This window comes from Haemorhous mexicanus, chromosome 8, assembly GCF_027477595.1.
Source record: "Haemorhous mexicanus isolate bHaeMex1 chromosome 8, bHaeMex1.pri, whole genome shotgun sequence".
Classification (NCBI taxonomy): Eukaryota; Metazoa; Chordata; class Aves; order Passeriformes; family Fringillidae; genus Haemorhous; species Haemorhous mexicanus.
This window is the reverse complement of record NC_082348.1, coordinates 14503003-14646572: the sequence shown is the minus strand read 5'-3', so window position 1 is coordinate 14646572 and position 143570 is coordinate 14503003. Positions and strand designations below refer to the sequence as shown.

The window sequence follows — 143570 nt, the reverse complement described above, 5'->3', positions numbered from 1 at the left end:
GGTCTTTTGTCCTATCAATGTTTCTCAGTTTCTTGAAATGGGCAATTCCAATATTTGGGAGCAGGCCATTTAGTGCCAATGGGCAAAGGGATATACTCCATTTCTGTTCCCCTGGGATATCCATTCTCCAAGAGAAGAGACCTGGCCAAGAGAAAACTGTGGACATTCTGAGCAGGCTAGAGCTTTATTTCTGGGGTTCACAGCAATTCAGTCAGCTGCCCTGTGAACTCTGTCTGGGAGGAGATCCCTGGAGGAATGTCTTTATATATGGACAGTATCAATGTCTACAGTTTCTGCCTGACACCCTTTTTCTTGGATGACCCGGCACATCAGTCTTTGGACCCTTTTCATATCTCTGTCCTGAACAAAAGAAGCAAACTAATGATATTATAACGAAAGAAACTAGAGGTGATAATTAATGAAAGAGCAGAAATTAAATCTGTGTGAGGCAGGGGCAACTTCATGTAATGCAGGTCTAAGGGAGGATCAGCTCCACAGTCCAGAGGTGACCTCAGAGCTTCTGCAACATCTTTCCTCCAAAATAAAAGACTTGAAAACTACACTATATTAGCAGGGGTTAGTCCTTATTTTAAGATGCTTCCCCTCCCTTCAAAAACACAAACAACCCACACCTTCATAACTTGAAGAGTTGAGTTTGTGGAGGAGAAGTTCAGGTTTTATTTTGTCCCACCTCTATTTGAAAGGTTCAGCCATGGGTTAACCTCCATGCCCTGTAACATTTCAGAGCAATCAGGGAAGACAGACAGATGGAAACACCGGGGGATGGAGGGAAGCTGATTTATATGCAGCTGAAACACAGCCGTGGGGCTGCTGCCAAGCCATATAGATGTGGTGGCAACACAAACAGAGACACGCAGAACAGCCTGTGCAAATATAAACACTGCCACACGTGACAAGGGTTCACCAAGTTCATGCAAACACCAGGGAAGGAAAAGAAAAAAGATACTTAACTGGGGAGGCAAGTGTAAAGATTATGTCAGGCACAGGAGCTCTGTTAAACAAGAAAACATAAAGGAAGTGCCTCTTTTCTTGTTCTGAAGAAAATCATGCAAAGATAATAGGAACTAGCAACAGATTTAACGGACACAGGCCGTCTTCTTGTGTCATCAGGAGATATTCTTAACACTTCTGTCAATAACAGTTGTTATCAGTGATCAGTTTTCCTCTCCTGTCTAGACCTGGTGGCCTGGTAGTTCTTTAAATCGTATGTCTCAGATCGATCATTATGTTTGTTACTCTGTCACTTCAGGATTGTTTCCAAATGCCAAAGGCTCATTACCAAAAGCTGGCCTGGCACTTTCAGTGTCACTCCAGTGAACTGGCATTTCTTCTCCAGCTTTCCCATCTGAATCTACACCAAGCTCAGCAGAGAGTAGAAGTCATCATCCTGCTACAAGGGGCCTGCATGGAAGAAATTTGTGGAGCTGGGTATAGTGCCTAGAGGTTATGAATTGCAGGGTAGAAACCACTAAAGTAATTATTGCTGACTGCTATCCTAGGACAGAAGGGACTTGGAAACTAAATACTCAGCCATATCTAGGACGTCTCCTCTACCACCACGAATCCTCCTGGCCACACATGTAATAACAAACCGTATTCTTGCTTTGGGCTATCGTGTTGCAGAGATGCCAGTGCAGCATTTTTTAGCAGCACTAAACTGCAGAAAATATTGTATTCCAGATAATTTGTTTTCCAAGATAGTCTGCCTTTCTTTCACAGAAAAAGCAAATCCAGCATTTCTTCTTCTGTGCATACCCCCTCTTTTCATATCCCAATGTCCCTCTAACGCCTGCCTCTTTGCTGCCATCCTTTGGCAGCCTCCAGGTAGAAAAAGGACAGAGAATCACAGACTGCCATCTGTGAAACCTTCAAATATCCCCATCAAAAGCTAAGCACTCAACAAACAAAGCTGTGGTGTCTTACCAAGGGCCCAAAGGGACACCGCAATTTCCTCTGGGCTGGGAGATTAGATGGTTAGAGTGCAGGACTGCAAGCCAGAAGGCTTCCATCCAAGCCCAGCCACTGACTCAAAGTCCATAACCACCTACAGGCCTTTGCCAAATACAGCTGTAAGCAGAAAGTTATAACCATGAGACTGATGAGACACAGTGTCCTCTTGTTTAGTGCTGTCCATAATATTGACCTGAACAGACCACACTGGTTAGTTGAAACTGGTTGAGATATCCTTGAACAAGGGGCCCTCCCATCATACCCGCAGCTGCAGAGACACTCTTGGCTGTTGGCACCCTCTGTTCACCCACAGAAGTCAGCTCCAAGGATGCTGAGAATATTCCAGCCTTTTAGTGAGCCTTGCTCTTTCCATGGAGTGAATCTCCTCTGGAAAAAAAAAAGGGTGATGAGATTATGATGCTGAAATTCCACCTATTTTATATCCTATAGTTTCTTGTTTCAATGGAATGTTTATATCCATATGGGGTTACTTGGATACTAACCATTTGCATTCTCTTTTCCAGATGGATGAGGCTGTGCTGGAATCTCTCATGTGCTAATCAACCCACCTGCAATAATATATAAACATACACTATTTCAAGATCTCGATCTATCATGGTGCTTTCCTTCAGACTCTTACTTTCTTGCTAGCTCTTTCCCTTTTCTTTGGTGTCTTAACCTCTCCAAGTCTTTCCCAACAGTTGTTAGACACCGTTGTTAACTCATCTACAAGATGACTGTGCCTTTTGCTCTCCAGACAGGTTGAGAAATGGAAATGAAGTGACTATTGCTTTTTGCCTCATATTTTTGATAAGGAGATGGAGTGAACTCTAAAATATAGCAGCATGAAAGTCATTTGTCTTTTCAAAAATGCATCAAGATGTCTCCACATCTGTTTACATTCTCCAGTTCTACATCTCATCTCCATAGGGACTGAACAACTCTGTTTGGTCTCACATTGAAGTCTGGATATTTGTTCTGACTCCTTGTGAAGGCTGTACAACCCAAAGCACAGTCCTTTTGGATGCCTCCCCATTCCAGCAAGATCACATTTCACTTCTTTTTTTTTTTTTTTTTTCATTTATTAAGTGCTCTCCATAGTGTGAAGAAGGTTCAGTTGACAGCCCTGGAAATGGAGGATGGAGGTCCTCTGCTTAGACGTAGTAGATGCAATATATGTATCACCACTCCACCTCCTGGAAATGAGACTTCATCTTGAAACCTCAGCAAAAAGAAGCAAATTAAGTTCACTCTCCATGACCAAAAGTTAGCTCTTCTGCTGTTGCAATACATAAAAGTGGCAGTTTTGAAGAAAAGGCAGATCCGTCCAAGTCTTGCTTACCCTCTTTGGATTAGATCACAGAATCATAGAATCATTTCAGTTAGAAAAGACTTTTAGATCCCTGCTAACTCCTGTGCAAAGATCCTTCTACCTCTTTGAGACAGGTGTACCTTGGGTGCTGCCAGCAGGCCTGCTGTCTTCTAAACTGACCCGTTATCAAAAAACCCAAAATTCTGCTGGTGACACCAGGCTCAGAACCAGATATTGATCTGCTGGGCTCTACCAGTTTCTTTCCTCATCGTTCCCTCCAACTGGATGCATAAAGAACACTAGTTGCACTCCTGATCTCTTAACGAGTCACCCCAAGATCCTGAAGTATCTCTTAATATCTATTTTATTCTACCTCTTCCATTAACAATCAGCCAAAACCTCACATTTCACCAACTTTCATTGGTTCCAGACAGAAACCCTGCCAGCAATGAATCAGATATGCTTCCAAATTAATCGCAAGCATCAACATCAGGCCATGCAGTACTTTGAAGATCTGGAAGGCCAATATGAATCCACATTTCTCCTGGTTGCCTTATGCATACTGTTCAGTTCTTGCAATTCCCCAGCTCAGCTGGAATTCACAGCCAAGCCAAGACTAGTGCCAGGATGCACTGGGCACATGGGAGGGCCAGCAGTGAGCATGGCAGCAATCATGGCCTCAAATAATTTAAATGTAAATAAATAAATAAATAAAGAATGAAATATTATCAACTGCTGTATAAAGCTTTTTCACTTTTTCAGCCATCTCCTTTCATATTTTGCTCCCACATACATTTAAGGAGTCCACTAGGAATATACAAATTTGTGATGCTATCCTCCTTGAAATCTATCTTTAAAGCTTCCCTTCTTTATGACATGGAAGGCAGCCTCAGCACTTGTTAGACCTCTGAACTCCTGAGGCACCTGACAGCCACATTTCACAGTTCTCACTGCTCAGAATCTCTATGCATTTTTTCAGTCCCTTCTCTTTACAAGGGTTATAGTTTTGCTTAGGAAGTTTATTGAATAATCTAATGTTGACTTATGAAAGAACTTCATGAACACCAATTAGTATAAATAAACCCATCCATTTTAAACGTGATGCACTTTTTCTCTGTCTCACTTTCAAAGACAGAAGATCTATTCTGTGGAAAAGGTAAGCCTGGGAAATGTCTTTTAAGGAATAAGATGGGCAGATCAGGCTGGGAAACAGCTACAAGTGACTCCCTCTTTCCTGGAAATAGCCTCTAAAAGGCACTAGTGTTAGCAATGATGCCACAGTTCAATAAAAGGAGGTCTTGAATTGCCCACATCACTTCTCTTTTTTTTAAGAATTGTGCCTCACACATAAACCATAGAACAAAATAAAAGCTGAAGGAGGACTCTGAGCTGTCCTCCTCTTGCTGTATAACTTCTGAAATCCATTGGATCTCTTTCCCTCCCAGAATCATTGTTTCAGTAATCAGAAAAGAGTGAGGATGGTTGTGTGGTATTTACAGCTGTCAGTGATTTCATGAGCTGTTGTAAACATCCCTGCCCCTTAAAGCATGTCAAGAAGCATGTTAAGAATATATAGATTTTATATATAGATATAGATATATACATATATAAAGTGTCTTGAGAATATATTGACCATATACTGTCACGTTCAGTGCCATTTTAGTAGAAATGAAATTGTATTTAAGACCCCATGGCTGACTGTGAGAGATTGGTTTCCATCATAAAAACTGAAATGCTTTATTGATAACATGTTTTATGAGCCTAGCTGTTAGCCTTGGGGGTGTCATCACACTGTAACCTTCCAGCTCTTTCCCTCTGGAATGAATCGAAGGCGGCTGGAGCACTAATTTATTACAAAGACAGGTGCTGGAACAACAGGAGAGAAGGCAAGACAGCAAGAAAGAAAGGAAGAAAAAAAGCACAAGCAAGATGGAGAGACTGACCAACTTAACTACAAGACAGTATTTGCCTGGGCTGTAATTTGTTTGCATGCCAGATGTCCACACGGTTAGGCTGACAGCCTTGCAGAGGGTGGGAAGTCCAACACTGCCCAAAGCCAAAACCAAGAAAATTTAAAAACATAAAACCAAAACTTACTTTGCTGTTTATTTCCTTCACCAGTGAAAACTGTGTCCCTCCAGATTATAGCTGACCATCCCGTGCACTAACACTTTTCCCTGCAAACATGTGATTGGAGTCCTCCTCTTTAGCCAGACCAGCTGAAAAAATGGATTTTAATGTAGTAGGGTGAGGGAATTGTAAAACACACCTCTCTAATTAGTTTATGAGTTTGAGAGTGAAGGACTTTGGTGAAGAAATGTCATGATGTCACTTCTATGATATTTGAACAGGCTTATTTATATTCCTCACCTTAGATCTTTTCCTCTTGCACCCATCTTCCTTTCTTCACCTCTCACTCTCCCCCCACTACCACTGTTTCTTTCTTGCTTCTTGCCAAGTCCATCACATACCCGGGGTCAAACAGACAGTTCTGCAGATGGGTTGATGATACTGCAAAACACTCAGGATGAGATGTTTCTGTCTGGCCTACAGATGGGAGACTCATAAACACTTGATACACCCAGTCCCCTATTACTGGTTTAACAGCTTTTCTACTGGAAAGCCAAGAGCTTCCCCAGGCAATGCAGGGAGTTGCCATATGTTCAGAATAGTAATAATTCCTCTAAAAGCTCATGTGTTTTCAGGCTAACAGAAGAACCAAAATTCTCTTCTTCTTAGTATGTTTGCAGTCATTGCAAAAGGATCCATCTGGATGGGCTCTTGTGTGGGTATTGGCAGGCCCTGTCAATTGGATGTATGTGAGTGTGAATGATGCTTTTTGCCTTAAGTCATAGAGATTGACTGCATTTAAAATACTCTTCATCAGGATCTTCTGTCCCTGATGATCCCATGCCACAGCTCACCAGAGACGCCACCACTTCATCTGCCCGATTCTGAGCGCAGTGTTTCTGAGAGGTGCCTATATCCCTGCAAACACCAAGTGGGGAAAAGTGGCTGTTCCATATCTCCAGAGTGCTACTCCATCCTGCACAGAGCAATGGACCTCTTTGAAACCAGAATGTCCTGGAGCAGGACATAATTAGGAGCTTCCTTTTTTACTGTGAGATTCCAAGTTTGATCTTAGGGCATCCACATTTGTCAGAAAGTCACAGGAGATTCTTCCTGTGTGAGGCCTAAAAGTGTTTGAGTATCCTGCTGGAAGAATCAGTCTTCTTGAATTCCTTTGGCTAACCTGAAATGGAGATGATCAAACAGTGATCAGGTGCCATGAGGAACAGTGAACATGATAAAATAATCCTTTATCTACCCAATTTTTCATGAAGTGCCAGGAAGACAACACCTTGCCTCTGCCTGATGACACCCCAAGGACTGAGGGCTTAAGTTTAGACCACATCAGTCTGCGACAGTGAAGGATTCCAGTCTGCATTTACTAGGAAAAAGCTCATTAGCCTTGCTTGTCTGGCTGAGTTACTGAGAAGAGAAATTGCATTCTTCTTCCTGAATCCCTTTTGTGGTTTGAGATTGACAGAGCATCCTTCTTTCCACACCAGAAATACTTAAGTAGTGTTGTTCTGTACCACCTCCTGTCCTAGCTATAGTCATATTTTTTGTACATTATATATGTAAATCCCTAAGGAAACTGTAAAATGTTCAGCAGACCTTGGTGAAAGCAAACTGGCTTCTCAATGAGACAGAAATGAGGTGTGCTGAGAAAAGAACACCTCTAAAGGGAAATTCAGAGAGTTGTTCCCTGAGTCTTGTGCCAAATTCCTTTGTAGCCTCAAGGTCTTGGTGTCCAACAGAGACTACATCACTCTTAGGAAGAGGCTAGAAAACATAATTGAAAGTGCTAAAATGCCATTGTGTACACAGCCTCTCTCCCTGACCTCAAACATATTTTGAATCACCAGCTCTCAAAAGATGTATATAACACACACAAGAAAGATCTAGAGCAGAAACATGGAAGGATTTCCTCATAGAAAACACTTAGAAAGAAACCCTCTGATTTAGATCACTGTCAAATAAAGTAAAGAAAGGAATATAAAACTATGACTGAAATTTACCTAATGTCCTCATCACACTCCTAGAATGAGGGATTTTCACCTCTTTCTGCAGCACATGTCTAGCTTGAAATATGCAAGCTGCTCTTGTCACATCTTCATACGAACACCTTGGATTACTCACAAGGTTTAAATTTTGGCACCTTGCCTCAGTATGTTCCTGAATCAATTCCCCAGCGTGAAGAACTGCAAGAGGACAGGACTGCCCCGTTCAAGGCAGTGAGGCTCTGTGGAGAGCAAAGCAGCTGTAGTGATATCCAATCTCATTAACTCGCTCATCCTACCTTCATTCTTAGAGCCATAGTTAGTTCAAACCAGAGAGTGTTATTCCTTCATCTGAATTCAATCCCTGTGACATTGGATCCAGGCCATCTATGCTTGGGATGCCTCTCTGTCCTTCCCTCAAGAGCATTTTAGACAAAGCTGTGCTACATTAAGCAAACTAACAGCCCTCAGTTGCTCCAGACCCCACAGTGGTCCCCATCACTGACATGAACATTTCCAGAGAAAATCAGGGTTTTATTCAGAAGAAGCTGATATTTGCTGTAGAACTTATACAAAAGCCATTTGTGGCTAGATATTTGTATATTGAAGCTGCCTTTAAAAATTTTAGTTTCATAAAAGGCTTTGTCATCTCCAAAAAAAATACTGACACATTTACATTAAAACCAGAATTCTTGGAAAACTGTTTTGTCTTCTGTTTGCTGCAAATGAAAGAAGAAAAAGCCCACATTGGTAATTCTTTTGTCAACAATACAGCACAAAGGCCTTGGTGTCTTCTGAAGTCCTGTCAAGTACTTACTGTTACTCACATGGTGGAAAACAATTTTTTTATCTTCTTTAATAGAGTACAGAAGAATATTTATATAATGAATCAGATGGAGAAGGCTGGAAGGGCTCTTTCTTATCTACATTGATGTTCATCCCCCCCAGCTTTAGCCATTTGTAAATTAGATGCTTTAATTAAATAGCTGTCTAGATTATTCTGTTCTTGAAGAAAGGTAGACATTTTCAAGCAGGAATAGCCTCCATCTTTGGGACAGGCTGGGATGAATATTCCTTAGAGACACATATCTTTCCCCACTGCCTAAACTGGGATCTGTACAGAGTGCTAAAGACTAGACTAGAGGAGATAAACCATATCTTGAGACTGCCCTCCAATATAACATTAACCAGACCACTCACTGGATGACCTCCTTCATTTTATCCTGTTTTTTAACCTTCTGGGTCGTTCTCTCTCTGGTAAAGCTGTACCAGACACTTATGGGACAGCCGAGGGATTTTGTCAGCCTATCACTGTGTTGATAGATCTTGTTGTTTCATGTCACCACAAGAGCAGTCTTCTCTCCTTTCTACATCTGTCCCTTCTGCACTCTGGTTGAGTTCTGGGGACTTTCCCATCCTGTGTCACTTCATCTGGTCACAAAGCCACAACCCTCATTTGCCACAGCCTCGTTTGCCAAATATGTTGCATAAGGTTCAACTTTGTGGGTTTCCTCCAGAACAAGAATACAAACATCTTCTGTGGCAGCAGAAACGATTTTCTCTCTCAGGGTGCACTAGACGTGGGCTTTGGCCTCTTTATTTCCAAGTGAAAACAGGGTTTAAACTTGAGCAGGATCCTGGAACAGGAGAAACTTGCTCAGAAATCCCTGAAAGTACTAAAAGGAGATTATTTTAGTACTAGGTTCCCTGACCCTTGCTTGGTGCAGGTCACATTTCCCATCACCCAACAACTAAAATCCTTGCTGTGTCCTCACTGTTCTCCCTGTACCTTTGGCCATCCCAGCAGGGCCTCTGCATGGCAGTGACAGGACCAATAAATGAGCCAGGGTAACTTATTCAATTGTGTCTTGCTCCACACCTACTGCTAGGTAGGAGACTCTGTATTAGACACAGCTACCTGGAGAATGGACACATCTAGTCTGGTGGGAGCAAACTAGCAAAAAGCTACTGAGGCTGTGCAGTCACAGCGTGCTGGGCAGCCTATAGCAGGAAGCAGCCTTTACTGTACACACTTTGGACGTGAGGAACCAAGGGAGAACATTTAGCTCTCATAGTTAGCTGGGTTCCCCCAGTGTGTTTAAGATACAATGTTCTGTGGACAACATCTTGGCTTATCACTGAGCAACATTTCTCCCCCTCATTCTGTTAATGGCAACCAAGAGGGAAATATTTGGTGTTCTCCATGAGCACTCATGGCAGTTCCAAGAAGGGCATACTTAAGGTCTGTGGCCTGCCCCAGGCATTGTTCAGCTTAAGGCAGCTGTCAACGAGCTAGAAGATTGTATGAGAACATTTGGCAGCTGGGCTGAACACATCTGGCCCTGCAACCTGGGGAAAGCAAGAACAGGGTAAGTAATTATGCTGTTTCCCCCATGTTATCTAAACATGTTACCCTCTGCAAATTTATTAATCCCTAGGGAATTTCTTCATTAACTCATATAGAGCTCCCTGGAAGCTCATTTCCATCCATGTCCATCTGACTGATCAACCACATGCCACAGGAGGAACTGCCTACTTTTGTCTGATTCTGATGTGGCCCTCCCAACCCCATTTGGTGTTAACCGCACAAGTGTCTTCTTCTGTCCTCCTGAATCCTCATGGATGGTTCTGCATCCCCTGCACGAGTTCCACTCACATTTGGTAGCTGTGAGCAGGGACCTGTGCAGGGACCTGTGCAGTGAGCAGGGACCTGTGCAGTGAAAGAGTTAAGGTTCAGCTCCTTGTCCATCCTGCTCCAGCCCCTCTTTTGCAGAGTTAATACTCCACACATGGTCTGTACCAGACAGGTATTTGAGACAAGATAGTGATCAGCTGACGCATTTGGAGTCACAAACTGGGTGGGAGTGCTGGTCCCTGAGCTCCCCTCGAGTGCACAGGAGGAAAGGCACTGAGCGTGAAGGAAGGAGACGGCTCAGCATGTTGGAGCATGACGTCTGCTCCTGCTTCTCCTCGGCACCACTCAGGAGGAAGTAAGTAAGCTTTCTTCAGGCTTTCCTACATCAAAAGTGTGTGAATAGCTGAGGCTGGGGAAGAACTTGTCCCCTGCCAACAAATACTTACATACACAATCGTTTCTTCCATCCATATCTCCTCAGGGCAACTGAGTTTCTGGTTGAGCCCAGTGCTGAGTCATTGAGGTATAAATTCAACGAATATAAAAACCTTCCTTTGTGACAGCAATCCAAGAAAGCACAAATGAGCAGAAGAGATGGAAAGAAATAAGAAAGCTCAGAATGTATCAGGGCTGACAGCCCCAGAGAAAGTCCTACAGAAGATATCTCAGCATCCTCTCTCTGCAACAGCTTGCCCCATCAGCTCAGGGTCATCCCTTTCCTGAAATCTCCACAAAAACTAATCCAAAAGATGAGTGCTTGTTCCAGAGTGGTGCCAAGGAGCTCTCCTACTTATATCAGGAGACTGCAGAGAGCTTTGCACCTGGCAGGATGAGGTCTTTCGGGTCTTGGAGGGGAGATCCACTTTATGGCTGGAGGTGAATGACAGCCATCTGAGCCCTTGTCCCACGCTGTGAAGGGTGGCAGGGCTGCTGTCTGAGCTGCTCTGGCCAATTTTTACAATGGTACCATTATCCATCAGCCATCTGGCAGGCGTAGCCTTTATTTTTTCTGCATCCAGCCCTGTGTTGGCAGATGTTAGGTGGAAAGGAGGGTTGGCAGGGGGAGACTTGACATCTTGTCCCTTCTCCCCTTTGCAAACATTCCTTTGGCTTGTAAGTCTGATAAACCAGTGATGGGAGAAGATTGTCATCAGATAAGTTCTTTGCAATGGCACAGTTTTTAATTTCTTTTAAGACTTCAATGGCAACATACAAGTACATTTCCCAGGAACCAGGAAGGAAAAGCCTAACTGTAAATCAACTAGGGAAAACCCTGGGTTTAGGGTTTTTGTTCAGTAGTAGGTAGGAAGGTCACATCCTCCAAAATATCTTTGAGGGTCACTGATGTTCTTGATTCTTAAAAAACCTCTCACAAGTGCCAAGGGCAATGCAGGGGGTGTAGTGCAGAGGGAGGATGAAGGTCTTCAACAAATTACTGTCACACAGGTTTCACAACCAGTGTGCTGACAGGGGCTAACCTGCTCCACAGACTCATCTCCTGGAAGACAAGAGTGCATCCTACCCAAATATGGCTTGACTGCCTCAGCTGAAGATGCTGTTATTCATTACTTCAAGACCCAAAGCAGGGATTGAGGTCCCATTGTTCTCGGCACTGTATTAACAGAACGAGGACGAGACGGGCTCTGGTAACCAAACCCAGCAGGAGAGGGGCTCCATCACACCCAGCCCCACCACTGGGTGGTCTCAGCAGAGCTTGTGCTCTTCTAGGGAGACTGGACTTGAGTGGCTAACATTTCTCTGAGTGGCTCAGTACTAAAAAGTGAAGACAGAAGTAAAAACCAGCAGGCAGAGGAGCTGCCCAAGGCACTTGCCTGCACTACAGAGCAGTGCTCCTCACCAAACGGGCTCAGTGGCTTCTGCCAAGGGCAGACTCATCGAGAAACTTGTCCAAAGACAGCGTGTCTCGCTCTCCGAGTTTAACGTGATGCCTTTTGGTCTCTGCAATTCCCCTAGCACCTCTCAAAGGCAAATGGATTTGATTTTGGCAGCCGTTCAGTGGGCCACATGTTCAGCTGATCTGGATGATGTGATTGTTTTTGGAGGACTTTCCAGGAACATTAAAATTGCCTGGAGGATGTGTGTAGCTGGCTGGAGCAGGCTGGTCTGAAAGCAGGAACCCATCCAACTGTGACGAGTTACGGTCCCAGGTGCGGTCGGTTGGTCCTATCGTGTCTTCGGCAGGGTGTGCCTCCACCTCCAGCCAGGACAGACACCCTGGACACACACAGCCCCTGGGAATGGCAGCTGAAAGGAGACACTCTGGCCCTGCATGACCAGTGTGAGTCCTGACTTTGCTCCACATTAACGAGTGAAAGAGAAGGAGCAGGGCTCGGCTTTCAGATGTGGGAAGGAAAGGCAGGCTGTGTCCCTGCTGGAGCAATTTCAGAGAAGTGGCACAGAGCTGCACACACAGCACTCAAGAGGGCTCAGAGGAACAAAACATGAGGATTTTTTTTGAGTTAGCTGATGGTGAGGAAAGTAAAGTGTTGCTCTTTGGAGTGAGATGCAGGGCGCTTTTCCAGCAGAAGGATTTTGAGTCTGAACCTCAGCCCGAGGATCTGTCATGAGTAATGGCTGGGTGTCACACTGGCTACCGGCAACCAGAGGCACTGAGACCCCTGGTCTGGCAGGAGCACATTCAGATCAGACTCTGCTCCTTGCAGCAGAGACTAAAGTAGATAATGCAACATAGAGATTTCCACTGTCATATTTATCTGATAACACACCAAAAATAGGTCTCCCTGTCAGGATACCATTTTGTCCTCAGAAAAAATAAAAAGCAGACAGTACTACACCAGCTTCTCCAGACAGTATGGAGAAACAAATTTTAAAACCTTCACATTTGACTTGTGAGATTTAAAACGACCAGCAAGTGAAGAATTTCTAAGTAAGGACATCTGAGTAAAATGAACACAGTCCCAACTGCCTGATCCTTCATCTCACAGTCAAGTCCTTCCTTCAGGAGACTTTTTCTCAGAAAGCTCCCTCCTGTCCATCTCTCAGCACCCACCTACAGAACTGTTGAATTGGCCACCTCAAAGGAAAGGCACAGACAGACCTTTCAGTGGAGGAATACTGAGCTCACATGAGGATACCTTTTAGTCTTTAGTAATGCAAACCTTCTCACACAAACACTCAACACTTCCTTGGAGCCTCGTCACATTTCTTCCTTATTTGTAATGGGCTTCAGCAAAACTCATTGTCCATCAAATCCATGTGTCCAAGATCATGTAGTAGGAATCCTAGAGTGTGTGTTAAAGCAATTGAATTTTGCTGCTAGATGTCTTAGCTAAAATGCAAATTAGCTGTCACTCATCAGTAAATTATGTGGTACTAGGCTTTACTCTGCTTCCCGTTTTTCCCTTGTGTTACAAATAAACACGAGGGAAGGATGGCCTCTCCTACACATCTAGAGATGCTGATAGCTCCTTCAGGCAGCAAGATTTTGCTGGGCCTTTCTGTTTATAATAGCTTACAAATCTTGCAGCTTAAAAACTACAAACTACATGAACATGCAGCTTAATCACTCAGCTCCACATGATTGAGGGAACCCACTAAACCTAAGCACAGCAGAGGAACTCAACAGGAAATGGACGTCAGGTGGGATATGAAAAGAGAACTGACAGTCTGGGGGCAGCTGACCCCTCTACAGCTAGAAATCTATTCAGAACTGCCTCAGGTAGGAGCCATAGCCCATTTCCTTAAAAGTCTTTGCTAAAGAGATGCCAACTCTCATCTTTCTTTGTTATCATGTGCTGGTTTTTAGCACCCTCAAATCCAGGGGCACTTGAATCTCAAATACTGTGTTCTTCTCTGATGGGTTGCCACAACTGCTACAAAGACTGCTTGCATCTTGCCCTGCGACCTTCTGATGAGTGGAAATAATGTTTTACTACCAGTAATTACAGCAAGAGAAGACGAATTACTCGTCACAAGCTTGAGCTACAATAAAGCAGTTGATGCTGGGTCTCTCGAGACAATTAATACAGCTCAGCTTGGAGAACAACATGACTGTGAGAGCTCAAAGCCAGCTGGAAGACTGCAAACAGACGAGCAAAATGGCAAAGTCAGCAGTTACTACCTTTTCCTGGCTAGTTGTGTATCTCATGCCAAAGAGAGGTGACAACCTGCAGTCACTTTACGGGCTTTAATCACAAACAGTGATCTCAGCAAGAGAACCCAACATCCCACAGCTTCCCTGCTGCAGTCCCATAAAGCACCAACCCAACACAGACAGCCTGCCAGCACCCCGGCTGCACTAAGTGGGTGTATCAAACATCAGCTCAACACTGTTTCTGTGCACAACAGGACATTTGTTCCTAGGTTCAGTCACCTCTACAGCTTGATCCAGCCTTTGAAAAACATGTGAATGAGGTATTATCACTTGGGCTTGAGCATGACCTCAGGCATGAGAGAATCTGACTGCTGGAAGGAAGACCTGGAGCCAGCACCAAAATCAATGAGTGCAAATGGCTGCAATAGGCCTAAACTCCAGAGAGACGCTGGGAAAAAAAAGTATCAAAATCGCAGGCTGTCTCTTGCATATCAGCCAGCAATTGGTGGGCAAAGCACCATTTCCCAAGGCTGCTGGTCCCTCTCTTTGGCCCTCTGTCTAAGTGTGACTAAGTGCTTGCTGAGGAACTCTGCTCCTGGGGTCAAAACCTGAGATATAATGAAAGGCAGAAACACAACACACGGCACAACTGTCTACCAGGCACATCTGGATGCACTGTAAACCTCACCTCTTTGTCATTTATTGCTCCCTCTGGGAAGTTCAGATCTGTGCAACAACAACAAAAACCAAAACAAAATTGTGATTAGTGATGTGGAAATGTTGCTGCAGGTTGAGACCCTGTAAAATGTGGACTGGTTTAGATAATGCAGGTGAAATGCCCAACTCTCTCCAAAACAGAAGACCTCTTCAAGCATGTTTTCCTTCCTAAAGAGGAAGGAAAAAAGACACAATGAACTGTGAGACTTTTCTCAATGGAGATTACCCCACCTGCTTCCTCCTGGATAAAACCCTGCAAGTTACTGTCTTCTATAGTTTCAATGGACTTCCCATTCTCCTTTCTCCCATTCTTGTCACCTGTGATGCAACAACTGTGACAGCTTCTCAGGTCTCAGCTTAGCAAATATTCCATATCCCCACCATTACATCTTCTAAATTTCCCCACTGTGTCCTTTTCCAGCTGTTTTGCTGGACATGATGTCACTCACATGACACTGTCCACTCTCACCCCGCCATAAGCATCCCAAAAGTTTATCCTGCTCTCCTTCCATCGCAGTATGTTTCACAAGAAGCTGACACCAGGCTCTCCTCTCCTCACATGGCCCATATCTAGCAGATTATGTATAAGCACAGATGGCTCTGCACCGGCTGCTAATTAGGGATTGTTCCTTTTCATCTGGTCACTGGGGCTTGTCATGGGCAGGGGCTGCCTGACTCCTTCCTCTTTGATTTCAGAGGGTTTTGGAAGAAGTTACCAGGCAGAACTGATGGTGGATGAGGTTTTCATGAATGCCTCAATTTACATGACCTCCGGGGTGATCTGTAGCTGTGCAAACAAACCCATCACTCTTCAAGGATCTTCTCCTGTTTACACCAGGCAGCAGGACTAAGCAGAATATACAGAAATGTGACCCAAATCTCCAATCCCCAGGACAAGGATGGAAGTGGATTTAGAGTAGGGATGGCTATGTTTCTCCTACCAGCTCACTGGCTCTGTCAAGTCCCTGAGTACAGTGAGTGAATAGGCTCAGCATGTGACACAAGCCATTGCATAATGAGCCATTTCTATCACCCCCTTCTCAGAGGTACATAACATCCAGGCATCACTCTGCCCTGCTGGGGATGATGCACAAGAAAAGTTCAGCACAGAGCAGCTTATGCCTCCATACAGGCACTTTCTCCATCACTGCCTGCCTGTGGCTGTAGAGCATGGGCCAGAACGGTGCATACAGATCCTTTCTGGGTGCCTTTGAACAGCCTTTTCAAGCTACTACAACTTCTGTCTCACTGCTCTGCTTCCCTCCCTCCCTCCCCCACTTAGCCTCTGTGGCTGAGGTAGCCTAGGCCACAGAGATGGGGCGAACAGTGGGCAGCAGGAAAACCTAAAGGACACCATCTAGATGGACAGAACGCCAAGAGAGGACACTGCACTAGAAAAGCTTTTTAGGAAATGTGGGGAGAGCAAAGAGAGTGCCCCGAAAGCCATCAGTGTCACAGTGATGGAGCAGTGCCTCCCACAGCAATGGAGATGAGAGGAGGAGATGATTTCAAAGCAATGTCAAACTCCAGCTCCACAGGAGGACCAGCTACAGGATGAGCAGACTCCTCATGCACATTAACCCCGTAGCAAAGAACAGGCTTCACAAACTCCTCAGCACATCTGGTCACACTCTGTAATCTAGCATGGCTCATCCCACTGCCTCCATTCCCCTCGGGAACATGGTCTGCCGGCAGTTCATGGGAGGGCTGAGATGATGGTGTGATTCTTTCCTATGTTAGCCTTTAAGAGGGAAAATAACCCTCAACTAGGACATCCAACACCTAATAAAAATTACCTTAAAGAGACTTCTGACAATATTCCTTAGACCTTACATTTTAGTTACATGTTTAGTTATTTCTGGTGGCAGGGGCAATTCCTGTGCAAGTGAGGCATTTTCCAATGTGGAAACACCTCTGTGGGCAGAGGAATGAACTGTCTGGTTGCAATATCTCACGCACATATTCCTTAGATGGCCATGACCAAGCCCCTGCTGACTTGGAATAAGTGAGACAAGCAAACAGACCTTTAACTCTGCTGTGGAGCAACATCTCAGCAGGCGAGTGCTCCTTCGCCCTTCCCATGAGCATCCTGGCATCTTCAGCATCCCTGGCGTGCAGAAATTCTTCCTCATCAAGAACATGATCTCACTGTTTCAGCAGCTACACAAATGCAGCAAGGAGATGGCCTCTGCCCCCAGAGAGTCTATAATCACGTGTAAAATGCGGGACAGGGAACACAGTTCAATTGAAAGAGAGTGTGAAGGAATAATAAGATAATACTGTAATATGTCCTTGGCCTGACTCCCTTTCCTCAGTGTGTTACTCTCTCAACCCTGATGATGTGGTGTCTCATTTACAATTCTGGAAATGCAGGCCATATATACCCTTGTAACTAAAAGATCAAGGACCATACTCTGAAGTCTGCCTGGCACAAATCAATCCAGCTTGGCTTATTCTCTTCCCTCCATCCTGTGGTAGTCATCTCCAGAATCCTTACTGGGAATGAGACATGCTATTCCCCAGGCCAAGCTTCAGAAACAGAGGTATGAGCTGGCCAAGTAAAAGGACATGTTTATCATGCCTAGTGTCTAAGACTAAGAAGTTGAAGCTAACACTTGTCTATGACTGTGGGGAAAGTCAGTGTCAGAGACTAGGCTTTCCTGTCCAGGGACCATGCCAGAAGATAAAAAGAAGTGTTTTTTCAGGTTAGGATTAGTCTTTATTGTATACCTGTTACATTTTTTAGCACATCATTCAGAATTAGTTGTCACCTAAGGCTCAGCTTTGTGAGAGTGTGCAGGCACATACATAATAATGTCCTGTGCTGTGTGCACTTGTGAGTCTTGACGAGGTGTGAGGCGTGTTGGCTGCACATGCAAACAGCCACTGTCACGCACAGGGGAAGCCTTTCCAACAAACATAAATGTTCTTTTTCAACCAGTGCATGGTTGGTGCTGCATACAGTGTCCTGGCAAAAATGTCCAGTAGAAAATCACTGCAGTGCTTGGCAGAGGGCTTCTGGCACTGCGTGCTTGAGGAGGATCAAGCTGGCTCCCGCTGAGCCACAGACATTCAGCCACAGCTTCTTACCCTACACTCACTACCAAGCTGGAGAGAAGTTGATATCTTCATCAGTGGTGTCTTTGACCACTTTTGAGTTACAGCTTGAAGGTAATCCACTGGAGGCCTTTATCTTCAGTGCCACGGCTTGTAGTCTGAGGAACTTGGATCTGGGAGGCCTGGATAGCCCAGGGTTCCTGTGAGTCACTACTCCTCTGAATTAGGAGGTAGCAATTATAATTAGCAACTTCCAGTTACATGATCACATTGCCCAGACGTGTCTTTACTGTGAGATGCTGCAATGGCAGAAATGTCACGTTTGTTTGCTTGCGCTTCTGTCCTTCCCCTCTGCTGCCGTAGGGTGTCTGCAGTGAGAGCAGGGAAGGGGGTTTATTTTTTTTGGGTGATATAAAGTGAGTGGGGAACAATGAGACCAGAACTACGGATTTGACCTTGAGTGCTGGGAGAAAACATAACACTCAGTCTGTATAAAGTTTCCTCTTGAAGAAAAATAATAATAATAATAAAAATCTTTTTGTTCCTCCACCAGAGAAGACTGTAAAAATTTGCTCCTGCAAAGCTGAAGTGGATTTCACAGCCAGATCGAGGTCATTCAGAAACTGTTGCCAGGTCAAGTTTTCACTTTGAACATTTTCACAGTTAAAGGAGGATCCAGAACGTGTGAGAAAACACAGCCCCAGATTTTCAACTTTAAACTGCTTGTTGCTTTAACTATAAGATGCAAAGAGAGGAGGACTGGGGACACTGGAGTGGCAGGGCTTGGGTAATTTGTTTATCTAGAAAATTTGTGCATCTGCTCTTCTGAGTGAAGTTCTCATTGGCTTTTTTTTTTTTTTTTTTTTTTTTTTTTTTTTTTTTTTTTTTTTTACTCAATTTTCCAGCTGTGTAGCACAAAGCACAAGCAGGTCAACAGCTTTGCCGAAGATCATAGAGTGAGTCAGTGGCTCTGGAGAGATCAGAGCCAGGACCCCACTGTGTGCCAGCTCTTTGTGCTTCCTTCTGCTTTTAAAATTCATTTCAACCCCAGGTGCTAAAACAAGGTGAAACAGGACAAATTCCAGACTCTGACTTTGGCAGAAGCTTATGAAGGACACAGTGAAAATGCCACCACAATGCTGTGACACCAGACACCACAGACTGAATGGTGCACAGTCATATTTATTCTTAAGGTTATGGGCATTTCCACATCCCCATGAATTTACAGTAGCTTTTCAACCCACTGGCCCATTTCAACTCAATCTGACAGCACTGGAGGGTGCTCCAAGATGCAACATTTCTACAGTTTTCCTGAAGACTGGCAACCAGATAGAGAGCTGGAGATTAACTACCGGCTATAGGAAAAAGTGACTCATTCACAGCATTGGCCAGAAAGAGCAGGGAGGGTGCAGGGGGCACAAACCAGAGGTTTGTGACTGCACTTGCACAAGGAAGCTAAAGAGGGCTGGGGCTCAAGCATTGGCATGGAACTGTGAGCACACTCCCCAGCACAGCTGCCACGGCATCTGCTAAGCCTTTGGATAGGGACCTCAGGCAAGAGACAGGCCCAGGCACAAGATGGGTTACAGTCTCCTCTTCTGGGGTGGGGACACACACTCTAGAGTTCCACAGATGTGATCTGTGACTTGGATCCTCCAGACTGACACTAAGTGCTCCTTCTTTTTCCTAACTGGACAATTAACCCATTAAAAGAGATCTCTGCCTTTTCCTCCAAATTACTATTCCTTTCTGCTCAGGTTAAACCTTTTAATTTTTAAAATGGATAGGGAAAAAATTATTTAGAGAGCCATTTTGAGGTATTTGGGGAAAAAAAAGCCAAGTTTGACTATTTTGCCAGCAGTGGATCTCGATTTGTTATTGTAGGGTCACTCAAAAGTAATGGCTGGCAAGGGTGAAAGTAATTTGCAAGCCCAGAGTTACGCTGATTAATTGTGGCCAAGCTGCGCAGCAATAGTAGGGTCTTTTATTGGGAGGTCACCAAAGGGTACAGGGCTGAACAGAACGGATCATTACTGGAGGGCTGCTGGTTAATAGGAACTATAGAGCTGTTTATGAACAGGGGGCTCGGCTGGTCTGAACAGGATATTCATGAAGACTGTGCTACAAAATGGTTCGTTGTTGTGGTCATGCGCTCTGGGCTGCTCATATTCGTGGGTGCACTTGTGTGGGCATGTTCGGTTTATTTAGAAAATAAGGGCATTGAAGCACTTGTTTTCTGAGGAGGAAAAAAAAAGTACAGAGTAAGAATTACTCCAACTGTGCAAATATTGAAGAGAAAGAAAGGAGAATGTCTCATTGTTCTTTTTACAAGTCTTTAAATGACAAAGCAAAGATGTGAAACACTGGGCAGAGCTGTGCATGCCATCGCCTGGGGTCCCCAGCACAGCAGAAGGCTGCTAAATCAATAATCTTGCTTTCCTGACCTTGCAGCCTTCTAACAAATCTTTTCTACTTTAGCAGAATTGGTTTCAGAGAACTAGGCTGTGTCATCTGGTACTATGGTAATGTCCCCATTTAACAGATGCAAGGCCAAATCCCACTCATGCCTTCACTGGCAGAGCCTCATCACTTTTGGTGAGAATGCTCTGGTTGAGAGCAGACCATGACACTTTACCCATTAATTTCATTCCCCCTTCCTACTGTGTCTGATTTTACAGTGCCCTAGAAACTGAGAAACCTGTATGCCCTCAGCCATTTGATGTGCAGGAAATGTAGTCTCTTAACTAATCTGTTCCCTCAACAGAGAGGGTTTTTTGCATGGTTTGTTTTGTTGAGTTTTTTTGTAGATACTGCCTTTCAGTGCTTATGGAAACTGGTTATGGCAGAGAGGAAAAAGACTGGTGATTGTAAGGCAGCAGCCACACATCATGCTTGGTTGCCAGGCAGCTACAGTAACAGAATTCACAGGTCCAAACTTTATGTAAGGCCACTCTCCAGCAACCTCTTCAGGCAGAAGTGGCCCTTCTGGTTCATCCACAAGCTGGAACAGATGCAGTCTTGACTGAGCCTGTGCAGGCTGCAGCTGTACGAGGGTGACTGCAGCCACCCGCTCCTGCCTGGGCCCTGGAGGCTGAGCAACCATCAGCCAAAGGGCTCACAAGCCTGCTGGAAAAGCAGTGGACTCCAAGGTACAAAAGCCAGGCTGTTTTAGAGGAACACTGCCAACACTGAAGCAGTCACCACTTGGTCAACTGACCCTGGAAAGGTCAACATCCACCAAAACTCTCAGATCTGTGAACATCTCAAATCTTCCACACCTATCTGGGAACAACTCAGATCTTCCACACCTGACTTTAACCACAAAATAGCTCCACAACTACTTTCAACCAGATAATCAACTTATAAATGCATAAGGACAGATGGGATGGAGTCTGCAAGGACAGGGTACTGCATTCATATTTTTCACTTCTTCATGACAAGGGTGGTAAGGCACTGGAACAGGTTGCCCAGAAAAGTGGTGGCTATCTCATCCCTGGAAGACTTCAAGGCCACGAAAGGGCTTTGAGCAACCTGGTCTAGTGGAAGATATCCCTGCCCATGGCAGAGAGTTGGAATGAGATAACCTTTAATGCCTCTTTTGACCCCAAAAATTTTACTGTGCTATGCCTCTATGAGTGTCAGTAGAGGATGAGGTGAAGGTTTTATACAACTCTAACTGTGATCTCCTCCAAAATTTTCCACAATTAGACTTGAAATATGTTTGGACTTTGGAAGGTTTCAGCAGAGAGTGTGACATACAAGATCTGAAAACTCTGGCCATGGTTTGGAAAGATGAGAATTTAAGAGGCAGACAAGAAGGACGTCAAGAAAGAGATGGGAAATCAGGCAATGTGCTATTCACAGACTTGGAGACCTCAGAAAAGTATCAAGGATCTGGCAACAAGTAGTGACTTCAGGCAGAGCTAGAGCACAGAGAATAGCTACAGGAGCCAGTCACCTGGGAAAGCTGCTACAGTAAAGTTTATGTTGGATCAGACTGTCCTCAGGGACTTCTGCAGGAAGATTGAAGAGGCTGCTGAAAACTCCGGAAAAAGAGTGCAAATGGGCCATAAAAATGAAGGCACGTGGGAGGAATGATTTTTTTTTTCCTTTGGCCGACACTTAATGCAGAGACTTTTGTTCACAGATAAAGTTCTTGTCCTGAGGAAGAATCCATCACACTGGTATATGAATGCTGGCAGAGATGGCATCATTGCCAGAATGCTTGTTAATTGCGGTCCTTCCACATGTGACCAAGAAAGGTTTCTCCAGCTTCTTTATGTGACAGGAGAGGGAGATCCCTGCTCCTCTTCCTAACTATTGTAAATTGCCTGGTCTTCACGGCACTGTCCGCTGAGTCTACCCTGTCAAGCTGGTCTACATTTGACTTGAGCCCTCAACTACCTGTTGCCCATTTTGTACTTACTGGTTCAATCTCATGTTCCAATCTGAAATGTGAAAATTAACTGCCCTAGAGGAAACCAAATATTTTAAGGCACCGTTTATACCAGACTTGTTTCAGACAGAGGGATGGTGACCAAAGGTCCACAGATCCCAGTGGAATGTACAGCCCATAGCTATGAAGCAGGTCTCCTGGAATTTTCTTTTGTAGGAGGGCTGTGCTTTCTTGCCCTGTTGCCTTCACTGTCCTCTTGCCAAACAGCACAGAGTTGGCTGGCATTTTCCCGGGACCACTGCAAGAAGTGCCCTCAAAGACGTAATGTCACGTGTGCCGGAGCATGCCTTCGGTCTGAGCGAGTTCCTGTCAGCCTGATATGCAGGGGAAATGCTGAATTAATTCCTGGTGCCGACACATGCATCCCAACACAAAGATGTCACCCGCTGGCACGAGTGTTTTGAGTCACAGCATTTCCCCAGGCTGCAAAAGCACAACATTCATATGCTCATATGCTGTTTCCCAGCAAAGATCCACGAGGGTGCTGGCTCCTGCTGTGAGACCCATGTGCTTCATTCAACCTCCCAGTGACTCTCTGAGGAGTTAGGACCAATTCAAGGCATAAGTGGCTCTGACTTTCTCTCTCCTTCTCTCTTAGCCTACCACAGCACAGGTGTGAAAGGAAAATAGGAAAACTGCAGAGAAAGCCATATGCCCCAGGTTGTGAAACTTGGTTCATAGGAGGCTGTGGAGATTCCCTCCTCAAGAAAAGAAAAAGGGAGGGGTGCACGGGGGAAAAAATAGAAATGATGGCTTGGACCAAGTTCAGGCCTTTGATGTGTGCTCTGAGTCTGGGAGCCCAAGAGACACTTGTATGTTGAAGGCCTGACTATTTCTGTGCTGGGCACAGACTCTGCTTTCCCTCAACTCCTTCCTGGATTGTTGCATCTGCTCTAATTTCAACATGCCTTTTTAGGCATGTGCTCTAATACTACTTTTTATGCATCTAATTTAATACCACTTATTACTTCCTTTAACATTGAATGAAACAATCTTTAGGGCCAGTCTCATCCCTATGGACCAGTGTGTCCCATGGCTGTTCATCAGATGGTGGCAGGGACTCTTGCTGGGGTATCCATGAGAAATGCCAGGCAGCAAGCAGGGCAGAAATGGGAGTTGGGATGCTTCCTAGGGAAAACAAGGGGAAAGGTGTTGTTCAAAGGGTGAAAATGCCTCCCCTCACCAAGGAGGTAAGGGAGTTAAGGTGGTAGACTGGCAGTGAGGCCCTTCAGCTCTTGCTCTGTGCACTTTTGCAAAGTGCACTTTTGTGCACTTACTGCACAAGTGAGAGAACAAGGGGACCACTGCTGCAAGCCATCTGCCAGGAGTGCCAGGGAGATCTGTCCCTGGCTCACAAACACCACCTGTGTCTCTTTGCTGTGATGGCCATGCCTGTCTATCTTAAGGGAGCCAGCAACTGGAAAGCAGAGGAAGATGGAAAAGGGAGGTAAAAAAATCTGTTGGTCCTGGATGGACAGACAGACAGAAAATTATTGCCTCTAGAATCCTGGGGGACAGGTAAATTGCAGGGGAAGCTATAATATGCCATAAAATTAATATCTCTAGTTGAGGCTGTGATTTGACATAGGCAGGAGGGTTATGAATTTTAGTCCAAGAGTCAGTATTACTTTAGTTGTCCCTTGAGGATCAGGATTCGCAGGCAGGAGGCAAAGTAGATGTATAAAAATGTTTCCCCACTAGTAAGAGGGTGTTTCTGTTCTTCACTGAGGGGCCTGCGTAATACACAGTTTTAGGAAGGACATTTGGTAGAAAACATAAAATCTATCACATTACAGGTGAGACTATGTGAGATCCAAAGTTTTGATGTGTCTGAAGTAAGACAGCTCTGAAAATTAAGATAACTGGGTCAATGACAAAATGTGTTTAATGCCTTTGAGGTTTTGCTTCTGATGAGTATTTGGGTTCTCAGCCCTCTGACTTTGGATAGGAGAGGGGGTGTCAAGCAGGAAATGTCAAGCAAAGGCAATGAGAGCAGGGAATAACCTTGGCTGCAGTGCAAGGCAGACACTAGTCAGGGATTTCAGCACTGCAGGAGACTGGGGAGGACAGTGGCCTCAGAAAGAGGCACCAGAAGAAGGAGCTGGTTGGAGAAAAGCCAAGGGCCTTTTGACATCTCTGTTTTCTTCCCTAATTGCTACACCCCTTTAAATAAATAAATAAATATCCTCTGACACATGAGGAACAGTCTGACTTATGAGAGCTACTCCAAATTGCTCTGTTTATCCACTAGATCCACCCATGCAAGAGCTTGCTCCCAGGAGATCAGGAGGCATAGCTCAGTCCAGAGCCACAAGAGAGCACCCCTTAATACTTCCTTGCCTTGAGCAACAGTTTTAGACAATTATCCGCAGTCCTGTGTCCTGCACCCCACCTCTGCTGTGCTCCAGACCATCAAGATTAACAAAACAAGGCACTGAAATTCAGCCTCAGAGGAGGTGGCAAATTGGCAAGCCAAGCTGGGACCTGCTTGTGGGAGCAAGCTCTGTCATTGAGGGAGTAAAGCCATCCACCCTCCCTGCACACACACGTTGTCCTCTCCATCACACTGGGGACAGAGGTGTCCCAGCAACAGCTGCAAGTCACAAAGGATTTGTTGTAGAGGAAAAGCAAAGGCCAAAATACACACACAGGTTGCCCTGCAAGAGCTGATCCTCCTACTTGTCAGCAGTGTAACTGTCTGGAAAAGTATAATTATTATAAATGTAATTAATAGTGATCTGGGAAGATTATAACTTTCTCTCCCTATTCTTCTTTCTCCCTCCCCACCCCCCCTTCCAAACTTTCTGGTTGTGCTTATTTTGGCAACCCTAAAATAGTAATTTGATGCAAACTCTGGCCACAAATCCAATGGAGCTTGATAGGCTTTAAACGAGGGGAGGGGGGATAGGCAGGGGTGATGGCTTTAATAACTGTTCTTGGAGAAAGGCCATTGATGTGTTTTCATTACTCGGAAGAAAAAGAAAGCCAGAAAGAAAACAAGTGGTAGGACAGGCATTAGAAAATAACTATGAATAATTATAGAGTGGGGGTAAGAAGTCCAGGGAATTACTTCAGGGATATAATCATGAGCCCACATCCAGGCCAGTTACTGGTGGCTGAGAAGAAGATGTATCCAAGCAGGGTTTGAGGGCCTCTCCGGTTTGGGACCATCTCCATCCAGTCTTGCATGAGCCCGCACACCCACCACAGAACCTGCTGTCCCCAGAGTTTCAGGAGGACCCTGAAATGCTTCATGCATTTCTGATCTTACAGCACTCTGCAGACCTTCAGGGATGAGGCTCCATGCATGTGTCTGGGATGGGACAGTGACAGGGTATTTTCCTTTCCCATCGGGGAAGCTGAGGCTCTAAGCTGCAGCCTCGATTAATTTGGTGAGGACCTTAATTGTCCTTTGAACAATACAACTGCTCACTGTGGGTATTTAATGAAGGCAGCTGCACACAGGCATCCCACCAGCAGAAAGCTCAGCAAGAAATCAAGGTGTGATAGTCACAGACAGGAGAGTTCTCCCTATTTAAAAAGACTGTAAATGGTAAAAGCCAGCACTCTATCCACAGATCCCAGAGTAGTTTGGGTGTCCCTGGAATCTTCTGCAGCACCTCAGCAGAAGAGACAGGAGGGTTTCTGAGAACTCTTCAGAATCAGGCTATAGGGACTATATGTCCTCATCCCTAGAAAGCCTCCTAACCATCCATACTCACTCCTGTCAATGGTGCAACCAGACACCCATCCATGAGTCTCTCCATGACAATTAAAGTCCCTGCCCTTCAGACAGGGGATTTGGTGTGTTCCTGGTGGTAACACTGATTCAGAGAAGAACATTTTCAGGCACATGGCATCACAAAAAGAGATGAAAAGCCTATATCCAAATTGGCTCATGCACAGAGCAGAAGGGAATCCAGAGTGGTTGAAAGATGAAAAAAGAAAAAATGAAATCAGCAGGGCTCCAAGAGGATATTTTCATGCCAGCTCCTCAGGCACTATGCAAAGGTTCAGGAATGAACGTGCACAGAGCAGGCTTGGAGGGAGGTCACAGTCAGGAGTCATCTCCCCAAGGTAAAGTACTCCTCACTGCTGTTCATGGGGCCAGTGGCAGGTACATGACCACAGAGGCAAAGGACATCCCACCTCCACCCAACACACCCTGTAAGGGACTTCAAGATTCTCAGACAGCTGCAAACATATTTTCTACCTTGAATCATTATCCAAGTACTCAAAACATGTGAAGCCTTACACAGGCAGAAAGGAGTATCCTTCTTAGGACAACTCCTTCTAGGAGATGCCCCTCTCCTGCCACAGCAACAATCTATTGCATTTCTGCGTCACCCATCACCATGGCACCCACATGCACAGGAAGGTTTCTAGAGCACCTGAGTCTGTGCTAGAGAGACAAGGCAAGCCCCAGTATTTTATTTCACTACAAGGTAAATAATTAGCCAATACCTCCAGAAGACAGCAGGCTAGGGCATCTGTTCAAGTTTCCCAGAGACCATCTGAATTTATACTCTTTCTTTATTTACACTACATTTTCTCCTGGTTATTGATGATGTTTCTCATTTGTTTTTATTAGATGCAGGTGTTTTCTGCACTTCAGCTGGGAGCACTTTCCCTTTTCAGCCAATTTCGGATCTACTTTGTGTCTCAGTCACCTTTTGACTGTGATACTGGAGAGGCAGAAAAAGAGAGAACGAGATACTGAGTTTTGCTGCCTCAGCAGATGTGTGTTAAAGTGTTTTAGTGATTCAGCCAGTGTGTCTGCCTGAGGCCAAAGGAGAGGCATTGTCTGAATCTAAAACAATTAATAACAAAAAAACAATGTGGGCAGCAAGAAGCGGGGGAAGGTGGAGGTGGAAAGCGAGTGAATCACATGGATATTTCCAGCTTGCAGAACACCTTGACAAGATCTCCAGCCACTTACAAAGACAGTCCTTTAAGTTCATCCTGTCCCCTCCGAGACACAAAAGCCTCAGCAGTCCTGTTGCACAGATAAGGGAAATTGAAGCTTCTTTTGCAACTCATCCCCAGTCATGGAGCACCTCCCCCCAGAGTCAGACTGCACTTTTCCAATGCCCCAGGGAAGCAGGTACATAAGTGGCGCCATGGCCATGACATGCATGGCCAGTGGGGCAGGAGACTCACAGCCCCACTTGTTGCTGGGCCATGCACGGTGCTGCGAGGGACACTGAACTGCTCACCCCCAAGGTCCTTGAGAGAGCCACCAGCAACACAATGACCTCTGCTCTCTGCTCCAGCCAGGAAGGTGCAAAGAGGAACCTGTGTTGTCTGCTCATGATGAAACATCTGTCTTTTCCCTGTTAGCAGAAGAAATTAATTTTATCTGTGCTCAGGCAAGAGGAATTTGTCCCCTGAGCTATTTCTGCCTCTATCATTTAAACATCCAGTGCAGCCTTTACGCTTCAGTCCTTGTGAAAGTCTCTGAGGAAGGACCTCCTGAAGCCCAGGATCTGATGTCCCTTGCTTACTGAATCCCCCCACTTTGCACCCCAAGCTGACCTGTGTGGGCCACTGGGAGGTGAAGGCACCCCAGTCACCCATCACCGCTGGAAATCTTGGCAGCTGAGCCCTGATAATGTGAAACAGAGCCAACACGGCCCCGCAGAACACCCAGGCGCTGATCTGGTGGGGGGAGACTCCATTTCTACATGCGGTTTAAAATTGATACCCCCATGAGGCATGTTAGAAAGCAAAACATTGATGCTGTCTTCACTGGAAGCATCGGTTGCTTTGTTTTTTTAATGACACAGAAAGCTGCTTGCAAAGAGATAATTTCATTCAGCCTAGCCCTTGCTGGATGTGGAAGGAAGTCCTTAGAGGTGACTCTCCAACGTATCCAGTATGCCACCTAGCCCTCGCTAGCTCTACTACATCCACTGCTGTGGGATGGGCTGTGGGATCCTGCTGGAAAGGGGCTCCCAGCACAAAGTTGCAAACACTTGTTGGGGTTATCATCGCAAGCAAGAAGGCACTGTCCAAGGGAAGAACAAATATCTTGGGAAGAAATCACATTTTACTTTTGACACTCAATGCAGTCTCCATGCAAAGTGAAATACTGTGCTGTTATCTACACCTCCTGCTGGTGTTCATCTCTCCTTTCCACACTTCTGTCTCAGACTTGTCCCATCAGTTCTACTTCTGTTGCTTGTCGTTTTTCCCTCCAAGCTTTGCAGAAGTACTGGCTTTTTCTTTTTTTTCCAGAACGATGCTTCAGGCACCTGATTTCACAACTATTCAGTGTTTTTTAATGCTTGCTCATGAAAAAAAATAATACATTCTCCTGTATAAGCATTATTTTGCTAATGAGTTTCATATTAGAAAAATCGAACAATGGTTTTGGAGGGAGAAGAAAAAAGTATCTTGCTTTTGTATCTGTCATTCAGCTCCTAATCTTTCTAGATAGCCTGAACATTTTTTTTATGTTCTAAGTGCTTCCAAAACACACAGATTAGCCCAAACTGATTAAAGTATGTGTTCCATCCTCTTTATCATACCCAGGAAAGTCAGTCTTTTGCATATTACTGAGATTATCATAATGAAGTGTAACATATCTGATATGTTAAGAACAGTAACTGCTTTCCAAATAATTATTTCTCTTTTTGCAGCAGAGCTATATGTAACACATAGAGCCTATAGCAATGAAATACATGAGAAGGCACTAACAGAAACGTTGGTTTCCTCTCAACACTCTCTGTTCACTCCCTCGAAATAAGAGAGCATGTCTTATAAACATAAAACGTGATTGTGATCTCCCCTGAAGAGCACAAGCCAGGAGAAATGTGATCTTTGTTAGCTGCAGGCTCTCCTACAGCTCACGGCCAGCCATACGCTGCACACTGTCCTGTGGCTGTCTTATGTTGCCAGGGTAATGGGCGTTTTTTGGTGTCAGCAGAAGATGCCATAAAGACAGACCTTGTGAAAAGCATGGAGAGAGCACAGACCAGGGGTCATCTGCACCTCCATCCCAACTGCTGACCTCGGTGGGTCAGTACAGGTGGCAGCCCTAAGATCCCCATAGCTGAGACTACTTTCATAAAATGGGGGGAAACCTGCCAAAAGGGCACCTCTCACAGCTAAAATATTGTCATTTCCTGGCTGAGGATACAACTCAGTTTCCAGGCTAGCTTTTGTGGATGAGTGTCCTTGCAGGACAGCACAGGAGTGAAATGAGGGTGGCTGCAAGACAACTTCACGTGACCTGGGTTTTGGTCCAAGAGAAATTTCCCGGACAGCCCTAAGTTAGAGCAGCTTCCCCTGGGATCCCTCGCAGGATCTCTGCCCCGTGGCAATCCAGCCGTGCCCAAGCCTCCCATGCCAGGGCTTGCAGCTGGGCTTGATGGAGGCAGTTCTCTACATGCCTCACCATTTTGTGTCTCGCAGGTAGGAGTGGGAGTGAAACCTCTCCTCCACCCCTCAGACACTCTCACTGTCTCTGTACCAGGTATTAATACGGGGCACTCTGTTTCTTACAGGGCAGATGAGAGAATGAGGAAAGCCATTTTCCTCCTGCCCCAAGCCCTCTCACAAAGTGTTTCCAGATCTCCAGGTGAACAGTGCTCACTTTCTGCCTGGTGGTATTTTCTGCAAAGCACCCATTCAGACCAGTGGCAGATTCTCATAAAAAACAGTGGCAGGATGCAATTAATATGCTGTAAAAGCCCTAAGTGTCAACTGGAGAAACCATTTTAAAGCACTTCAAGATAAAACCCCTGGGGTTTTTCTTACCTTAAAGGTGCCTCTTTTTTTTTTTTTTTTTTTTTTCAGTTAACTGCAATCTAAGTAGATATTCAGGTAGTAATAAATAAAACCTCTGGAAAAAGCTCTTGGTAGAAAGAAAAGCAAAAAACAAGCAAAGCAATGTTGTTTTCTTTTTTGAAGGGCAAGGGGTAAGAACAGCAGGAATTTGATCTTTACTACTGAGTCCACATAGGGTAGAAAGGCTGTAAAACAAGGAACACCTGAGAGGTGCAAAGAAAGCCTTAAGCTGGAAATTTTGGAGAAGAAGGAGTTAATGCTTTTAAGCAACCATCCGTCCTCTTACCATAGATAAGGGTGCATTCTAGTGGCAAAATCCATGCAATGCAGCTGCACAGATGACTGATCTAAAAAGAAACCTGGGGAATATGAAGCTTTGGAGGAGTGTGTGCCTGTGTAGAAGGGGGGTTGACTGGAATCGCACATAAACCTCGCTCAGAATTAGCTGATCCCTTTGAATTTCCCACTGCCCTGGTAGATGCCCCCGTGCTTGAGCTTCTGAGCAGACTCCCACCCTTGGTTCTGCTCACCCCCCTGCTCCAGGTGTAACCCCTGAGCACAGCTGCGGGGGCTGCACACCCCGCTTTTGGAGATTCCCTCTCCTACGCTTCCAGATTCCTTGCTCCTAGAGATGAATGAGAACTGAGGGAGGCAAGTGAGAAGGACCAGGGCCGGGAGAACAGTAACCCTGAGGAATGCAGCGGTGGAACAAAAGACAACAAACCCCAAGCTGCCCAGGACAGGGGATGAGCACTGCAAAGCGCTTTCTTTTTTTTTCCTTTTCTTCTCCCTCCCCATTTTGTGCAGGGCAAGAGGCAGAAGAATGAGCTAAAACGTGCAAATTGGACTTCACATGGCAAAATTCCCCTTCTTTTCTGGCATGCCCTAAGCAACAGCGAACTTTTCCAAAGAGGAATCTAACACAGTGCCTACAAGCAGCCCAGCCCTCCCTCTGCTCACTGTCCGGCCGTGTTAACCCTTGCTGTTTAGGGGTGTCAGGGGCGTACCCCGGCACAGGGCAAAGCCTCGCTGCGGTTTTAAACCTCGCCCAGGGGCAGAGGGAACACGAGAGGAGGGCTGGGCACCCTGCACACACAAAGGCTCCTTCCTGGGCCCGGGCGGGCGACAGTAGCTCCCTGGCAGGCACCCAGCCATCTCCTCCTGCGCTCACCTTTGGAGCGCACGGGTGCTGCGCGGGCTCCCGGCCCGCGGTGGGGTCCGCACCCCACCAGCACAGGGTACATACAGCACGTAACATCAGGCCCTGCTAACTCAATCTCCCATTTCCTCCCCAAACTCAGAGCCCTGACCTCTCCCAACCAGACTCCCTGCAGCCCAGGCTGCCCTGCAACCCAACGGCAACTACTTTGCTTTTTTTTTTTTTTTCTTAAACCGTGAAGATCTGAACTTTCCCCCCACCCTCCCCTTCCAGTCCTCGGCTTCCCCTTCCCCCTCCTCCTCCCCTTGTCTCTCCTCATAATATTATCCTTGATCACTGCCCGGGGTTTGAAGCCCAGAAGTCAGGAGCTGCGCACCCCACCCCCACGGCCCGAGCGCGCACTGATAGGGCCCTCGCTGCTGGCACCTAGTCAAGCTGAGGTGTCATTGGGATCTCAAATTGCAGCGAGGGGCTGGCAGGCAGCCAGAGGCAGTCTATTTAAAAGACAGCCTGTTCTGCAGTATTCAGTCTCTTTAGAAACTTCTCCAGGGGAAAAGTGTTGGGAGATCTACAAAGTGGATTTTTTTTTCCCTCTTTTTTTTTTCCTTTCCCCCTGATTTTTTACCGCTCCTCTGCCGACTTTGCAACAAAACACTCCAACTTTGCAGAAAACTTTTTTTTTTTACTCTTTTGGTCTTTTTTTTTTCTTTGCAAATCTTGGAAGAGGAAAGCGGGAGAGTTGAACAGAGCCGATCGAAACACAACTTTGCTTCATACCAAGCTTCCCAGCAGCTCGCTGCGTCGGGAGAGACTTTTCCTCCTGCAGAAGAAAAGGGAGGGGAGGGGAGCTTTGCATCCCCTCTTCCTTCTCCTGCATTTTCTTTTTTTTTTTTTTTTTTCTCTTCTCCTCTTGACTGCTTTGATGCATTATTAGCAGGACACTGGTTTTCAAGGAACTTTGCTCCCTTCCCAACCTGCCTCCTCCCAGCCCTTTGGGAAGAGTGTGTGTGTGCGCGTGAGTGAGCGAGTGTGTGAAATAGCCGTCCCACCTCCCCAAACACCCCTGCTCCCCCACGCCTCCCCCTGCAACCTGTAGGCTGTGCTACCCCTGCAGGCTTCGCTCCCTTTCCCCCCTCCTTCCCTCCCTCTTTTTTTGCGCTCCCGCGGATCGCGGTGCGAATTCCCCCTTTCGAGGCGAGAAAAAGCTGAAAGGAGAAACGGGGGGAGGAAAAAAAGACAAAAAAAGGAAATCTAGACGTCCCCCCTCTCCTAGCGCCAAAAGAAAAGCAGGAGGGTCTCGCACCCCAAGAATAACCCCCAGAGTGGGGCGCCTGCAAGCAGGGGCTGCGCTTTCCTTTTTGAATTTAATTTTTTAAAATTCTTTAATTTTTTTCTTTTAATTTTTTTCCTTTTTTTCTTTTTTTTTTTTTTTTTGGCCCCCGAAGGGGCAAGCGGAAAGCCAGCGCCGCCCGCTCCCGGCAGCCCCCCGCGCCCCGTCCCGCAGCATCCCCGCCGCGATGCTGCTGCGGCTCCTGGTGCTGCTGGGCGCCTGCCCGGGGCTGTCGCGGTGCCTGGGCTCCTTCGTGCAGTGCGAGCCCTGCGATGCCAAGGCGCTGTCGCTCTGCCCGCCGTCGCCTCTGGGCTGCGAGCTGGTGAAGGAGCCGGGCTGCGGCTGCTGCCTCACCTGCGCCCTGCCCGCCGGGCAGCCCTGCGGCGTCTACACCGAGCGCTGCGCCCGCGGGCTGCGCTGCCTCCCGCGCCAGGGCGAGGAGAAGCCGCTGCACGCCCTGCTCCACGGCACGGCCGTCTGCCTCAGCGAGAAGAGCTACCGCGAGCAAGCCAAGGCCGGTGAGTGACCCCGATCCTCCATCTGCAGCTCTCCCGGATGCTTATCCGCCTTGCCGGCTCCTTTTCCATCTTTCCGCCTGCTTTTTCCACCCCACCGCTAGCTCCCGGCTGCGTTTTCCCCCGTTCCGGGTGTTCTTCCATGACCCTCCGCTTGCTTTTCCGTCTTTCCGGCTCTCTTTCCATCTTTCCGCTTGCTTTTCTGCTCCCTCCCACTGGCTGCTCTTCCCTGCCCCCGCCGCTGCTTTCCCATCCCGCCGGCTGCTTTTCCATCTTCCCAGGTGCTTTTCCATGCTCCCACTTACTTTGCCGCCTTCCCGGCTACTTTTCCATTTTTCCGCCCCGTTTTCCATCCCCCCTCCCCCCCTCCCCCTCAGTATGCTTTTTCGCCTTCCCGGCTCCTCCATTCCCCTGCACCACCACCAGCTGCTTTTCCATCTTTGTGGCTACTTTTCTGCCTTTCTTCCTGACTTTTCTCTTCCTCTCACACAATTACACACCCTGGCTGCTGTTCCATCTTTCTAGCTATTATCCCATTCTCTCTCCTCCCCACCCCCTCCACGAGCAACTTTTCCAAGCCCCCCGTTGCTTTTCCATCATTTCTGTCTGCTTCTCCACCACCAGTACTTCTCCCGCCGCTCTTTCACCCCCCCAACACTGCTTTTCCACCTTTCCAGCTACTTTCACATCTTTCTCGATGTTCTTCCACCCACACCCACAGTTGCTTTTCCATCTTTGTAGGTACTTTTCCATCCCCCTAGCTGTTCTTCCATGCCCCCTGCCACTTTTCCCATCCTTCTTTCCATCTGTGCTGTGGTCAAACCTCCTGTTGCATCATCTCACAGCCCCCACCCTGCCTTCCATCATCGCCTCTTGATTGTCCCATCTCCAGTGGAAGGGTTTTCCCCACTTCCCAGATGCACCCTTTTAGTCACAACTGCATCCCAGTCCTTCCCCCATTGCATCCTTTACATCTTTCCTGCATCCCTGTCTTCAACCCTCTCCCTGACAACTTTCTATCACCATATCCTCCACCTTGCTGGGGCCCGAGCTGATCTCTGCAGATTGAAGTGCAGAGGAGAGCAGGGCATCTCCTTTCAACCAAATCAGCAGCCTGTTCCCAAAGTCCTCAGCCACCCCCAGGTTTGTTGCTCTGCCTCACACTTCCTCCTTGGAATCACTACAGCCTGCTCTTTCTGTCTGCCAGCTGCTGGACATCTTTGTTGGGCAATGGGCTTTAACTCAGGGAGATGAAGAGAGCAGGTGCATTAGGGACAAGATACACCTTTGCAAAAAATAACAGTGGTGTGGGTAATAAGGGGCAAGAACAGGTTAACAGCAAGCATGAAGATGAGCATGGCAGTACCAGTGCAAGGCCAAGCTTCTGAAATGTTTGTACCTTGCACATGAGAAAAGCTTGAAAGAAAGCGGTCCTTCATTTTGACACTCATTTGACTCCCATTTCTGGATCCTGTAGCTCATGTGAGGACAGATTCCCTGTATTCCTCCAAATACATCCGTATTTCTGCCATGGTGTGAAGGGAAGGTAGGGAGCGTGTCTGCATGTCCGGGAGACCACTTGGCAAAAAAGCCAAAGAAACCAGAAGCCCTCACTTTTTTGGTCCACGAAACAGTCATTTCTAATTGTTAGCAAGCGTCTGCTTATGCCCATGCAACGGGAATCCGTTTCTCCTTTCTAGCACCTAATAAATTGTGATGCTTTTATTTTTTTTTCCCCTTTGCTGCTTGCAGGCAGTGGTTGCGTTGCTACGCACCATCCTTCAGAGCAAAACCAAATTCTGTGTGTAATAAATTCCCCCCTCCCTCGAATGACATCAGATGTCCAAACTCCCTTTAATCAGCTAGAAACAGCAAGGCTGAGCTTGGTTTTTTGAAGGGCAGCTGTAAGATATGAGGGATGGGAGCAGACCTGCACAGGGAGCAGAGGGTGAGGCCAGGAGCCACGTTCCTGCTGGGGAGCCCAGGAAGCTGGGCAGTAACCACTGTCAGCAGAGATAGGCCAAGTATCCCAGAGTGCGTCATCCTGGTGTTTATTTACTCTGCACGTGTGTGTGCGTGGCCAGGGGCAGGCAGTGTGGCCGGGAAGGCAAAGCCATGCAGCTGAAACCCAGCAGGAGAGCAGGACCCATTCCCTGTGCCTGTGCTGAGGGTGCCACATACAAACACCTGGAAAAGCTTTGGCACTTGGCTCCCAGCGTGACTATCCTTCCATTTCACCTGCCTTGCACTTCCCAAGGAGACTGGTCCTTTAGCAGGTGCTTTGTGTGAAAACTTTAGCCAGGGCCCTTGTAATTCCACTGTTTTTGATTGTCTTGGGATTCAACACCCATTGAACGAACAAGGAGAGGGACAGGAAAGCGGTGACAGGTTTGTTGTGCAAACCAACCCTGTGGCACTACCTGCACTTCCAGTTTGGACTCCCCAAGTGCCGCAGGGGCCTCTTTTCAACAGGTTTTGTTCACAGACAGCAGATGAGCCTGGATTGGAAAGGCTGCTGCAAGAAGCCACAGGAGACCAGCAGGCTCCTCTTGAGATTTATGCAATTGCAAATAGAAATAAAAAATAAATCAGGAATTCCTGAGGATGGGAGAGGGGAAAAAAAGTCACTTGGCATTCAACTGGTAGTGTGTGAGAACAAAGTATATTTTCATAGGCATGTTTCTAAGCAACAGGGCAAGAAAAGAAATTAAGTTTGACTTGAACTTTCTGGCCTCTGCCAGTTTGGCCAGCAGCACAGGGACCATGCACTAGGGAAGCTGGCCTGGCCCTCCCATCTATCAATGACCAAAATTGGCCCTGAGCTGCGAACCACTGAGAAAAAATCAGCACTCTGCAAAATAAACTATGTGACAGTGGTGAGGACTAGATCAAACTGCATTTCTATCTATTTCTGCCCTCGTGCTGGCCAAGTTTAAAATTGCAGATGCTTTCCTCCTTATGGACAAGGTAGAAATGCATTGAGCAGCGCTGCAAGAGCCAGAGCCTGGGAGGCCAGGCTTAGCTCTCCTGTAGAGAGCAGATGTCTTGCCTGGGGACAAGATGCTTGCAGGTAGCATGCCTCAGCTTCTTCATATGTATGCTGGGCAGTGGTACTGAGGAATGCTAGATGTAATGAGCAGAATGTCCTCCTGGTTTGTTCAGAGGTCTGAAAGGAAAGCAAGTGTGGGATTAAAGAGCCTTAGTAGGGCTTGCTTTAAGTAGATGGATATGTAGATACTGACAGGATGGTCCCTGTAGTCCTTCCTCCCACAACAGTCAGACACTGTCCTTTACTGAAAACCAAACATCACGTCTGCAATTGATTGTTCCTGGTAAAAGAAAAAAAACATGAATGAGCTTCTTTTATGGCACAGGCTGCAGGATTCTGGGTTTTCTCTGTTTTGTTTAGGTTTCCTTTGAAATATACCATGTCTTTCCATTTTTCTCCCCTTGCTCCTGCCAGACTTCCTCCTGCTGAGACAGCAAGGTCAGGCTGAGCACCAGGGAGTGGAGGGCACAGATTGGAGCCTGCTGCCCTAAAAATGCTCATGGAAAAACAAAGGTTGTCAAATATTTCCTTCTCTCTCATTCCTGCCCTCTTTCTAGAAAGCGAGCAAGACTTGGCAAGTTTCCCTATGAAACCGTGAGCCAACGATAACCAGGAGGGGAAAGGGGAGGGTTTGCAGAATTTGCCCTAAGAAAATCATCTTTGCAGCGTCAGCTGAAAGGTGGAGGAGGAGGAGTGCTGCTGAGCACAGATTTCCTGCAGCTTGTGTTTGGTGCTGTCCTTTGTTGCTCCCCAACATATTTTCCCCCACCCCATTCCCCCTTCCCGTACTCGCCTGCTCTGCATTTGGGGATGCGGGGCTTCAGGGGTGAGCAGAGGGGATGTGGGGAGGCAGGTGGGCAGCCCCATGCCGAGCTCGGGGTGAGGGTGAGGGCAGGGGTCATGGGAGCAGGGTGCTCGGGATGAGCTGGCTTGTGCACATGTCACTGCGGGAGGGACCCGACTGGTGCGAGCCGCAGGTCCATTGTGCAAAGCAGCTCCGAGCTGTCAAGGTGAAAGCTAGTATCAACAGGCCTGCAAAACCTCAGACACAAAACAGGAAAATCTCCATTTTTCTTTTGATCTGGAGTTTCAATAACAATATATTTAAAAAAAAATAGAGAGAGTGAAATCCATCAGGTGCCAGCAAGAGAACTGGGTTTCTGCGGTGTGTGTGTGTACGGGGGAGGAAGGGATGGGGTGGTTCAAACAGGAAAGGAGGGGCCTTGGCTGGAAGGATTTTTCAGCAGCCTGGTTTCTAAGGAAGGAGAGAATATTAAGTAGTTGATCCAAATGAAATTCCTGCCGAGTGCCAGCAGAGTTCACCGGAGAAAAGACGTGGTTCTGTGTGTGCGTGCGTGCATGAGTGATAGAGCTGGCCCCGAGCTTCCACACAGCCCTGGACCCACTCCAGGTCAGTGTAGGGAGCCCCTCCAGAGCTTGCACCACCACAGCGGAGAGCAGGGGCTGGTCTCAAACAGGAGCCTCTGCAAACTTGAGGGATGCTGGAGGAGGCCATTGTGCCTCCTTGTGTCATACTTAAGCAGCAGCAGCATCCTGAGGCCAGATGATCGTCGCGGCTTTGGCACGTCAGTGACTTGAGCACAGTCATGTGCGACTGGAAGCGTTTGCTTCACTGCAGGGTGTCCCCTCAGGCTTGACAAAAGGGGGCAGGAAAGACTGGGTACCTTCTGTGCCAGCTTCAAGACATCCCCCAGAGTCTCCTGTCGCTTAGTTTGTCACACGTGTCGGGGCAGAGGGGGAGGAAGAGGAGGAAAGGCGGCACCCGGCGCTGCCGCACCCGGAGCGCGGTGCTCTGCTTCCTCCTAACGACGGCTGGAAGCGCTGCTCGCCGCGGGCCCAGGGAGGCGCAGATGCAGGAGCAGTTGCGGGAGCTGCTGCAGCAGCAGCGCTTCCCTAAACTCTTCATGCAAACTGAAAATCCTGGGAGCAGCCTGCGAAGGGTGGCGGGAACCTCATCCCCTCCGGGCTTGCCGTCCTACTCTCAGCTGGGTGAGCCGCTAAGAACAGTTGTAGCTCGTTTTCCTGTGCTAACACAGGGCAGATTTAAGTTCCCATGGCACAGCAAATCCTGCCCCTTTTTTTTTTTTTTTTTTTTTTTTTTTTTTTTTTTTTTAACCCAGGCACTTAGTAGTGCAAATTCAAGGCCAGACATAAGTAGAGAATTTGGCTGGAACACACCTGCCCCTCGATGTGGGCTGCAGAGCAGTAACATTAATTTATTAATTTGCACAGGGAAGATATGCGTGTGAGCATATCCACACACGTACCCGTGTTCACACGCCCACACACGCCTGCATAAACATTTAATGTGTGCAAGCGCACACATGGAGCATTCTTGTCTCTGGAGGCAGAATGGTTTCCAGGCAGCACACAAACCTCTCTTAGATGCAGGGGTTCTGGTTATGACTGGCACATCGTATTTTGCCATGAAGATCAGATACTGGCATACAGATCAGCCTACCCTCTCCTCCCACTGAGGGCTCAGAAATGAGATACACCAGGTGAGCATATCAAACAATGGGAGGTGAGGAAGGAGATAGATACAAGATCTGTCCTCCTCTCAGCCAGCTGTGTGGATCCAAACTCACCCCCTCTGTTTGGAGGTGGCTTGTGTTTTCTGGCTAGACTAAGATAACACACTGAGAGATTTCTTGAGGGCAAATTTTCCTATTTAAAACAAGCAAATTCTTCCCAGTGAAGGTGTGAAGTTGTGCCTTGCAAATGACAGCCAGTCCACCTGCCAGGGCAGTGGTTGCTGGTGTCATAGGTGGAAGGAGATGGTGTCAGGGGCACTGAGGTCTCTGGGATTCTGCAAACTTCTGCATGCCCAGGCAGCAACTACTGGCCTTCGGGAGGGTGTGAAAGAAGAACTGAATTGGGAAAAGATGGCACATTTGCTGAAATGCAGCAACTGAGGGCAGGAGAAACAGCCTCCAGCACTGAGCAGAGAAGCTACAAGACCCAAAGACATGATGCTGCAGAGGTCAGAGATGATCCAAAGATCATCTTTAGCCTGTGTGAACTCACTGGCAGCCAGCCTGATAACCACCTAGTTGTTCATAAGGAGGCTTTTTGCAGGGAAAAAGCAGATATTATCTGTTTATCATCAGGACTGGAATAGCCAAAAGTATGAGGAGGCTCTGCTGGTGAGAAGGAGAAGGATACCTAACCCCCCCATGCTGGAATCTCCTTAGACCTGGCGCACTGGGTCCAGTGAGCATGAGCCTCCACAGTGGGTTTCCCCAGGGTGATACACAGGGCAAGGACATAGAATGGGGTAACAGTTGTGCCAGCACTCCTGGATCCTGGGGCTGCCCATTTAAGAACACTGGGCACAGTTCATGATTCATGCCTCAGGTCATCCTGGAAGGGTCCCGTCATACCTGGTGACATCCCCCATCCCCTTACTACTCAACCCCCACAAGACACTGTGTTCCTCCAGCTGTGTAGCCAAGGCAACTCTCAGCAAGATGTTGTTATTGAGGTGGCTCTTTGATGCTAGTGATCTGAGAGGACCCCTTAGTGTTCATGTCAATCCACTGCTTGAAGTTCATCTCAGCAGGAGCCAGCATAATGTGTTTGCAGAAATTTGCTCTTGGTGATTTGCTGTGAGCAAATTTGCTCTCAAGGAATCCATTTCTCAGCATGTTTTGCTAAGTCTTCTGTCTATGATGTTTCCAGGACAAGTGTGAGGGAGAGGCTCTGTCAACAGATTAAACTTTGAGAAGGCATGTTAAATTTATCCTTGTGAAGTCAGTGGGCATTTCTTGTGTGCAAGTGCACAAGGCCTTGCTCTCACTATTGCCCTTATTCTCCAGACCCCTCTGATATTCCCATCATTTTTCATTGTAACTCCACCCCGCTGGTACTGTCTCTTCCATGCAGAATGTGGGAATGGGGGGTCAATATCTCCCCCAGCAAACTGGCACACTGTTCCCTGTTAGCCTGGCAGACCTTGATCCTGCAGGATGCTGAGCACCATTCCTCTAGGGCCAAAGAATCAAAGGCTTTTGGGCACCTCTCCCCTCAGTGGGAACCAGCTGCCTCAGTCCTCGAAGGACTGTGGGGCCAAAGCTAAGGCTGTTGGCTCTGATAGAGCTGGAGAGCTCTTTGCAGCTTTGAGCCTGTAAGGTTGTTGTTGCAGTTTGGTTTGTTTGCTTGTTGGATGGACACAGCTGGCTTGATGATGGAGATAATTGTTATGTTGATGGAGATGACTTGTCTGGTTGCTATTTAAGGGCAAGAAAGTAATCCTCACAGATACTTAGGGAAATGATTGCCTAGCTAAACAGAAGAAGGAATGTTTCTTAAAGGTAACTTTGGGGGCAATGTTGGCTAATATTCATAATTATTTTTTGTAGAAAAACAGTAGAAATATTTTATTTTTCCAAATACAGATGGGATTCATCAGAGGACAATTAAATCAACAGAGCCATTTATTATTCATGCTTAAGAAATCAGATGTTATGTGTTGGACTAATGATGAAAATCTGTAATTAAATAACCCAGTGAAAACTATGGAACCTGGCTTTCACTTCCTAATTTAAAGAACATGCTGGAAAAGAGAAAAGTTTTTCTAGGGAAGAATTGTCTTATGCCTGTCCTATAGCTGTCCAGCAGTCAATTATGCTGCTGCCACAACTACACGTCTTAAGATATTATTACATGTCTTAAGACGTTTTATCTAAATACAAAGTGACATACAGTCATTGCTCTTACTTGTGTGTCCTTCTTTCCTGATGAAATAGTAGATGTGGGTGAAATTTTACTGCATTATTTCATAACCATTTCAGTGGCCAGTTATTTGGTTTTGTAAAAGCAGCAGTGGCCTGAGGTTGCAGGAGAAACAACAAAGTGCAACAAGGATTTTATCATTCCAGAAAGGCTCTAGATCTGTGGCAAGGTGTGATCAGCTGTCTTTCATGGAATTTCACACCCTAAAATGGAGGTCTATACCTTTTGTCCATAGAGACCCATGAGGATTTTTTTAACATTCAAAAGCATCTTTGCATTATGTTGGAGCAAAAGAAATTGCTAATGTATGCAGTGGTACAGGGTGGAACATGGCTAAGAGAGGCAAGAGTCACCCATTAGGATCAAGCTTGGGCAAATTTCTCCTTATCAATATTGTCTGAGTGTGAATGTCAAGCTGCTTGTACTTTTTTGTGGTCCTGCTTAGGTGGACTGAGAGATTAAATAACATCCAGGCCTACTGCAGGCAAAGGCTCTCTGAGAGAAGGAGTCCTGAGGGGAGAGGTTGGAAATTTCATCCCTCAGAGGAGGTAATAGTCAGGATGGACGGTACATGTGATGATGTGTCATCTGGTGCTGACACAGAGATGAGCAATGGATGATCTTACACAGCTTTTCCATCTGGTTTAAGGCAAAACTGTGAAAGTGAGGCTGAAGGCCTAGAAGTTAATCCAGACTAGGCTGGAACTTGTAATCACAGCTGCATACCTGAAATACTTTTGGTGTTGTAACAGTTCTTGTCCAACACCTCACACAGGTGCATCTCCACAGCTCCACCTTGATGGGCCTTTTCCTGTCTCTTTGTGGTGAGCAAGGGACAAGCATCCTGGCAGCACCTGCTTTTAAGACCAGATTTCTTGATGTCTCATGTGTATTGGTACCACTGTTCACCTGAGTTTTAAAGATAAGCCCCATGGAGTCCAGGAGGGCAAATTACTTATTCCATCTCCCTGGTTACACTTCCTCCACTGCTGATGTTGAGCTACCTGCATCCAAAAAGTTCCCCCTGCCTGCTTATTTTTCATGCAGTAATGACAGTTGATGGACACATCATACCTCCTTCATTTCTGTGGCCACAGGAAGATTTTTTCCAAGTCATCTCAGGTGGTCAGATGATCAAACAACCTTTTGTTTTCATTCAGAAAACCTTAAAGCACGTGTGTTCTCATCTTTTTGTCACAAATAAGCCCCATGGAGAAACTGCTGGTAAACAAATCAATGATGCTTTGCAGGAGCTAAACCAGATTTTCCTCACCTTTAGTTAGTCAGAGACTGTCATGCAGTCTCCTCTGAGTTTTTCTTTTTTAATTTTTCCTGCTCTTAGTTTCTTGGCAGCTTGGTATGGGTTTTGCCTCCTTTATTGCAACCAATGAAATCTGCTGCTCTGGTGGATTTATTGGAAAAGATGCGAGACTAAGAAAGTCTGAATTACTTCATCCTTTCCAGGAAGGAAGAATGTCTTGGTCACCCTGATATTGAAAGATGATTTACTTAGATTTCTGTGGGTCATAATTCAGCTCTCAGCTTCTTCTGCAGTTTCAACATATGGAATGGTGAACATCTGCAGTCTCCAGATGATGTGAAGGAAATACGTTTTATCTTCCTATCATCAGTGCATCAGCAACAGGAGCTTCTTGATATAAATCTAATCCTGCAATACTTCCTTCCCCTCCACTTGCCAGTTCAGTTCTCTGGAAGATAACTTTGTTCAGGAAATGTCAGGCTGATATAAGCAGCTATCTAACAACAGAGTGTCTGCAATTTTGCAAGATGGTGCACATCAGCATCATTTAATTGAAATGGATGGATGTTTGCTCATCATCTTACTGGAAGGTGAAACTCTGGAAAGTTTCCCAATTCTTTTATTGGTTGGACATTTTGGGCTCTCTCTTGGACAGAAATCATTGTCATGAGAACCCAGAGTCTCTGGCTATGCTGCCTGTTGATTCAGGCCGTCACCGGGTCTTGGTGTGTCTTGCATGTGCATTGCAAACTCCCACACCTGCATGGAGAACTGATTGTAAACAGATTTGGGAAGTCCTTGGAAAGAGACAAAGACAACACCTGTTCAGCCACAGTCTTTATTGTTACATCTCAGGGCAGCACCAGTCTAGCCCACCAGCAGGTGCCCAAGCTTGTCTCTTCCAGCACAGCATGGGTGCTTGTAGACTGCTGAACTAACAGCTAGCAATGTGTAGGGAAGGAGCTTCCATCATGAAGCTCCCCATATCCAAACCTGCTTTTCTCCTTGCTCTACTGAGTTACTCTCAGAGAGTTTTATTTTGTGACTGCAGTAAAGAAGGGCAACTCAGGAAAGTACCTTTTGCACATAGCAACACAGATCCTTCCTTAAGCTTCCAGTTCCCATAGCTGTACCTCTCCCACCTCCGTGGCATTTGCTGGCACTGCGAAGTCATGCTGACCCAGAGATCCACTCCTACAGATAGCTCCTGCACTTCCAGAGCAGACCAAAACATGAGCTGGTTCCCTTGAGATCTCCTTTCCCACATGCTGAGCTGCATTTCTTCCCCATCCAGATCTGTATGAGGACACAGAGGTCATCAGGATGATGATCTTCCTTTCCCATGAATCCTGTGTGAACCTGGGGGCAGCCCAAGCACCTGATATTCACGCTCTGCAGGTGAGCCCTGGCTGATACTGCAGAATCTGTATCCACAGGTTTCTGCTGAGGAGACATTAATAACCTGAGAAAGAGCTGGTCTTCCAGGCTAGTTCAGCAAAGCCCAAACAATTACTTTAAAAAAAAAAAAAGCCACCGAATAGCACATCCCTCTGCCATCAGTGCTTGTTCTCTGAGGCTCTTCAGGTATTCTTGAGCTGTTCCCAAGCATCCTCCTGGCTCTTGGCTTAAGGAAATGGAGATAAGTCCTAGCCTTCCAAGTCAGCTCTCTGAATGCTTTTCCATCTCTTCTCTGAGCTTGGCCTTACTGATCCATATCCTTCCCTTAAAAGGTGTCTCAGTGGAACAAGGGAGTGAGGTCTCATCAACTTCCACCATGTTGTCACAGGGGTATAGGATACTGGAATACCCTGGAGCCTCTCTTCCAAAAGCTTGTGTGGCTTTTGAGCCATGGACTGATTGGATTCTGATCATCTGTCTTTGGTAGGTGACTGGGTATGATGGGGCAGAGTGGGTGTTTCTGGGAGCACTTCACAGTGCTTTGACTGCTAAAGACTTCCTTCCACACTCTGCAAATCACAAAAGTGCTTTGCTGCCTTTGGCAGCTGTTGAAGTTCCTAATTCCCTGGGAATGAAATAGGGACTGTGTTTTCTTACTACTTCTCCTGTGTCTGTAAAACAGCATGGCCCATGAGAACTACATCACAGGCTTCAAGGGGACCAAGACTGAAGAGGTGGTGGGAGTTACCTTTCTTAACTTCAGACCTTTGGAGGCCTAAGTGCAATCACTGGAGTCACAGGAGAGGAGACTGGACTTTAGTTCCACCCTAAAATCATAACCCAAGCCAGATGATGGGGCTGGTCACAATTTGGAGGGTGCAACATCTCTGCAATGACTTACACATGGAGTTTGGCCATTCAGAACACCTCAGTGTTAGCGTTTGGGTGTTATGTGACATAGATGTAAGTGTCTGTTGCACGTCACTGAGACTTGTGAGAGGTGGGGTGGCAGTCCCAGCAGGCCTGCTGTTATTCTGTCCTTCTTGGTGTGTGGTGTCTCATTTGAGCCTCTCATCACCTGCAAGCATTACCAGCATGCTCCCTCACCAGTCCCTGCCAGACAGACTACACCGGCTTGATGCCAAGACCCCACCAAAGCACAAAAGTTCGTTCAAAGTCCAAGGCACATTGCAGCTGGCTCTCCAGCAGACAACACCCTGGGCTAGTGGAAGAACTGGCTGGAGCCTCCATCTTCAGCCCTGGCTGCTCCGCCTCCAGTGGGTGCCAGATGGCCTCGGGCTGGGCGGCCGCCTGAGCTCACTGCCTGACCTCACCAGGGCGGTGGTCTCGGCAGTGACCCCAGCACAGGCACAGCGCCTGGGCCGCCCTGCTGACCACTCCAGCTGGGCTGGGGGCTGTCACCACCACGCTGGGGGCTGTGCCTGGGACAGGAATGTAAGCGAGCTGTTCTTCATTAGGAGGGTGAGAGCTCCTGGTCTTCTGCCTGGGCTGAGCCTGGTGGCCTCTGGGGAGCTCAAGAATGCTTTTGCTCAGTTGTACTCTCCAGCTGCCAAAGGGTGCAAGATGAGATGACTCTTTTCTCTTTGCATCTCTTCCCTGCCTGCATTATCCCTTCCCTGCGTGCATCTTGAGAATGCAAACACAGTGGCTGTCTCTGTGTGCTGACCAGGAAGGACGAATTTTTATTTTCCCATCATGGCCACAGGTGCAAGTCCAGGTCAGGGACAAATTTGCCTGCCAGTACCAGGAAGTTTTGATGTAGGTCGAGCATGTCCCCTCCTCTGGAGTGGGCAACAAATGGGAAGGGAAGTTGGGGAAAATACTCAGGGTTTTTTCCGGCCAGGATCCTAAGAACGGAATTCCTGTATAAGCCCCATATGCAATGAGCACCTCTGAACAGAGATGGCTGAGTTTGGGGATGAGGAAGGACTGGACAAATTCTCAAAGTCTCCACAAGTGACATTTGTGTTGTTCCTGTGCTAGAGGTTTAACTGAGATCCCCATTAAGTCTTTCTCCAACACCTTCCTGTATAAGTGGTGTATTTTGTTAGTGCCTTTGCTGTAAATAATAATGATCATGATAATAATCAGGAGGGCTGTTTAGCAGGGTTGTGCTGTGGTTGTGCATGTACTTCTCAGTGCATGTGGCTTTTGGGGGTGGTGTTGAACAGGACAGCAAGTCCTCTAGCAGTGGGCTGTGGCTGTAACGAGCACGGTTCATTAGGAGCAGCAGTCAATAGATCCTTTCTGCCAGAAACCAATGAAAATGTGTTACAAAAATTTGAGCCTCCCAGCCATTTGGAAGAAGTTTTGTGTTCCACTCTGTAATGTCAGCAGACAGGAATGGAGTGTTCCCACAGACTCTGCTTCCCCATGTGAGTGCACCCACCACCTTATGGGTCGCATGGTACCAAAGCATCTGAAGCCCAGGAGCACCAGGCTGGGTTTTGATGCAGGGCAGAATGATGTGTAGTCTGCGCTGGGTGGTATCTCTTAAGGACAGCAGGCAGCCAGACAGGAGCAATTTGTGGCTTCCCAGAAACAGTGCCTGGTATTTTGCTACTCCCCTTCCCTTCTGCAGGGAACAGTTGGAAATGGTTCCTGTAAGGGAGTTTCCACTGGCTAGCCTGGAGTGGGGAGAAGACACTGTGCCTCAGCCCAGGGCATAGGACATCCCATGATCTGCTGTGGGTATTTTCTGTGTCCCAGGGCTCATCAACAGCACAGTCCTTTTGGCCTGGCCTGGGTCAAGAGCCTTTCCAGATGTTTGCCCCTCTTTGCCTGGGCAATAGTGGATCAGACCAGACATGACTCCATGGAGTGGCTCTGAGTTTGGGGCAGAGGAAGGACTGCCTGAGTCCTTCAGTCTCCTGCCTTGGCTGTAGGGTCAACATCCCTTTGAGGTGGCTACAGCCCATGTGTCACCTCCATGCTAGCCCAGCATCCTCAGCTTGGCTAGCAATGTCATTCTTTCATGTCATTTTTCTGTGCCAGTAGGCTTGGGATGGGACCTCTGGTGGGAGGTGATCCCCTCCTGAGTTGTGGGTAGAAGGAATGGAGCTGTGTAAGCCACCCACCTTCTGTTTCCCACTGTCCTTCATCTGGGGACGCTGTGAGTAGGGCCTTCCTGCCCATGCCCTAAGCCCACAGGGATGCAGCATGTTTTGCCCATGCCTTGTGTCCCCAGACAGGCAGCTGTGCCTCTGCAGGTAGCCACCAGGCTGGCAGGCAGATGGGAGTAGGCGGGAAGGGGCTGTGTGGCAGGCCAGAACCTGACAGTGAGGGAGGAGGAACTCCAGCCTGAACTCCTTCCTGAGTCTTCCACACAAGTAGGGCTCATTTGGCAAAAGTGGGAGTTGCTTCTGCCAGCATCTCCTCAGGCATGGAGGCACAGCAGTGCCAAATGCTGCCTGACATGAGCCAGCCTGGGGGCCACAAAGGGTAATGAATGAGCTGGTGGGTGAGGATGGGCAGGTGAGTGCAGGAGCTCTGGGGATGCTGATTTGAGTGTCTGGTCTGGCAGCCGTGGGCAGCTGCAGGTTAAGGTGGATGTGCCAGCCAGGAAGAGAAGGGAGGGGCTGCATGGGTGCTGCATGCCCCAGTTCTGCCTTTCTTTCTCATCTTGGCACTGAGAAGGCCCCTTACCAGCTGCCCAGAGCCTGTCAGGTGTCTCTGTCAGACCTCTGCCCTTCGGTTTGCCAAAATTGGCTTGTTAGAAGAGGGGTTGCTTCTTCTAACAAGGTCAGCCTTGTTGTTGAAGGAAATTAGGCTTTAAAAAACATAAGAGGATGGAGGAAAGGGATCCCTTCAAGGCATCCATAGAGTTATCACTGGGATATAAAGACCCAAACTAGACACCACTGCTGAGTCACAGATGAAGGAGTCCCATCACTTCTAACCCTTGTTGCATGACATCCCAAGCAAATGTTCCCACTTCATGGGGACCACATGCATGCCAGGGAGAGCAAAGGGGGTCAGTTCCAGGTGCTTTTTCAGCCCTGCAGAAAGCACCAGACTTGGGTTGTGTTCTGGGCAGCTTTCAGTGCACATCAGTTATCTGCAAGAGCACAGGACTCCTGTGGCTGCCATCTATCCTTGCTGAAAGGGCTCCACATTAGTCCCCAGCACATTCTGGCTTGCTGGCAGCTTGCAGGGAGAGGAGGGATAAGGTGCTTGCTAGAGGGTAAAGCTGCTGACCATGTGAGCAGTCTGAGCTGCTGCAGACACCCATTGCATGATGAGTTCTGGGGACTAGATACCCTGTACTGTTTTTCTGACTGAATCCTCACTGCCTTGTATTCTTTATTTGTTACTTGTTTTTATTTGTTAGGATTTCCCTAAGAAGCTGTGCCTCACGTATTTGTCATTGCAGAGGTAATGAGTTGTGCCCCTCCTGTGTTACTGGGGGCTTGCCAGCACCAATGTGAAACTTCCCTTTATTACTGTAGGGCAGCCCAGGGAGGTACTCTGGCAGCACTTTCTCCAGCCCTGGACGTGGGTGCCAGAGGGGATTCCTGGGACAGAATACTGCGTGTTTCACTGCTATAAGAAGGGCTTAGTCACTGCAGATGCCTCTGTTCTTTCAGACCTTGAGCTGCCAGAATATTTTTTGAGGCAAAGGATGTACTTCAGCTGCACCTTGTATTGTTTCATTCTCTGGGGAGTAATTTCCAGTTTACTCAGTTTCTTCTCTATCCCCTGTCTGTCATCCTCTTAGAGCAGAGGAGCCCTGATCTGTGCAGGCAGTTGAGTCCTGTAGCAAGGAATAAAAACCCAAGCATATAAGCATCATGGGGTAAAATGGCAAAATTTTCCTATCCTGGGGAGCCACATGAGTCCTGGGGATGGTACAGGGGATTGTTTATGTTGTTCTTGGCAGTTAGGAGGGTGTAGAGTTTGGGATGCTCATCCAGTGCTGTTCTTGTGGAAACAGAAAAAACAATGGGCCACTTTAATAAATAAGTGGCCATGAGAAACTTTCAGATTTTTGCTGGGAGAGTGCAAGGTCCCCTTGGCAAGGAGGAATAGGAGACTTGTACCTGTAGTTGGCTTGGGCACCCAGTGACCCAGTGACACTCAGTCACCTCCAAACCCCCCAGCTGAGGTGTGTGTGACAGTCTGGCACTGCCATCTGCCACTAAGCGTCTCGTCTGTCCCCCCCCACTGGGCATCCTCAGGCATCCCTGGGCAGCAGTGGCATCCTCTTCACCTTTCTCCCTCCTGGTGCTGCATCTGGGCTCCAGGAAGCAATCAGTCTGCAAAAAAAAAATCCTGCTTGCCTTGCTGGGGGCGTATATCTGCTTTTATTTTAATCCTGAGCCTTTTTCCCTCCTGTAGGAGGGGATGATCTGGGTTCACTGGCATAGAAATTGCAAGAGATGCTGTTCAGGGACAGATTTCAGCTACTCTGATGCCTTTTTTCTGCTGCAATGAGTTTCCTCATGGTCACTTGCTGGTCCCAGCACGGACTGTCATCAACACCAGACAGCTGGGGACCCAGGGGTCAGCAGACCAGGAACCTCAGGACCTTTAAACTGTATTCAAATTTAGTTTAGAAATAACCCTTTTTCATTCTGGTGGTTATACTAAATGTCACAAGTCATCTAAGTTTAGACTGTCACCAGCTTGCTCCTATATATAACTGCTCAGGGCTCCTGACTGCATCCTGACAGCAGAGGTTGTGCTGGGGGGTCTTCAGGAAGATGGGTGCCATGGACAGAACCTGAACATGTTCCCCCTTTGCTGTCAGTACCATCAGTGGCAGTCAGGCAGCATTACTTGGCAGTGTTACCCTTGGCTTTGCTGACTTCTGGGTGTGTGCCAGCAGATGGGAGCTGGTTTGATCCCATGAGTGGGGCTGCAAGCTGAGGACCCTGGAGATCCCAGCACTTGTCAGCCACATCTTTGGTATCACTTCTGAAATGTCTGCCCAGCCACGTGGTGGCTGTGCTGTGTGATTGACCTTGGCTTTGGAATTGTCTCGTCTTCAAGCATTCCTGGCTTGTGCTCTTGCCTTCTTAAGGCAGGGTGAAGTATGAACTCATCACTTAATCCTCTCAGCATGGATAAACAGGGGCTTCTCTGCCTCATTTATGTGTCACCTGGCCCTGGAAGTAGGATGACCCCCATAATGGTCTTTCTCCGCAAAAAAACGATAACCCTTGTATGTAGGAATGCATCCTAGACCTCTGACTTCTCCATGCTCTCTAGACACCTTCCTGTCCTGAGCTCAGAGGTCACACAAAAAACCTGTGAAGCCCCACACAGTGGGATAAAGCCAGGGCTGTAGGCAGCAGCTGGGAAAGGGATTCCTTTGGTTATTCGTTTTCATCCTGCCTGGTCCAAAGCTCTCTCTGGGGCTGTGCAGGAGGGTCTCTGTGCAAAAGCAAGCCACACTCATCTCACGGAGACATGACAGTTTGTTACCCCATCCCTTGCAGAACGGGAGTCCCGGGAGCATGAGGAGCCGACCACATCGGAGATGACAGAGGAGACCTACCCGCCCAAGGCCTACCGGCCCAAGCACGGGCGCCTCTCTGAGCTCAAGGCTGAAGCCCTGAAGAAGGACCGCCGGAAGAAGCTGACCCTGGCAAAGTTCGTGGGCATGGCTGAGAACACGGCTCACCCTCGCGTGGTCATCCCTGAGCTCCGGCAGGAGTTTGAGCTGGTGGGTGCCTTCACCTTCCCTCCATGAGGCTCCCATGGGAAGGTGACTGCAGAGGGCTTTTAACCCTGGGAAATGGGTACTGGGTGGGGGGGGCGACCTGGGGGCTTTTGCAGCTGGAAGGTTATGTGAGGTGCTCCCCTTCTCACATTTGATCTCCCTGTGTGCAGGGCCCGTGCCGCAGGCACATGGAGGCGTCCCTGCAGGAGCTGAAGAGCAGCCAGCGGATGGTCCCCCGCGCTGTCCATCTCCCCAACTGTGACCGCAAGGGCTTCTACAAGAGGAAGCAGGTAAGGTGTTCCCCACCCAGGAGGGCTTATCTCTGCCACTGCCCTGGGTGGGAAGGATGGAGGGTTTTCCTTTGCTGGGTTAGTCTGGCTGATGCTGCAAGCATCTGCCGACACATTTGGTGGTGGGTGGCCTTGCTGATGGCTCCAAGTGCCATCTGGCCTGAAGCAAGCATCCTGAAGGAGCTGGTGAGGGAGGGTGAAAAGTCAGAGAACCCTGGGCTGGGGTAGCAGCAGGGACAGGGATGTCCTGAAAGCAGAGAGCCAGATCTTACCATGGGGATCGCATTGGTGGTGTGGAAGGGCCAAGGCCTCATCCGCAGGGAGGGAGCCACACAGTGTCTGGTGGCTTGCTTCTGATCTCTGTCCTTGGGTGTCTCCCCAGTGCAAGCCCTCCAGGGGTCGGAAGCGTGGGCTGTGTTGGTGTGTGGACAAGTATGGCATGAAGCTGCCGGGGACTGACTTCCTGAGCGGAGACCTGCAGTGCCACGCGTTCGACAGCAGCAATGTGGAGTGAAGCCACATCCCCTCCCTCCGCCCCATCACTATCTATCCAGACTCCCTTCCACCCTCCCCTCCACACCTCCCCACGCCCCGGGACTCCGATTCCTTTCATCTCATGTAAGACGAAAAAAGAAAGGAAAGAAAAAAGAGAAAGGAAGAAAAATGAAAAAAAAAACAGAAAGGGAAAGAAAGAAAGAAAGAAAGAAAGAAAGGAGAGAAGTAAGGAAAGGAAAAGTAAAAAGAGAGAAAAGAAAGAAAAAAGAGAAAAGAAAAAAGAAAATTAAAAAAGAGAAGAAAAGAGAAAAGAAGAGAAATGAAAGAAGAGAAAAGGAAAAAAAGAGAAGAGAGAAAAATAAACCCTGAAGAAACTGAGGACTCGGAATCTACAACAGCCTTTTGACAACAAGGACTCAGCAAGGAAAGGATAGAGCCAGAGACAAACCAGCCATGGCCACTCTGCCATCCTGCACCTCTCCCTAACACTGCCTGCACCCCTCTGCCACAAGCAGAGGTCACCCTGATGTAGGAAGCTCTCCAAGTTGCTGATTCTCCAGTACGGGTTTTGGGCAGGTTTTTTTTTTTTTTTTTTTTTTTTTTTTTTTGTGTTAGCTAGTTGATTTCTGAAGGGTCTTGAGAGAAAATCTTGTGGCCACCAGCGTTCCCCTTGCAGTCCTCCAGAGTGTCCTCCCCATGTTGCTGGGACTCACTTGAGTTGATTTCCATGTCAAATGACTGTCCCCCAATCCAGGCAGATTTCAGCAAGGGAGGAGACGTGGGACTGTTCACTTTGTGTCTGGAGATAGGCTGGGGAGGGAAACACAGATCCTGCAACAGCACAAATACCCCCAGAAAGTATCTGTGGACTTCAAAAAAAATTATCACAAAAGGAAATACAGTCTCCCCTGTCCAGTTCATCTTGATTGGAAGGTCAGAAATTTTCTTTCATCCAGGTGTGAAAGTGTTCGTTACCTGCATGCACTTGTGTGTGCATTGATGTGGCTTTCCCTCCTTGCAACGCTTCACCATGAAATCTGGAGGTTTCAATGTAATATGCAATTGGGGGATATGCTGCCCCTCCCAAAAACAAATAATGACCTGCTGGATTAAGCACAGAAGCAGAGTTATGGAGGGGCATCGGTGCCTGTGGAATCAGGGCCTCATCAACACTGAGGACTGCATTACTGTTCAGACTGAAGTATCCCTACATGGGGACAGGGGAATCAGGGCCAAAACTCTTCACCACCCTTTGCCATCACGAAGTTGACCAACTATGGAGATTTCTTTTTCTTTCTTTTTTTTTTTTTTTTACAGCTGAAAATGTGGTTTGCTCCAGGGGGAAAAAACCCCCAAACCTCCACTTTGTTTCATCTTGGTTTTTTGTTAAGGCCGGTTTATAGCTTTCCTCATGGGCAGGAAAATGACATCCTTTTGCATTGAGGATACTGCTCATGTTGCCACGGCTGATTCCCATGACCCTGCAGTAAGATCCTGTGATGGGCCCTTGCCTTTAACCTGGGGCCCAGCTCCTTGTTGAGTGACAGCAGCCACTGCACCATGGAGACCCACTGCCTTGGGCATGCTGGGACAGCCCTCGGCTGCTTTCCTAACTCATTTCTTGTTTTTAACATTTGCATTTGATTTTGGGACTCTCGCCTCTTGCTTATCCCTGACAAGGGTCTCCACAATGTTGGTGCTGGGAGGAGATCCTGCAGTGAATGGAAGGAGAGAAAGGAAAGGGAGCTGTGGGGTCTGGGTGCTGTGGTGGGGAGACACACCCGCTGGGAGCTACATCCTACTGCCACGGCTGGAGGTGGCAGCCAGCACTGGCCAAAGGACACAGCTGATCTCAGGTGGAAGGTTCCTGAACCCCCATATCCCTTTCAGCTTCCTGGACCTGGGCAGAGAAAAATGGAGGTCCACAGCACCACTGGGGCCCCACCAGTGGGGATGGGACAAGGGAGTTCTGGTGAAGGCTTCTTGCCATCAAAGGTTGGGAGCCCTGATAGCCTCTCATGAGATGACATTACTCCCCTAAGCATCCCATGGGCTCCCCACCCGGACGTTACCCTGATGGAGGGCAGGACTGGACAGCTGTGGTTAATTTCCCTCCAAATGACAGCGGGAGCGAGTTTTGCCTATGGACTTCCACGGAGACGCAGCAGAACACATTTTGTCCTGGGGACGAAGCACCTTCCCATGTTGAAAAGAAGGAAGTGTGCTACCAGTGTAGATGTGCCCCCCAAAAAGCCTGTTGGAGTGGGGTAATTCCGTGTTGTTGGAGGGGAGCGTGGTGGGGGCTGAGAGAGGGACCCCTCCAGGCTCTGCAGGGCTGATGGAGCAGGGCTGGTTTAACCAGAGTGGTGGATTAACGCTGGGGTGCAAGTGGAGTGAAGAATGGGGTGAAGACAGCAGGAGGAAGAGGAGCTTGTGCTAACCCCAAGGGCCACTGGACACCATTGTTGACATTGTCTGCTTGCTGATCCCTGTGCAAAACCTCCTGACTGTCATAGGCCAGTACCACCTTTCCCAGGACTCTTCCTTCCTTCTCTCTTCCTCTTTCTTGCTTTTTTTTTGGTTTGTTGGTTTTTTTTGTTTAATTTCCCAAAACTTGAAAGCCTTTGGCTGCAGAGAAAGGAGACATGTCCCCGGGGTGCAATGGGAAGGGCATCAGACCCCCATGGACCTTGCCTTTTGGTGAGGATGCTTTTGCAGAGTGAGGGTTAGCTCACAGGGCCCCATGGTGGTGTCACAAAGACGCCACCACAGATACTGGGAAGGGACACAGGGCGATGCTCCATCCTCTTCCTACCAAGCAAGTCTACGTGACCCTGGGAGCCCAGAGTACCAAAATCCATCCCACACAGACTCCCTCACCCCTACATAACCCATGCTGGGATGGCATTGCCTGTCCTGTCCCCATGAACCTGGGGGAAAGGATGATGGACATTTGAGGTGCACCACTGTCACCCCCCAGATCACCTTGGCTCCCAGGATGGGGCACCAAGTGACCCCCCCCCCCCCCCAGCTGCCCACTCCCTTAAGGATCCCCAGCAGGACGAGGCTGTTTACAGGCTGCACTAATATTTAGGACCGGGGTTGGAGCCTGGGTTGGGCTGGGATTGAGAGTGACTTCAGGAGGGCTTGGTCACCTTCTGGGATGGCAGTGATGAGGTGCTCCCATTCTCAGCACCCAGCAGCACCCCTCTGCATTTAGGATGAGAGAACCAGAAGGGGCAGATTTGGAAGCTGGGGAGGGTTGAGGCACACCAGGAGATGCTGGCAATTTGTGAATCGGGGGGACATGAGGCTGAGGGGTCTCTGGCTACAGTATTTGTGCTGAGCCCACGTTGGTATCTAGGATGCGAGCTGGGAAGGAGAGGACAAGGATGGCTCAGGACAGCCCTTCCACCACATCTGCCCAGGGAGCAGCGCTCAGTGGCTGGGCTACCCCTTGTCTGTACTGCAGTGGACTTTGAAAACCACTAGTACAAGAGCATTTTGCACTATTTCTCCGCTCTCTCCCCCCTTCCCCTTTTCTCCGCCTTTCCCATGAAAATTCTTTGCTGTTGGTTTAGTTTTCTTTTTTTTTTTTGCTTTGTTTTGTTGTCATTGTTGATTTTTTTTTTCCCCCAAATGGAGCATTGTATATTTAAAGAACTGTCAGTTCACCTCACTTCCAGACCGCTGTCCTGGCCCTGGCTAGGAGCCCTGCCAGCTGTGGCCCCCTCCCCAGCCCCACCAGCCACCGCCACTGCCACCGGGACAGACGTCACCATGCACGTTACCCACCGTTGTAACACAGTTGTTAAAACACACCAGATTCCGAGTTTCCTGCCTGGTTTTTATCTTTAAGCAATACTCACTACACATTTTACGGTAGCTTTTTATAGCTTTACATACATACGGTAGCTCTGTTGTTTCGTTTTGGTTTTGTTGTTTTGTTTGTTTTTTTTTCCAGTAAACAAGAAATACTCATAATCTTACTGGTGGGAAAAAAAAAAAGCAGTTTGTGAAAAACTGACAATGGAAGAAGAGCTTAATGCTCTGTTTAGCATTTTGTACTTAAAAAAAAAAATCTCACATTTTATTAAAAAGTGAAGATTGCTGTATACTATTTATTCAACTTATAATTTATGTTACTCTTTGATCTTTGTCTTTTCTCATGACAAAGCATTTATTTAATAAAGTTATGCATTCAGTTAGCTCGTGCCTGACCCTCGTGGAGCATCTGTGTGCCAGGGCCTGCCAGTGAGGTGCTCCAGCCCCGAGCATCCCATGGCCGCCTGTGTTGGGTCCCTTGGGGGGCTCAGCTAGCTGCACAGGGGTGCTCAGGGAGGTACAGGGCATGGGGTAAAATGGTGGCAATGCTTTAGGGGAGCTTTTGATACTAGAACAATCTGCTAGGTGACTGGTGGAAGTTGCAAGCTTAACTTTACAGCTTCCTGCAAGCAGAGCGACAATTTTTTATGTTTTTTTTTTAGAATTTTCTTTGCATGGATGTGGCAGTGGGGCACAGCTCACACTCATTCAACCAGTTTGCCTGGGCAAAGTACCTAGCAACCAGTGACGTTGAGCCCCTAAATGCTATCTCAAACTGAGCTTCACAGCTTGGGAGCAGAAGTGCTGTCTGAGTCTCAGATGTCTTGGGGCCGCTGGAAGATTTGCCCCCATGTCCCAGCGGAAGGAATATCCCTGGAGCTGCTCAGCCCAGCCAGGCCCTGGTCTTCAAACACGCTTGGTAGCTCTTGGTGGCTCATCCCACTGCCCTCCCCGGGGCTGGATCTGACCCTGCCCCACCGCCCAAGCAGCCATCACCCTTCATTCTCCCACTCCCCCCGATCGCCCTCCGCCTCTGCCCCTCTTCCCCTCCATTCACCCGCCAGTATCCCCGTGTGCCCAGAGCGGGGCGGGAGGCGAAATCACCCCTTTGCCCCTGCACTGAGGATCGCGGGTTGCCAGGGCTGCGCTAACAATGCATCCCGCAGCGATCTTGCAGCACATGGAGCTGGCACAGCCACCCTGTCGCCGATGGACACCCTGTCCCCCCGGCCACCCCACACGGCCGAGCCCGACCCCCTCAGGCAGTACCGGGGGCAGGAGCCGCGCGGCGCCGCAGCCGCCACCAGGCGGCGCCACGCCCCGCCCGCGTTACCCTCAGGGCCCGGCCGCTCGCCGCCGCAGAGGCCCTGAAATGGAGCTTTCCGTGCAAAAAGTTAGCGCTGCCTTCAGCTACGGGCTGATAAATCACATCCCTAAGGACAGCTGGAGCTGTATACACGTGTATAAGTAGCTACAGCTATGCACAGATACGGTCATACAGTTTTACACTAAGGATGTTCTTTATATTAAATATCATCGTTTATATTGTACTATTGTACAGGTTTTATACTAAAAATACTAGGAAGAAATTCTTCGCCGTGAGGATGATGAGGCATTGGAACAGGCTGGGCAGAGAAGCTGTGGATTCCCCAGCTGTGGGAGTGTTCAAGGCCAGGTTGGCTGGGGCCTGGAGCAGTCTGGTATAGTGGAAGGTGTCACACACTGTCACACACAGGTCGTGTTTGTTCCTCTCCAGCCCTTGAACGGGAGGGAGGCACCAGGCACTGCTGGGCTTTGGGCACCTCTGTCACCCCCAGACCTCTTTGGGTGGCACCTGGCTCGGAGCACCCTTGTGCCCCACCCTGCTACTCAGCATTCCCTCCCACGGCATCACCTGAGCCACCTCCAGTTCACCCCCAGAGGCACAGAACAGGACAGTAATTTTGCTACTTTTCCCATGTTCTTCAGCCTACATCCTGCCCCCCATCATGCCTGTCCTCTTTCCCCTCCCCTGCAGCCCCCTGCTCTCACTGCCTCCTGCCCCCAGTTTCCTGGTGCTCCTCAGCACTGGCAAGCCCCTCAACATGTGTCAGTCAGAAACTCGTGGCAGAGGGTAGAAGAACACAGAAGAAGAAGAAGCCCAGTGCTGCCTCCCTTTGGGCAGTCCAAAGGGAAAGCAACAGCCAGCTGTATGCAGGATATTAGGGCCAGCAAAGAGTCTCTCCTTCAATGCTGCAATTTTAATTGAATGTATTGTGGTTTGTTTTTTTTTTTTTTTTAATTTTTATTATTATTTGCCTCTCTGTGATGCCCAAACACTAAGATCTGCTGTCACACCCCTTTTGGCAGCACTTCTCACCTTGGGAGAAGGTGCTGGACCTCTCTCCACAGCCGCGTGAGTGGAGCAGCTCTGGTCACACACAGAGCCTGTACCTCCCTGCACTTCCCAACAGATTCACAAGGACCCATGTGTATAGCAGGAATACTAGCCAGGGAAAGGAGGAGTGACACCAGTTCCTCCCTGCCCACATGACCAGGGCCAGTAACAATGAAAAGCTCAGCTCCCGTTACTGCCTGTCGGCCATGGACAAAGGATGAACAGGGACAAATCTACGTGTGATAGGCAAAGAAACGTCCTGCGAGCACTGTGCAGGGGAAAGACAACAGTTTTGTGGCATCCTATTTAATTTGTTCCAACTTTATGTAGCTCGGCTTTCTTAAAAGGGAAGAAAGCAAATAAGAAAACTTCCCTATTCCTAAACAAAACAAAGTACAAACTGCAGATGAGAGCCAGCATGTCCAAGTTTTACATGAAAAAGCAGAACACCCTCAGATGTTAACAGACAACAAGTAGGATTATTTTTGCAGTCACTTGGTTTTGCATGGAAGTGTGTTTTCTTCTTTTATTTGCTCCCATTCATACACATCCACATATGCCCATCCCCGACTTTCCAAAGGGGGTTCTTCCCCAGTCTCCTCCACTGCCACGTCCAAACCCCTGCAAAGGCACGAGGGCCCAAATTTAACAAAGCCCACCTGCACCCTTCACACTTCAGATCTGAAATGTTGGTCCAAGAAGGGGGACAAGAAACAACAAACCATTTAAGAAAAGCCTGAGACATGAACTCCAAGGAGAGGGGTTTTGCAATTGCTCCGGTAAGGACATCCATATTAAAAAAAAAAAAAAAAAAAAAAGAAGAAGAAAATAAAACCTCCTTGATTAGGCAATGGGGAAGTTATTTATTCTCAGCATCAGTGTGTTCTGTACAGAAAGAAATCAACAGGTGAATTAACAGCAGAGACACATTTCTCCTCAGCATGTCCAGCACAAAACCTCTCAGAGCACCTGGAATCACTTGGATTTCATCTATACAAATGTGTGTATGGGCAGAGGAGTGTGAGAGTATGTGAGTGTGTGTGTGTGTTTGTATGTGTGTGTGTGAGTGAGGGCCTTTACAAAGCAAGATATATACTGTAATTTACTTACAAAAAGAAAAAGTAATGTGCTGAATAACAGATGCTCACTTCAGTCCCAAGCAAAAATGGAGGGACAAGGGCAGCTGCTTGGGAACGCAGGTTTTAGATGTTTTGTTTTGTTTTTTCCTATCTAGAAATAAAGAAAAAATGAATGAGAGAAAGAGAGACATTCCCTGGCTTGTTATCCTAAATCTACACACGCATCCTTCCACCCAGCCTCGGCAAGTTCATTTTAGCTCCCTCGGCATAAGCTGATCCTAAGAAATACTGTGCAAAAGCCCTTCAAATCCCGTGGAAAAACAAGCATTTAGCTTTGCTATCACCCAAAGGCCCCATGCTCCCACACCAGTGGCTGAAGCTGGGCCCCTGTGGAGTTGGCTGTGCCCCAGCACAAGCAAAGGAAGCACCCAAGTGTTGTTAGGGGGCAAGGTGGCAGCTGTTTCATCTTCAGCCCTTTCCCTCACTGCTGCTTCCTTGGGGAACACATCCCAACTGTGGTGATATGTTCAAGCTGGGAATCCAGGGTCTTTCTTCCTTTCCTCCCTCCCACACCACATCCCATGCCAGGACTGATGGCTGGGCTGGGGCACAAGAGACTGACTGGCAGGACACAAGAGGCAGGTGACAGTATTTACAGTCTTTGGTCTTGGGGAAGAGAGAAAAAGAGGGGAAAAGGCTGGGCTCTTTCAGTTTTTTTACCCTCTCCCGCTCATAGCAAGGGGTTTTGTCCCCTGGGAGGGGTCAGGGAGCACATAGCACTCTGTGCTGGAGGGTGCAGAAAGATGCCGCAAAGCAGCAGGGAGGGCAGGGCTGCAGGGCGAGGAGCAAAAAAGACCAGTTCTCTGGTTTATGTTGGGTGAAAGACTAAGAAAGCAGTCCCTTCTCCTTGCAAACCCCCCACCACCTTCCCCTCCCCTTATCCCTCCCCTCCCCAGGAACCAGGCAGCTGAGGAAGGAGGGCAGCACCCAGTCTCTTCCAGAGCCTTAAGAGACACGCTGAAACCCATGTAAAATCCAGCACTGGGGCCACAGTGAGCCACCTCCAGCCAGCAAGATCACATCTGTCTACTGGCTCCGCAGGGCGTGTGCTCCCCGGTCCTCCTGTTCATGGGCTGTATAGAAGAGGTGGCACTCGGGGTCCCCGCGGATGGTGGGTGCACCCTGGATCACCTTCCCATGGATGGGGTCCACGCACCAGCACTCGCCACGCTGCCCATTCACCGACATCTTGCACTGCATGGAGAGGGACAGGACACGTGTCAGAGTCAAGAGAAGGACAAAACAAACCACTTCCCAGGTCACCCAGCCCAAAAGCCCCAGCACTGGCAGAGCTGGGGTTTCTCTGGTGATCTGGCACTAGTTTAGATTCAGGCAAAATCCATGGGATGCTGTACTCAAACCCACCAGGGCCTATGCTGCACCAGCAGTGTTACTCCAGCAGTCCAGGGTGAAGGCTGAACCTCTTTCCCCAAGGGCTGTGCCAGGGACCAAGAAGCCAATTCTAATGAACCGAGAAGGACAAGTGTCCCTGAAATGCATCACTCTCTGCCAACTGTGGATGAAAGCATCCAAAGAGACAAAGATCCCTTGGGAAAGAGGGATGAGACAGACTGACAGAGGAGCTGAATAAGATTCTTCTCACCTGCAGATTAGGCTAAACAAACATCAGATCAAGCCAGACCCCAATGCCAGAACAAACAGAGATTCACTTATCCCAGAACAGAGGCAGGGACCATGGTGTATGTGGACCTGGCCTATGTCCTCCCAGTCTTGTTAGAGAAAAGTTTCTTGGTCTCATAGTTATCGTCCTCCTCTTGCCCTGCAGTGCTGCAGGCATTTTGAACCTGATGTTCATCCCTTCAACCCCAGCAGATACATTTCTGAACAGGTTGTAGTGGAGATGCAGAGGTTACTCTAAGCAGGCCAGTGCAGGCTGATTTGTTCCTCAGGCACAAAGAGCAGCAGAGACTGTTTTATTTCTGCGGCACACAAAGCATCACCACAGTGTCCGAGCTCATTCTCCAGATATGGCACATCTTATAGGGAATTTGCCACCTCTGCTCCATCTAGCCCTTCCAAGTGTGCTCATGCTGGGAGATCCAGCCAGCCCATGGGGCTCTTCAGGGGTGGATGGGTGAGGGCCCAAGTGGGACAATCGACAGGAGAATGGACAGAGGGAGATTCTCTCAGAGCATCCTGGGTTTTGGGCCTTTTTAATTCATGCATCTGATGAAGTGGTAGAAGTAGCCCCAAGTAAAAGGCCTAGCCATAAAAACAGCATGGGTCCACTCCAAAGACTCAGCTATAAGGAATCCTCAAATCCAGGTACTATTCACAGATTACTCCAGCCAACCCTGCACCAGCTGTTGTTCCTGCTGTTTTTCCCGGCAGTTTTTTCCCATTCCTCAGCCACTGACACCTGGTGGTTTTGCATGAATGAAGCCAGAAGTCAGAATTCAGACACACAAGTTTTCTGAGTTCTTCTGGGTCCCATAAATACCTTCAGAAGCATGCTGCATCCAAACCCCACCCTGCCTGGAAGGAATCCCTCCTGGAGCTGTGGGACCAGCCTTGACTTGTGGAGGAAAACCAGTAAAGTACAGTAGGAAACTTTCCTGACTCCCAGAAGCACCTTCTGCTTTGCCTGCAAGACTGGTCAGTATTCAGTCCCTCTCTGCTTTTCTCCTGCAGCAGGGCCCAGACAAGACAAGATCTGGCTCAAAGTTCAAGAAAATAGACCTGGACAGGTAAGCAGCTCTTGTGGGAAAGAAGAACTAAACTGATTCTCCATCTCTGGACTGCCCACAGTCATGTGTAGATATGAATTTCATCTCCACTTGCAAACTAGTGGCTGCAGATGCATATGGGCGTAACTAAACCTGTCCATGCCACGTGCAGCATTTTCTATTTACCCCACACCTCACATCATACGCAGGGTATCAGCCCAGCCCTGACCTATGCATGTTCTGTGTCTGCACATGGTGGGGACAGACAGTGAGCCACGGCTGCTGCTGGAAGCACAGACAGCCCCAGAGCCCCCACTCTCCCCACTTACCTGTTTGAGGTTGTACAAGCCATGCTTGTCACAGTTGGGGATGTGAAGGGAGTAGAGATGCTCCAGGGGCCCTCGCTCATCTGGCAGCCGCATGGTAGAGATGCGTTCCAGGACCTGATCCAGCTCCTGCTGACAAGGGGTCTGAAAACAGCCCAGAAAGCAGAAAAAAAATGTATTATCAGGACAATGGTACCATTCAGCATCAACACTGTGGACAATGGTAACACCAGTAGGGATGAACACATGTGCATCCCTAAAGACACAGGTTTGCCACTGGGTCCTGATTCAGAGTTCACCTGCAGGCAGCCAAAATCAGAGTTGTGCATAGACATGCACGTCTCCCATGTACCTGACGTGGCCAAGAACCAACATAATACCAGGCCCCAAGTCCTGGATACAGAGGAAAAACCTCAGAGAGGCTACCATGGCTCCCACTGGTGGTGGCAAGTGACATGAAGCAGGGCTAGTCCAGACAGATCAAGAGCGTTTCCATAAGCATAGCCCAGAGCACACACCTGTGATGTACTTTTGGCCCAGAAGTACAACTCAAAAGCATGTGAGACTCCACGGGAGTGGAGAGAAAGACCTGGGAATGGGAGTACCCCAAGCAAGCCTCTGGAAGCATCCTACTTGCTCCACACCAGCTCCCAGACCAGCTCCCAGACAGGGCTTTCAGCCAAGGCAGTGTGATTGAAATATGCCAGATGTGAGCCAAACTGAGTCCACACCTCTCTGCTTTTGCAGTGGGTGAGGTTTTGGGTTTTTTTTGCAAAGGAGCAGCAGCAGCATGTGAGCTCTTAAAGTTGATGGTGCCTACATTTTATTTCTATCTTCTGTTTTGCCTAGTCTTTGGAAGGCATGAGGACTCTTTTAAAGTTCCTTTCTGTCCCTGTGCTCCCCAGATATTAATATTCTGTATGTTTACAGGAATGTATATTGTGAACCCTTTGGGGTGGATTTCAATCTCCATCCCCATTCCCATCCCATCTAGTTGCCTTGACCAAGCTTCCCACTAGAGGGAAGCCGCGGCCAAGAACTGGATAACAGACAGGCACAGGCAAGTAGACTGGGAGGTCTTAAGAGCACTCTCCCTGCTACAGGACAGCCACTCAGGTCATCCTCGGGGCTTGTGGCCTCCTTTAACCTGGACTGGGGCTGCCCTGCAGCAGGCAGACAGCCCTGCTTCTGGCCTCTCAAATCCTCTTGGGCCATGTCTACCTAGGGAAAAAGGGTGTGAGAAAGCCAGTCCATGGGGAAAGGGTATGCCTGCACCCCTGCAGAGGTGGGTGTTGAGCCAAAAGAAGCCCCCCTTCTGGAGGTGAAGCTGCCATGAAAATAATGCCTCCTGACCAGCATGTCAAAGTTCATTAGATGGTGTGTTCAGCCCCAGCATCAGGCCAAAAATGTTTGCTTCTCCTCTTCTGCTTCTCCCCACTTTTTTCTTTCAATTTATTTTTTCTGGTTTCAAGACAGTTTATTACAGGTGGCACTTAGGATTTGCAGTCAGCATTTCCCAGTGAGCCCACAGCTGCCCCCCTTAGCTCCCCACAGCCCTGCCCTCTCACCCTGCCCGTCGACAGCCGTGACTTTTTGGAGTCCTCGTGGTTGTGATGGGCCTTGCTGACTTTGCCCATCTGCCGCTGCTGCTCGTTCACCTTCTCCCTCATCACTGCCAGCTCCTTCATGCCCGTCTTCATGGGCTTCCTCCCTCCAGCTCCACTCAGGATCCCCACGGTGCCATCCACGTGGTTCTCAGCAAGAATGCTCTCAGACCGGTCATCACCATTATCTGCAGGAGACAGAGCAGACAAGGAAAGTGTCCAGCTCAGTCAGGCGCTGCCTCACATGTTCATCCTGCCCTGGATCATTTTCAGACGTGGCTGGTTACCAAGCCATAAAATCTTTGCATGCAAAATTTTTAAATTGCATTAGCCCTTTCATCTGGAAGGTGAGAATAGATTCTTTCATTCTGGAGTTATTACCACTCTAAAAGACAGTTTAGAGAGCAGGGGAAATCGCTGCTGGAGAAGTTCTTTCTGGCTTTTCTGTGACCTTCTAAATTACTTCCCAAGAATGCAATTTTCCCATAAGAAGTCCAGTTGGATTAGAGATGCCAAGTGTACTTCACCTCCAACACTTAAAACCACAGTGATTAGTTACAATACCTTGAGTCCATCTGTCATCCCCCAGAGTATCTCCAGGAATACTTACTCAACATTCATGTGCTAAAATAAATTCTCAGCTCTGCTTTCAAAAATACCTCACCTCTGTACTGAGGCCATGTGGCCACCCTAATATCCTTTGGAGATACTGCCATTTCAGTGATCATCAACCTTGCCATACCATCTTTCCAATTGTTTCTCATACACCGTGTTATTCATTTAGCTTCTACCTACTATTGCATTCGGCCACTTCTGCTGACAGTGGAACAATCACAACTCTGCCACTGCTGAATGCCACAAGATCCCAGCTAGTTCAGCCATTTCAAAATCAGTTAGGGGAAATATGGGGATTTCTGGACTTTTTCCATCTCCTCTGCTCTGTGCTTTATGCATTTTCCCAATTCGCCAGAAACTTGTGAGAGCAAACCTTGCCACAGCAGGACACGATGGTCACAATGCTGCAGCCACCAGTCTCTTTGGACTTTGCTGTGGCAATGACGACAGATCTCAATTCTTCCTGTTTGCTTCTAACACCTAGGAGGTGACAGTTGATCACTCCTTTTTGCCTGCTCTGATCTGGCTGAGCAAGTACATCTAATACTGTAGCTAAATATAATACTGAAGCTGAGCCTGAATTAAGCTGTGACTTGAAGCAAGACCTCCAGAGGTCCCTTCCAGCCCAAATTAGGATTGAACTCACATATGTACATCACCTCCCAGTGTAATAATCCAGGCCAGGCTTTGTATGTCTCTGTATGTATCTCTCTACACAAAACCTCTTGAGCAGCTCCACAGGTACCATACCAGGGGACAGACCAGGCTGTTCTGGTGATGGTGACAAACAGGAAGTGTCTTTCAGTATTGCCAAGGAAGAACTGTAGCACCCAACTTCCCAGCACCAGAACTCTCTCTGGCACCTCCAATTTCAGCTTTCCAGCAATATGGAACTCAGGCACTTATCTAGCGGTAAAGAAATCATATCAAACTGTGCATGATGCAGGGCAAGCAATGCTTTAGCTCATGTAACAGTGCTTAATTTATGGATCTCTCCTGCTTCTCAGAGGACCAAGCATACAGAGCATTTACAGATGTTAACAGTTCCTTTTTTTCAGAATCTGCATGACGATGTTTGTCTTTACTGTCAGCATAGCCCTACTGTCATGACAGAGTAAAAAATCATAATAGAAAGTGTTTTATTTCTGCCACAGCTTTCTAAGCTCTATTCAGGTATTACAACCCCAAGCTCACAAACAAGAAACTGCAAGAAGAATTTTGTCTGAATTTACTCAGCAAACATGCAGCTGCCTGATGCCAAGATGGCCCAGGTGGGCTGGATCAAGGAGCCATCCAGCCCAGCCTGCCATTCATGAGAGACCATCAGCAACTGCTTAGGAGCAGAAGGACCATTCCCAGTCTGTGCTGCAGACCAGCAGTAAGAGCACTTTCATGGCTGAAGACTGCATCTGACACACAGGATTGAAAAGCCACCAAAAGACCCATCCCTCAGTGGATTTGTCCAGGATCTTTTTTAACTTCTTCACGATTTCCAGAAATACTAAATGCATTTGGTCTGCAGGTTTTTAGCTGCTTAGGTAGCAACTGAAAAGCAAACATGGGGCAAAACCAGTCTGGCAAAGCCCATTGCTTTCCTCAGTTCTGGTTCCAGCTGAGAATTGAGACCGGGTTTGATAGCCAGATGGGCGAGCTTGAAGTCTAGGCTGCTGCCTGGTGATTGCCATCTGGCCATCATCCTAGGAGTCAGACAAGCAATATTTTGAGCAGGAATATTCTGTTTATACACCAGTCTCCCCATTAATTAGAAACACATAGTGAGAAGAGAGAAGGCCATGAGGCCGCCTTTAGAGAGAATCAACTAAAAAAGCACCATTAACAGATAGGTGAGGCTGGAGAGGCAAGGCTGGCTTAGGAGAGTTTTAGCCTTCTGATCTCTTTTGTGCTCCTCTCCTTGGTGCCCTCCACATTGTCAACAACAGCAGAACAAGGGCAGCAGCAGGGTTCTCAGACACACTGCAGTCCTCTGCTTCATTCAAAAAAAGATGGTACAAACTGACAGAAAAGCAGCAAACTGGAAGTGATGTCTTCCCCCATCCATTCTCACTCCTTCCTGCCTCCAACTAAAATACATAGACATCTGCCCAAATAAGCACTGTGCTAGTAAATGCAGGCGAGCTGGTAAGCCTCTTGTCGGCTGATTCATTCACAAAACCTGCTTCTGATAATATTTTTGTTCATTTTTCTCACTTTCCAATGCTAACAAGTATCAGCCCAAAGAAAACCACTGATGGGAGTGGAGTGTGCAAGTCAATGTGCGTGAACACACCCAGGGACAGGAGAGATTGGTCTTGGCTCCCCAGGCACCATCACAGGAGCAAGACTGGATCAGCAGCCAGGAAGGCCTAGCTGCTATTGACTCTAAGCTCTCTTCTCTAAGGCCAAGTCAGCCACAGTGAGCCATGCCTTTGACCCTGCTGCCAAGCTGGACTGGTCCAGCTGGGGCTGATGGCAGAACCCCATCACAGCTTTTCCCTCTCCCAAATCTGGTGCTGCTCTTAAGAGAAGCTATCCTGACTTGGAGCTTCCAGAGGTGGCTTCATCACAGGGGAAGGGAGATGAGACAAAAGGGTTTGGCCCCATGTGCAGAGCACCAGCATTTCTTTCAGGACAAGCTGCATGCACAGGAGAAGGCTGAGCACCAGGTGTGATGGACGGCATTTGAAAGAGCAAAAGGGCTGGGGAGCAACAAGAGGAGTGGAGAGATAAAGATCTGAGGTCACAACAGCACAGAGCATGACACAAGCCAAATAACCCCTCTTATAGCAAGATAATGCATTCTAATGCTGCCCAAAAGCTGCAAGTCATGCTTGTTTATTACAAACCATGAACTAATGAAGCCACCTACCACCCCTACTAGCATGGGATGGGCAGGTATGTAATAGTCTCAAGACACAGAGCCCTAATCTGTCTGTCATCCTGACCAATGCCTTTTTACTGACCAATTTCAATTCACACTAAATATATCTGTAAGGGAGTGGCGCCAAACTCCAAAACAATTGTTTTATAGTTCTTTCTTACGGCATGTGGAAAACATCTCCTTGTTATTTCGGATCAAAAGGTAGAAAGCTTTGTGCAGGGTGGGACAAGTGGGGCAGGAATCTAAGCAGATAGCTGAAGTTCTCCTGAATGCTGATGTAGAGTCCATGAAACACCTCTCTACTTGCCAAGAAAATGATTTCTTTATGGCCTTTTTCAAGGAAAATTCCCATTTGCTTCAGTGGGGCGAGGACTTGGCTTAGGAAAAAGCCTGTTCTAATGGCCATCAGTTAACATCTGTAGGGAGCTGCACCGTCTCGCCAACATTCTCAAAAGCAACTACCAATTTCCAGTGCTAAAATTTTCGGGAATCTGGTTTGAGACCTCTAGGCACCTTTGCCGAGACAGCTGAGAAACAGAGGGGCTGAAAAACAACCTGTCACTTCCAGAGCTACAAGAAAAAATGTACCACACAAAAAAAGGCAGCTGCCTCAGGTTAAAAATATATTTTTATCCCTTTGAAGAGCCCTGAAGCGTATCTGGGCAGCAGAACAGGATGGAGCCAGTAGCACTCACTTAGCACAGGAGAGCCAGGCTCTATCACGGGGAGCACACACCATGCCAAGGACTGCAGCCGCCCTTGCCAGTGCCGCTCCTGCTCTCTCTGCACTTGCTTTCCTTCATCAACAGCTTGCCCAGAGGGTTTCACGTGCATTCGCTTATCTGCCCAGGGTGTTTGCACAGTGTTTAAATGCTGATTAAGGTCCCAGACCCACAGAAAGTTTCACCGAAGTAGCCTTCAACACCCTGCCTGAAACCCCACTATCTGGGGGTCCCGGCTGTGTCCTGGGCTGGGCAGGGCTTACATCTCCCTCCTGCAGCAATCACAGCCTCCATTGGCCAGCACTTTCCTTCTGCAGGTGTCTAAGAGCTTTGCAGTTCATTGATTACCCTGAAGACAGAAAAGTGTTCATCCTGAATTGCACACGGTTAAAGAAAACCAAAAAAAAGGCACAAAAATATTTGAGAGTGCTGCCCAAAGCCATGCATGGAATATATGGGCAAATCCAGAAGCTCAAGTCCTGGCCTGGCACTGCACCATGTACAGGAGTGAGCACACTTGGGGTTGCAGGAATGCAGCATCCATGAAGACATTTTTCACCCTGAGCAGTGTCATCTGTCTTATCTAGGTTTGGTGGGTGTTTTTGCATGTTTTAGCTTTTTGTGACTGCAAGTTCTATTATTTCAAGATAATTTAAATGTCTTATTGCTTGCCACGTTTTATTTTGAAGAGCAGAGCTGCCTGTCCCATGCTGCCAAGAAGCCAGTGCTTGTCCTGTGCAGCCTGAGAGCAGACAGAGTCTTTAAGCCTGACCTTTCATATGCACAACAGCCCCACTGGAAGAATTACTTGTAGGAAGGTAGGTAAGGAGCAGACAAACCCCAACCATAGCCCCGGTGACCCCTGCCTCATCAATCTGCAAAGTACTTCAAGAAGAGCCCTAGGCAAAGGTGCAACAGCTCTGGTGTTATGACTTGGAACTCAGAAACCTCAGAAAAACTTTGCCAACAAGGATTATACTGGCATTGCAATTTCTTCACAGCAGGAGCTGCCAAGAACAAAGCCCGCCCCTACACCCAGGACCTCTGGCCCCCACCCTACCCCCAAAAAGGACCCAGGGTTTGCTAAATAGCACTGCCAACCTGTAAAGCACTGAGCCGTGGCACAGCATCCATCCACACTCAGCTGGCAGCGGAGGGAAAATGTGGGAGCACTGGTACATGGTCTGGCCCCATCATCATCAAGCCAGTCTGAAAGCAGCTGTCCAGAGGCAGATGAAACCAAAGCACCCACTCAAGTTTCACTCTTCACTTTGCACAAAAGTGCATCTGGAAATGCCACAGAGAGAGCATAAGCAATGGGCTGGGTAGGAGAGGGAGCAATGGGAGAAGGGCACACATCAGAGAAGTAGCATCACCTGCCCTGGAACAGCATCTCTCACAGAGGTCAACCATGGATGCTCAGGGGAGGGGCAGAAAAGAGGACAATTACAGAGCAATTCTTCCACTGCTCTCCTCCTGGCCATTGGCAGTTCAGAAACCAAAGCTATTTCATCTAGACTAGGTTTAACAGCCATTGACAGACCTAAGAGGGAAAAGCTGTGCATGACCCCTTCTGGATTCAAGTACAGGGACACCCCCATATTGCTTGTTGTCCCCTCTCCTCTGTCAGCAGCCTGTTCTGCTTAGCCTCATCCAGTTCTGCACAGGGAACGTGTCATGTTTAAGCTGTTGATTTGGTTTAAAAGGACTTACAAGTCCAGAGGTGTCTGTGCCACCCAGCTTTTGCAAGGACCAGCCTGAAGATCAGTCATCCCAATCTCTCAGAAACACAACCTACCATCATGGGACACCGATCACTTCAGAGCATCTCTCCATCTGCTGAAGAGCTCCCCAGGACTCTCTGCCTGCCTGCACTCCCAGGGTTATTTCATCACACTAACTTGCTCAGTACCAGTGAGGAATTGCACACCACAGCCAGAAAATTCCCACATTAGTCTCCAAGAGCTTGCTTTACCTCTGTGATAAGCTGTCCACAAAGCACTCTCAGATCTTCTGGGGCCAAAAGCCCTAAGGGCTGCGCAAACACCTAAACACCTTCACCTTTTTTTTTTTTTTTTTGCCATGAGATCTTTTCAGCCCATCTCTACTAGCAGGGAAGGCAGGACTGGGGAGGGAACAGGGAACGGCATGTTCTGGCCAGGGGTTGCTTAGCAAGCTCCTCTCCCTACCCTGAGCAGCTGGCACTGAGGGGTGATCCAAGGGGCACCCAGTGCTTTCCTTTGACTCTGGCATCCTACAGGAAATGCTTTATGCTCCTCCAAAATGCTAGGGACACTGACTCCAGGCAGCAGAGCTTTCAGCAGCTTGCTTTGCTCTCTTTTCTCTGCCTATTCCTGGTGGCTGGAGAGCTCAACTTTCCCTCCTCCATCCACCTAGGTCCAGAGCCAGAGGAAAACCTCTTACCACTGCACAGTGTCCCGCAGCACACCTGTGCACCTCTGCACACAAAGACCTCCAGGACGAAGGGGGAAGCAATGCTGACATGAAGCTGACGTCAGATGAGGATAGAAGAGGGACCAAGATGTCCCTTCCCTCAGGCTTTACTTCAAACAGCCTTTTTTTTCTTTTTTTTTAACCATGTTTGTAGACTGGTTTCCCAAGGATACGGGACTTGTGCAATTACACAGCCTCTGTGTATTCTGCATGTGTGTATGTTTGTATGACTGCCTGTCTCCCTATTAGCTTTCCTCCCCCTCCACCTCTCAATATATCTACAAACACGTCAGCAAATGCCAACTGCATCTCAAACAGGAACACAATTCACAAAAATAGTAAGTTTCCACCATTTCATGGAAACGTGCAACCAGGCTGAAGGGAGACAAACCAGCAGGGTTGGTTTTGTTAGATTTCTTTCCAAATTATTTGACTGAAGGGCCGTGTAGCATATTATCAGTCCACTCTGTGCAGACGCAGCAAAGCACAAACCACCGCTGGGGAAGGTCTGCTCCAGCCCTCCTCCGGCCAGCAGTGAGCCTGCACGTATTATTTGCAATATCCTGCTCTCTCCTGCACCAGCTGTTCACTGTGTGCCAAGAATGGTGAGAATGCTGTTCAGGACCCTCAAAAATGCAGGAGAATGCTTCAAGTCCCTTCATTTACCAAGCTTCCACTTACAATCCTGCTTTTCTTTTGCAACTTCTCCTAAGCATGGAGCTACTGTGCATCCCAGTGCACACCTACAGCAGAGACACTCTGGACTTAGCTAAAAGCTGAGGCTGAGGAGCCAGAGGGTCTCATCTCATGGCTGATGACAGTTTTTTTGTGCAGGTACTTAACCTCAACACGTGTGAAGGCAGCATGCTCAGGGGAAAGACCTTTAACGCGTTTGGAAGGTTTTGCTGAGTGAGGCTCTCCAAGTTCCCTGCCACCATAAAAGCATTCCCCCTTGTTAGTGAACCGTATCTCAGCCTTTTCAACACAGTTCTACAATTAGCCCTCTGCAAAGCTCCAACCTTCCCAGCAGAACCAAATGAATTAACTTGAAAACACTTCCCAGCTTAAATTAATTGCACTGCAGCTTCCCAATTTGACATTGACCCTGTCTGTAAAATCCCCAGAGTAGTTACTATTTAGTCATTAGGGGCTTCTGCCTGAATGAAAGAAGCCATTAATCCTAGCAGACCAAATCTCTGCTCTCCTTCCCCGCTCACTCACATGCATCTGTGTGGTCTTCAGGCACCCAAAAAAGCCTGAACCAATTCCTAGTATAAGATCAGCACCTAAATCCTTGGTTCCTATGAACTTCCAGATTAAAAGTGAACCACAAAATCACCTTATTCATTTCCTATAGGTTTAACTGTTGTGTTTGAATTACGTGTCTTTCCACAATGGAAACATGGGCTCATCTCTAACCCCAAGTCCAAATTTGTCAGGGGTTTTGCATCCCACAGTCCAGAGTATGCAAGCACCGGAGAGTTTTCCTTACCACAGCCTCCATGAGGGTGCCTTCATGTTCATTACTATCTAGATGATCTCTGTTTGGCATTGGGCTGCTGTACCTCTCTTTCCTGCAGGAGAGCCAGATGGTGCCAAAATGACAGGAGCTGTAAATCTCAACAAGGCTGATTCCCAGGTATACACTCTGCAGCCTGCCAGGAAGGACTGATGAAGGACTTATGATCTGACGAACACAATCACAAACAAGAAACTCTTCAAAATCATACTAAATTTTTCTGCTTCCATCACATATTTTGGAAAAAATTATAGCATACACAACCTTTTTCAGACTATTCTCCTATTTTTAAATTATTACCTTTATAGGTGCAGGCAGCAACAAGCAAACACCATGATAGCTGGAGACAGACTGCCAAAGATCAGTTTGAACCTGCAAGAGATGGACTACTAGAGGAAGTACTCACATCTGTCCATGTCTCTTGGATAGGGTGCTTTAGCCAAATACAAGACGTCTTGCTTCAAGGAGAGGTGGCTGAAGGAAATTTTGTGGGTTCTTTCATATAAGAAGCTAAGGGAGATAGTCTCTAAAAATGCCCTCTGCCTGTTCCGGCTCCTCAAGGATAGACAAAAGCTCACCAAAAAGATGTCCTCTGGCTCTGGAAGCCCAACTGCAATTCACTGATTTATGAGTAACCATTTGGTGCCTGTTCCCAACCCCATCAGGATCAGTGGCTGGTGAGGAAGTGGCTCTGGACCCAGCATGAGCAGAGGAGCCTGTGGCAGAGTACTGCACCATCTGGGAAGGCTGTGTGCAGCACAGCCAGAAGTCTGACCTTGGACCCTCAAGAAAGGTGGAAAATTCCTCAAAACTAGGAATAAAATCCCCCAATCAAACAAAAAACAACCCACAAATAAAGCAAAAAAACACTTAAACAAAAAGGTGCTTCATCCTGCCTGTGAGAGCCATCTCTCACCTATCTCTGGTATTGCTCTACTCCCTTCTCAGCCGCATTGGCTTCTCCAGTTATTATGCATACAAATGGAATGAACTTCAGTCATTTCTATTACTAGCTTTTAAATAACATCTCACTTTTCCAAAGTCAATTTTCCAGACAGCAGCTGAGGCCAGGGCTCCCCTCACCACCCACCCAAATCTCATTGCACATTTCCTAAAAGTCTGCCTTTTTCAAAACACACTATTATTACAGTAATTTCTTCCTAACTTCTCAGAAACTCTGCCAGAGCCCTACAGCCAACACCATCAGTCTCACTTTAAGGTCTGCTGGACCCACTGTCCCCATGCAGCCCCTGAGCTGTGCACCAGCCCTTAAAGCCAACCCTGTTTGCTTTCCCCCAGAAACCCGCCTGTTCCCCAGGCACAAAGCACAGGTGCCTCCAAATAAAACCAGAGCACTGAACTGTAGGTAGAAGAGGGAGTATCTGCTGCAATTTAGTTGAGCCTGCCCACGAGCATCTCCCAGCTGCCTCCAGCACTCACACTCATTATCTTCCCTCCTCATGAGGGCTATTACTTAGTTGCTATATCCCACATTTAAGCCACAAGTTGAGCTGTTCCCAGATTGTGTTTTTTTCTCATTTGACATCCAAGCTAAGCAACACCACAATTGTTTCAGGTTATGTCAAAACACTTTGGCCATCTGTTCTTGGGGCAGTATTTCACTCAGTTTTGCAGTCACTTTGCTCAGTTTCTTTAACCCTTGTTTTACCCTTCTCCCAGCTAGAGGCAGAGCTGAATTTGAACCCTTGTGTTCAAGTACTCCATGAGAAGGGACTGAACCAGGTCTTGCATGAGTATTTGCTACGCACATTTACTATTTATCTTAGTATGTGCATTTACCGAAACAAGGCAACTGCCACTCTCTAAGGATAAAGTCTTCACTGATACAGCATTACTACTGAAATAACCAGGAGCTTTGACAAAATTAAGACTTTTCAGATTCATCCCACTGCTGACCAGCACATGCACACGTGCAGGAACACAATGAAACGTTCAAACTCATGGACACTCTACCAGAAGGCAGCAGTTTGATCAGTTTGTGGCATACAAGGGCCATGCACAGTCAAGTAATGCAAGGCACCTTTACGGTTCCTCAGTGACGTCCAACCTCCAGAGCCTACAGCATGGCCACATCCATGCCACCTGGCCTTCGGAAGGGGAAGGTTCCTCCCCACAGGTATGAGGAAAGCAGTGCCACACAGCCTGCCCCTTCACTCTGATGATATTGCTTTAGTCTCTTGCCTTTTTTCTGTAAAGGGCTAGATCTCACTTTGTTTGAAAAAGACTCTCTATTTTGGGCCACCCATGAAGCTGCCCAAATTCAAACCTCGGGAGTTTGTAGATTCCTGCTGAGCAAAAGGCAGGAAGAGAGAGTCATAAAACTGTGGTAGAGGAAGGAAGAAAAGACGGGGAACATCACTAGCTGCATTCCCAAGAAGGATGGAGGCATTGCAAAGCTTAAGAAACAAACCACCTCAGAACACAGTGACTGAGACAAACGTGATAACCCAGCTGAATCACTGTAACAGAAGCTGGGATGCACATCAGTCATCTTTCCATTTAAACAGCTCCAGAAAGCATTTTGTGTACAGCCTGCCAGCACACTCAGTACTAAGCACCCTGGTGTCTTTGCTTTACACCTGATCTATACAGAACCCCTTTCTTGGCCAGACAATTTGGATACTACTTAAAGCCTTGGAAGAGATCCAGGCATGTGGCAAAGAGCACTTGAAAAGTGGGATCTGATGATACAGTGGGTGTGATGGCCCCCAATTTAGAGAAAACCACCCCCGCCTTTGTAAACAATCCAAACAGTGAAACACTAAGCTTCTGCAAGGAAGTGCAGGGAATCCCCCAGCCTCAAGGAGGACTGAGGCTCCCACGGAACTCACCCCAAAATGCCAAACACCATAAGCTGGCTTGCGGCATATGGATGTTTACATCCCAACTCCAAACCAGTCCTGAACATAATGCACACCTGACATGGATCAGCCTCCCCAGCCACAGCCCAGACAGATGCTCTGCAGCAAGAACGGCTCACGCTGTGCTCTGCTCATGTTGTACAGCATGCAACAGGTTTTACCTGGCCTTTATCTATGGTACTTTGGAACCCCCAAATTTTCAAAGCAAAATGCAACAGTCATTTAAGGCCATGTAAGTCCCCAAGCACAGGCTCTGGGGAAGGAGCTCACCAAGGGGGCACTAAGGTGGGAGGTTGTCAGTAGGCAGATTGCCCAGAGTGCTGTAACTTGCTCTGCTCTCAGACAGATCATCACAACTGGAAAGCACTGTGACCACAGCCATCCCAGAGGAAAGGGGGCAGGAGCCAAGGAGACAGTGGGGAACAGTCCCCAGCAGCTACATAACCCTTTCATCAGTCCCCAGAACCAAAGCACTGCTGCACTATTCCCCATCAGGAAGCAATGGGCACCAACCTCCACCACACTTGGTCCATAAAGCTACACTTATTAGAGCCACTGTTGCCACATCTGTTAGTGTTTTAAAGCACATACATCTGGCTTAATTGAGCACTTGACTTTATTGCTGCTTTATCTCCATTTTCTGAACAGGCCTTGGGGAGAGGGTTTTGTGTGGCTAAAGTTTGCTTCTTTCTTCATTCTTTCTTTTTAAATTTTTTCCCCACTAAATTCCCACCTGAAGCAGGAACAAAAGCTACTGTGACAGCTGCTCACAATCTCTGGGGCTGCTTTTAGGAAAGTCTCCTCTAGACAATAAACCCCATGCTAAATATTCTGGCTTATGTGCTTCAAAGCTGCAGACTTAAACCCCACCAATCCTCCCTTCCCATTCTGTTTTCCCAGAAAAAAAACAGAATTAGTGGCAGAAGGTAGTACGGTACATGCCAGGAAGAAAGAAAAAGGATCTTGCTGCCCCTGCTGTCTCTGAAACTTTGCCTCTGCCAAGTTACAACAAACAGGAAAAGCAGAATCAAAACACAGCCCCCCTGTACCCCTCCAACCACCCAGTGCAGGCTGTGCTGGTGCCAGCTACCGCTCACAAACAATCACTCTGCGAGATTCCTCTGGCACATCCTTCCAGGTGGCCTGAACAACAGAAAAGCCCAGCTCAGGAAGCCTGCATTTGATGCGCTTGAATCCCTTCCAGAAAGTACAAGGGTCCTTCATGCCCCCAGACTGAGGAGAGGTTACCTGAAATGCCCTTTGCCAGCTCCTATATGCCTGTTTCCCTGTGAAACCAGAAGCCAGGCACACAGTAGCTGGGAACATAGAGGAGCACTGCCTGTAAAGTTACCTGTTTTCCCACTGGGCTACCCCAAGTATTTCGCAGTCACTGGGAAAATGGGAGAACAGTTTTGGTGCCTCCTGGGGCAAGGAGTTTGGGCACTTCCGCTGGCCTGTGGCATCCTCACAGGGGCCCATGTAAAGCATCCTTCCACAGCTTTCAGGCCATGATATGGGATGGGCACCATCCCAGACTAATTCTCTCCCTGCAAACTGAGGCCGAGACTGCTTAGCTGGCCGCCTGTCATGGGGCACCAAACGCACACAAATACATTATGCTGCTTAATACTAACACAGAATGCAACCCACACAAGCAGCCTGGGAGCTCTGTATCTGCTAAAAGCAGAATAACCTGCGGAAATCAGGACTACTGCAGCTTCAAGGTAAGTGGCTGAAGTGATGCTTCATCACACCACCACACATCACGGCTGTGATGCAGCAATCCCCACAATCTGCTTCAGGCACCCAGAAGGAACCTCCTCGGTTACACCACCTCTTGCTTTTTGTGCCCAGCAGATACACTCCCCACCCCCACCAGTCATCTCCCAAATGTCCTGCCCTGACCTCAGCTCCTTGTTCTCCTGCCTGCCACGTATAAGAGAATGCTCTTCAGCCAGTGTCACACCTTGTGAACTCTGTGGCTTTCAACCTTTCCAAAGGAAGCAGGCATCAATGTCCTGCCTGACCCCCTCCTATGAGAATAAGATATTCAAAGCACTGTCAGCTCTCCCAGTGCTGTGTTCCAGTTTGATTTCATGCTGCAGTGCTGAGTCCAGCCATCCTTTATCCCTGCTGCCTGGTATCTTTTCTCCAATGTCTAAACACAAAAGCCACCCTTGAAGCGAGCAAAAAGCAAGGCGTACTAGCAGCAGCTGAATGAGCTCCCCTGCTCCTTCCTGTTCCAGTCCAACAAGACTTCAAACCTAGGAAAAGAAATATCTGAATAGTGAAGTGAAAGCAAGTCAAAATGTAATTAAACTCTGCACTTCCTATCCCAAACTGACAATGGATGTTCCTGTGCATTTGATAATTACTCAGGCACTCTTGTTTCACTAGAGAGGAAAACAGACCTGTCTTAAACAAGACAAACTTCTGGATTCCTTGGGAGGAAGGCAGTGAGCAAATTAGCTTTACAGTTGAACCCAGCTGGACTCTACCTGTGGGAACACCAGCTCAAATTACCCTCCAAAGGACACCCCATCTTCTACAGTTAGGGAAGGCAGAGAATTTAGGTACTGCTGTACAACCCACACTGACAACCCCTTCAACCACAACAGAGAGAGGGGACAGCAGATCAGCAGATGGCTTCTGCAGCATTGCTTCCCAGGGAAATGGAGCAGTCAGGGAATGAGCTGCTCCCCTGTGACCAGTAGCTGACATCAAGAGGACTGTAATGACTGATCATCTCCTCTGCTTCGGGAAACCAGTGACATAGGGACTTTCCAAGCCAGAGGCTGCACATGGCTCATCACATTTCTTAGCCAGCCAAACATCAATCAATTTCTATGCTTCCTTTAAGATACCAATTATATATCAAGGCCATTTCCAACTTCTTACAGGAGCGACCTTCATAGTTCAGCTCTGTGCCCTGCTTGATCTTTTCATGGAATGCCAAATGAAACTGAAAAATAGTGATCTTCTTGTTCCTGTTTCATAGCTTTCCCTCAGCCCACAGGAACAAGTCAGCAAAAAGACCTAAAAACCACAGTGCCAGCCTTTATACTCTGTTGAGACAGGCTTTGAAGACCCCTTAGCCAAGGGGTGACCTTCAGAATGCGAAGTGCACCTGCTGTGTGTCATGCATGCCTCCAAAATCAACCACAGCCCTGGTGAGGGGCTAGGAGCCAGGACACCTCTTCTTTAAAAAGAAAGAAAAATGCCCAGCCTTTTTGCAACTACAGAAGGCCTTGGAATGAGCTAAGGGCACAGGAACAGAGCCAAAGCACATGGAAAACAGCAGCAGCAGTTCTTACTGCTGCCTAAGTGGAGAGCTGGGACACCACCCTAGAGGAAGGAACTCACTGCAAGCTCCTGATGACCTGCACAGAGTGCCCTGACACAGAGACCCCTCCAGTGCCACCCCCAGTGCTGCCCCAATGGCCCCCGCCCATCTCCAGCCCATCAGCACTCACTCTTGTCACACAGTGAAACATGTTGGCTGAAGACCAATGAAAGCACCTTCTAATGGGATTTTTCAGGTTTCAAGGATATCAGTGTCTGGCACAGGCTGAAGTAATTAAGACAACTTCCAAGAGACAATCTGGCATTGATTAACCAGCTATTTACCACTGAACATTACAAGTTCCCACTCAAACTCTGCACCAGAACACTTGCTATTTTCTAATTGTTTTCTCACTTGCCCTATTCCAGTGTCTCACAAAGCCCAGCTGTGGCCTCTCACACCCCTCCCTCATGCTTTGCCTTGCTAAACAAACCATGATGGTGTCAGCCAGTCTAAAGCTGAAAGGCTTCCTCAGGGTTAAAGGGAAAAGCAAGTTGCTCTTGGCAAACAGATAAAGCCAGTTTTCACTGAACAGGTCTCAAGATGGACAGCCACAGCCACATGTGCTTGCAATCATATTTACATTCGAGTCTTCCTACTGAATACCAGTAGGAAGAATACCAGAGTAAGAAAAGCCCTGGATTGATCTCATTTCTACCAGCTTCATTTGGCTGATCCCCACACAGCCACAGATCTCTTCATCATAAAGTTCCTCCAGACCAAAGACATCCCTAATGCCACAAGAGCTGAGTTAACACCTCATTTCACTATTCCCTCCTACATCACATAGAAAGCGTGCCTGGAGGAACAGCAAACAGGTAATGCAGGAGGGAAGGGTTTGTAGTGAGCAGGGAAGAGTTACTGGTGGCATTTAACAACTCATAGGAGGGGTAATGCGAATTTTGCATTCAGACAAGATTTGTTACAGGACCAGAGAAGGTAGAATGGGCATGTCCAGTTTCAGGGAACTTTCACACTCTTTCCATGTGTAATACCACCAGCTGCTATGTCATCCCTTCTTTGGAAAGGAATTAGGAAGGCCTTCCATTACCAGTGAGCTCCAGAGGAACAAAATACATCCAGCCTCTGCAGTATGTGAGTCCTTCCCTGCAAAGCTGCATCATCTCTGCTTCTAGTGCCTGCACAGCCGCATGGAAGGTACATGGAAAGGCAAGAAATCAGCAGGACAGGACTTTGCCTCTTTTGAGGTCTGCAGAATACTATGTAAACTGACGGGGCAACATAAATATTTATTATTAAGGAGGTGTAAGAGAAGAGGAGAATGGAAACTGCTTATCAATAATGAAAAGCAAAAGTGAATAAAACCTGTGGAGATAATTCCACACAAGCTTTCTTGTTCCTAAAATATATAATGGAGCACCACAGAAGAAAGTGGGACAGATTGGTCAGATCAGATACTAGAAAGGAAAAGGGCAACCAGGAAAAATTTGACAACACCTAGAGTTAAATCTAGGAAGACCAGAAGAACTCTTATAAATATGCAGCTTTTACTGAGATGAAAATTACTGGATTAGAGAAACATGGACAATCCAAATAACTGGTCACTGGTATAGTTTACAAAAGGGTTGTGATAGTGTTTCATGTTATAAGTGATTTCAAAGTCAAGACCAAATGTTTCTTGTAGTGTTCTAATCAAAACAGTAGTTTACATAGCAAAAATATGTGGTCTGAACTGGACCAGGAAGCAGGCTTGAGAATGGGACACTGTCCTTCTGGCTGTGAAAAATTAATCTGGGAGCATCAGAGATCGATGCCCTGAGAGATGACAGGACACTGTGTGGAATGATCCCTAAACCAAGAACCTCCACCAAAGAAAAGGGCAGTGCTCAGATCACACCTACTGCAGTGGAGCTGGGATGGAGGTCTCCAGAGGATTATTCCTTACAAAGTGGCCTCAATCAGTTGCCACAATTCACAAAGTCAGCCTGAATCCTTAAATTAGACACAAAATGGAGAAGCACCCATACAATGAAACAGCCCCAGAGACAAAGGAACAAACTCTTAATACAGCATCAGCTGGTGGAAAATATGAGAAGTCATCAGAGAAGTCATCCAGAAAAATTAACTTGGAAAATGGCAGAAGGCTGATGAATACTTTGCATCAAAACAGCCATCAGCCTCCCCAGGATGTTCCCAGAATGAAACTGTACAACGAGCCCTAAATAGTCTGGAGTGCATCTTGCTCCTTTGCCCCAAAGGCAGCATGGCCATGCTGGGGGAGCTTGGAAGTGGAGAAAAGCATATGCTTAAAATCTAACCCTCACTGAGTCACAGGAATAAATCAGTCTAGAAAGGCCCACTGTAAGCGGGGGAAGAGCCTTTTGGAGGCCTTAAAGGCATGTGACACTTCTCAGTTTCTCCCCTACCAGCTTTTGTTTCATTTGCAATTAAAGTATCAGAGCTGCCAGCTATCCTTTTCCCTGTTTCTGTCAGGGCTGTTCGCCTCAGACGACATACCTGATACCTCCTCCTGAGCAACCGATTCTCTATCTCTGTTCCCAACTTTACCACATTATCTGGTCATTGGCATTGAATAAAGCCTTCCCCTGCTTACCCGTTGCAGCTCTCTGATCACTTGCTCCATTTCCCAAATCCCATTTCATTTAAAGTGTAAGGTCACAAAGTACAATATCCTCATTTCAGCTCCCCCCAAAGCTGGACTAGTTTGGCTTGGCTGCAGAGTAAACTCTAAAGCCTAAAGAAAACAAACACATAGGACACTTCTGCTACTCTGAAAGGCTGAGCAATAAAATCTCAGTAAATAAATAAATAGATGGAAACCCGCTTTGGGTCAGAGAATGTCATGCCACTTGCGTTGCTACAATTTCAAATAAAATCAATTTAAAAAAGCAGATAGACCAGGGATCCTCACCTAAAAACCAGTATTAACAACAACAGCAAAACAATCTCTCCATTCCCTTTGAAAATTCAGTACAGTAAAACATCTTGTGAAACAGGAATACTGTTTCAGCCTCAATCCAGCTGTACTGTGAATGAAACCCCAAACTCTTCTGAGCACAATTCTATTTTGAATTTGGTCTTGATCATCATTTGGTCACACTGACCTTTAACAATCACTCTCCCATGACAAAACCTGCCTTCTGCCAAGCTGAAGGAGCATTACCATGGCAGGGTAAGCATTACGTCCTGTGTGTTGACAAAACCTGCTGGGTTCATAAAGAAAACTAAAACATTTTAGAAAATTCTTCTTTTAAGGAAAAAACTCCTCCCTGAGATTAGTGCAAGGGCCTCCTGAACCACTGGACATGAGACTTGCCAGGAGCCACATCACAGCAACCTCCTTGGGAGCAGAGAAGTATCTGCCCTGCCCTTGAGGCATCAGATGCCATATTTTCTAGACAGGATATTATTAGGGTGAGTTATGGCATGACATCCTCATGCCAACACTATCTTCTCGCTCACAGTGCTCTTTCCCCTCCCTGTCTTTGTTTTCCTCCTGTAACTCATCACAGCTGCCAAGTCCTCCCCATGGCACAAGCTCCCACTGGAGCTCTTCCCTGCACCTGTGCCTGCCTACATCCATTTTTCAGGCTCATAGCTGCTGCTGAGGGCTTGCCAGCTGCTTTCCAGGGGGCTAACGCTTCCCTCCCCGTGAGACACTTCTCTGTGGATACAGGGTGAGCCTGGGTAGTTTCTTCAAAGCAGGATGGAAGTTCCCTTTCCCCCTGGGATCAATTAACACATGCAGGTTTTAGCTCTCCACTGGCAGATTTCACTAGCAGAAATCCCATTCATCAAAGTCTTCAGTCTGGTCTTCCACTGCCCATCCCAGCACTCTTTTTATTCAGCTTTAATTCACTCCTGACTCTCTCAATCATCCACATCATTTATCCTAGAGAGTTTTTCTGGACTTTCTCTCTTCATTGCAATGAGCCTAACAGTGCAACCACAAGTATTCAACATCTTCACACCTACAGTTTCCACCAGGGGTGGTGCTCCTACCCTCTGACTAATTTCAATCAATTTGATTTTTTGACTTTCAGTTCTTACCCTCAGTTTCCAACATTTCCATGTCCTCATCCCCTCCAACTGTATTTAACAACAAAGCAAAATTTGGTTAATAGTGGATCCATACCTACATCATCTTTGATCTTCCAGTTGGTCTTTGCTGCACAGCAGCTTCAAGTCTGATTTTATTTATGTAGCTGAGAAACCTGTTGCTATTTGTTTTAATTTCTTTTGCCAGACCTAACGCAGCATGACTTCTGGCAATTCTCATTTTATCCCTACCCTTCCTGACCTCTAAGACATTGCTTTTTTTGCCAATTAGTCTTTTTTTCCATTCCTTACAGACTCTGTTTAATCCCAGCTATCCCTTTTAAGGTGGCTATTCACCAGCCTTCAGCAAGGAGCCCTTTCCTGCCCTGTTTTCCTCCTCTGCCTAGGACCCCTGGTCCAGATAGTTTCTGCACCTCTGAATTAGAGGCTCTGTAACCTCTGCATTCTGCATTCACCATTCTCTGCCCAGATGACTTCACCCACCAGGTTTTTTCATTTTTCAAAGTTCGCCCTTTCAAAGACAAGTATCCTAATTCCAGATCTACTTTTGTTTAGGTTTCTATTTAATTTAAAAGGAATCCATTTTATGAGCACTAGGTCTGAGATTCCTCTGTACAATCAGGCCCTCTTAACATCAACACTAGTTACCAAAACAAAACCTAAAATAGCACCTCCATTTGCTGGTGCTCTATTTAATGAAAAAGCCTGGGCTACCACATCCAGGCATATCTATGTTTTACCTTATGAATAAAACATATTTGTTAATATGTATTCCTAGATATTAAGGTACATTCCTAAGTTCCCACAAAAATATTATTTTGGAAATTTTTATCTTTCTAATAACATTACAGCGACATTTATCCACATGATTACTGCCACCCCATAGAATTTCCTTCATTTTCTTAATTTTCCTAATTTTCATTTTTAATTCCACCTTCCCCACAAACGTTGCCTTTCTCATCTCTACACTGCTATAGCTAGGACAGCATCACTACCAGTCCATATAGTCTACATGCCAGGGCTTCTGGTATCACCAATTCTGGGTCCTTGACTTCTGATCACAGCCACCCAGACATTCCTCCTTTCTGAGGATACTATAAAAGAAAACAAAACACACCATCACAGAAAAACACCATCACAAAACCCTGTCAGTGCAGAACATTTAAGTCTGCTAATTGTGGCTTCATCTTTGGTCTGTTTGAGATGGGAGTCAGTAGTGTTGGCTCAACATGAGGGACTGTGAATGGACTTGTCATGGATGTCACAGGGTCTGGCACATTTCTTCATCAAAACCAATGTTGGCCAAAAAAAGGGGAAATGCAAATGAAAGAGGATGAATTAGCCCAAGACAAAAATGGATTCTGGTAGACTAAGAAAGTCTCAGTGCCCATTCTGTTACTGACTGTGGGACCAAAGAGTTTTGTTTTCAGTACTTTCTTTGCTCCTGATCCCACTCCAATTTTTGTGTGCTCTGTTTCACAGTGAGGTCCTTGAAAGCAACTAATGTGGCCCTGGCCATAATCTGCTTAAGGTAATTTATGGTGGTACAATACAGCTGACTTCAGGGAAGTCAATCCTGACACCAGGAAGGTCCATAAACACTCTCAGAGCCAAGTTCATGAACTATGATTCAAGAGAATTGGATTTGAGCCCTCCTACCCTGCTTCTTGATCCTTAAGAGACCTTGAGGAATTAATTGTATCACTATATCCAGCAGTACATATCTCTAAAAAAGGGACCATAAAAATCCCATCCTTGACAGAATGACTGTTAGCATCAAGCTAGCAGATAGAAAAAATCCTTGTAACTATGGCAAGGACAACCACATAGCTAAAATGAATAGATAATTTAGGTGCATGTCCCTTTAGGTGCATGAATAGATAATTTAGGTGCATGTCCCTCAGGTGCATGTCTGACACTGACTATGCTTTTAGTTCCACATAAATAATTCCCCTCTATTTTGTCATGCTATTACCACTGAACATACAGGTAAAAGTAAAAAGGGGCAGGGGATTGGGGGAAAACTTTGATGCCTTTCTCTCTTTAGCCCTGCAAAGGCTGGAGGCATTCAGCAAAATCCAAAAAAAGGATTGTGGTAATTACCTCACCTGCCTTGCTCCAAAAATTGCCTCTTCACTAAAAACCTCATGCACTGCAGCTCTGCAAACTAAGAAAACTCCAGATAATAATCCTGAGCTATGCATTTGATTTGTTTTTTTTTTCCTCACGCTATGCAGATTAAGCAAAACTGACCCTATGCAGAAACCCAGGAGATACAGACAATTGACTCTGAATACTTACCCTAACACACCCCCCACTCTGGACCACACAGCAGGGTGGGTGGGGGAAACACAGACGTTCCCCCACAGCACCAAACACAACTGACCTCACTGTTACCTCCTTACCTGCTGAAAAATTCCTATTCTTGCTTGGCATCAGGCATAGGTGATTACCAAGCCTGGCAGAGGTTGGACACTCCTCAAACTTGGAAATTTAAGCAAAGATTTGGGTGCATCTTTTTTTTTTTTCCTTCCTCCCTCATATAACAAGAATCAGCAATTTGGCAAAAGTGATTTGCATTTTCTCAACCCAATCACTTTTCATATCAAAGAGGTGTACGTGCCAAAATACATGTGAGCCTAGGCATGTAAGAGGCAACAGCAGTCTGCAACTTGCCCTTGAGAAACGTCAAGCAGTAATAAGCTATTCATTCATAGTGCTGCTCCCAGGCAGTGAAGAGCTTCAGAAGGGCCAAGATTTGGTTCTGAAGGAACTGGGACCCTGGGAGCAAAGGTCAGACTCCTAGAAGCGAAAAATTTAGCTCTGCACCTGAGCCACTTGATCAAATGCTATTGTTACAATTTAAAATCAGTGTGTTGACCTGAGGCCCCTCCAGGACAACAGAGTCCCCATATACAATTTGCTCAACAGGCTAATTTAGAGATAATCTTGTCTCCTAAACAATTCTTCATCAAAGAACAACACTCAGGCTCCAAGGGAAAGAATGAACACCCCAAATCCCACTGCTTCATGACTGGATTAGATAATATGGATCTTCAGATCCAGAAGCTGAAGCTGAGCTCCCTCAAATCCATCTGCTCCTGCTGAACATCCTGAAGCCTGGCTGATTCCAAGACTGCAATAAGCGGCCACATGATGAAGTCCTCCAGCCCTGAGCCTTTGCTCTCCATAAATTCACCACAGTTTACAAATTTCTCTGAAATCAACACTGCACCATCACAATGCTTAGCCCTTGTTTGTTCCACAGTGAATAACATAACTCCAGTGTTGGGCAACTTGACTTGCAAAAATCTAGACTGTCTGCTCCTCCCACCCTAAGGAATGCTCTTGCCTGCTCTCCATTGTATGGGCTGGATGGCCATGGGTTTGGAAGTAGGACAAAGCAAAACAAAGGGACAATACAGCAGTTTAAGACAGAAGCCTGGTCTCTCGCGTAGCTATCACCTCAGCTGGTTATAATCTCCTCCACAAAATGAATTAACAAGCGACTGTCTAATGACTGGAAGATAAGTGTGCCTTGCTGAGGCAACACAGCAGGGTAAAGGACCCTTGCCAATAGCAGTGAGAATCTTATTTTGGTGCTTCCATGAATACAGCTGCCATTTAACTATCTCCCAGATCCCAGCAGGCCTTTGGAACGCTGCTGCAATGAAAAGGAAAAATCCTGTCCTCCTCTTCCACCAGTTAATGCCCCCAGATCACCTTAGCTGCTCTGAACCCATTTTCCCTTAATGAGCTAGGCCATCCTGATCCTCAACCCCCACAGCTGTTCACAAGCAGCTATAAGAGATCTCTCAAGCACCCAGAGAAAGCAGCATGAACAGGATCAGCCAGGAAATCCCCAGATGGCCCAAGGGGAGGGAAAAAAGGCTGCATGATGCAACCTTGTACTGAAGTAAACCTGCCCTAACCAGTTCCCATGCAGAGTAGTTTCTTCCCAGGGCAAATGAATTTCTTCCCAAGACAGCTGTTTGTTCATGTGCAGATGTCCAGAGGCATCTGCCTCCTTGCCTCGTCTCCGCCACTTATGCCACATCATCACTTATATTTCATGTTATTTCACTCCTTGCTTTGAGCAACAGCAGCTCTTGTTGCAGGTATGGACACACTTTCCCCTCTTTGTTTCTCCATCTCAGACCAAGCCTTCATTGTATCTTCTGAGAGCAATATTAACTTCTGACAGACCCTGTTCTTCCTTACACTCTGATGGAAAAAAACCCAGTAGTTCAAACCCATTCCACCATCAAAATTCTCGCATGGAACCTCTGGGGACTGCACTTTCTGTGGCAGCTTAATCTGAACTTGAGGGTTGTGTTGTGCTGCATTATCAAGAAACACTTTTAGAAAGGGAACTGGGCTCAGGGAGCTGGGGAAGGAATCAGGAAAGTCTGACAGACATCAACCTGCCATCAGCAAGGGTGTAAGCAACAGCTTTCAGGAGGTTGCAAACAATAGGAAAGGCTTGACAAACCAGAAAGGAACAATTGCATTAAAATGTCAAGATTTTGACCAAAATACTCTGAACTGGGGGAGGATAAGGCCAGCTTTAACATCTCTTCTGCCCAAAATGACAATGGACTGAAGGATTCTCCAAGGAGCAGAACAAGGAGGTTGTCTGTTCAGAGGACTGGCATGGATGAATTCTTTCCATTTGGCTTTCCAACATCAAATTTGTAGTATTTTAAGTTCAAAAATTAAAAGCCTCTCTGCCAATTTTCATTAAATGAGTAACAAATAGTTTGAATGGCTCCAAAGGTTATTATACCAGGCATGAGATGACTGAAACATGGGAAATGTCACCACTTATGTTTAAAAAGACAGACTGAAAAAAATCACCCATAGGACCTGACTCCCACAGTCAGTCTAGAGAGACTGACAAGTGACTACACATTTGCTCACCACAAAATCTTGTCCAGCCTAGCATGGAAATACCCAGAGACACAGCTGGGCTGGAAAACCTACTGGTGCCAGACAGCATCTGTGTGCCACTGCAGCTGGACAAGGCAGAGGAAGAAAAAGCCTAATGATGGTGCAGGACTAGCCAGTAAGTCTTCAGTGATTGTCTCTCTTCTAAAGAGACCTAAAGCCCACAGGAAACATCAAACACAAGGTTCCCCTTCCAGTGTCCCCTGCTTTATCTCCTCACACTCACTGTAGAGTGCGTGACCTTCACAAGGGAAGCAGAGACAATGATCACCCCATAATGAGATCCAGGAAGGGACAGAATACAGACATCTCTGCAACAGAGCCTCAGCAACTCTCATCTCCCAGATCTTAACAGTGACTAATTAGAAACATCTTTAAATCCCCAGCTGGGGAGGTGACTGTAAAGAGACAAAACATAAGGATGATCATGATATTTTCAAGTGCTGTTACTTGTTATCAACTCAAAATGTTGACAGCATCTCTTAGCAAGCACGCACCAGTGAACAGCTTACATGCACTAATTCTCTCTTAAAAACCATGTGTTTAACCCTCATCAGAGACAGCACTTCTCCATTCCACATGAAACCCCAGAAATTGCCAAAATGATTTAAAGCCCTAGCAAACAAGAGCTCTTGGAAGTGATAATCAACCCCCTCTTGCCCACACGTGACTCTCAAGGTCTGTTCCTCATGCTCTACAGTTTCCAGATGGGACCCATCAACAAGCTATCAATTGCCCCTCACATGCAGATGAACGGGTAATTAGTTACATGACCTAATTAATATTAATACACTTGAGTGATATAACTAACAGAGATTGATTTTTAAGGAGTTCTATGTATCTTTCCTGAGAGTGTGCTTGTGAGTACGTTGCTGGTTCTCTGATGTCTAATACTCGCTGAGTTTCTGCTTCAATCCCTAAGGACACATGAACAAGGTACAGTCCTACCCCCCAGCAACTATTTCCATAAAAGCCATAGGAAACCGGTATCTTAGAGCTCAATCCCTCAACTGAATTTTCCGGTTCAAAAGTTTTCAGGGTAGCCATAGAGACAAAGATAATCCACACGTGCCCACACACAGGCTCATCTGGAAGAAAGCCAAGCTCAAAATGGGACAGCCAGTGCATTACTTTAAAGCAAGAAAGAGAAGTCTTTACTGAGTGCAAGAGCCAAACAAGGACCATGTTTGCACTTTATTGCCCAGATGCCCTCTCAACAGAGTTAATATGGCATGGCACAGTGTAGAGGCGTTACAGGGGAAAGACCTGCACTTTGATTGCCATCAGATGCTCTGGAAGCATGAAGTATGCACTCCTATGATGGGGATTAAAAAACAAAAGGTAAGATTTGGATGTTTTAAGGGGCAGGGGAGACAAAGAATGGGCACAGTGAACTCAGCCTCGTAAAACACATGCAGGCACTCGCCTGCACCAAGCGGGAACGTGGAGCGCTCCGGTGCCAGGTCCTGGAGCAGCGCAGGGGATCCTGCCCGCCCCATCCCCGGGGCTCCGGCGGTGGCACAAACGAGCAGGGACAGACTCGTTATGAGCAGCCCGCAGGGAAGCACAGAGCCAGCTGCTCACCTCGCAAAGCCTGCGGGCAAGGCTTGCTCAGTGCCTGCACCCAGCTGCTGCACGAGGGGAGCCAGGGGACGCGGCCCTGCCAGCTCGGCACAGCATCCCACTGCAGCCCCACACACAGGAATGGGGGGTTCTGCTCCAGACACCATCCAGGCCTGGGGGTATTCTGCATCTCCATGACTCCAGGACATCACACATGGAGGAAACCCAAGGACAGGGCTGGATCAAGCAGAAGAAAGAAAGTTTGAATTCACCTAAAGTAATTTTAGGACCCATATGAAATACAGCAGGCCCAGGGGACCCTTCTGGCTGGCTGGGCCGGCCTCACCACAGCTAAGGAATTCAGGGGTACCTTCTGCAGCAAAGAACGCCTTTGCTGTGGAACTCCAGTGTCTGCCAGCACCAACATCTGCCCCTGTGCCCCATGACCCAGGAGACCACTGAACCACTTAGTAATTCAAATACTCCACATGTTTTCTGCTCTGTCCAGGTTGGGCCAGCTCTCAAGGGACACTGTCAAGGCAGATATATCCCTAAAAAATCCTCACCGCACACATTACACCCCCAACCTGAACCCTTCAAACAGTGAGAGAGGGAGAGGAAAGGAAAAAGCTGTGTCAGGATGGAGGACACAGCATGAAGGGTGCAAGCACAGGCACATCAACAGCTCCTGGGAAAGAGGAGGAGGCTGAAACACAGCCCAGACCTGCTGCTTAGCAGCTGGGATTTAACACTTGTTGCAGCAAGAGAAATTAGTAACAGAAATCAGCACAGAGAAGGATGGGGGTGTCAGGTTCAACACAGGCCTGCACCAAGGGAGAGCAGCAAAAGTGATCTTCAGGGAAGTGTTGGTTGGGTTTGTTCTGTTTTGTTTTATATTTTTTGTGAATAGATCTTCATACTCCTAATCACAGTCCTAGGAGTGTTTACCCACCCTTAGATCTTCTTATTCCATCTTGGTGCATCTCCAAGGCATGAACACCCTGGAAACATGAACAGCAAGTGAATTTTTATTATTTTCTCTGCTGGAGCTCTTAAGGATTTGAAAGAAAATGCCTTTGTTAATGGCAACAGCTAGCTTTATCAGCTGTAATTCCTACTGCTGATCCAAACAGAATATTAGGAATGGGAGGAGTAAAATGAAAATCCACATCCCACAAACATTTGCCTCGCTAAAGGTGCTGGTGCTGCTCAGGCATCTCTCACTGCATGGCTCCTTCAGCACAAGACCACCCCACTGACCCATTCTCCCCTGGGGAGAGGGAGGGGGAAACATGTGACAGTGAATATGAGACCTCAGGAGCCACACTCACCCTTTTTGCAGGACAACCCCAGCCCCATACTCCTGCTGCAGATCCTCTGCAAACACCAGGCCCTGAAGGGAGAGTGAGTGGACAGGAGGAGCATTCCCTGCCATGCCACCTGGGTGCACATGCATGAATTCCCTGACCTGAGAGCAGCAGCGGTGAAAGATTGCTCCCTACTCTTCTCTCAAACCACAAGCCTTTATTCCTATTTTCTCTTCTCTGTCCAGCTGAGGAGGGGAGCCATGGAGCAGCTTTAGTGGGCACCTGGCATCCAGCCAGGATCAACCCTCCACAGATGTGCAGCACACACAGGCTCCTCTTTAAAATTTAACTGGTGCCAGCAGCAGCTCATGTTCCTGTTGCAGGTGGCAGAGCTCCCTACATCAGGATGAGCAGTCAACACCTCTATCCCACATCTGATATCGTTTGAGAAAAATGAAACATTAGCTCAGCTACCACGCATCTGAGCAGATACTCATGAAGTGAAGGCTCTGAGATTTCCCCCCATACCTGTGCACTTCAGTCACACTTCAGGTTGGGACTGCAGAGGATCACACAGTCCTCTGCTTCCAAGATTTCTTCCTGCAAGGAATGTGAACCACTTGGCTTTCCCACACAGATGAAGAAGGAAGGAAAGCCAAGACACCAAGCAACCACAGGCTCTCAGGAAAGAATTCATGATGAAAAATGATGGCTTTTCCTCTCAGAAGGTGCAACCTTACACTGGGAAGAATCTAGAACCTCACTGTGCACTGCAACCCCTCATCCATGGAGGGCTGCTGGATCAGGACTGCACCTATACATCAGAACTCTTGCTAATGCATGTCAGTCAATTAAGAGACTCAGCAGGAGCCTAGTTAGGCTGGTGGACAAAAGGGAGGAGGCAGGGAAAAACTGTGACAAATTGAAAATTCATTGTGAATTGCATAACTTCATGAATAATTCCTTTCAAGCCAAAAGAGATTCCTGCAGAAGAGGTAGCTTGCTGCAGGTCCCTCAGCTCCATTTAATGAAAGAACTCCCAGAGAAAGGGGTGGTTTGGGTATTTGGTTTTTTGATGGGGTTTTTTTTGTTTAACAAAAAAACAAAACAAACAAACAAACAAAAAAAAACCACAAAACCAAACTCAATTGCAAGATACAGCTGATCTTCTATCAGCAGAGAAGAGCTGGTGGACCCAAACAAACAGGTAACACTGATAGGGTTTCCTCACCCTGGCAGGACAAAAATTTTCTCAAAATGGCAAAGATTCTTATTCCCTTTTGCTAGATGCAATTTTTCACTTGTGAAAACAATAGAAGAGATGCTCATCGGGGGAAAAAGGAAGATATGAAAAATATTTTCTCTAAGCCACTGATGATGCCTCAGGTTTTAGCTTTTATGTTTTTTGGATTCTGTACTGCTTTAGCGTGTAGTTCTGAGCTTCATGTTAGGGGATGGTAAGTTCTCTTCACAGAGTAGGGAGACAAAACAATTCCTTCCCTAACTGGGGACCAAGGACAAATTATCCAAATCTCAGGCCCAAGAGCATAAACAACAGCAGAATGAAGTGAGAAAAACAAGGATGGGACTCCGTAACCTAAAGCTATAATTGGACAATTAACTGCAATATACAAATGGACCAGAACTTATAAAAGTGAGAGACCTCATGACTGGTCATCTATTTTGTGACCATTTTGGTTCATCTTGGGTGTAGCTGGGCTCTTGTACTGCCCAAGGTGGACCCATTGAGGCCTTTTAATAAATACCTACTTTATTTTATAACTCCATCTAGCCTCTGGTTTAGGTCAGCCTTTACAATGCATCACTGAGACTTATGAAAGTATCAGGAAAGAGGAACTGGTGAAAAAAAGAAAGGGACTGGAAAAAAAGTCCCAACAGTAAAATATACTTAAGTTACTGAGTGTCATTCCCAGAACCAGGGAAACCCCACATCTAAAATTACAGGATTCAAATCTGGAACCACCCAGCTCAGGAAGGTTCCCATCCCCTGCATCTCCCAACTGCCATGGAAGGTTAGGTTTTTTCCATATGCCAAACAGAATTCTGCAATAATGTCTTCTGGCCCTTCTTGTAACAAGCAATGGGACAAGAGGAAATACCCTTAAGCTGTAGCAGGGGAGCTTTAGATTGGTATCAGGGAAAATTTCTTCATAGAAGGGGTTACCAAACATCGGAATGGACTGCCCAGGGAAGTGGTGGTGTCACCACTGAAGTTATTTAAAAGATATGGCACTTAGGGACATGGTTTAGTGGAGAACTTGGCAGTTCTGGGTTTATAGTTCAACTCAATGGCCTTTTCCAACCTTAACGATTCCATGATTCTGATGCATAAAGTGCTGCATTTCCCTAAGACAGCCAGACATCTCAGGAGCAGTATTGCCAAAGAGTGCATCTTGGCCCTTAAGCACCCACACAGATGTCCTGATGTCTAATATTCCAGTTGAACCCAAGCTGCAGCCTTCCTCTCCAAGCAGACACTAACAGGGCTTTTTCTTCTCTATCTGGTAGTTTTTTTTTACCAAACTGTGAAGATGAAAATCGTTGGTCAGACCTCTGTACCACCCCACCAGCAGGGAGCTGGTCAATGAATCCAAAAACTAGTGGGAAAAAGAAAACCTTTACAGAAAGCCGACTAAAATCCATTTGGTCCTGTGGGATCTTTAGGAGCCAAGCCCACTGGCTTTGGAGCTCCCTCCTTGAATTCCACATATTTTACACTATTTGCCTAAAACCAGATCCCCAACTCTCAGCCAAGCCCTCCTAATCCATCAGCTTTGAGGCCAGGACTGCAGCCCAGTCCACAAGTTCCTCCTTTCTTCTGTGCAGCCCCAGCTTCTCCTCCTCTTCCCTGAACACCACTCCCACAAGTGCTTATTACCCATTTTTCTCCTTCACCTCAGTTCCCCTCTTCCTTCTTCCTGGTTCCCACATGAACATCATGAGCTCTAACTCCCCACCTAGCCGATCTCAGGTCCCATTTTTTTCAGGAGAGCCTGTGTACCTACCATGGGCTCCAGGACCAGGCAGGAAGACCAGAGAAAAGAACAGGGTGGCAGGCTGGGTAGTTTGTAGGCTGCTGCTTATTGGGAGGGTGGGAGAGCACTGATCCCTTTTCCCCTGGTTGGGGATAGGGATGTGTGAAATGGGCTCAGGATTGCCTCCTTCTCCAGCCCCTTCACTGGCATAAGCACTTTGGCAGCTCAGCGTTTCACACCCACATTCACAACCAGTGCTCTGAGCACCCACATTCCTACCAGGAGACGTTGCTCCACATGCTATCACCCCAGCCCACTCCAGACAGTGCTCACGTGGCAGAGCCAAGCCTCTGCATCCTCCTGTCCAGCAGGGCTGGGGCGTGAGCAGCGAATCCCACGGCTGGCCCCCAGCTGGGGAGCAGCTGTGCTGCACAAGTGCTGACTCAGGCGTGAGCAACGCCAGCACAAGGGCATCGCCTGCCCTTGGCATCCAGGGCCAGACAGCCAGCAGCCTCAGCCCAGAACACGCTCTGCCCTGGTGAATCACACACCAACCCCGGCAAGTCCTTTCAAGACCCATCAGTCACCAGAGGGGAAAAAAAATTACATGCACACAAAGTAATTAGAGGTGTAACCCTCTCCCCTCCCTCTGTGCAGGCTTAATGCTTCTTTTGTCCAGGCATGTTTGCCTTGCTAAGTCATGCTTCAGGACAACTTTCTTGACAGAAAACAAAGGTTAATTAATATAAAAAAAAAAAAAAAAAGAAACAAAAAACCACACAGAAGCCCCTCATTAAAATGGCCACCCTCTCAGCACACCTCTCTACTCTCTCTGGTCCTTCTTGGAAACAGAGTGCTGACCCATGGCAGTGACCCCTGCAAAAAAGCCAAACTGCACACAGTCACCTCAGGGCTGTTTCCAGTGATGGAGGGGTGGGAAATCAGCCAGCAGAGCAGATCAGAGACACAGCAATGTTCAAATCTGATGGCTGTAATCCACCTCACTCCCAGAAATCCCAGCCTCACTGACCACTTGCCTCCAGCTAATTCAAAACCTTCTCCTGGCAGCTCGGTGGCAACACATCCTGTGACCTGCTGTAGCTCTGCTATCCCCTGCATCAGCAGCTCTGAGGAGTACATTACAGAGGAAGGGATACCAACTCCACAGATACAGAGACAGATAGTCTGCTCCCATCCCTCCTCACCTAAGCAGCTGAAACCACAGTGAAGTCACTTCCAATTTACAACCTGCACTATCAAATGCTTCACCTCCGTAGTGGAAGTCCCTCATTACAGCACACACATGAGAAAAGCAGGTAGAAGTCTGCTCCAAACCTGTACTCTCCCAGTGTAAAAATATCTCTTCCACATACTCCTCCAGTTCACCTCGGACACACATAAGCACTTCTGATCCAGCTGGCTCAAGAGAGGTGGTGAAAGCACACATGCACACGCATGCTCACCAGCCAGCTCATTAAATCTAATTAGACAGTCTTCCACAGGGAATTTTGAAATTCATATCCAGCAATTACTGTGTCCTGTTCTTTCCTTAACCCTCTAGATGTGTGAGCATGATTATTCACCACATGAAAAACAAAAATTAATATGAAACTTCAGAGAGTTGCCATATGTGCACATTATCAGAGGTGAACTGTAATTTAATCAGTGTTCCTGCTTAGAGACAAATATGGTGGCAGCAACACAGCAAAAGAACACTCGAAGCCTCAGCTTTGGATCCAGATGTCTCCAAGAAACTGACAATATGGAACCATAAGTTTTCCTCAGTAACTTCATAAAAAATTCGTCCTGCTGACATTGTGGTGTGTAAGGTGTGAAGCCACACATGCACAAGACCACCAGCAATCATGAAGATAACTGAGCCAAAGTGCAAAGGGACTGATCCTTGATGGACTCAAGGAAAATGTAACAGTCATTTCCATATGTGTCCAGAATAGGTAAACTGTAGTTTAGGAATAGGAAAATTTGTAATCCTTCTCTCCAAAACCCTGCACAGGACCAACCTCACCAGCAGCAACAGTTGCAGCCTGATGCTCAAGGAGCAGTTTTACATGATGCCACAGAGCCATCAGCCTGGGGAGCCAGCACAGCCCTTCTGCCACAGTGCAGTGGGATCATCCCATGCAGCCAAATCGATGCACACAGACATTTCCGTGCACACAGGGGCTATAAGTGGCTGTGTGTCTGTCTGGGCATGCACACTGGTAATTTCATGCCAGCCACTAAAGACAGAACACAGATGTGACAGCACAAAAGCTACCAAAACTCTATTCAAGAAAGAAACTGCCATAATCTTTCTCAGATATACTTTGGGTCAAATCCAGCTGCAGGCAAGGATTATGGAAAGGCTCCCACTGGTCTTCTGGGAGCTGCATATGATCTTCATGTAGATGCACTTGCACAGGACACAGCTAGTTCAGTGCAAGGTTGGCACTGTTCAGTGACTTTGCAAGCTCAGCTAGTGAAGCCAAAGGGTTTGCAATTTCCATAAAGCAAGTTTTTTCACCCTTGCTCTTTCAGGTCTTAAAGACACACACAGAAAGGAGGAAAGAAAAAAAAAAAGCCAACAAACAAAAATCCAACCACAACACTAATAAAAAAAAAAAAACAACCGCAATAAACCCCTCCTACCTCAAAGCAGAAAAAATTATGGAATACAATATCAAGAATGCAACCATCATTTATATGGATGAATGATGAATATTCACAGCATTTGCCTTTGTTTTCCTTGCTGATTAAGTATCTAACTTAGATTCCCACTGTTGACAGAATTGCAAATCCTAAAAACTACAGGATGACAAGTATCCACCTAGGGTTAGTGCACACAGCTACCCTGACCAAGCTGCTTAGATTTCATGATCTAACAGCAGAATTTTGTCAAGAGAAACTACAGTTTCCATTTTAAAAACATAAGAAATTAACTGTGAACTGCAGCACACAAAGTTAGCGAATAGCTGTCAAAACAAGAAAAAAAATCGAAGTGACCCAAAACAACCACACCCAAAACATTTTCACCACTAAGATCCTTCAGAAAATCAAGATTCCTGCAAATTCATACAGCCAATAAGTGACAGAAGGAAAACTGTACTAAAAAAAACCAAAAAACAAACAGTTTTCCAGAAGTTTGGTGACTTTACATTAGATGACTTTTTGTTGCTCACAATCAGAACAGCAATGACACACTTCCAACTTTTTTCCATTTTGGTCTGAAAATTGGGAATTATAGTAAAGGAGAACCTATAAAAATTGAGACCCAATGCAGCTAAATGCTTAGCTGTATTACAAAACTGGCTTTGCTCCATAAAGTGTTGTTTCAGCAAGAAAAATAAAAGATAATAAGACATTTATTCTGGCTACTGAAAAATACAGATGTTAGTCCTAGATCATATCCTGTTACTTACAAACAAAAGCTAAGGGAGGGGAAAAAACTTTTAAAAAGTATTGGAGTCACAACAGCTTCTTCACAGAGACAGAGAGAAGCAACTTGAATATAAATAAGTGTCCAAAATAGGTCAGCACTCTTTTCTTGGCCACTGAAGTCTGATACTTTTCACTTGAGGTTATCCTGGCTGGTGGTGACACACACCAGGGACAGAGGCTGAGGCCAGACACGGCCCCACAGTGAGCACTGCCCGAGCCCTGCCAGGCACCACCAGTGCCCACACACTCCATGGCAGTACCTGCATTCCCCCAAGTGGAGTTGTTTCCAACCTGCCCTCACTCCTCTCCAGGAGTGAGGAAATGCTCTGTGTGCACAGTTTTGACCCTATCAAGCAAGAGGTGTGATAAGAGACAGGGTGTTTTCCACGGCCCCCATGGAGACCCACCAGCTCCATGCATTCAGCCCTGAGCATCCCAGGCACCGCCTGGCAGGAGGCTGCTCTCTGGGCCAGGAGATAATTAGGCCCTACACCACCCAGCGATGGTGTGCGGGCAAAGCCACTGGCTTCCCACCAAAGGTTACAGTCCCTTAAACCAATGCAGAAAGCAGTTTTAGACCCAAAAATCAAGCCATGAGGTGCAGAGCATGCACCTCAGCTGCTCTGCCAGTGCTTCCATGGGGAAGCTGGTAGGAGCATCAGGCTGCAGAAGAGCCACAGGTTCTCTCTCCCTCTTTAAGGGAAAAAAATGAACAAGTTATTTCTACAGCACTGAGAGGCAAGCCTGCCAGTCCAGCCTCGGCAGCATTCCTGTCTAACTCGGCTTGTTTACCACCAATAAAAAGCCCATTAGTTGCACAATGAGCCTGTTTAAAATAACTAAAAAAAAAAAAAATCATCACTGGCAAATTAGTAAGACATTAGGACATGCAGACACCTCAGCATGCTGTTATGGAAACCACAGAGGAGTCAGACTTCCCTCAGGAGCTTTTCCCAAGGAAGACAATTCCTAAGATTTCTCTCCCTTTGAGTGGGCCCATCTAACTCTGAAGGGCTCAGGACCAAAATGCAGCAGTCACCCAGTCAACTGACCCAGGGTTTCTAATCAAGTGACTTCCAGAGAAAGTAAAATCCAATACCACAATGGCCAGTGACCCACTCTGCTCTTCCCTACTGCATCTCATGCATCCAGAAGAGTTCTGGGGGAGAGAGCAGGAGAGGTGACTCCACTCCAGATCTCACACCAGACAAGAGCACCACAATTGTCAGTGCCCTGGTGCTGCCAGGCAGCATGCCAGCACAAACAGTGTGCAGGTGCTGCGGCTGCTTCAACAGCATCACAACCACATCCTTGGGGTGGATCCATGCCCTGCCAGCCGAGCCACATTCGACCATCTCTGGTGCTCATGGCCATGGAAACTGAGCTTCAGTTTGCCCTTGTTAGGCTGGTTTGGGGTGCAGGGCGAGCAGAGGGGAGGTGGGTGAGGGTGCAATCCCCAAGAGTCTGCAATAAAGGAGATCTGTGTGGCTGTCGAGTGTGAGGTCTCCTGGGAACAGCCCTTTTACTGGGCTCCAGATGCTGTGGAGTGATTGCTTATATGAAGGCGGGGGAGGCCTCTTTACTGTTTCTCATTTCCTCTTTTTTTGTTTCCCCCCCCCCATTTCCTGGTTTTGTTCAGAAGCACAAGAGAGTCATTCATCATTTTTCTTCCAGCACAAGGAGCGCTCTCACCTCCCCCTCACCCCTAAATCCCTCCCCACCAGGAAAGGGCACGCGTTCTCCAGCCAAAAAGGCTCGCAGCAGGGAAGGCAAAGCTCCCCAGCTCCTGCAAGCAGCTCCGGCACAAAGGGCGACATTCTCAGCTGGGTTCAGTGGGTGCCAGCCCCCAAAGGGAGAAGGCCAGAACTCAGCAGCAGCAGAAATGCTAAGTCAGAGAACGGATATCAGCGGAGGAGGAGAGCGATTTGCACCGGCTGGAATTATGATGCAAAGCAGAGAGGAATTACATGCTGAGAAGACAGACAGCACTTCAGGTAACGGGAGGAAAAGAGCCAAGACATAAAGGTCCACATATGTCTCAGCCCACATGCCATAATGGTCACTCAACTCACTGAAACCTGGGAAAATCTTCCTTGTGGACTTGGCTCCCCCACTCTCTGGAAAGTGGATGGGCACTGGTCCATGTGCAGTCCAGGCACTGGATTGGCACCACTTTACAAGCCACCAGCCTCAGGTCTGGGATTGGCTTCCAGCAAAGCCCTGTTCATTTCGCAGGAGGAGAGAAAGGGATGGCTATAGATGCAGACATTTAACCCATGCAGAGGATCGACAACACTGCCTGGAAAACTTCATTGGAGGGCTCTGCTCCTAAGTCCACTTTGGTTCTCAGTCACACTGCTCTTTCCACAGCTTCCTGATGGCTTCTCCTTGCCCTGCCTTGGACAGAGACAGTGCCAGGATAAAAATATCTCAATACAGATATAACAAAGAGGATCTCTCTTTGAATGCCCTTAAGAAAGAGAGCGAGTAGGTAAACCCCAAATTCTTGCACACATTTTTATAAAGGAACCGTGCATTTTCATGAAAAGAAGGATAGTGCAAACACCTGGGGTCTGTTTGAGGCAGTTTGGTTTGGCTGATGACCTGGAAAAAAAAAAGGGAACTAAAACTGGACATACAGAAAACATTCCAGGTTTTGGTTTTGTTTGGGTTTAATCGCAGCAGTAACAGCAATCAAGTCAAAAAGGCTGGCTTATGGTCACACCCAAGGCTTCTTTTTGGTCCTTTTAGAAGGAAAAGAAATAGAAGACTGTGGTCAGTTCTGGGGCCAGTTGGGTGGAGGGAGCCTGTGTGCCAGCAGCTCCAACAAGGAGGTATGTTTATGGCCCAATTTCAGCAAGAACTGGAGGAGCAATGACAACACTAGCCAACAAGAGTTTGGCCATTTGGGACTAAAGTCTTCCACACCCACTGAACCAGAGATCCCGCTGTCTCCTGCAGTTGCTGCTCAGGAGGTTCATCAGGCTCTCCCTTAAACACCACCAGCTGCTTTTGCCAACTGAAATGTCAGAGTTTTGCAAAACCCATGTGTTATAGTGTGGGAGCCCAGACAGCCCGGGTTCACCTCTCAGGCATAGAAGAGCTTGGGATGACTTTTCACACATCCTTGGATCAGTGGTGCCGCGTTCTTTGGCACTGCTTTTGAGAGTGTGGATGTTCATTCCCTTTTCTTTCTTTAAAGATGCTCTCAAGTGGTGAACTTCTTTAGCTGCTTGTCTCCTTAAATATCTCTGCAAGCTTGTTTTGCGGTTCCTTTGTCCTCCCAAGGAGAAAAGTCAATATTGCAAAGTTACCAGAATAAAAACTTAGTTTTACCTTTTGTTTTCTTTCAAATGGTTTGGCAGCCAAACCAAAAGAATCAGTCCCAAGCAGGAACCAACACGTGGCTTCCATCATACTCCAAACCCAGAGTGTCACCTCCACAGCTCCCAGACATGCTTGTGCAGAGCTCTGCCCGACCCTCCCAACCTGGCAGGAGCACTCGTTGACGGCTCTTCTCCCTGGATCAATGAATGGCAGGTTTCAGCAGGTCTTCACTGAGCCAGACAGGCCACAATAATCCTGCTAGCACCCTGCTGAAAATATGCGAAGTAAATATGAGACCAAGCATGGGGAGAGAAGATGAGGCTGGCAGAAACGCAGCAAGAACACATGAGGAAGAAAGAAAGAAAGAAAGCACAGCACCTCATAGCAGGAAAATAATAAACTTGTTGACCAAAAAAAATGCAATGGGAAAAAACTACAGAGTTCTAGAGAAAGAAAGAAAAAAAAAAAAGAAGCAAAGGAAAAAGGCGAGAGACTGGGATGAGCATGCTGGCCTGAATGCACATGGTCAGCATGGGTATAATGAGGCATATTTTCTTCTTGGCACTAAGGGGATCCCAGAGGGCCCACAAAAGACTTTTGCAAGTCAAAGGACCAAGCTCTTGACTACTCCCAGGTGGAGCAGCTGCTGAGTCATTTCTTACCCATCAGGCTCTCATCCCACAAAAGTCCAGACTTCTGCTATTGCAAAGAGTATTAAAAGAAATTTTTAAAAATCCCAGGGAATTTTGCAGTGGAGCCTTTTCCATGTTTTCCCCTCCCTGGCATCTTCAAACTAGGCAACAGGTGGCCCATTATCATTTCTGTAGTGCTCATCACTGGAGCAACTAGCAAGCTGTTCAGTCTAAGGAACTTACTCTCCTAAGGTACATTACTGAATCTTCCAGGACCAAAGGATAAGCACGCCCACGAACAACACACTCAGCTGTACCTGCCTGTTTCCCTGACTCCCAAGTGGAGCTCTTACTGTGCAGCAGAGACTAAACAGCCAGTCTGTGCCTGGGGGCTGCAGAACCAAGGTCGGGGAGGAATGAGATTAATTACATGAATAACAAAAAGCCGGATGCCAGCCACCAGCCCCCACCCCACAGAGCTCAGCAGGATGTAGAAGGGAAGCAAGCAGCTCAAAATCCAGAAGAGCTCCCAAATGAGGCCAGTCTTATCCTATTCCAGCTACAGACCTGCATCTTGGCCTTCACAAGGGCCAAGAAAAGCCCTGCACATTTTCTTTAGAAAGGAGCACAACAGTGAAAAGCCCCCAGTAGGAGAGTTTTCCTTTCAGTCTGACCTGGACCGTCCTGTGCATCCGCCACGAGGGCACAGCCACCGGGAGCCAGCTCGCCCGCTCGGAGAGAAGAAAAGGGAAGTTAATTTTTGCAGCCAAAAGAAAATAGGGAATTCTTTTCAGATGGCAGGAATGTAACCGTGACATTTAGTCACTTGCTATTTCTGCTTCCCGGCTATGTCTCTCCACAGGAAAGCCCCTGGACAGAAGCACCCTCCAGGCAGCATTGCAACATGTGTGTCCTCAAACTCTGGTGTCTAATCCCACTCCTGTGGCCCCCGCTTCAGGTCCTTGGGAAACAGGGGTGGTTTTGGGGAGATTCAGTCTTGCTCACCCTGTGCCTTGGCTGGCTTAACCAGATGCATGTGTCTGTCTGGGAAAAGGGCAAACCTGCAACTCTGGCTCAGGGTCTGACCCCAGCTGAGAACAGCATTGCTCCACTCTCTCCAGGACATGTCAGCCAGGACAGGATGGCAGCACTGCCCTGCATCGGCCCCTGTGCTGGGCTCAGATCAGAGGGGAACCAACACCACGTCTCCAGCTCTGAAATGCAGCTGTTGACTCTGTCACAATGAGGAAATCACATTTACTCCGGGTTGAGCTGTGATGATGGGGGACCCTATCCAATGGCTTTGCAGCAGGCCCAGCCTAACTCCACCACTGGAGCAGTCTGATCTATGCTGTCCTAGTCCCTGCCAGGCTCTGGCTACATGTCCTCCAGGCATAGTGCATGCTTCCACAGCTGGAGAAAGGAGAGCATCCCAGCTGGGGTTACTCCAGTACAGGGCAGGTTGCACACCTTGCACAAGGTACTGGTGTCAGGCAGTCAGCCCAGCTCAGGTCACTAGTTCAGAGACTTCCAAAGCTCAGCCCAGTATGCTCGCTGCTCACAGAGATACCTTTGTTACTGTCTGACTGCACTAATTCCAGCCTTGCATTGCAGGCTCTTTCTGCCTCACAACCCGAAGTCCAATCCATCCACAGCTATTTCTTAGGCAAAACTTTGGTAACTTCCCTCATCTGATGGGAGTCCACTGCTTCAGCAGCAGAGTTGCAAAATCTTAATGCAGGCTGCACACTGGTTGTCAGGATGTGGTTTGCATGGCAGTGGGCAGCGCCTGTAGTGGGGTGTAAACATTCCCACAGGAGCATTCACACACTCAACACTGAGCTTGATATCCATCTTAAACACGATGATGATGGCAGACAAGCAAGATGCATAATTTAACTGCCAAAAATGCCATTTCTTCACAGGATGCCATGGAAGGGATGTGCATTCAGCTGACTATCCACACACAGGCAGGGAAAAGTAAAAGAGAAGAACTGGAAAAAAATGCACAGCAAAACACACACTCAGTTAAATATTTATGGGGGCCACTGCATTTCAATTACAAGCAGTTTTTTAGGTCAGCTGAGACATTTTAGCTCTGCTAGGACAGATCAACTCCAGGGGACAGGATACTGCTGACAACACAAGCGAGAGGCTCAACCCTCTTAGCACACCCCGTAGCTAAGAATAAAAACAGATCTGGGCAGGGCTGTTCTTCCACTGGGCACAGCCCAAGCAATGAGACCTCCGTTCTCGCCACAGCTGAAGCCTCAAGACACAGGACTGATGTACCCAGACATCACAGTGGGTTTGTCTGCCTCTCCCAGCACTTGAAGTCTCACTGCTAGAAGTCAGGGCAGCTCACCAAATAATGAAAACACCTCTGTGAGCAGCCAGCAGACCAGGCTGTGCTTTGGAAATCCCTGAAATCATGGGCTGAGCGGTATCAGCAGCATGATGGGTTTCCATAGCACTGTTCCCACCTCTCAAGGCTCACTCCATACTCTTTTCTTAAGTTCCAAATTTGTGCATCGCTGGCTGTCACCCAAGGCCAGATTATGAATGTGACAGACATTTGGCCAGGTTCATCTACTGCCCTGTCATATCTGCACTGCCCAAGCACCTTCAGTGCAGTCTGAATTATCAAAGGTCAGTTTCAGCATGTGCAGGACCAGCCTAATGGCCCGGAGTAAAGTAAAAAATCCTTGAAACCAGCGTGATAAACAGAATAAACAGAAAAATTAAGGAAAGTAGTGAATGAAATCCACAACAAACATTACTAGAGCAACAGAAGCTTTCCACTCATCTGAGATTAGAAGAAACTATGTCTGCATTTGCATTTTTTACTCTTTGTATAGGGCACATTTTGTTAATGCTGGAAATTCTGCATTTTGGTCCTTGTTAGCTCATTTGGCCATAGTCCAGGATGAGGGTCACAGTTCCCAAGAGGGCAGAGCAGAAACCATAACACTCTGTGACGTGGGACCTGCAAGAACTTTACCACCTCACTGGTCAGCCTTCTCATGTTGAACTCACTTCATCCAAAAAACACAAGTCAAACCTGGGTCACAAAGGTGGGGCTGAGCAGAAAAGAGGGGTCAGACTCAAAATGAGTCTGTCCAACCACAGTATCTGAAGCAATGTTCATAAAGCAAACACTGGAATGACCAGCAAGCAGAACACCTGCCCTTACCAGCAGGGCAAATCTCAAGACAACATCAGCACTTCTAAAAAGGGATTAAAATAAAAGCACACTGAGTCCACGCACAGCGTTTGTTTAAAAGCCATGTGAGAGGTGGTAAATTTCTGCAGGCTGACCCCCCACAAACGTAAGCAAGGGAAAATTATTAGCTCTGGGTTCCCAAAATATTTACTCAGTCTAACATTACTCTGACTACACTCAATCAAACATTTCCAAAGTCCCATGCCACCACAACTCAAGTGCAGAGCACCCTTTCACAAGAGTATTTCCAAGCACTTCACTACCATAAAAGCCAACAGTGTCCTTGCAAGGTAGGAAACCCATTCTAATGGGGAGAGGAGGCTGAAGTGCACAGCCTTCACTGTGCAACATCCAGGGGTCAGATCTGAACACTGCATCAAACTGAAATTCTGTGAGTAATTACAAAGCCTAGATGAGCAGCCTAAACTGAGCAGGGAATAAGAGGATGAGAGAAGACTGAGTCGTGCAGCAGGCGGGGGCGGGGGGGAGGTTAAGTAGCTGCAATTGATCTAAAACTCGGGTTTAGATCTCATCTGGCCAAAAGCCACAGCTTGAGAAGCACATCTGGTGGAGCATGTCAGTATACTCTGTGTGTTTCCTCACAAAGGCTCGGAATACCAGTTCTTATTTTTAGTACTATTTCCATTTCTTCATGTAATGAGTTCAGTGTTTCAGGCAGCCCTGGAGGAGCAGGAAGGACAAGTCCTGTAATAAAACTAATTAATTCATGTGGAATTTCTAGCCACTATTGTGAAAGTGGACAAATTCCTCACTTCTGAAAAGCTGCCCAAGTGGCCATTAATCTGGCTGTGGTCACAAGCAGGATTCCTGTGGCCTCCTGCAACACCCAACCAGCCCCCGGGACAGAGCCTGAAGAAACCAAAGTGGATGTTGTGATTTCCTCACACCGACTCCCACAGCCCGAGTTTTACTTGACAAGACAGTTGCTTCAGAGGTTTCCATGCCAAATTCCTCCCCGTGCCCACAGACCAACCATGCCTCAGTTATGTACAGAGAGATCTAGACCTTCCTAAACCTCCAAAGTCAGCCCGAAACAGGCATTTTGGCTTTATTCAAAGCTCAGTAGACCAGCAGCTTTCCACCTGCCCAGTCTTGGCCATGCTCTCAGCAACAGGTGCCCTGAAAGGAACAGGGCAGCAAGTTTGTCCTGAAGACATCAGAAGCTGTGCTCCCACCACCTAGCTGGCTGTGCGAGGAAGTTGAGCTTTACAGGTCCCATCTGCAGGCAGTGGGAAGCTGGGCTCCTCTGCAGAGAAATAATCTAATCAACCTAAATCCCTGGATAATGGAGAAGAATTAATGGAATCTGAAAGCTTGGGGTGACAGGGTCTGGGGGGTCTGGCAAGGAAAAAAAGGAGAGAATACACTGATTTTAGTTACTAAAATCAACAACAACAAAATGACTCAGAGTTCCCACAGGGAGCTGACCTGTAAGAAGGCACCATTTTGCTCTAGGCTCACTTTTCTCTCCCAGTTCCAGAGTGCTCTTTAAATTCTGTGATGGATTGGTGGGTTAGCCTCTAATTAGTACCTGTACTGCTGACCCAGCATTCTGTCCCAGGAATGGCAATATTCCCTAAACACCACTAGAAAACCAGATCTTCTCCTCCAAATGATCTTTGTAATAGTCTGTAACAACCTGGATTTCTGCTTAAACAAAATCCTCCCCAAACCACCCCTGCAGAAGCCATAGAAGCAGTCCTGTTCATTACAGCCAAAAGAAGAGGAACCCTACCAGTCAACAACAACTCACCTCAGACTGAACAGCAAGCACTCTTGAAGAAATGGATGTCAGATGCTCACCCTCTTCTAGTGAGAAAACAGCAAGGAGAAAACAAGGGAAGGAAGGCTTCCATCTCCTCACCAAGCCAGGAGAAATTCATCAGCTTGGACTAAGGCTTCTACAACTAGCCAGGAGAGCTGAGACCAGACTTCTGGCAGAAGTCTGACCAGCAACATCATACCAGGAAATCTTGCTGTAGTCTGGAGCAAAAACACTGGGAAAAGCTTTATGAATTTTCATTATATTACAGAACATGTAATCCCACACATGTTGTTATGCAAGTGAGTGCAGTGCACTGTGTCAATGTTGTAGACATCCTGCACCACAAGGACAAGCTGCAAGGAGGCACAAAGACACCTCTCTAAAATTGCCTCCAGCCAGTAAGGTGTTGAAAATATTATAAATTTCAAGGGGAGAGCATTAGAAATACCCTCCTCCCACCTGAGCTGGTTTATCTGCAGAAAACAGAAAAAGCAGGGATTTCAACACAGTCCAATTCCCACCAGTGCTTTGTGTCACTCTCAATTACAGTCCAGACTGAAATACCAAGAAATCATTCCTTGCAGCCTACAGAATTAATGGGATCTTTGACTACAGAGAGCACCAGGCAGTGAACTTGTTCCTTTACCAGCCAAGAGGCACAGTGCAGCTTTCTTCAGAATAAAAGCTGCAATGTCAGAGGACAGTTCAAGGCTTATAAAAGTGACCTGATGTCTCCCAGTATTTCAGTCCATAACAAAAGCATGTAATTCCTGATCCTTTCCTTTCTTAAACAATTTATTTCTACTATAAGCTGATGCAACAAGAGACTTCATCTTTCCACTGCTATCTCACTAAATGATATGTCTAGCAAAACACTGAGCAGAAATCAATCAATAATGCAATTACAAAGAGCAGTCGAATGCAGGGCTGCAGCAAAGCTCTGATAACTGTTCAGTAACCCTTTTCTCCTCAGCCTTTGCCTAGGATAGCCATCCCATCACATGTTCTTGTAATTAGGTGTCAGTTCAACATTTAATGAGGTCACGCTTGGCCAGTTTGTGAATGAGAAACACCTTCCAGCTTGCTGGCAGGGACTGCTGAAAGTAGGCAGAGATGTTTCAGTCAGACTTGGTCTACTGAAGGTAATTTGTCTTTGTAGAAAGAATAATAGGACTAGATTTGAAATCTGATAAATTGGCAGAAAACTCATCCTTCCAGAAAAGTGAAGACTCAGATGGGTAAATTTCTTACCATGGCTCTGCAGGTCCAAACAAAGACCAAGACCTGTATGACAGAGCATGAGAATGTGCATGGGGAATAAAGCGGCACACGGCTGCCACGACATCAGCTCAGCAGAATGATCTGCACAATATCTTAGAACCACTAGCAAGGATTTTTCCTTCTCTCCCAAGTCCACAGCAAGACCATGCAGCATGGTCAGTCTCCCAGTCCCACAGCACACTCAGCACCCATGAGGCACCACGTTGTTGCACACATGTACTACAGCTCCCTCCCCCGGGAAGACACTAATGCAGGCCTCAAGACAAACATGTCCCTGCTGGCAGACTCAAGCAGTCAGAGAGGACAAGTTGGAAAGCCAAGCACCATGTGTTCAGTATGTGCTGCTAGAGGACACCGTCACAGGGACACTGATTCCGGAAGGGCCTCCCCAGAGGAAAGCCAGGATGAAGATGGGTGGAAGCCACAGTGGAAGTGCAAGCAAGTGCAATGGATTTGCATCTCTCTAGCACAGAAAGGGTCTGCTAAGCAGACACTTGATCACAGTTACATATCTCACCCCAATTTAAGAAAAGAAAACAGGAATTCTTATGCCTGAAAACTCAGTACACCACCAAGCTCAGCATTCCTCCTGTAACAGAAATGCTTTATACAGCACCTTTACGTTCTACCTTGGCCTTCCTCTTACTCTGTCTGCTTAGAGCAAAAGATCCTCCCTGAAGGAGTCCCAGCAGAAAAGGCAGATGTCACCATGTTCAGAAAGCTTAGAATTGTTCAATCCAAAAAAAAAAAGCAAAAATCCACCAAGGAAACTACTGTTTCTCTTAGCTCCATAGCTCAGAACATATGACCAGGAAAAGCAGGTACAGGAATGCTGCTGGCTGCTCGGATGAAACCCTGCCTTCACAAATCCAGCTGTGTTTGTGGATAACGGCGACAGCTGCCCATCGGGCAGATAAATTAGACCCAGATGACACTGCAGCCAGGTCTAGTACAGAGCCATACACAAAGACACCTCTCACATTCCAGTTTTCACTGTTTTGCCTCCTGAATTGTTTATCTCAGCTCAATTCCTGGATGTGGATAAAACAAACGACATGGACTTTCTCACAGACGAGGCTTCTTGCTGTTCCCTTGACAAATACCATACTCAGTGAGTATAAGCCTGAAATCCAGAGGAAAGGAAACAACTGCAAAGGGCAAGAAGGAAACAGATCATTTGCCAAGGGACAGCATGAAAACACATTTCTGCTTTGGGTCAGAGCCTTGAAATCTTCCCAGGCTTCCCTCTCCCTCCAAACCACCATTTTCACACCAGCAGCACTCTCACCACGGCAGACTCCAGTGGGACTGTGGAAGGGGGTGGCATTATTTTCAAAAAGCTGCTTCACAAAGGTGTTATTTATTGTCTTAATACTTAAAAGATGACTAGGTTAGCTCTTGACCAGACACAGCTGCCACAGATGAGCATGAAGACCTGGTCCACCTACTGGCAAAGCCCCAGAGGCAATGAGGACAGATGAACTGTGTGGTTTTCTCATTCACCTATAATCCCTACAGCTGTTCCTAATTGCATTTGACTTTTAATAATTTCTTCCAAGGCGAGGAGCTGTGCAGATGTTCAGCTTATCCTGGGCAGAGCCACTGTAGTGGCTGTGGACATATTAACACACTCCTGTGGATCTGGGTCTGGTACTCAGCTTCCCTGGTGTGTGGTAATGCCCAAGCTTGCATAAGCCAGGCTGAAAGCCTGATTGCTGCACTCGTAACCAATCTTCCTCTTGCTCATGTGCTTCCAGCACAGGACGAGGGGGACACTCACAGCCTGGCTCTCCTCTGCTCCTCACCCATGTTTTAGCAACATAGTACTTTTAGGACATCCACTGCTGCACTGGACCCATCAAATTGACTGACAGGGTCAGAAGTTGTGGGGGCAGAATACAGATATACACATACACATGCAGATCATGACAGATGCTTCATTTCCTTATAAAAGCAAGAGAAAAGCAGAAGTCTTCCTGGCAATTCAGTAGAAATGAAAAATGCATTCATAGCATTACTGGCATGGTTTTCAAGTTGCTGTTAAAATTCCAGTTACATTATGCTACCTCCAACCTCTGAGTCTTCTGTGTTTTCAAGCAATACATTTAACTGTCTTTTAGCAGCTGCCTGCCAAGGGGAAATGAAGGTTTTGACATCTGACCTGTAAGGAAGGATGTGTGGCATTTGGAACTACCCAAATAAGGATTTTAGTTGGATGCTAAAACAAGCTGTGTTTTTAACAGTTAACTATTTTGACACTGTTTTTGTGTCATGGGAGTTCAAAGTGGAGACCCTGGTCAGGTGAGTAAGGCAACTCCAGCCCTTTAAGTTCAAGTTTGCTTGCAGCCACATTCTTTTCACAACTCTCTTTCCCTTTGGAAAAGTTACTTTGCACTGGCATGGACTGAAAAAACACATTAGTTTTAATAAGTAAGTGAGATTCCAAAGCAGGACTCATTAACTAGCAGTGGCTTCTGAGACAGATCCCACTAAATTAGTACAAGTATCCCAACAACAAAGTAATACTACAAACACAATTAAACTGAATTGGCAAAGGGGAAAAAAAATTTCTCTCAACTGGTCAGCTTTGAACAGTGGCTCAAGAAACATTTTTTCAAAGTGGATTAAGTTTTATTCCTAGAATCTTGTTTCCATGAGGAGAACATATGTTCTTCAACTATTCTCATAGCTTGGGCAAGACAATCTAGGGCATTTGCTGACATCATTGAGATCTGCCCTGCTCCACCTCTTAGCATAAGTTCCCACCTGGAAACAGCACTTGGCATCCTGCTGGGCACCCTGCTGCATCTTGAGCCAGTCTGGGTCATTGATCTGACACTTGTTTTCTAGGGCTAGCTTGCAGCAGGACTATCTCCTGAACCAGCCTGCTCTGACATAAGGTGAATGCTGAACCAGCAGAAGGAAGGGCAAAAGACATGGGAGCTGAGAGTTGGACAACATCACAAAAGGCCCTGATTCCAGTTCATCATGGCTAAAACGGAAGGCTCCCCAGCCTCTGGCTGAGATTGGAGGGTTTGAAAGACCCCAGTGCTACCTAAAATGCCTCTCAAATCATACCGTGTCTACAAGACCCATATGGCCACCTTAGGCCTGTTCTGAATAGAAGGTGGCTGCAGGGACTAAGATATTTTCCGCCAGGACACAGACTAACACAATGAAAAGACAGTCGTCACTCTGCTCCCCGTGTCCTGGAGGACCTTGAGCACATCATTTACTCCATCTGCAAAACACTGTGATAATCTTGCTGAGGTGCTGAGAGAATAAACACACTCAAGACCAGCTCTGCGCACACAGTAACAACTCTGTCCCCAGGTCAGGCGGTTCCAGTCAGAAGTACAGGAATTTGTTACAGCATGACCTGAAACCAACTGCAGTGGAACGTGGTCCAGAGGCACCAAAACTAACTAAAAGGCCCTGATCCCTGTAGATGCTGAGTCTCCACCTCACTCCCACCACTGATGGGGGTTGATGTACTCGCCTCCCCAGGGAGGGGAGAAGTTCTCAGACTGATTTCACAGACTGCTGGTATTTTCTTCCAACATTCCCAACATCTCCAAAATACCCAAAGCCTCTTGTGCAATGAGCAACATCCCTTGCTCCTTAGCTACATGGTGGTTTATGTTACTTTACGCCTACAACCATTTCAGGATTGGCTTTACAGACCTTAGTGGAAGACTAAACAATGCTGGAGCCATAGCAGGAGAATTTGCAGAGTTTTATTCCTTGTTTCATTTCGGCAATCCTTCTGCCTCTCATCAGGGACAAAAAAACTTGCCAACCTCTTAATTTAGGAATAGCACAAGCTCTGCATTCCAGTCCTGAATCAGCCAAAGAAGCCTTTTCAAGCTGGAAAGGGGAAAAAGGGTAAATACCTTTAAGCACATTTAAAAAGGAAAAAAAAAAGGCACTACAAAACAACCACACCAAAAAACCCTCAACACCTGCTTTTTGCAGGCAAAAACTTGCTCTTGGGGCACTCTTGAAACTGGCTTAACATCAGCATTTGAAAGCAAATTCCAGTCCCTGCTCTTTTGGGTGCCAGAGTGCTCTCCCTGTCACTGCTTAAAACTAAAAGCAAACTCAGCTCCCTCATGTATGTTTAGCAAACAAGTAGAGATGGGATCAAAGATGACAGTCTAAAGGGAAGAGTATCAAGTGAAGCCGGCAGATTCAGATTTTGTTTTTGTTGTAGGTTTGGTTGGGATTTTTTTTTCCTAATGGCTACAATAACCTGTTAAAAATTTTGTAATCTGAAGAGCGCAAACCCTTTTCTGGATGTTCATGCTCCTCTGCCAAGACATGCTCAACTGTGAATATTCCAGCTGCATGTTTCACATCACACTGGTTAAAGATGTGCCAGTATTTTTATTATTCACCCCCTATGGATATTACAGAACACCACATACATTATAAGGTTCTTACAGTGTGCTATTTATGAGTGTATTATCCACAGAGATATAATCAAATAAATCACACCCATTGTAAAGGAATAAAGATATTCCAATCAAGCAAAATGCTGAGTGAAGTTAACATAAATCTGAATTAAAGTCTGTAAAAGAAAAAAAAGAAGCACTAACTCAGAAAATCACCTCTCAGCCCATCACTGCAATGCCCTCCAGCCACCCCGGCTTTTTGTAAAAGCATAAGCCTGGAAGTCAGTGCCAAATTCCTTAAATCTAAATGCCCTTGGCTTCTTCTGGAGAGTCTAAAATTCATTCCCTTGACACTTATATTCTGCAGTCAAGGAAGATTTTGCATCAACATTGTTCTCCAGAGTCCTGGCTCTCCACAGCCCTTCACAGCTGGGCAAGGGAGCAAGGACAGGAGAGGGGACAGGAGCGGGGACAGAAGCAGTCGCAGCCTGGCTGTGCGAAGCAGCAGCTTGGAACGTGCAAAGTTTTCCATGCTGCTCTTTTTCCTTTACTCTGCTCTCTCCATCTCCTCCTCGAGCAGAGCAGCATGCACAGGTACTGTGAGGAGCATGCACAGGTACCTGGCTGCATTCCCATCCTCACAGAGAGGGAAGCCAAGAGGTACAGCCTGGTTCAGAGCGTTTTTAAATCAAGCCTCAAGAGGGAAGGGAGGGAATTCAAAGTCGCGCTGCTGAACTAGTTATGCAAACAGGGTCAAGAACCCAAGTCACAGCCAGGCGGCAGAAGTCAAGGAGGGGTGATTACCCTCCTTTTGGAGGAGAAACGAGAAAGTGCTACTGTCTATTTCCAGAGCTGATTTCCAATTCTCAACATCCCACGGAAAGGGAAAGAGCTTGCAGTCGATCCCACGGGAGAGGAGGCATTAATAAAACCCAGCACTGCTGTACCGGCAACCCGAAGAGCGCTCCCTCCCACGGCAATCACAGCAACAGGTCAGGAGCCTGTTGGCGTCCCTGTCCCCGGGGCTGTGCTCCCGGGAGGCATTCCTCTTGTTCCTGCACCCAGTTCCTGGAGCAGGGGGCCCTGGACCCCCACGGGAGCTGGCAGAGGTCACCTCATCTCCAAGGTGGACTCCGCTGGAAGGGTGGCCATAGGGAACAGGTTCCTCAGATAGCAGGGCCCCTGCAGTCCCTCAGCTTCCCCCTTCCCACCAGGCAGCACATGGTCCTCCCACACCACCTCTCTCCTTATCTTCGGGGCATCCATCACCCTTCAGGGTGGTTTTACTCCTCCACCAAACACAAATCTGAACGTTCACTCCTCTCCACTCCCCATCCCTCAGCTGCGTCTCCCCAAAGTTCACCTTTTTCTGCTCCCATGGTGGGCTTTTTCCCCTAAAAGACCCCAACCTCCAGCCTAACCCCCGGGAGTAGTCCCTGCATTCCCGCCTGCGCCCCACCTCGTTACATTCCACCCCTGGGGTTCTTGCCCCACACCAAGAAAACCTCTCGAACCCCCGAAGTAACTGCACCCCCAAACACCCCATTATGCCCACCTCAAGGATGCTTTGTCCCCCCTCCAGAGCCCCTTTCATTCCCTCCCTCTTTGTGCTTCCCTGGACTTACTCTAGCTCCTCTCCCGCAGGGATACCTCATGTCTGCCCTCGAGCGGGGTCGTTCTGCCCCGGTAGGACCCCCTTGATTCCCCTTTAGGATTCCTTTGTCCCCTAGACGTTCCGGCAACCTGGTGGTGCCCCGGCGCACGTTCCCGAATGCGCGGTGTCCAGCGCCCACCTGTCCCCAGTGCCCGGTACCCGGTGAGCGATGCACGGTGCACTGTCCCCCGTGCCCGAAGCCCGGACGGCGGTGCCCAGTCCCAGGTCCCCGGCGCGCAGTGCCCGGTCCCTGGCGCGCCGCGCAGAGCGCTCGGTGCCCCGTCCCTGGTGCGCGGCTCTCGGCGCGCCGTGCCGGACCCGCGGAGGCCGGGGCCGGGCGCTGCTCACCTGCGGGGCGCTCGGCGCTGGCGCCGTACTCGGCCGTGTCGCGGCGGCGGGCGCAGGTGCCCTGTCCCTGCACCAGGGCTTGCAGGGGCAGCTCGGCGCCGGGGTCGGGGTAGCAGCGCAAGCCGGCGGCGCAGCGCGGCGTGTAGACACCGCACGCCTCGGCCTCCAGGCGGGCGCACACCGGGCAGCAGCCGCAGCCCGGCTCCCGCACTAGCTCGGGGCAGGGCGGGCGGGCGGCCGGGGGGCAGGCGGCCAGGCGTTCTGCCGTGCAGGGCGGGCAGCGGAACAGCACCTCGGGCAGCGCCGGCCCCGCCAGCGCCAGCGCCGCCGCCGCCGCCGCCAGCAGCAGCCGCGGCCAGGCGGCCCGCGCCGCGCCGCGCCCGACCCCGCCGAGCGCCATGGCGGGACTGACGGGTGGCGGGGCCGGCAGGTGGACGCGCCGCTCGGCCCCCCGGCGGGGCGGCGCGGGGCGGAGAGGAGAGGAGCGGAGCGAAACCAGGCGGCGTGGCACGGCCCGGCGAGGCACAGCACGGCCCGGTGAGGCACAGCACTGTACAGCACAGCACGGCACGGCTCGGCTCGGCGCGGTGTCGGGCTGAGCGGAGCTGAGCGGAGCTGAGCGGGGCCGGGCGCGCCGCGCCGCCGCTGGGTCCTAGAGCCGCCCCCGCGCCCGCCCCCGTTCCCCTGCGGGGGTCGGGGCTGTCCCTCGTGGTGGGGAGAGGCGATCAGACCCAGAGTGGGCTGGGGCCAGCCGCACACAGGATTGGGAATGACCCAGAGAGGAACTGGAGAGTCTGATCGACACGGGGCGAGGGCCTACTGTAGTGGGAGACATGGTCTCCCTCTGGGGATGAGGGTCTGCTCGCTGAATTCGGCGGGGCTGAACACGAAGGGAGTCAAGACCCGCGTCACTTTGAGGCACCTTGAACAGGGAGGGATAGAGATCCCACTCCACCAGAGGGCTGGGGACGTGCCTCACAGCAACACCCAGCGCTCGGAGAGGGGGAACTGGGTGATCTCCACGCCCCCAGAAGCATGGGGAGCTGGGGGATAAAGCAAGAGCCCACTCTTACCCTGCTGCCACAAAAGTGCCAGGCCTGGCACAAGCAGCCTCATTTCAATCCAGGTGCCACCGTGGGCATGAGGGCCAACATCTGGACTCAGGGACAGTCCCAACACCCAGTTGCTCACCAAATGTTGGTCCTGGGAGCCACCATGCCTCCATGGGAACAGGACCCTGCAGTTGGGAGATACCTCTTGGAGACCCAAGGCTCCGTCCCCTTAGATATGCCCCATGCCTTCAGCCTGGCTGCCCATAGGGTATTTTGCCTCCCGATCAAATTGAAGCCGATTCAGCACCTTCCGTGTGGCACTGCCTCACGTGGCTGACCAAAAGTGGGGTACAACCAGAGGCACAGAAACAGAGGTCTCTGAGCTTTGCGGTTTTGGTATGAAACTCCCATTTTAAACCCTATCACACTCCTTTTCCTGCTGCCCGACTGCCACAGGCTACACAGAGGATTTTAACTACAAGGGGTATTACATAGAGGTGACTTTTTTTCTGTAATAAAAAAAAATAGTAACAGCAAAATCAAGGGAATGCAACTGAGCTAATGAAGCTGGAATATTCAGTTAATATCTTTGTGGCGCATATGGTTAAAGTCAGGCACTGAGGCAGCATGAATTCGGTCTGCCACAGGAAAAATGACAGCTTTGGAGTGTTTAAAATTTGCTCGTGTAATTTTTTGTTGTTTTGGTTTTATTTTTTTTTTCAAATTAAGAAAAATGCAGAGTGCTGCTGTTGACAACTCACACGACACAACTATTGGCACAGGATTACTCACAGCTCTGGAGTTATACAACAACATGTTTGTTTGTGAGATTGATGACTGCAGGGTTGGTTGATGGACTGCAGCGTTTATCGTGCTCTGTGATACGTCCTGGGACTGAGTATGCAGTCCCATCCCAGTCCCTGGGTCTTCCCAAACAATAACTCAGGTTTTACAAGAGCTTAATCAAGCACGGTCAATTTCTCTGTCTGCCCATCATGCTGCAGATCCCTTGCCATAGAGTACCTACCCACTTGCTTTAGTTTTTAAAACACACTGTTGTCTGTTTGTACCTCGCTTAAGCTGGACACTGATATTAACCAGCCCCATTTCACTTTGGAAAGTATCCACTTGGTTTTGGGGTCCCTGTGGCAGCAGCACTCATTGCTCTGAGTGCAGGGGACTCTGAAATTCCAAGCCAACCAACATGTTCCCCTGAAATTACAAGCAAATAATGGGGAGATATTTTTATTCTACTTCATGTTACAAAATATCTTTTTATATTACAAAACCCAAGTTTTAGCCTGGGTGACTTGAGAAAGTCTTTTCCAGAAGACAAAAAGAAAAATAAATGCAGTGAAAAAACCCAGCAGAGGATTTGCAATTGTTATTCCCACAAATCTCGAAGTGGGAAAATAGGATGCACAGCCCTGCATACCAGCAGCCCTTCAAAAACCTCCCTTTTAAACAGATTTCCCAGCAGATGTTCAATAGAAAATGGAGCAAATTATTTTCACTGCACATTTACAACTTCTCAGGGATAGCGGGAAGGAGGCTCTCGGTACCTTTTTTATGATCTGCTGTTGACTTCACTAATGACTCACATTTGGTTCCAATGAGATATTTTCATATGACTAATGAATCTATATTTGGAGGCGTAAGAGGGTTTGGCTAATTATCTGTTGCAGTCAGTTAAATATTCCAAGTATTCAAAGTAGGTTTTCTTCCAGTGGTAAATGTTATGCCCTCACAGTCTGTCTTCTGGTGTTTTAAAAGAGCCCAAAACTTTGACTCGCACCAAGCTGACATCTGGGTTTCTGCATGTGTAAGCACAAGAGATGGCCTGAACTTAATTATACAGCAAACCAATCCTGTGTTTTTTAGGTGGCCAATAGGTCATTGCCCAAGGGACGATTTAAACCCGATTTTTCAACATGCACTTGATGCTTGCAGCGGCCCATTTTGCTGGGGGCATTTACTGGGGTGCCATTAATAACTCCTGGCAGGGGCAAATTCCTTCTAAGCGCCGTTGTGTAGGCTGCTTGTGCACAAATCATTTTTCCACAGGGAGGGCTCGAAATCTGATGAGAGAAGGGAAGGTAGAGAGGAGGGGGAGGGAAGGGGCTCCGCTGGCTCAGCTGCCTGAATTGCAGAAGGACATTAAACATAATGATCCTGTAGGGAAAGAAACCGTACTTAGCTCAGATGTGGGAACGAGCCAGGATTTCCTGTTCATATGCCTCTTTAGTAGGTGCTTGGGCTGTTCTCCTTTTATCACCGTCATTTTCTTTGTCTGCCACTAAAGCAATAACACCGGTGCAGATACAATGGATCAGATGTTCCCCCTGCCCCTGCTGCTGCAGCCCTGGGCTGGGAGACCTCTCTGTGCTGCTCTCCAACTCCAGCAGAACAATAAAGAAGATTTTACAGCTGTTATGGGGATGGGGGAGGTGGGGAGGCAGAGGGAAACAGCTTGAGTGCCCGTGGCCAGCTATAATTTCTCTAGTGGGTCTTTGCTGACAGTTTTAGGATTAACAAGTGAGCTCTGTTCCCAAGCATTTACCCCTCTGGATAAGCTGGCCTGTTTGTTCTCAAGGGTTTATTTTACCCTACAAAATATGGCATTGCCAAACAGATGTAGGCTTGTTCCTAGAAAGGCAAGTTATAGCTGAAGCTGCGTCTCACACAGGCTTTAGTCCTTGGAATTGTTTGGAAATGCTACAGTATTCCTCTGACCCTTTTCAGGGCAGTTTTTTCCCACAGACGTGCTGGTTGATTCTTTTATGGCTCTGTCCTTTGTCAGGGATGAATTAGGAAAAATAAACTCACAAACAAAAAGTGGAGGCCTAGCACAGAGATCCTCTTGCTACCCATGATTAAGAAGTATTTTACAGCTCTGAGTGCGTGGGGGGAGAAAACAAAAAGTGCCCTTCTGCCTTTTTCTTTCCCTCATTTTTTCTTCATGGGTAATGGGGCACAGGGGAGGTGGGGGAAGAAAAAAAAGTCAAGAAGATTAAAACAGTGTTTTAATTATTTTTAAAGTCCTCCTTTTCAGTAGACTGACACAAAGTGCTTTATGGTAGGTGCTGGAGAAAGTCTCCCAAGTCCCAGAGCTGGCATGGTGAGGGGCAGGTGATGACAAAGGGGGGGCTGTGAGGAGGAAGGCTGGGATTGATGTATTTGTACCTCCACTTTCTGTTTGTGAGTTTATTTTTTCTAGTTCATCCCTGACAAAGGACAGAGCTATAAAAGAATGTTGCCTTCTCCCTGGAGAAAGCTCGGCCATGAGTAAAAGGTATTGGGAGGTAAGAATTGCCTCTGTCTCACAGTGAAGCACATCCAGAGTGGGATAACAGGGATCTTCCCTCCTTCATCCCCATTTCTTCCCAGGGGGTGCCAGGGGAACATGACCAAGGCCAGAGTCGGTAGCAGGGGCAAAAGGAGCTCTGCCCTGCCCTCTGCCCCTGCCGCGGGGACCTTTACTCCCTGTCAAAAGGAACACTAAGCCTTAAAATCCAGGCTGTTGGATCCAGCCATGGAATTGGCTCTCTGTCCCTCCCTCCACACTCCCCAGGACTGTAGGTCCCAAAGCTCCAGTCCCATGCTGCCTTGACCTGCCTTCAGCCACCCCAGTTCAGTAGCTTTGCTCATTGAATTGGGGTGGTGCAAGTGAGCTCAGCAGAGCGCTGCAGAGAGGAGGGAGGCACTGGCAAGACCCTCTTGTTCCATCCTGCCCACAGCTGCTCCCCAAGGCAATCACACCACAAACAGCAAGCTTTCGAGGAAATAAATGAATGGCCCAGAAATGAGTTCCCAGCATCACATCTTCTCCCCCACAACTCATCAGCATGTTTCACACTTCCATCAGCACTTGTTCTCTGGAGCCTGGTTGGCTCCTGTGCAAGAGTTTCAGGTGCCGCACAAGCTCCTGCAGCTCTGATCCACACCCATAGCTCTGCTGCTCCACAGGTCACACCAGAGGTAGGTCTGCCCCAGGCACCTCTCTCCATCCTCATATTGTTTTCCCCAGGTGCATCAGCACAGCCAGGGTTCAGATGTCAGCAGAAGGGTCAATTATAGGCCACTTTATTTACATTCACCCTATCTGAAATGTTTTTAGAGCAGCCCTAAATGCATTATCTTTGAGCCTGATCCAGTAATTATGAATGCTTAGGAATGGTCCAGGCTAGTTTGTTTAGGTTTCTCCAGCACTGATTAGAGATTAGCAGAGCTGTACCCACCCATTAGCTGGAAGGCATAAAGCAATGGTGATTCTCATGCTAAGGGGCCAGGTGCTCAACACCCATGTCCCAGGCACCACTGCTCTCCTGCAGGGCTGCAGAGCAGAGAGGCAGGGTGTCACAAGTTTGTCTGGTGTGCAGTTGCCATACGGAGCAGAGGCTTGTGCACTTAGACACCCCAGTAGTCACTCCTCACTCATCCCTAAGCTTCCCTCAAAGATGCCTTCATTAGTTGCAGGTGTGTAAAACACTTTGAAACCAAGCAGCTGACCAGGAGGAGGTAAGGAAAAAAGGTTCAGTGTTGACCTAGGCAGATGAGGCACAGTGGCTTGGCTTATAGGGGTGATCAAACAAAAGCTGAGAGGATTTATGTGGGGACTGTCATTGATTTCTGCAGGTACCATGGCTAATTGCTCTTGGAAGAGGACCTGGAGATGTAGCTGAGGGAGGGGAGGGAGGAGCCAATGTAGCAATGCATCTTTGCAGAGATATTCCTACTTTAAACAAATCTGTCTGAGGTGGGCCTTGGGTGGCTAAAGGACCTAGTACTGTACACAGCTTCTTTATTACAGTTTCCCAGTGGCAGTCCTCAGGATATCAGCAGAAGGTGACTTGTTTACAAAGATCTAAATTCTCAGTGGCTTTACAGACATCACAAAATTCCAGCTGTAACTTAGAGGGAATGGGGACTAGTACTGTTCATATTTGGTCACTAACAGCCCTTACCTGAGGACCTGTTCTTTTGACCTCAGAGACCTTCCCTCTCCAGACTACTCCACCAGGATTTCCCTTCAGTAGTAGGAATGCTCCCAAAGACTCACGTGCCTGGGTGTAAGAGCCGCCACAATCCATACACCTACTGAGTCTTCCAATGATCCAGGGTTTCCATGGGGATTTAGTTCCCAAGATAAAAGTTAGATTAAAAATCCCTTTGTTTCAATGAGTCCAGATGCTAAAGGGTCCAGCTTCTTGCAGAGGGCTGGGACAGCCTCCCAGCCCCTGGAATAGCAAATGGACAGTATCCCCCTCACAGATATAAGAACCCAAAGATCCTTTTGATTTGCATTGACAGGCTTCCCATCAGTGCCTGGTACCCCTTGAGCAGGGCAGCGGGATGAAAGCATTTCAAAGCAGACATAGATGCTTAAGAATTTTGTTAGCAGCATCAGCCAACATTTCCACTTGCTTTGTATTTGCTGTCGGAAAAGTAATAACAGCTTTGGAGAACCTACTCAGGAGAGAAAACAGCTCTTTTCTAGGCACCATGCTGGGATATTGCTTTGAGTAACAACATTGCATGCAGGAATGGAGTGGAAAGGGGCTGCAGCCCCAGGGAGAGCAGGGATTGCTTACATGAGTCCACAAAAAGTGCTTGGATGGAACAGGATGAAGGAAAGGAAAGTGTAGTGTGACTACATATTAAGAAAGGACTCCAGCTGCTGGTCTCTAGCTGCCTATGTCAAAGCCTCCTTGGGGAAGTAACTTTATTCGTCTCATGGGACAAATAAAACAAGTACTGGAAGAAACACAGGGAACAGTCGTGTTTTGGCTGGGACAAGACAGGCCATTCAGATCTTGACTCAGAGCACAGAGCTCTCCTAGGGCAAGAGAAGTGTTTGAAGGTACACTGGCATTTATGTCGAGCACAAAGGAAACCCCAGCACTAAAAGTCCCCTGGCTGTTGAAGAACAGGAGCTACTCCAGGACTAGGGAGCACACAGGACTGCAGTGCCTTTAACCCCCTGCCAACTTCTTAAACAAGAATGTCTCCAGTCTCATTTCCCTGGCCCTGGGTCTATACCTCTCCTGACTCATTTCTGGATATGTGGCCAGAAAAGATGAGCAGAGGAAGATGGAGCCAAGAGCTGAAGGGACAAAGCATCTTGCAGGAACAGGTCCTCATCCTACAGCTCTCCAGGACGTAGATAAACTCTATCCCACCTTTGACCCTGCTCAGTAGCAGAAACATTTGTAGAGGACCTTGAGGCAACATCAACTCTGCCCTTCTGCTTCCTTGCCCTCCTCAGCAACAGCATAGGAGAAAGACTGAGGAACCAGCCCTGTAGAAAAGTGTCCAGGGGCCAGCAGAAAATCACAGGGCCTCAACTCACGGTATCTCATAGTAATCATGTGCTTTAAAGCACACTACCTGTCAAGACAGGTGTGGGAGGGGATGATCTGAATGATCTCATCCCAGGGTAGCACAATGAGCTCTCCTGCACTGGTGCAACCCTGCTGAGACAGCCAGGCAGCCTGAGACACTCCTACAGCAGTGAGTCTTTCCATTTCTTCAGTATGTTTATATGTACCAGCCTAAGAACACAAGCACGGACATGCAGCCCACAAGCAAGACCCCTTCTGCAACATTCTCTCCAAGCATCACTGCTGGTTTCTGGCTTGTTTCTCTGGACCCTCGCTGTGACAGAGGAGGAGCTGCACTAACAAACTCTTCACTTTCTTGCTGATGTGGACACCCTGCCAAAGAGAAGGCATGACTCAAGTAAGAAGGTTGGGCCACCACTGCCCAAGGCTGTTTATTCCTTCCATCCCAAGAAGAATTCCCCTAGTAACCCCACAAACCAAAGCTCCAGGAATCCCCCACCTAAAGCAAACAGATGCTGTGCAGAGCACGCTGTTCAGCTAGAGATGTACAGAGTTCCCCTTCAGAGCCACAAAAGGTTGCTCAGCATCTGTTCTGATCCAGTGTTGAGTACCTCCAGCCACTCTGGGCTAAACCACTCTCCTTCTGAAATTATTTTCTTTTTATTGAGCCAGAGCTTCCCTCACAGCAGCTTGTCCCTGTTGTTTCTTGTCCATTTGTGGTGCCTCTCTGAGGAAGAAACCTGCTCCATCCTCTCTGAACCCTCCCTTTGGAGAGTCAAATACAGCAATTGGCTCTTGCCCTCTCTTCTTCACGTTGAACAAACACAGCCCACGGCCTCTCTTCATCACTTGCCATCACATGCTAGTAATTAACCAGACCTTTTATTAAAGATTCTTGTATCTCATTCAGCAATAGAGCATGACTTTAGGTTTATAGCTCTGTGTCTAGTTCCAAGAATATTTTACTGGCCTGATGTACAAAGATGCTTAAACCTTAAAATGGAATAATCTCTGCTGCAGAGGAAAGCTTGCTAATTAACCCTTCACACAAAATCATTACAGCTAAAATCTCAAGACATGAGCACCAGCGTAGCTCAGTGGAAGGGCAGGGAGCTTTTAGGAAGAAAGCAGGAGGGATCGAGATCACAGGTTTGCCTGGACATCAGAGCTGCAGGAGCCAAGCTCTATCATGTTGCTTTGAAAGCAAGCAGACATTAAAGCTGAGGACACTCCCACTCAAATAAACTAAATTTGGATTTTAAACACAGCCCCACTCTGCAAAGCAGCTCTATAAAAATGTCATTGTGGGACATCCTGTTTATTGTCTCTCACAGATTCCAGATGAAACCCACCCCACCAGAGAGAGCTGTTTTCTAATGAGCTTTCTGCAAGCACAGGTTCTCCTCCCTCACCCACAACCTCTAAAATGGAGGGTCCAAATCTACCTCCCCCAAAACCCTGTGCAATATCCTGGCTTTTGGGATATCCACCCAGCCAGAACCTGATCCATTTTCTGGATCTATGCTGTATCCATCCTTCTGCTGCATCCAGCTCTCCCTCGTGTCACTCTGTCCCAGTGGGCACTACAGGTGTGGCTGCAGGGGAGGAACAGGGAGCAGTCAGGAGCCAACACACCCTTGTCTAAGGCAATAAACCAGTTACTCACTCTTTTACCTACCAGAACAGCTGTGAGCTGGAGTAAAGCCTACTTACCTTCATTACTGGGATTTTCCACAAGAACCTAAGAGAACAAGGAGCCTGTGCACTACAAGCATTCAAAGAGAAATGAGTATATTATTTGCTTCAGCATTTTTAATTCTCGCAGCATGTGCAGCCCAGTGCTGACCTTTTACGGGAAGCAAATGCACAGCAACTGGTGTTGGTTTCCCGCAGTGTCTTTTGAGAGTTGAACCACATTTTAATTCCCTTTGATGATGCATACACACTAACTTGTGCTGAGAACAAAGAGAAAGCATCCCAAAATAAAGGACAGGAATATCTGCTTCTCTTCAAACTTGCTTTATTTTTTAATTTGCTGATTAAATCTTAAATCTTATCCTCAGCCCGGTGTAAGGGTGAACAGTGCACATTCCCAGAAAGGAGAGGGCTTGATTAGAAAGATTCTGTCCTGCAGCACATGGGACTTTGAAGCTGCCAGCTGGAACAGTAACAGGTAACAACAGGAATGTCTGGATGGACTATAGCTGTAAAGGAGCAGCAGGAGCCATTTGAGTAGTATTTGTGCACACGTTGGACAGAACTGCTCCTTGCTTTTAGCAGGTTGGGGAAACAACAGCTTCTCTGGGGAATCAGCTTTCAAGACCCCAGGGCCTGTGATCCAAAATGGACCCAAAAAAAGAGGAAGATGTCTTCTGAAACTGCAGGAAATAAGCACAGGAAACAAAAAAACTTTAAAAAATACTTCCTGTAGCTAGTCAGACTGAAAAATAGCTAAAAGTTTTGAATAGAAGATCACACCATTCTCCCTCTGAAGGACGACACCAGGACACCAGAATAGAAATAAATAAAATGTGGTGTTACTGGCCAGGAGAAATGGAAAGATGCAGGCAGGTGAAGAGGGGAAAAAGAGGTTGGATGTTGTGATTTTGTCTGCTGAGAGCCCAGAACAATCCCAAAAGATCTCCCCTTAGCAGGGAGCTTTGCGGGAAGGGGGGGACTGCAGGGACAGGATCGCTGTCTTAGCTCGCTTGCCCTCTGCCGGATACCAGGAGCTCCAATCAGCTCTTTACAGTCCAGTGCTGTCTTTCTGCAGGGCTGCATGCACTGGGAATGCAAAGGGAGTGGGCAGGAAAAAGCTGAAGAGAGAGCTAGAAACTGCAATGGATACAGAAAATTATGGAAGGCGAGCTAAAAAAAAAAAATTACAGAAGGATAACTCTTGCCACTTGTCGTTTTTTTTAATTGGCCAGTGTCTTAATGAAACAAGATTTTTCTAGCTCAGGTTCTCAAGATTTGTGCACCTGTCTCCCTGAAGGTCATTACCACTGCTTTCTAGTGCTGCATCAATATGCCTAGAAGAGGTTGAAGAGGTTGTCAGGAGGATACTGCCATCCTGTTGTCCAAGCAGGACTACCCTGCCCTGTGGAGAGGAGATGGGGGCAGAGTTGTTGTTATAAAAAGATGTCCAGCTTTCAAATTCCTCCAACCACTGAGCCAATACAGAAATAACCCCAGCCCAATGGCTTTTGTGGGCCAGCCTGACCCAGCAGAGCATAAACACAAAAGATCTCCTAGGAAATAGCTTTTGCATCTCTTAATTTCTTGGGACAGGTCAGGGCAGGTAGCTGCATGGAAGCCAGCCAGGATTCCTGTAAACCCACACCACCAGCAACCTGCACATGAGCTCCCACAAGGTTTAAGTCATGGTCTGTGGGAAAATGTCGGCCTCTCTACACAAACTATTTATGTCCAAAAAATCAATGCCAGTGATAAGGCACCTGGAGAGGTTTGAGAGCAAGCTCAGCATGATCCACATGCCACTGAGATATTGCCTGCATCCTCCCAGGCAGGTAGAGTCTTTCTTAGGACACCTTGAAAATTCCCCACTGCTGAGAATTCACTGGAAAACCCACTCTGGTGTGGCAGAGACGGGACTCAACCATGTGGCTTCCTATACTCAACACTGCTGCTTGTAAAATTACCACATTGCCCTCTATACCCACTTTTCTCCCACAAAAGCAAGTAGATGCTTCCACTCCAGCATGACAGTAACCTCTCACATGAAGACAAGGGGTGTCACCTCATGAATGTTGACATTGTGCCAATAAATACAGTCATTACTCAAAGAAGGGCAAAAGCACAGTGTACAGTATGAAGTGTTTGGTAAACCAGTTCACCACATTGGTCTGAACTGGGAAGAACTCTGAGAGATCAGCCTGCCAAATCCTCTGCTGGAGTCCTTCCAAATTACCCGAGCCAGCCAGGAGAGCACTGGCTGGGAAGCTGATGAGATGGGGTGTTTGCAGGCAGCTGGACTTCACTGTGTCTAGACTGACTTGGGGGTGGGGGGATTTGTGCTCTGTGATTCACCCACACACCTGGCAGCATGGCAGTGGCGTCCACTCCACCCAGCAGCTGGGCTGGAGGAAGTTGTGTGTGTGATCCCAAGGAGAACCACTCTGGAGCTGGGCCTGGGTGCTGTGGTGCTCTGGCTGGGCCCCAGGCAGTCTGGCTGCAGCTCCACGGCTGGAGAACACAAACCTGTTCAATCACTGCTTCAGTCAATGTCCTGTTCTGTGCCTAACCCATGGGATCATAGGAGACATGACTCTTCTACCTGAGCTTGTCCCCAGAATGGGGCTCTTCTGCTAGCCATATTACTCACACACCCGTGCATGTCCCACATAAGGTCTGGAGCCCCGCAGCCAAGATTCAAGCTCACATGCTCTGGATCATCAGAGACACTGCTCCAAGACACCCAGAATCCTTTGGCAGGTTCCTTGAACATGAGCAGGTCAGAGCTTATGTCTGCTTTCAAACCCACTCTGGAACTGGCAGCATGGATGTCACAGCAAGCTTGTGGTTGCCACAGCCAAGTGTGAGCCCAGGAAGACTCACAGAGCTGTACTTCTCACTGGGACAATAAAGCCACCATCCCCTGGAATGACAGTGAACTGTCCCCAGAAGAGAACAGTTCTGCTGGTGTAACTGCACTGGGGACTCCAGTAAGCTTAGCTAAAGTCACTCACATGTCACATCACGTATCACCCCTGACCCACATAGCTCTGTGGGTACGAGTCTGTACCAGTGCTCTGGCCAGAAAAATTAGACATAACAAATATATTTTTAAAAAAAGGGAGAGGAACATTTTTTCAGGCCTAGGGGGTAGAGGGTGTTTGCCTGAACTCCAGGAGAAAGTTCAAGGTCAAATCCTCCTGAATGCAAACCAGCTCCTCCAGAAATGCTTTGCAGCACATTCAAGTATCAACTATTCTAACATCATCCATACAAGCACCTCTCTGCTTTAGGCACACTCTCATTTCTGAAAAATGTCAGGCTGTAAATCAGTTCTGCTACTCTCTGGTAAAGTCCTCCGGGTAAAGGCAATGTCCAGATGATACCTGAAAACCATGTGACAGAAAGCCAGGTGATGCTACCTGGTGATGCTACCAGGTGAAACAGATGCATCAGTCCATGCTTTTTATTCAGGATCTAAATGGAAGGTTTGGCCCTCATAGCTCTTGTTCTCACCTCTCTTCCAACACTGGGACAGACAGGTGGACAAGCAGCTCATAACTGAAAGACCCTGGACCACTCTCAAGGGACACTTGTCCAAAACTCCTTTCCCAACACAGATTGCCCAAAGCCTTAATATAGGTAGTAAAAGTCCCAGCCAACCAAAAGGCTACTTTGTGGATTGACCTTCAGTCAGATGAGCTAAAACCAGACTGAAGTCCTGTCTTGGGCCTCACTGCCAACAGATGAAGTTTTATGACCTGGTTTTCATGTTTTGTTTTGGGTTTTTTAAAGTATTTCGCTCTTCTCATTGGTAGAGGCAAGTGGTTGATTGTGGGGAAGGAAGTGATGAACGCCACCCCACTCACAATGCTTGTTGATCCCACTCATCTCTCCCAGCCTCCGCCACAGCAGAAACTGCACAGGTTAGATTTGCAAAACAAAGTTATCTCTTCAAATATGCTGACAACTCAGCAATTTGGTGAGCAGTATTTCCTGCGATGAAACCTCCTCTTGTAGGTATGATTCCTCCCCTGAAGATACATCCTTGTGTACTGCAGATTAATCTCTGTCCCGTGGATATGGTATTCCTTCACTTTCTATTACTGCAAATTATTTTTAGGAAAAATACTGTATAAGGAAATTAACTGTGCTACAGATGCTAAAAAATGCATCTTGAATGGCCCAAAGCAATCAGCATTTTTCTACCCATTTTCAATTCCTTGCCATCCTTAAAAATTATTGAAGAAGTTGCATAATAGAAGTGCAGCAATTTTACCTTGAGGTCTTTACCTGTTCTGTAATTCAGTTAAATCCTCCACAGAATATTTTTCCAGTACCCATGACTTCAAAGCACTCTTGTTAAATGCATCCTTTATAGTGTTCCTCACCACACAGATGTCCCATGGACTTCACAGAGATTTTGGGGAGCACTTGGCAGCCCCTCCTCAGGGTTTAGCAGAGCTGCACAGCTGGAGGGGCAGCTCTGGCCATCTCACAGGAAAAAGTCATCAGCACAGCAGCGTGCCAAAAATTCATGCTTCAGCTCCAAGCAAGAAAATCCCATAACAGAAACAGTGCCATAGACATCTGTGCTCTTGCCTTGGCCAGGTGAAATGGGGTTCTAATTGGCCTCTCCCTGAAAATGGTCCAGAGGCAGCAGTCCTGAGGATTGTGCAGTACAGATGGAGCAGTGGTTGGGTTCCTCAAAGTGCTCCCATCCAGGCAGTCCTGCTCCTATGTGTTCACCAGCTGGACTTGCAATGGGCCACCTTCAGGCCTCCTTGATCAGCCAGGGTCACCCTACCTCCACTGAGGTCTGTCAGCCCAGGTCTCTCTTGGAGGAGATCTGATGGGCTGAGCCATTTGTCCTCCAGGCTGCCCACAGAGACCTACCTGGGGCTGTCTGGAGTGCAGGGAACAGATACTTCCCATGATGGCTCACCTTGTCCTGCAGACACAGATCTCCTTTTGCTGGGGCCTGGTGATTAGAGAACTGCTCCCAGTGCCAGCTTCTCCTTTGTTTCCTGGCTATATGCTGGGACACGCTGGCTTCGTGTTCAGATTTTTCAAATATTTTGCATTGTGGTTTTCCATGCAGTGCTCAAGATATTTTGCAAAAGGCACCGTATAAATTGACTCAATAAATACACATAAAACACCATGTTTAATCCTTCCTTTCACATTCTTCTCTTCATTATTAAAATGTCCCAAACCTACTGACTTCTTCCCCACCCTGTGTTTAGGCCAGCCCAGTCCAACTTAAAATACTTTTGGCTTCCACAGGAAGACTGGAAAATGACTATTTTGTTTCAAGAAAGCTTGTTTTGGACTAAAATCAGACCTTGTTAATGGTCAAAGCAAAGAATGGCTGTACGGACTCTCACATCAGGTGCACAAAATAGTGGTGTTTTCATGCCAAGGGACATGCCAGTGCCATACAGCAATGCCTCCACTCAGCAACCCTTCCTCATTGGGACACTCTGAATGGGAAATGATACATACAAAAGAAAAAATTCTGATGGATGGAGAGGCTAAAGGAAACACAGACATAGGGTGAGCAGTGTGGATACAGCCTTGGGGACAGTCAGGGCCCGCCACACTTTTGGAAGTGTCAAAAGGTGAAATGGCCTGACTGTAGTGCATGAGTCCTAAAAAGTGGGTTCACCCACTCCAAAAAGCAGGTGAGATGGGCATTGGTTTAGAATTTACTTTAGAGGAAGATCCATCAAACCTGCTTTTGTTTCCTCATTTCTGTGATGTTTGCACTTTATCCAGCACCACAGCTGTTCAGCCATCCAACTCTCTGCTTTCATCAGCCTCCGGGGCCTGTTTTCTCCTTGCAACCCAGCTCTGCTCAGCACCAAGAGCCCATGGTTCAAGCACCAAGGACCAAGGTTCTCCATGCATTAAAAAATGAATGGGCCGAGGAAACAGGATGTGGTGAAGGTCAGATTGTGATGGTGGCACTTTATCCTGCACCAACCTGTGCTCTGCACCTCGGAGGTTTTCTTCAGCAACTGAGAGATGGAGAGCTAAGTATCAGAAGAGCACTTTGTGTATCATGGGTAGTACCTGAGCATTCAGGATTTCTCCATCACCAGGGGACAGAATCTCATAATGAAAAAAAGCAAACTAAGCTTTGCTATCTGCAGCACAGCCACAGGGACGAGTAGGAGACTCACACCACTCAAAGGGGCAGGAGGGCACCCTCACCTGACAGGGCACAAGTCCCAGAGGAAGATATCCATGCTCTTTAACAAAACTGCAAATAAGGTTTCATCAGGTCACAGGTCTCTCGGAACAGCTGAGAGACCACACTAGCCCAGATTTTGTCCTGGAGCCCTAGCCCTGTGGTTTAACTTTCTTAAGAGATTTCTCTAAGGATCACAATGTTCTGGACAAAAGACCTTTGGGACCTCTTGGGTAAATGTGGGCATTTTTTGTATTCATTACCAGCCTCTGGCTGGATTAATACCTTAGCTATTTCATCACAGGCCTCTCATGCCTGTTAATATGTCTTTTGGACTCATTTCAGCCCACAAGCCTTCCAGTTCCACAGTTCTGCTGTACAGTGTTGCCCTTTTTCAGAAGAAGCTGAGCGCTGTGGTCTGGAGGTTAAGGCCCTGGAGACTTGTGCATGGGACAGCTGGCTTCCATGCCTGGCTTGCTGCAGCCTTTTACCCTTTCCATTCCTCTGAGCCCAATGGAGGAATTGTGGTGCTTGCAGGAGTGGGAATTACCTGTGCATGAGCACATCCATCTGCATCCAACATTCTCGCTTCTTCACCCATAACCCCAAAACATCATGGTAGCAGTGAGGCCAGGCAGAACGCTGGTTCAGCCAGTCATATCCAATACTTGTAGAGCTGTAGTGCAAGACCTGAATAAAAGAGAGATTAGGCTGTTTTGCTTGATAAATGAAGGGACAGACTCATCTTTTGACAAAGCTCTATTTAAAGATGGCCACAGGCCCAAATGGAGCTTTGTCTTCAACATCTAAAAGGCAAAGTCCTTTTCACAGTATTTTTCTGGACTTTTCTTTGGAGAAATATCTTGGTCCAGGAGGTCCACTCAGGAAGAGCCTGTGTGTAGAGCCAGAGATAGCAAACCCAAACCCATGCACTTAATGAAAAACAAGCCTTGAGGCTTGATGATGACCTTCAGTGCCTTCTGTGGGAGGAAGATGCACAGAGCAGCAAAGAACCTGCTCCCTGTCCAGTACAATACCTGCTCCATGAGCTCCTGGTGGTTTCCCTGCCCATCTCTCAGGACAGTTGGAGATGATGCATGGAAGTTTTGTTCCTCTTCAAGGCTTTTAACAGTATTTTAATGAACAATTAGCAAAACTGTTAAAATGTTGCTTTTTGCTGCTTAAAATTGTCATTATCCTTAACCTCTTTTTAACATGTTTCTCAGGTTTAATATGAAGATATAAAACCTATAAGGTTTACAGCAAAGGCCCATAAATTTGATACAAAAGAAAATAACCTCAGAGTTGAATTATTTGGTCAGTTTCCCATGAAAAATCTATGGGAAAAGTCCTCAGAGAGAGATGTACCCTGTTGAAATACTTAGTTTCACAAAAAGGACTGGTTTTCATAATAGGAAAACAATTTATGTAAGAAAATAAGAAACATATCTGATGAGAGAGTTCATATGGGTTTGACTCAATAGGAGCTACTGGATCTGATATTCTTATATTCTTACTCTGTCACAGTCTTTCTGAAAGTGTCAGTAAAGGATCTTGAATCCTATAACCAGGTAACTAAACAAGATTGACATGTCTTTGCTCTTTCCATTATAAGCATGGATTCATTGTTGTTCTTGAAGGCCTTCATTTGCAGTATTCAACAATTTAACAATTGTCCCATGCCTTCTGCTCCATAATTACATCAGTGAAAGGAATGTACTTGATTTGATGTAGATTATATTCATCTATGTCAAAAAACAACATGAGTGACACTTTCTAACATGAACAATGTATTCAGCAATAAGAAGAATGTCACAGTCCTTTCCAGGATGACAATAAACTGATAGATCTTGGAGTTTTTAAAGCAGAGATAAGGTAAATTAATTCAGTTTATTCCTCCCAGTGCCAAGTCTGAAGCTTATGCCTTGCCAAATCTACTACAGAAGTGCAAATTGGTGAGGAAAAGCAATGAGAGATGTGAACTTGTCACTTGTTTTCCTGTTGCTCCAGACAGTGTTTCAAACCATCCACTCCAAAACAGCTGCCTCTGTGGCACACACATCCTACCAACAGAGAAATTCTTGAAAGAAGTCTTCCAACATGGTCCACCCAAGCACTCCTTTTTTCCTCAGCTTCCACCAAGGAACGAGTACAGGTCTCTCCTGAGAGTGAGCTGCAGGTGATGACTTCAAGGACCTTACCTATGGGTAGTAGCACAAGGAGGGAGGAACTGGAAAGGATGTGGAGGCACCTGGAGGCCCAATGAAACCTCTCACAAAGCCAGAGGGGCAGATAAACTGACTTAGTGCAATCCAAAATGTACAGCACTTCTGCCCTCACTTTTCAGGAAAGGACCAGAGGTGGCACTAGGCAGACAATGTCTGGTTCATAAAAACTATCTGACCATGCTTTTACCTATCAGCAAGTTCACAGGATACCCCTATCTTCTTGCCTTTCTTCCCATAAATGTTATTGTTCAGGTCCAATCACAGCAAATAGTTTCACAGTGGTGGCTCTGGAAACTTAATCCATTTTTGCCTAGAGGAGAAGTCATTCAGTTGAGCCAGCAGAAGTTTCAGTGCAGCCAGGAACAGAGAAAGAGGAACCTGTCTTTTACCAGTGCCCTCTGCAGACACATTTCTTGGGCTGAGTTTTGAAGCTGGGGCTGAAGTACATGGGAAAGAAAAAGACTGAGGACAAAAGATGGAAGGCGAGGAGAGATTCCTTATGAGATCTACTCTTACAGTCCTGAAAAATTCTAGCTCTGGAACTGTTCAGAAGACTGGATCACCAGTGTCCCCTTCATCTTACCTGAGCCACTGCTCAGACAGCTGCCGTGGACCACTTGAGATGACCAAGACAATCAGTCCATTAAAAAGAAATGGTCATCTACATTTTGATGAGGGACTTTGATTCAGCACCAGGCTCCTGAACAATGCAGCTTGCATTGTCCAGGTATTGCTCTCCCTCTGCCTAACTCATAAGCTCAGAAACCAGCCAGAAGAGACTAGAACAATCACTCAGTCTGAACTCTTACACAAAACAGACCACAGAGCCCGCGCCAGTAATTCCTGCATGAATACACTGCAGTCCTCTGGAGCCACTGGGAATACAGGGATGGAAACAATAGCTTCGAAAGAACAAATCAAACTTATAAAACAAAACAAAAAAGGGCGGGGGGGTGGGAGCAATAAAAGTCACGATGAGTCAAGGAGGCAATTATGTGTGATAGCAGGGTTCCTTTGGCTGGGGACCAGCAAGAGACACTGTCTGCATCCAACCCCTGGGATGAGCATGACAGAGCAGTTTGTGCTGCAGAGAATTAAGTCTCCAGACAGGAGAAAGGCAGCCATCCGAGACTGGGCCAGGCCTAACTCAGACACGCACAAGTCATTAAGCTAATGTCTCTTAGCTAATTGCACACACAGAGACATATCCTGCAAGGAAAACAGCCTGAGAAACAGCCTCACGGAATGGGCATTAAACAAGCACATTCAGCAGGGGAACAGTAATCCCTCCTCGGTGCCAGCAGGGTGTGAGGCATTTCTCATCCACAGGACCACAGCCATTCAGTCATGCTCAGCCCACAGGAATCCCACAGAAGCAAGAAACTGCAAGAAGCTACAAGCCCCCCATCACTGCTTTGTGTACAAAGGCTCAGGGCAAAGAGGAAGAGATGTGGCTGATGATGCATGTGTGCTGTTAAACACACCTCCTTGGAAGGGACGGTGAGCCCCAGGTTTAGATTTAGTAATGAAATCATGAAATGTGAGCAGCACAAGGAGCCCAAGACTTCTGGGTATTTGCAGCTCTGCCTGTTTGCTCAGTGATTCAACACCGCATTACTGGGCTTCTTAGAAAAGGGCCATGAGTCATCCACATCATTGGTTCCTTCCATCTCCAGAAAGCCCCCAAACCAAGAGGGTGAACATGGGAGAGCAACAGTTTTCTGAATGGAACCAGTTGGCCTCCCAGATTCCCTCATCCTTTCTCATGCCGGTTATCTGTGAGCCTCGATATCCTCCAAGCAGAACTGGGGGGTGCATAGCCTGATGCCCTCAGATGTCAGTGCTTGAGAGTTAAGAGCTGGTGGTTTTTAAAGTCAAAAACAGAAGAGACATCAGAAGGACATTCTGCTTTCCCTCCTTCAAACACTGAGCCACTTCTGACAAAAGCTTGCCTAATCTCCAACTTGGAATTTCCAGACGTGACATTACTATCATCTCACTTCATCACTGTGTGGCCATCCTTATTGCAGGGAAATTGTTCATATCACAGAATTTTAGAATTTTATTGGTGGAAAGGACCTCTGGAAGTCTCTGCTCCAACCCTAACTCAAAGCAAGGCCAACCAGATCTGCTTGGCCAGAACATGTCCAGCCAACATTTAACACGCTGCTGGAGTTTCAGTCATCACTTCTTGTCAGGTCTGCACTGAATACAGAGAACCAATGAGGCCATTTCACCTGACAGCAAAATATTTTGTGTATTCAAACACAAATGTTTTCAAAAAGGCTTTCCTTCTTCAGATCCTTTAGCCTTTTCTCATAGGTCATGTGTTTGGACTGATGATCTTTTATGCCAGCTTCCCACAAATAATTGCCAGTCTCCAGCCACACAGATCCTGGAGCTGCCAACATCATGATGGCTACGGTGACTGTAGATGGGAAGAGTCAGATGCCTCCATGGCGAGGAGAAACAGAAGAAAGGCTGGCACAGCAGAAACAGCTCATCAGATGCTCTGAATACCAGCCTTCCCTTGGCTCTCTTCTCCTCACATCTCTGACAACCTCAAGCATGAAAATGTGTGAAAACTCCACATGCTCAGTTCAGCTGTTGTACTTCTTGCTGTGCCAACATTCCATGTTCCAGCTCTTCCCTAGGGTTAACATCATAAAAGAGTGGAAAACCTAACTCATGAGACCATACTGTTACTGCTATCTAACTGGACCATGCTAAAAACCCCTCCACCCAGAGGAGAGCCCTTTTGTGTCATGAACAGGCCGAACGCGGGCCAACTGCTGACCAGCAGACTGGGAGGAGAGACAATCCTGGCAAGATGTGTTCCTCAGGATCCAGGAAAACTAGGACCAGGTTTCCCTTGGCTGTAAGCCCACTCTTGGGTATCCCCTGCTCTGCAAATTCCTTTGTGGCATCACCCCCATCCTCTTCCCAGTCCTGTCCTGGGAGGTGTGCTTCACCATCTCTCCTTGCCTGTCCCTATTCCTCAGAGCACTTGTTACTTTCCTGACCATGAGAAAAACCCTCACTCAACTTCTCTTCAACCTGCCCTGTGTACTCCCCACATCCTCCCCCTCCCCAAACACCTGCAATTTAGGACCAAGAAATTCCTCTGAAACAGGAGGTGCTTGAGGACAACAGGACTTTGAAAAGAAAGGGCCTTGCCATGTTAACTAGTGGTGCCTGCCAGCCAACAGCCCAGCCCCTGAACAAACAAGGAATTTTGGCCTCACATAGTGAAATTTCCTAGAACTTTAAACCTTTGTTGTTGTTGTTGTTGTTGTTGTTGTTGTTGTTGTTGTGTCATTGTCATCCTCTCTCTGGCTCTCTCTTGCTTTTCAATTTTCCACTTGGCAACCGCATTGAAATGATGCAAGGGAGCAGCCACTGCTTAACTGCAAATTATTAATTAGCTGCCAAGGAGTCTGTGCATGACTGCACGCAGGGCAAGGGGGGCTCTGTCCTACATTACAAAATCAACCGACTGGCTTGGCACTGCTTTTCTGCCCAGAGATATAATTTAGTGGTGAGTCTCCATTTGTTCCAGAACTGATTCCTAAAAGAGAAGGCACTTGCACGGTCTGCTGAGGGGGAGAGGGGGAGGATAAAACCAAAACAACACCCCGCCCTTGGTGACCAAGAACTGATCCTTTAGTTGTTGAAACTCTTTCCAAAGAGCTTCAGTTGCTGTTAGAACAAATACTAATTGTTCTCAGCTAGGGGATGGCTATATATAGCCTGAACAGGCCATTCTGCTGAGAAATATCAATCTAATAAAATTGGGAACAACTTCAGGTGCTCAGGGCTACTCAGGTCTCTAAGTTTTCCTGAGACTTATTGCCACCCCAGTAGGAGCAGACACCCCTCTGCTGAGACAGCATGTCTGGCCACATGTGCCCTCCTGAACTGCTGCAACACAACTGAAAGGAGGTTTGCACAAGCCGTGGCTGAAGGCACTGAGGTTTTCAGTGCTGTACATACACTTTGCCCTAGACACGTCTCTGCTCACAGAACCTCATAGTTTAAATACTGAAGACCAACAAACATCCCAGGGGGGATCTGCTCCAATGGGTAATTGCCCTTATTGTTAAAAATTAACAACAAAACAATAATCGTAGACAGCTGGGCCTTTCGTGACTTTTATAGCAGCATTCCCACAGCTCCACAAGAGACATTGTTTGGGATTCACAAATAAATTTTCACCCCAAATCAGGATAAATCTTTAGTCAACTGTTTCAAATACCTTCCCAAGAGGGAATGGACACTTCCCATGTGGCTCACCATGGCATATCTTCCTGGCATGCACATCTCTGGCAGCAGGGCTGAGGAGCTTCAATGCTTGGAGACAATTCTTGCACGCCCAGATCTGCAGCATCCCTCGTTTTCTTTGTGTTTCAACTCACAGCATTTCCTGGCCTTGACATTGACACATTGACAGAGACATGTGAGCCTTTGTCACCCCCTCTTTCCAAAAGATCATCTGGTGGCAGATGGCCCAAGGCAAAGGGAGGCTCAAGGGGAAGCTTACAAAAAGCTGCAGCCAGTTCATCAAGGAGGCAGGAAGGGGTGACCAGGAGATGGACTAAAACTAAGTAGAGAACCAACCCCAGCTCCTGCAAGCCAGGCTGATACCTAGGAGAAGACTGATGGGAAGGGTGGAGGGAGGTTGGTTGGCTGTGATGATCTGCATCCTACAAAGCCAAAAAAACATCCTTGGCTTGGAATGCTCCGAGTGCCAAACCTGAAGTGGTCTTGAGACTGTTATTTGAAGGCAGACGTCAGCTGCACCCTGCTTGTCTCAGACTTGGGTGTCTCCTTCTTCTACCACTCATAACAATTTGTATTTCTGTATGCCAGGAAGTGCTAACCAAGACTGAGGGTGCGGGCTTGCAAAGCCTCCCAGCTCCCCGAGATGCTGTGGCTGATGTCTGACACTCCACAGCCTGACATGAAACCGCAGCAGGGTGATGCAAACCATCACAGAGACCATGTCAGGATCAGCAGGAGCAGCCAGTGCTCAATTACTGCACTGAGAATCAGAAATTTGGTAGTCCAGGCCAAGAAACATCCCTGGGGAATCTGCTCCACTGATTAATCAACATCACACTTAAAAATTAATAACAAAATAATAATAGTAGGCAGCTGTGCTTTTTCTGCCTTTTATAGTAACATTCCCTCAGCACAATGAGGGACATTGTTTTGGGTTCACAAACAGCTTCTGGGACATTTACACATCTTTATCTCTTTTTCCATTGCTTACCTCTCACCTGCTGGTCCAGCCTGCAATAAATCTAACTGTCTGGCAGAAAAGTACATGGCCAGGTTTGGATGGCAAGGTTTTGATAGCAGGGGTAGCTTTCTGCGATAAGCTTCCAGAAGTTTCCCCTGTGTCCAACAGAGCCAATGTCAGCCGGCTCTGAGACAGACCCACAGCTGGCCAAGGCTAAGTCCATCCACAATGGTGGCAGCACCTCTGAGATAAGGGATTTAGGAAGGGAAAGAAGTTACTGCACAACAGCAGTTGCTGCCAGAGAGAGGAATGAGACAAACAGACACCCAGCTCAGTGAAGGAGGGGCAGGAGGTGCTCCAGGTGCTGGAGCTGAGATTCCTCTGCAGCCCATGAGGAAGACCATGGTGAGGCAGTGGTGTCCCTGAGGCCATGGAGGAGGGAGAGAAAATCAGGCGTGGAATGCCTGGGAAAGAAGCAAAGGGTGGGAGGAAGGTGTTTTACGAGTTTGGTTTTCATTTTCTCATTACCCCACATTGATTTGATTGGCAATAAACTAAATTAATTTCCCCGAGTCAAGTCAAGCAGCTTTGGTGGGCACCTGGCAGCCAGACAGAGTTGGACCACCACACAGACAGCAAGCTTGGTCCTAGCTTGGGTGAAGATTAGCATTCCTTCACATTCTGGGATATGGAAAGAGTTGCTCAAACCAGGCTCATAGCAACCTTTTAGACGTCGCACTCAGAGTTATGTAAAATATTTTTCCTGCTTTGGTAGCTGGCAAACTTTGTTTTATAAGACAAATGGAATTTATTAATGCAAAATATTTATCAAGTCTTTTTACTTTTTTCCCCAAGGGAGTAGAGAGGTTGACCAGGAGTCTTTCATCTTTGTTGGCTTCTGAATGTTAAAAATGCAGCTGATTTAGAGCAAAACCACAAGTCAGAGTCTGTCTCATTTCTATGCAACCCCTTTTTCTGCAAGTGATGGCAAGTTTTCCTTTTGACAAAAGTACCACCTTCCTGCTGTGATGGCAGGGAGTGCTCCTGAAATGTATTCTCAAAGGCTTGGGTGATCTCCATGTTCCAGATGAACAGGATCCAGAGGTAACAGGCAGCATGCAGGTTCCTCTGTGCTCTGCTTGCCCCAGTGAGCAAAATAAGAAGATATTCCATGCCTTCAAGGCCTCACAACACGGAGAAGGGTCCATGTAAGGTGAGAGCACATTAAGAAAGAAGGGAAGCAGTGGGAAAGGGCAGGAAAGTACAATGACCAAACAAAGTAGCCTGATTACCATGTACAATCACTCTCTACCCTTTGAGAGCAAAACAGTAACACAACCAGCAGCTCTACCACCTCTTCTTATGCCTCGGATTCTCCAAGTGAGCAATGTGAAATGACTTATCAGTGATTAAGGTATATATTGTAAAACCTTCTTCACCTGCTAAGCACTGGTGCAGTAATAATAGTCCAAACCAAAGTAATGGCCAGGCTGCTGATGGGCTCAGATAACAAGCCTGTTTTTAGGGCTGTGAATCCTCCATATCTGTTTGATTGTTTTGTTTTGACAGGAACCAGCATAGTCTTCACCTGAGGTCCCCAAGGAGCACCACAGCTTCCACAGCATTTCTGTCAGAGGTGGACCTACTTTGGAACAAGCATCTCCTGCTTGCTACAGGAACTTGCATTTCTTTGTTTCATATTCCTCATGCAGAAAGAAAAATATACCTTCACCTGACTAAGGTTAAAAATTAATTGTTTAATGCCTAGATTATTTATTTGTTCCTCTTCTTTCCTTGCATGACTTAGATCTAGTTTTCATTTAAGGATTTTTTTTATGTTTCCTTTACAGATTTACCTTTTAATCTCAAATCTAATCCATCATAGTAATAGTAGGGACTGTTTCAAATGCAACTGCTTGAATGGAAACAGATATGACTGATAGAGCCCAAGATCCTATCTTCAAGCAATCAACTTGCCCTCACAGCTGGGATATTAGAGACAATCCTTCCTTGCATAAGAACTTCTTCCTTCAAAGGTGAGGCCCAGTAGTGGGTGGCAACTGGGAAGAAGTATATTCAGTGAAAAAGGCAAGTGCCCTCTTGGCCCATCACTTAGCATCAAGTATATTTACTGGAAGGAATCAGGTTCTCTCTCCACACTTGCAAAGAGCTAAAGCTGTTCCAGAATTGCCTGAAGGACAGAGCAAAGCTGTGACTTGCAGGACATTTGTCTCAGGGTGGGAAGGACTGCAATATAAAACTCTCCTCTTACAATAGGAGGTTTAATCAAAGAAATGGAGAAGGGTCACAGAGCAAATTCCTGAAACCAGACTCATGAGTTATAAATAAATATTCCTCAGTGTGAACAGAGGTCCCTTCAATAACATCCACTGCTCATTCCAGGCTGCAGTGTGATGCACTCAGGCTCTCTGGCCCCACAACTCAATTCCTCTGGAGCACCTTCCCTGCATCCCACACGGAGCTCTTTCCATGAAGAGGAGGTAAGACTGAGCACAGGGAGGGGAATCCAACATCCCAGCCTGAACACAAAGGCTTGCTCCCAAGGTGTGTCCATCAGATAACTGAAGGCCAGGAGAGCAGGTCAGGGGCAGAGCTCTCCAAATGCTTATGCAAGATTGTCTGCAGTGAAGCCAAAGGGAGGTGTGTAACCTCATGCTGATTGATGAATGTCGACGTCCTAGGGTAAGGTTTCCTTCAGGGAGACATTGAGGTTTTCAGAGGTGCTGCACTGGCTTCTCACTGCTTTCTTTGCTTTGTAAATTCGAGATGCCAAGGCAGCGCTGCTCTTTGCCTGGGGCAGAGGGAGAGGAGCAGCCCAGTCTGAAGCTCTAATCTCTGGGTCCTGCCCGGCTGCAGGCAACACCTCCAGGGCTGCTTCAGCACCCGGATAAGCACAGGGGAGGAAACAAAAGGGGAGCATGACAGCCTCATTCACTTGCTAATAGGCTACTGGAAGAAAGACATCAAATCTACAATTACCATGCAAGGACACAGTCCAGCTTGCTAAGAACAGAGGAGAAGCAAGAATGGCAAAGGAGGAGAGGAAATAGATTAGGTTTTCCACAAGCCCCCCGAAATCCACTCTTCCTACTCAACAGGAGCCGGGAGGTTGAGCAGGGCTGTGACACCAAACTGTTGAACACGAATCAAGCACTTTTTTTTGGCTCAGGTTAGAAAAATCCTTTCTTGCAGAGCTGCCATAGTTCATGTGCTTAGAGCAACAGTGTACAAAAAGAAGGGTTGGGGTTTTTTGGGAAGGAAGGTGGAAAAAAAAAGAGCACAAACCCTGCACTGGGAAAGCCACACCGATGAGCTTGTTAACATTTGAAGAGACTGCTTGGCATGATTCCTTACACAAATTCCTGCCAAGAATTTGCAAGAGGAAAGTATATTTAGCAATCCAAGGCATGCCAAAGCCTTGACAAGAGAAAAAAAAAAACCTTTTTGAATATGTGGAATAACAATTAGACATTTTCTAAGCAGCCATTTTCAAAATGCATCCAGGCATCTAATAAGGGCACCTGAGGCATATCCACAACTCTGCCACACTCCATGGCTCAAAAGACATCCGCTGAGATCAAATACTCGGAGGAAGGATGTGTTACCGATGGCAACTGCCCACTTCCAGAGCACTGGGGCCAGTTTCAAGCCGGCACCTCAAGCCTTTGGAAATACACAATCTCATGCCACTGCAAATCATTTTGTAGCATCCTTTAAGGAGCCAATTCTCCAAGGAAAGCTGGGAGCCCTTCTGCATAGCTGGGTAGCAGAGAGATGTCACCCCCCCCATTTCATCCATAGGAGCTGGGCCAGCTCTGTATGCAATTTTTCTCCAAGTGGAACTGCTGAAAATCCAGGCAGGATGAGCAGCAGGTGGAAGCTAGGATAATACATAAAATCAGATGGTGACTTGCAGCCCATTAAAGTGGTGCTCACATAATTCTCTACATTTGGCTGCTTCTCTTGTTGTCCAGTGTTCTGAGCTGCATGCAAAGCCAGCAATAAACTTCATCACTAAATCTCCTTTCTTTCTACAGAGAGACCTAGAAGATAGTCCCAAAATAGTGTTAGCCTGCACCAGGAAGGTGACTCACCTGCATCAGTCAGAAACTCTTGTTTCTGAAGTGCCATTGAAATCTCCTCGGGATGCAGCATGGAGGAAGGAGCTTAGGAAGCCCATGAGTAACCCTTGGTTGTGCTCAAGGAGGAAAGCAGCTGACCATACAAGAACATAACATTTGATGATCCTGAAAGTTAGAAATCACACTGGAATATACTCCTTAAAACATGGTGCCCATTGCTTATAACTCCCAGGCTGTGTTACAGTCAAATTCCTAAGACACCAGGCCAAAAGGGACCACCTGCACACAGGCTGAGTTCACACCACCCTTAAGTCAGGACATGCAGAAAGGGCAACCAATCCCTGTGGCTGAGGTTTCTCATTCCTGTAAGCCCTAAACCTCCAGTCTTCAATATGGGGCATAACACCAGTGGTGCCCCCAAGGCTGAGTATCGCGAAGCCCAAAAGACCAAACAGGGTGTTGGTGACCAAGAGGGGGCAGGAAGCGCAAAGGGGGTAAAGCCAAAGCAATTATTTTGTTTTGGAAAAAAAGAAATACTTAACAGAAATCAGAATGAGGAAAGCTGCCCTGAGCTTGTTCAGTTTTTTAATTTCCAAGTTCCTTTGGGCTCCTGAAACACCTTTTGGTACCTGAAGTGCCATGCTGATTACAGCTACCATCTCCTTAGGTTATATCCTTGATCCTGAAAGAAAAATCCCATGGGACCGTGAGATTGCTCTGAGAAAGATGTCCCCTTCTCACTTGCTCTTCAAAAGTAACCAAGATAAACTAACCTGCACAGCCACATCTACTGAACATTCAGTCAGATTTAAAGTCTCCGTTTCCATCAAACCCTTCTCCAATTCCCAGAGCTGTTGTAATCCAGATGGGTCTGGCATTGCCATAAGCTCACACCTTCCAGGACAGGTATCAGCTCTCTGCTTCTACAGCATCTAAGACAACTCTGTCCAAATTCCTGACTAAGGCTTAACAGCAACTGTACTGAAAGCAGTAAGCAATATTGTTTAGAATTCCTGTTTTCTCCGTAGATTCTCTGAGGAAACACCAAATTTGGATGATCATCTGGCTGAATCACACAGTTGTCAACACAAATTTCTCCTAGCATATACACAGCATTTGGACTGACCTCTGACGCAAATTCAGCATTGCTAGAGGTGACAAATTACTACAAAGTCCTCATGTCCAACCTGCCCATTCCTATTTTAACCTCCTGGTGCCTTTTGTCACAGACAATCGAAAAGACTGCCATGGTCTGTTTTAGGGGGGAGCAGGAGCCGCTGAGCTGAGCAGCTGTGGCAGGAGCCCAGGTGCGCAGAGCCGCTGCCGGGCGGGAGCGAAGCCGAGGGGATGCAGCGGCCTCGCAGCAGAGCGGCAGTGGCGCCCGCTGGCCGCTCGCAGCATTGCCAGCGCATCCTTCCTCCTGCCCGCCCTCACTTCGGGGAAGCGGCACTGCAGCCTCGAGGATTCACCCACACAAAACGCCTCTGCTGAGGAGCACGCCGGGGTACCGCGGCACAAGAAGCCCAGGGGATCTGAGGGCACAGCCCATCCCACAGGGATGCAGGTAGAAACACACTATCCAGGTCAAAAATCGTCTCACATCCTTATCTTCTCTTTGTATTTCTACCCTGCCCAGTTTCCACCCTCTGCAAATATAAATCCAAAGGGTAACTGGTAACTAATAACCTCCTCAACAGGAATAGAAGTCATCTCAGATAAGATACCTGTGCAGCCATCCTGGGATATCAACACAGTGAAACATATCCTCTGCGCCTGTCAATGAACAGCCATTCATACTTCAGAGCAGTTGAGCAAGCTTCATCAGAAACCTGAACTTCAGTTACGACCTCTGCATTAATGAAGAAAGAACAGAGGTGTGCAGGGTCTCACCACCTGGAAATGTGACCCAAGCACACTGAACGAAGAATAAAAAGCAATATGCAGAACCAAACTGTCCTGCCCATGAGAGGAAGCAACATTCCCACAGGGCAGAGGCTGATCTCTGGTGGGCAGTAATAGGATCCAAAGGAACATAATTAAGTTGTGTCAAGGGAGGTTTAAGCTGGATATTACGGAAAGGTTCTTCACCCAGAGAGTGGTTGGGCACTGCAACTGGCTTCCCAGGGAAGTGGTTACACCAAGCCAGCTGGGATATGAGGATATGCAGATTGATATGAATGACACCAGATACCTGAATACATTAATTGACTTTAGTAAAGGATATTTGAAGCAGTGAATTAAAAGGAAAAACAAAAAGTTTGGAAAACAAGTTCAGGGTCACTGAAATCAAACTTCTGAGCCACAGACTTTTTGCAACTTGGGAAATAGTTCCTACTTAGGTCCAGCTTTGAATTAATCTTTTGAAGATGTCAGGCTTTTTAATGAATCATTATTGCTGTGGCCACTCCCCAAATCCATGTAAAGCTTAATTTGGAGTATAAATTAGCAACCCCTCTGCTACTTCCTTGCTATTTTTCCTCCAGCAGAAAAATTTGTCTATACATTTTGTTAATAACCAAAGTTATTAACAAGACTTTTGTTTTCTGACCTGTATGCAGTCACCAAAAAAAACCCTGACAAAACCAAATTGTAACTCACAAGTCAGACCATAAAAGATGTTCCAGCATGTTGAGAGTTTAAATGGATTATTTGGAGGCAATTATTATCTCAAACAGCAGCTTTTTCACCAAGACTGAATGTCCAAAGGATTGGCTCAACAGGAAAATTTATTGTTGCAACTCAGTGTGGATTAGGACACTCAAACATCCGGACACGAGAGCCTGCTACCAGACCAGGGAGCAAAGTGTTCAGGTGGACTAACCCCAAGAACGCTCCAGCACACACCAGAACACTCCACAGGCTGTGGTGCACAGCTGTGGGTGGTGCTGAAGGATTAGCAGCACCATCCAGCAGCAGAGCATGAGTTGCTTTTACCATTCCAGTCAAAATGCTCTTTTTGTCTCCATCTCGCAGCACATGGCCCAGTCCCTTGAGGAAATGGGAAAAGACAAAGATGCTTTCTTATGTGTTCTCTCCTCCTCCTCTTACATCTGCCCATTCCTCCACTCACGGAGCTCTACTCCAGTCCTCGAGGCACAGATGTGAAGGACATACCAAGATGAGCCAAGCTTCTTCAAGTTATTTAAGCTTTCCTCAGATTCACCTCAGTGCATTCAAGGAACAAAATGTGCAATTAACTAGAAAGGAAAGTGGTTTTTAATGGCTTCACCAGTAACCAGAGCCACTCAAACTACTGGATAGCACTACTAGTGTCTCCATAGTTACACCTATAAATACAGAACAGCGCCCTGGGTTTGCCTGGCAAGGTTTGGCAGTAGGAGGGCTACAAGGCAGCCTCTGGGAGAAGCTGCTAGAAGCTTCCCCTATGTCTGACAAAACCAATGTCAGCCCACTCCAGCACAGACCCACCACTCACCAAAGAGGAGCCCATTGGCAGTGACGATAGTGTCTGGGGTAACAGATGAAAGGAGAAAAAAACCCAGACAGCAATTGCAGCCAGAGGGGAGTGAGAGTATGAGAGGAACAGGCCTGGAGGTACCCAGGCCACTGCAGCAGAAACAGAAGATGCTCCAGGCACCTTTGAGAGACTGAAATTTTAAGGGTTAATGACGCAATCAGCCTTTTCAAAAGCAGCTGGTGAGGTGCACGACTTTAAACCAACTTTTGTTTAGCAACAAACTGGTTTTGAGCCAGATGAGGGAGAAGGGCATTAAGAAGCTGATCCTGCAAGATAGGAAAATGCTCTTTATCATGCAAATGTCCTCCCTTACACCACTGGCTGAGATGTAAAACTCCTCCTCCCTTTCCCCCCTCCCCTGGAAGGTATTGGGACATTCACATGCACACGTAGGCGTGACAGCATTCATTCCTGCCTCAGCTAGGATGATGTGAGGCAGCTGTCATGGCTTGGTCATAAACCATCAGACCACCAACGCACCCCCAGACCCATTTAGGGCCTGGACAGCACATGACCCACAATGTTACATTGGACAGTGGAAACCCCATCCCTTTCAGGGAAGGAACATGGGCATTCCCACCACACCTGAAGATATTAACCCAGTGAACTTTTGTGTTTCAGGGGCTCCCCCACCTCCCACAGATCAAGACTGTGACCATGATCTCGACTAAGGGACACTGAAGTCACCCACAATCAAATCTTGTCACTGGATCCACGGGGGGTGGTATTTTTAATATTTTCCTTTTTTTTCCCTTTCCTATTTGCTTATATATGTATTTTTTATACTTTTATGTTACTATTTCTATAGCTAACCGAAACAGCTACATAGCTCCGTTCCACAGCAACCAAATAATTCTAAAATAAATCTGCCATCCCAGTCCTACAGCCCATGGAGGGCTCCATGCTGAAGCA

At 47.3% G+C, this 143570-nt stretch overlaps 2 protein-coding genes across 3 annotated transcripts; one reads left to right on the top strand and one right to left on the bottom strand.

Annotated features, from left to right (window-relative positions):
- The first annotated feature begins 31773 nt into the window (after positions 1-31773).
- Positions 31774-55226, top strand: IGFBP5 (insulin like growth factor binding protein 5). The gene is made up of 4 exons (XM_059852811.1): positions 31774-33088; positions 50010-50236; positions 50404-50523; positions 50906-55226. The coding sequence occupies exons 1-4, from the start codon at positions 32758-32760 to the stop codon at positions 51035-51037; spliced, it is 810 nt and encodes a 269-aa protein (XP_059708794.1). The 5' UTR covers positions 31774-32757; the 3' UTR covers positions 51038-55226.
- A 2837-nt stretch (positions 55227-58063) lies between these two features.
- Positions 58064-112937, bottom strand: IGFBP2 (insulin like growth factor binding protein 2). Of its 2 annotated transcripts, none has more exons than XM_059852809.1 (4): positions 112327-112937; positions 62941-63164; positions 61376-61516; positions 58064-59553 (listed from the first exon to the last, which is right to left on the bottom strand). In XM_059852809.1, exons 1-4 carry the CDS (start codon positions 112724-112726, stop codon positions 59386-59388), a joined length of 933 nt encoding a protein of 310 aa, XP_059708792.1. In that variant the 5' UTR covers positions 112727-112937; the 3' UTR covers positions 58064-59385. The 2 variants fall into 2 exon arrangements, with proteins under 2 accessions (XP_059708792.1, XP_059708793.1); XM_059852810.1 differs by lacking the exon at positions 112327-112937 and adding an exon at positions 93579-93717.
- Between the last annotated feature and the right edge of the window lie 30633 nt (positions 112938-143570).

What these genes read in the sequence shown, in the direction of transcription:
- IGFBP2 (XM_059852809.1), bottom strand. Translation starts at nt 112,726, where the DNA reads ATGGCGCTCGGCGGGGTCGGGCGCGGCGCGGCGCGGGCCGCCTGGCCG. An exon ending in CAGCGCCGAGCGCCCCGCAG is followed by an intron (nt 63,165 to 112,326) that starts GTGAGCAGCGCC and finishes TGTCTCCTGCAG; the next exon opens with ATAATGGTGATGACCGGTCT. An exon ending in GCTTGTACAACCTCAAACAG is followed by an intron (nt 59,554 to 61,375) that starts GTAAGTGGGGAG and finishes CTCTCCATGCAG; the next exon opens with TGCAAGATGTCGGTGAATGG.
- IGFBP5 (XM_059852811.1), top strand. Translation starts at nt 32,758, where the DNA reads ATGCTGCTGCGGCTCCTGGTGCTGCTGGGCGCCTGCCCGGGGCTGTCG. An exon ending in CCGCGAGCAAGCCAAGGCCG is followed by an intron (nt 33,089 to 50,009) that starts GTGAGTGACCCC and finishes CATCCCTTGCAG; the next exon opens with AACGGGAGTCCCGGGAGCAT. An exon ending in TCCGGCAGGAGTTTGAGCTG is followed by an intron (nt 50,237 to 50,403) that starts GTGGGTGCCTTC and finishes CCCTGTGTGCAG; the next exon opens with GGCCCGTGCCGCAGGCACAT.